Raw genomic sequence first — 104,853 nt, forward strand, 5'->3', positions numbered from 1 at the left:
GCCCTTAAGCACTTTGTGTAATGAGAAAAGCGATATATACGTGCAAAGAATTATTATTATGTAGCGCCTTTCACATCTGTCTATCTAGGCAGAGTGGTGGCTCTGAGGCTAGAGATCTGCACTGGCAATCAGAGGGTTGCCAGTTCGAATCCAGTAAATGCCAAAAGGGGTTCTGCTCTGATGGGCCCTTAAATCACTTTGAGTAATGAGAAAAGCGATATGTACATGCAAAGAATTATTATTATTATTAATTATTTAAATTGTTGGCATATTCAGATATGCTGAAGCCCCATCCCGTCCCGAGCTACGCCACTGCTGAATGGCCTGTTCTCAAGGAGGAGCCCGGGTTGAGAAAGAAAGGCTGCTGTAAAGGAATAACACAAATCTGATAAAAACCCTTTTCTTCAAGTTTTGATTTGGAATACAATGTGCAGCGTTCCCAATGCATTTGCGTGTATCGAAATAAAAGCGATTATAAGAATCGTGAGCCTTCGTCACTTTTTTAAACACACTGCTGTTATTCTGAACATAAGTTTTCAAACAATACAAAATGAACACTATTAACAAGTATAGGGTGGTCCAGAAAATCACCTCTAAAAATTATTACAGGACCAAAAATCCCGGACCATCGAGAAGTGTGCGAACTGACGACATGAAGAATCGTCCCCACATAAATCAAAGTCACCCAGACGCTCTGGATCTGCATACTTAGACCTGGACCACCCTGTATATACACGAGTTAAGAAAGCAGACGTGCAATTTGAGATGCACTTAGTTGGAGTTCCGTCCTCGTGATGGCTGCTCGACAGGAAGTGCAGAACAAACACTGAAGTGAAGCTCATCGGCTACACGTACCACCGTGAAAGTGGCGCACTTACCCTCCCCTCGGCAGAGCTGCCTTCCATTTGCACACTCGGCCTTTTTCAAACGTGTCCTGTTCGTGTAGTAGTGCATAATGTTCAAGTCATCTTCCGCTTGTTCGATAACAGGCACTTGGCTCACAGAGCTGTGATTGGCGAATAAACCAAATTATTAAGGGAAATGTGGCCGAGCACACAGAGGATCTGTTGCCGACCCGCCATGACATTAATGTTTCTGCCCAACGAAACCCGCTGATGGGGCAGGACCCTTGAATAGGACACTATGATATGAAGTGATGAAAGCAGTGTGACATGCAACCAGACTAACTGGAAATTGATACAAAACAATGAATCGTCTGCGATTCAGAAAAAATAAAATAATCAAATGAACAGAGAGGGAAAACCTCATTACGAGCTCCTCACACGAGATACAAAACACAAAAAAAGGTGACAGCTGCTTTGAGGAAATTTCCACAGATGTTTTTTACTCCACCAGTGTGGTGTGGCCTGCCAACTGTCATCATCTCAGCTGTCCAAATAACACGGACTTTCATTTATACAACACTCGAGTCTAAATCAACTGACCTCCAAAAGTGTCAGGGTACTTGCTGCAGAACCAAAATCAAGGGCATGGAATTGGAGTAAGGGAAGCCATACCCCCCTTGTAGCGAGGCATGGAAAGAACTTCATCATATGGATTCTTGGTTTTGCAGTGAGGGGCACTTAACCAAAAGCCGACTCTGGCAAGTGGGTCTCACTGTAACTGAAACCGTGTGCGCGCGAAGATAACCGGAAGGGATTAGAAGGTAACAAAGTGGACTGGATGAATTAACGTAACGTTACCCCACTGCCAGCACATTATTTGGTCGTGTGGAGATCACTGGTACGAAGTTCGCACCCATGCAGTGGTTTTCTGGTTTAAGTGCCCAGTTTGTCCAAAGATAGCTTTGGAGTCGCACACAGGATGTCAAGACAGGGGGCCTGCTGCTTTAGTTTAGGGCTGCGATTGTTTGTGTGTGGCTGTTAGGGTCCAAAGGTGGATTTTCTTCACTCTCGGCTATCAGTCTGCCTTAGTGCCTAATATTTTGTTTTAGATCTGTTCCTTCATTAATACCCAAGTGTTTGTACGTGTTGTCTGGTCCAATTCTCGGATGACACGATTCTGATCAAGGCGGATGTTCATTTGCCGAGTTTAACTCGTTTGAGGCCTAAATGTCAGAACAGGTGCGATTCACAAACTCTTTCACCAAGCACAGCTCTTTTAGGTGCCAGTTGCTGGAGGATGTATAGCTTTAGGTCATCCGCAAAAAACACTTGAGGGTTCGGCTGATTTCAAGAGAGGACGTTAACCCACAGCCAAGGTCACTGCTTAGACGGTTTAATGTGATGCACAACCAGAGAGGAGATCACGCGTCTCCTCGATATGCCCTCGAGTTATTGCGATCCGTCCTTTGTCGCAATAAATCTGTTTGAAAATGAATAATGGTGCTGGTGAAATTGAGGAGAACGGGTGGACGTGACACAATTCCAAACATCTGATGATCCAGCCGGGTGGGATGGCACGATTATACAGTGCTGGCTCTTTTATAAACACAGAGGCTTTCGGCCTTTCTTGCAGCTACATGGATTTCTTCAGGCCCTTTGCCACATTATTTAAAGTTTCCAGAGATTTGCAGTTATGCAATCTCAGATGAGCCCGGGGCTGGTTGTGTGGTCACATGATGCGACTTGTCCAATGACTCCCACCGTTGAGTCCACAGCTCACCCCCCTGGAACAGTTTTGATTCTGTCTTTAGTCATAGAGGGGGCTCTCTGTGCTGACAACTAATTGAACGCTCATCCAGAAGTACAATACAAAGAATGAACCTCACAAAGAGAAGAGAAGCTCGCCTGTCTGATGCTGAGGATGGTTGTTGTGTGTACCACGATGGAATGGAAACAAAGAGAAGGTGGCTGAACTCGCCATACCTGCTAAGCCTTCAGACTGTGCCACTATTGACGGTCAGAAAAAGGAGCGAGTACGACTGATCCAGAAGGTCAGCACTTAAGTCAGAAAACGTGACACAGGCAGTGATGTTCAAACTGGCATGATCCAGTAATAAGATAAGCACTGGAGGTGGGCAAATCGGACATACCCCATCACTAGAAGTCATGCAATGAGGCACTGGCTTTAGTTAACTACTAGTAGTTGGTCTTCTGTGTCACTTCACCTCCATTTCTTTGTCATTCGGTTCTACTATTGTTGGTGTAGACGTCTGTAAATTCTTTATCTTTACACCCTGTCATAACCCAGTGTAGGGTGGTGAGGTGCCAGAGTCACAAGTTGGGTACAGCCTCTGCAATGGGCATCTTCTACTTAGCAGCAGTTCCGAGTTTGAGTTCAGATTCTTCAACCGTCACAAAATAAAATAAATAGAACTGCAGGGGGTCAGGTTTTCTGCTCCCGTTTGTACAGGATGGTCCAGATCTAATCATGCAACTCTTAATGCAATGCAGGAAAACAATAAAATTTTGGGTGATTGGAGCTACCAGTCCGGTCAAATGTTTCGTTGATTTGGGAGATCGTGTTCCTATGCACCGCAGGCGGTCCAAATTCCTCCAACATCCTGCGTTGCACATTGTTATAGAGTAATGAAAATTGCATAATTAGATCTGGACCACCCTATAGCTTGCTTATCCAGGCTGCTTCTTCATTACATTCTTGGTGATCTCCATATTTTCTTTTTTTCTTCTCCAAAATCCTAGTTTATTTTATGCCTGGTGGCCCCCATTTAATATTCTATAGGACTTAGGGGTCTGTGTTTTTCCATTTAGATCTTCTTAACTTTAAGGCTTCTAAATGCATTCAGAGTTTGCCATTGTGAAGCTGCAGTTGTTTTGTGTTTAGACACAACTCCAGATATTCAGGTGTTGGAATTCTGCAAGGACCCCATTCAATGACCCCAACTCCGTAGAGAATCTGTTTATTTCATTTAATCCAGCGTGGAGTGTCAACGTGTTGATCTTTTATTTTCAGCCATTTTGTCATTTTCTTTTCTCCCTCTACTAAATTTGGCGTTAATGTTGGTATAAATGCTGCTTCTTTACCGTATTCATTTATTTTTTTAACTCTAATTACTACTGACTTATTTACTTACTTCCTACAATTCCAATTAAAGCTCATAGGATTGATTCGGCTATTGTACTTCTTTTGCATGTAGGGATTATAGTTTTGGACTCCAGTGACTACGAGCCCTCCTGGCATATCCTCCATTTGGAAATTCACGATTTGTTGCATAAACTTAACAGCACACAAGCTCATCGTCATCTGACCGCTGGTCCAGTTCTCTCATTACCTCACTCACAGTACCCTTATGGTGTGTGGTCTTATCTGTTCAATGTTGTAGCGCCGCTGTGAATTTTTCTGTGGCTGTGCAGATTGCTCTTTTGTGAAAAGCGCTTCCCACATTCAGAACAGGAAAACGGCTTCTCTCCCGTGTGAATTCTTGAGTGCACGACGAGATCCTTCTTCACTGAAAATCGCTTGCCGCATTCAGAACAGCCAAATGGCTTCTCTCCGGTGTGAATGCTTTTGTGGGTCTGAAGGTTACACTTGTGTGAAAACTGTTTACCACATTCTGAACAGCAATATGGCTTCTCTCCTGTGTGAATTACTTGGTGTTTCTTAAGGCTGCTCCGTTCAGAAAACTGCTTGCCACAATCTGAACAGCAATATGGTTTCTCCCCAGTGTGAATTCTCATGTGAGTCCGAAGATTGGAGACTTGTCGGAATCGTTTGCCACATTCAGAGCAGCAATACAGCTTCTCTCCGCTGTGTATTCTTTTGTGAATCTGAAGACTTCTACTTAATGAAAACTGTTTGCCACATTCCGAACAAGAAAATGGCTTCTCTCCAGTGTGAATTGTTTTATGGTTCTGAAGTTCGCTGTTGGTACAGAATCGCCTGTCACATTCAGAGCACCAGTACGGCTTCACTCCCGTATGAGTTATTATGTGTCTCATTAGATTGCACTTGTGTGAAAACTGTTTGCCACATTCAGAACAGCAATACGGTTTCTCTCCGGTGTGAACTCTTGTGTGGTTGCGAAGATCGGCGAGTCTTGTGAATCGATGGCCACATTCAAAGCAGGAATATGGCTTCTCACCAGTGTGTATTTTCTTATGTCCGTAAAGACCACTCCTGCGACAGAATCGTTTGCCACATACGGAACAGCAGTATGGCTTCTCCCCAGTGTGAATTCTTACGTGAATCCGAAGCTTTCTCAAATGAGGAAATTGCTTGCCACATTCAGAACAAGAATAAGATTTGCCTCCTGTACAAAAGGTAAAAAAAAAAAAGGAAGAATGAATTATTTTCAGTCCATTTTCGTTACTGACATTAAGTTACAACATTAAATAAAAGCTGAAGTTATGAAGAAGTTTTTCAAAAGGATAAGCAATCTTAGAAATGCATGTGAAAAGACAACTTGATCACTTTGCCTTCTGTATTAAACACCACATGAGCACAATTACTGCAGACAAGTTTAACAGGAACACTAAATTGATCACATGTGATTGAGCCAACTGACAAGACTACGGGTCACGTTGATAGTAACATTACAGGTACCATCTCAGTCTGAAAATATTACATGTGGTGTTCATTTTATTTAGTTAAGGAGAAGAAAAAAAATGATATAATCTCCAGTTATCACAATACTGAACGGTATTTCATTTACAGAAAAAGCGTGCCATGCCAAGCATGTGAATTGCACTTTTAATAATCAGAATGCCGAGCGACATTTCTGTACAACTAAAGTGAAGCTACTGAAATCCAAAGGGTACACAGTCAGCAAAGAGAAACAAAGGAATGGATAAGGTGATACAGTAATGTACAGGCATAGAGGAGCTGCAGGGGTCTGGGAAAAAAGAAACAGAGGATGAGAAACACAGGACCACCACAGTCGAGCGAGTCTGCTCTGGAACTCTAAGCAGGACTGGCCTCCTCTGTGATACACCAGCACCGTATGTACATGTATTGTCATTTATCTAAGTTAATCAAATAGAAATGTATAGAAATGTGGTCTGTTTTAATTTGTGTGTAAATTATGTCTCATAATTATTGTCAAGTAGGACTGCACAATATTGAGCTGTATGAATTCTGTTAGAATATTGACTTGCAAGTTAATATCCGATACGTGTAAACGTGTTTTCAAAACGCCTTGACCGTTTGAAGATTAGGACCCGGCAGACACATATACACACATCTGTGCCAAACACCAAGTATGTTTTCTCACTGTATGAATTATGAAATATTAGGAGATCAGGTTTATTTTCCAACAATTTCATGAATAGCCGCGCCTCAAAGAAACATTTTAAAAACATCACAAGCCGCTCCAAACATTTTTGCTTTTCCATTGTATGGATCAAGTCCACCCCCTTGCCTGTTTAGTCTGTATCCGTGTCCGAGTGTCACTAACCCCTCAGTAAACACCACACTCTTGTTTGGACCATTTTTAAATAAGGAAAGAAAAGGATCTCGATGTATTGCCACCTGAATCACAAATCTTAATGCATATATTAGTAAATTAGATTTTTTTTTAAAACGAGAACAGGCCATTCAACCCAACAAATATAGCAATTCCATCCACTTAATTTCTCCAAAACATCATTAGATTTCTGTGGTGGGCTGGCGCTCTTCCCGGGGTTTGTTCCTGCCTTGCGCCCCGTGTTGGCTGGGATTGGCCCCAGCAGACCTACTGTGACCCTGTAGTTAGCATATAGCGGGTTGGATAATGGATGGATGATTAGATTTTGAATGTTCCTACAATCCTTCTGTCTACCACACTACTTGTTCATTTATTTAATGTCTCCATGGTTTTTGAATGAAGAAAAACTTCTTAATGTGTGTGAGTGTAGTATTAGGATGTTGTATCGTGTTAGCTATTATGGATTGTCACGCTTGGGTCACAGATTTGCACAGAGACACGGTTGGTTGTAGAAAACAGGAACTTTATTCAAACACTGCAAACAAACATTTTTCTTTTTCAAAAGCTTAAACGTACTCCATGACAAGTCAGAGATGACCGTTCCACTGGGAGCTGACAATGTCAGAGAGAGACAGAGAGAAAAGCAAAACAAATCAATTCCAAAACTGACAGGCACTGCACAAGGCTTTTAAGTAAGCGGAGTACCGCGGGAGGGTTTTATTACGCGTTATAACGCAAGTGAGAAGGGTAAGGAGCAATGTGAAGGTAGTCTGTGTTTCAGGGGTATTCCCAAGAGCGTCTGTGTCCTCTTGGGGTGCAATCAGCCCTCCAGCTCACACCCTCCCCCTCAGCTTTCTTCACATTCTTGTGAATCAAGTGACTCTCCGCCCCAGGTTCAAGTTCATGTAGTCATGATAATGCGTCTGCGTTGATGTGTTCAGAGCCTGGTCGTTGTTTTACTGTGAAATTGTAAGGTTGTAAGCCCAGAAACCATCTTATGAGGTGAGACTTTGTATCTTTCTGCCGGTATAACCATTGAAGTGGAGCATGATCAGTTACCAAAGTGAAGTTCCGTCCCCACATGTAATAGCGAAGCGCTTCCACAGCCCACCTAACTGCCAATCATTCTTTCTCAATTGTAGAATAATTATGTTCCCTATGAAGTTATTTCCTACTCAAATATGTGATTGGATGTTGTTCTCCATCAAAAATCTGCGACAGGACTGCGCCCACACCAAATGCACTTGCGTCTGTTTGTAAGATAAAATCCTTCGTGAAATCCGGGTTCCTTAGAACCGGATAAGACGACAAGGCATTTTTTAAAATTGCTGAAAGAACGTTCACAATTTTCTGTCCATCGTGTAAGAGGAGCAGCTCTATGTGCAAAATTTGGAACGAACCTTCTGTAATAACCAGCAAGCCCCAGAAAAGCGCGTACCTGTTTGTGTTTTTGGTCTCGGGTAAGCAAGCATTTCTTCTATTTTCCTTAATTGTGGCCTAAGTAAACCCTTGCCCATAGAATAACCCAAGTAATGAGTCTCGGACATGCCCAGTTTACATTTCTTAGGGTTAGCAGTAAGGCCAGCCAGTCTCAAGCTTTCAAGAACAGCTTGAAGCTGCTCTAAGTGTGTTTGCCAATCATTGCTAAAAACCACAACATCATTAAGGTATGCCCCGGAATATTCAGAATGAGGATGCAGGATCATACGCTGAAAAGTTAGAGATGCCCCGTGAAGACCAAACGGGAGTCTTGTAAATTCATAAAGTCCGTCAGGAGTCACGAATGCTGTTTTCTCACAACTGCTAGCCTCTAAAGGCACCTGCCAATAACCTTTTGTGAGATCTATTGTGGAGATATAGCTCGCCTGACACAGTTTTTCCAACAGTTCATCGACACGGGGCATCGGATAAGCATCGAATTTAGAGACCTTATTCAAGGGTCTGAAATCGATACAGAAGCGAACTGAACCGTCTTGCTTTGGGACCAACACGACCGGGCTGCACCAGTCACTTTTACTTTCACGAATTACACCTAATGTCAGCATCTTTTTTACCTCTTCTCACACAATATTTCGTCGTGCTTCCGGAAACCGGAACAGCAGCATCTGTACGCGAACATCAGGTTCAGCGGTGATTTTATGTTTTGTAATGTTAGTCTTGCCTGGTAAGTCTGAAAAGACATCAGTGTTCAGTTCTATCAAAGATAACAGTTCTGTCTTTTGCATGTCAGTAAGATCATTACCAATGGCAACATCGGTTTGAGAAACAGCAGCCAAGGAAGTGTTAACCTCTTGTTGGTCATGCCATTCCTTCAAGAGATTAATGTGTAAAATCTGGAATGGTTTGCGCCGGCCTGGTATTCTAATCTTGTAATTTACCGGACTCATACACTCCTCAATAATGGCGGGGCCCTGCCATTTAGGTAAGAATGTGTGTGTGTCGGACGGAACCAGTACCAAACACGATCACCTGGGGCCTCATGTATAGCGCCGTGCGTAGAACTCGCACTATAACATGGCGTAAGCACAAAAGCGAAATGTGCTTACGCACAGAAAAATCAGATGCAGGAATCTGTGCGTACTCCAACTTCCACGTTCTTCCGCTACATAAATCCCGATCAGCGTGAAAACTAGCGCGGCACGCGCATTATGTAACGCCCCAAATCCTCCCAGAATTACGCCTATTTGAATATGCAAATCAATATAAATCGCCCTTAAGAGCAGCCTTCTGTGAAAAGACAATGGGAAAAGCACGGGGAAACATAAAATTTCAGCGAATACCAAGTGGAGGCAAAGGAAAAACATACTATTTGTTCAAATAAGCCGTGGTATAATCAACAAAAGGAAGTTGATCGAGTGGCATAGCGTGTTGGAGAAACATGAAAGCTCACATCACAAAATCGCACAGTGCGGAAATAAAAAGAAGTCACATATCAAAGTCGCGTGGAAAGCGAGTTGTAAGCCCACTGTCTGAGTGTCATATGAAAGCTTATTAGGGTACAGAGAAAAAAGGCACACGGTGGGGAAAAAGCACAAATGTCAACTTCAATCTCGACATTTCCACTTTAATCACGTAGTTTATTTTGTCATTAAAGTAGAACATCATAAACTTCATCTTAAAATTGTTTAATTAACCAGTTTCTAAAATCACATCGTAATTAAAGTAGCACGTTAAATGCTTTGTTTTGTATTTGATCTTCTATGTATGTGCTCTATGTGTGTGAATCACTACTTGCTTCTTAAACCGGCTCTCTTCCTCCAACTGGACACAGAGTCCATTACATTTGTGATATTACAGCTCTCTGAATAACTAAAATACTGAGATGTATACGTGATGTCATTTTCATGATGATAGGAGTTAAAGCACGTTATTAAACATGTTTCACTTGATGAAATAATTTATTGCAGCAGTACTCAGGGCGGCTCTAAGCTTGTGGTGGCACTGGGCAGAGGAAGAATCGGTGGCTCCTTAGCCGCCAATGTCATGCACGGTGGATGGCCACGTCCGTTGCAGACACTGCATAGCCCTCGTGCTCATGACACAAGCATTTAACTTTTGCCGAAATTTGTCGCTGCGTTTTTAGCTGTGTTGTTATTTTCTCTTTCTGTTTTATATTCAATATATATTGGCGTGGCCGTCCTGCAGTCAGTGCTTTTCTTTCCCCAAGTAACCGATCGCCATACAATCAGCTCTGTAATAGGCGTTAAGCCATCTGTAAGCTTAGCGCCGATTCTTCAAAACGCGTTTAAAGAACATTGAAATATCTTCGTAGTACATGTTTAATTATTCTATCCTTAAAGCACTCCCAGTGAAGAATATAGATTATTTAAATGAAGTTAAAGTTTTATCTGTATAATTTAACAAACATATTTTGCTGCATTTCACCTTAAAATGATATAGTCATCATATGTAAATACGCTTTATAAAGTGGCTCAGGTTGTGCGATATTATAACTGTAGTGCAAGTTTACAGTGGGGTGATTGTACTTATAAGTACAAACAGTTCTACAAGGAGCACTTGATTGAGTGCATTTAAAGTTCTTGGGATTAAACTGTTTTGAACCGAGGTCCGTACAGGAAAGGCTTTGAAAGCGTTTTGCAGTGGCTGAGACAGCGTGTCCTTGAAGCTGTATACCGATAATTCTCTTTCCGATCAGCTGCTGCTGTGATTCACACTCAGATACAGTGATATAAATACTCCGAGTGGTGCAGTGAGAGAAATATGGAAAAAGATGATCCGCTGTGGCAACTCCTAGCGGGAGGAGCTGAAAGAAGAAGAAGAAGAAAAGAAGTGAGAGTAACAACGCTAAAGCAGTTATGGTATTTGGAATACTATGGCTGTTCCCATTATATTGTTAATTACAATCAGATGCATTACACTAATAAACAATATGCGGTTAGTTTCTGTGTATTTATAAAGCGCGTCATGAAAATAATGAGTAATCACACAAGAACAGTAGCACTGCTTTGGCGCTGGGTGCCGCCAGTTTGCAAAACCGGCGGAGAACTTGTGTACGACAAGGCATGAGGTACCGTGGAAAAGTGCGTGGCTTTACGCCAAGTGTAGGTTTTATACATCGCGATTTGAGCGTGGAAAAGTTCTTACGCAACATTTCTGTGCGCACGCACCGTTTATACATGATCACCAGGTTTGAATTCACGGAGCTTACTACGCCTATCGTAAAGACGCTTCCGAGTTTCCTGTTCTCGTTGTTGATGCTCCACAGCAATAGAGGAAAGCATAGAAATTCTGTCCTGCAACGAAATTACACAATTTGAAAATCTTGGTCCTTGAGCTGTCGTTTTGTTTCCTATCCATTCCTCTCGTACAACATCCAGGATGCCTATGCGGCCGCCTGCCGAATAACAACTCAAACGATTCTCGCACCACATACAAAACAAAAGGTAGGACAGAGTCGTAGGTTGTGGGATCATTATGAGCGACTCGCCTGATCTTCTGTTTCAAAGTTTTGTTAAATCGCGCAGTCAAACCATTCGTTTGTGGATGGTAAAGAGTGGTACTCAATTTCTTAATAGAAAAGCTGTCACACAATTGTTTCATCACGCGAGAAGTAAAAGGTGTGCCTTGATCAGTTAAGATTTCTCTAGGGATGCCGACACGAGTAAAAATATCACACAGAGCTTTGGCTACAGCTGAGGAGTTGGCCTTTTTCAGGGCAATCACCTCTGGATATCGTGTTGCATAGTCAACCAACACCAGCAAATACTGGTACCCATTCTTAGTCTTAGGTAAAGGGCCAACAGTATTTAATCCCACCCGCTGAAAGGGAACTTCTAAAATGGGCATAAGACAAAGGGGAGCCCGAGAAGGTTTATAAGCGGAGACGATCTGGCAGTCTGGACATTAAGTACAAAACCGTTCAACATCTTTTCCCATATTCAGCCAATAAAATCGTTTTGATAACCGTTCTCTGGTCTTATCAGCACCCATGTGTCCCCCCAAGATGTGAGAGTGTGCCAGATGCAAGAGAGTTTCCCTATGTACTTCAGGAACAACTAGCTGTTCAATAAATTCCCCCTTTAAATGATCTGAGATCACTCAGAAAAGGCAACCGTCCCTTTCTATAAAGTGCGGGGTTTTCACGCCACCGGAATCATGCTCTTGGTAATAAGAGTCATTGGCATATTAAATGCATATTCTAATGAGCTATCATTATGCTGCAAATGCACAACATCTGATTGTTCGTTAATGCTCGGTTTGTGTTCAGAGGCGTTTGCAATCTGAGAAGATGTAGAAGGACCAGCCTACCATTCTGGAAAATTGTCGGGGGTGACCTCCATCTCACTGGAGAGATCGGGTTCAATATCTAAATTGGGCTCTAGATTTTCCCCAGCCGCTACCAGTTCTTCGTCTTGGTTTTCTCCTTCTCCCCCCCTCCACTAAGTTCAATAGTGGACTGGACTACTGGTCCCTGACATTTATTAATCAGTTTAGGAAAAAGGGCATTTCTCCGTCCTATGAGTAATGGCCATGGGCATGAGTCTGAAACGGCAGACCAAACTCCAGATGAGACCTCACCAGTGTGTTATAAAGCTTGAGCAGAACTTCCTGTGACTTGTACTCCACACGTCAAGGCGCTATATAACCTTACATTCTGTTAGCCTTCTTAATGGCTTCTGAACACTGTCTGGAAGTTGATAGTAGAGAGTCCACTACGACTCCTAAATCCTTCTCATAAGGTGGACTTTTGATTTTCCGACCGCCAATTGTGTATTTAAACCTCACATTTTTACTTCCTACATGTTAATATGTTACATTTATTGAAATTAAATTTTATCCCCTGTAGTCCTCTAATCAGCCTAGTCGCTCTCCTCTGGACCTTTTCTTGTGCTGTGGTGTCTTTATGGAGACCAAAACTGCACCCAGTACTCCAGATGAGGCCTCACCAGTGTGTTATACAGCTTGAGCAGAACCTCCTGGGACTTGTATTTCACACATCAAGGCGCTATATAACCTGACATTCTGTTAGCCTTCTTAATGGCTTCTAAACACTGCCTGGATGTGCATAGTGATGAATTCATTCGGAATCCTAAACCTTTCTCAAAAAGTGGACTTTTCATTTTCAGACATCTCACTGTTTATTTATATCTTTCATTTTTACTTCCTACATTTAACATTTACATATGTTGAATTTAGTTGTTCACAAATTTGCTCAAGCCAGTATACTGCCCGTGTCTCTCTGACCCTCTGGCAACTCCAAAGTGAGGAATGTTAAAATTCCAAACTACGTTTATCCCTAAGTTTAAGTTTAATGCATCTCAGGGGTGAATGCATCTGACACAGAGGCTAAACTGGACTTTCTGGCAGACAAAGAAGTGTCTACTTTATTGCTGCATGCCAACACTAATGATGTAACTTTGCATTAATCCGAGATATTAAAGAGAAACTTCATATATTTAAGCACTATGGTTGAAAGATGATATTGAATTCAAATTTTGTCTGGCACCTTACCGAGAATATACAGAAGGGATGCGATTTATAACAGATTGTATTCCCTTCATTGCTGGTTAGAAAGCAGGTGTACAAAAAAATCGCATTGCCTTTGTGAGCAATTGGGACGATTTTTGGATTTTTCAAGAGAGATGCTGTTCATCCTAACTGGTGGGGATCTTTTCTTTATCGCAATACTAGCTGTACCCCATGGCTTTGTCCACATAGTAATGAAACAGGACAAACTTTAAAAATCAATAGAAATTGGCACTGTATCTAATCGTGTTCACCTCTGACGGGAGAGCGTCCCCTGCGTGGAGACAAAAGTACATGGCCGTGATATCTCTGGCAATCGGCAGCTACCCTCTAAAACACATGGAGCTCTGATCTCTCTCTCTCTCAAAAACGTCAAACATTACTCCTTAACAATCTGTAGATGATAATGTCTGTTGAACAAACAGGTATCACTAGCCAAGCGGAGGCAAGGTGCACTCCAACACGTGGCGAGAGGTAGACAGACTCGAACAGAGACTGGCGAGTGAATGAGGAAGGTCTTAGATTTGCATAAATACATCGGTACCACAAGGCGAAAACCTGGAACTTAACGCAATGAGAGAAATCACAAAATCAACTGGAAAGTTCAAGCAAATTCTAGAAAACAACCAGATCTAAATCCGTTAAGTAATTCTAACGTGAAATGTGGACAGACGTCAAGTGGACCGACATACAAGCAAAACGCGCTAGGACGACAAAATTTTTAAAAACATTCCTCAGCGAGCACCTAAGAACCAAGGGCACATTTCAAACTTCAAGTTCCAAGTCCTCATGGTTCGGGAGATTTTGTGATGAATGAGTCAGTGGTATTTGGCTGCCTGATCAGAGCACCATCCAGATGTTTAATTCTTAAATCACAGGCTGTGTATCCATGATGTGGGGCATCTCATACATTTAGTCTTAAAGGAAAATTCAAAGGGGTGGCACTGTGGCTAGATTAAGGAGACCCAGGTTCGCTTCCCGGGTCCTCCCTGCGTGGAGTCTGCATGTTCTCCTCATGTCTGCGTGGGTTTCCTCCCACAGTCCAAAGACATGCAGGTTAGGTGCACTGGTGATCCTAAATTGTCCCGTGGGCTGGCTCCCTGCCCAGGGGTTGTTTCCTACTTTGCGCCCTGTGTTGGCTGGGATTGGCCCGCCCTGTGTTGGCTGGGATTGGCCCGCCCTGTGTTGGCTGGGATTGGCCCGCCCTGTGTTGGCTGGGATTGGCCCGCCCTGTGTTGGCTGGGATTGGCCCGCCCTGTGTTGGCTGGGATTGGCCCGCCCTGTGTTGGCTGGGATTGGCTCCAGCAGAAACCCAGTGACCCTGTAGTTAGGATATAGCGGGATGGATAATGGATGGAAAATTCAAAGCGCTTGATAACCAAAAGCATAATTTGACCAATAGTAAAAATCAGGTCCTCGACCGGGTGGTCTCTGTATTAGTAATCTATTTCAAATTAAAACAAGAAGTACACCACCAATAAAGAAATAACCCTGCAGTTTAAAATACCGCTTATTAAATATTCACTCACTTGAAAACTGTAGGATTATTACCAAAGCAGCTTGTGCCTTGTCACTGAACCCTAGCTTAATAAATCGGACGCGGTCCCCTTAGCCAAGGCAGCACCAAACGGTTACACATTCCTTCATAAATCAGGAGATACTGAGAGGCTGAGGAGGTGGCCTTGGAATAAATCTGTGTGACAAACTGCAAATAAACATGTAGCCAAATTTCCATCCTTTGAGGCACTCGCATTGGATCTTAAAACAGATTCAACAGAAGCAGTTCAAAGTCCACTGGACGTTTTCACAGCACACATTCAACAGTTCATTACTGAATTATCACAGCTCCTTCTGAAGTGCCAGTTAGCAAACCATTACTTAAAAGGCCTGAGCTACACTCGCATACACATAATAACTATAGACACATTTCAAATCTACTCTCACTCATAAAAACTTGAAATAAGCAGCAGCCAGGAAGCCCCAGTCTCACCTTACGCATCACAATTCCAGCCCGACTTCCACAACGGTCATAGTACGGAAACGGCACGAATACGGGGCGTAAATGACATTCTGATATCAAATGATGAACAACATTCCCCAGTAATTATGTTGTTACCATTTAATGACAGCACTGGCCATGCTCTTTTACTACAAGGGCTGGAAAAAGACAGGAGGCTCACACGTACTCTGCCTGCTTTAGTTCCTACTTATCAAATCTTTACCAGTATGTACAGAAATGTGCCGACGGTACTAAATTCTACTCAGAACTTAAATATGGTGCTTCACGGTGCTCAGTACTTGGACCTTAACAGTTTCCATTGAGAATACTCATTAGACACCAGAATGTTAATTTTCACACGTATGCAAAAGACACTCAGTATACGCCTTTCTTTTAGGCCAAATTCATTTTTCCAGAGTTGTCCTTAATTACCGTATATACTCGTGTTTAAGTTCTCCCGCGTTTAAGTCGGGTCTCAATTTTACCGTACAATTTCTGGTATTTTTATAATGTCAGTCATATAACTCAAATGTGGAAAACTCACGCTATTGATCCAAGAGATTACGATATGCCAACGCACACCTCAGAACGTAACCATGGAGCACACGGCCTTCTTTTTTTTTTCCTATGTATTGTGCTTGTGTGACCACACAGTACTACCCGAACTATTCCGAAGCGACGTTTGCATCGATTTGTGTATCTCACACCCTCATACACCTTTATCGCAAGAGCATCGCTTATCTACGATGGAGCGTTTGATTAGAAGAAAATATGAAGCCTGTTTAAAATTAAAAGTCATTGAAGTGCCAAAAGAAATTGGTAACTGTGCTGCTGCAACAAAATTCAATGCGTCTGAGAAACTGATGATGCAAGATTGGAGGAGGCAAGAAGATGTAAAAAAAAAAATTTGTGTCGCATTTTTGAACAGGCGTATATGTTGGGGTCTGATTTTATGATCGATTTTTCGGGTTTCAAGACCCCAACTTATACACGAGCACATACGGTAGGTGTGTTACTGAGTTAAAGGTGCAGTGCAGTGGATGAGAGCGACTTCCCTCTGAATAAATAAAAACAGAAAAGCTCATTATTGAAGAGAATGATGCTGATTCACTTTTTAAACGCATTAGTTTGACTGAATCGGCCTGAAATGTTGTGGTTATCTTTGATGCAAGCATGTAATTAAAAACACACATTATTAAACCATCCAAAATCTGTGTTACCCATCTACCAAATATTGGAAGATTAATAAGTGTTTTATAAATATACAGGGTGCTGAGAAATTAATTCCTGCATTTACTTCTAGTAGGACTGGGACTGACTGCTGCCCTGTGGTGTTCACTGACTGATCTAATCATTCTTCATGCAGCTTTCAGTTCATTCAAAATGCTGCAGCAAGAATATAAGAAACACAAAGTACGAACACATACCTCCAGTCCTCAACGGCTTACCACTGGCTCCTAAGTAAGTTTAACTCTCCTTTTAACATATAAAGCCTTAAATGGCCAAGGCCCTGCTTACTTAACTTATCATTACTTACAAATGAGATGGCGCAGATGAGGTCTATTAAGTAAATTACAAACGAGACACTCCATCTGCATCTTCAAACTCACGTCCTTATTTTATACAATTCCAGGTCTTCTCTTGATCCCCAGTGACATCACTCATCTCCCCCTTTTCTCATATCAGGTAGCTCTTTAAACTTTCTTGAGCGTCCCTGTCTGGTCTTGTGCAGTCCAACATGTCCTCAGGACTGAGTTGTACAACTTAAGTATTACCTGTTGATTTGTACACCACACATGGCCGACTCTATACACCGCAACGTCCTATTAAAAACCTTTAATTGCTTCTGCTCATGGTTTTCTTCTCGTCAGCATTAAGACTCATAGAATACTCATATCATGCCTTACATGAAGAATTCCAAACTCCATTCTTCTATATTGTGCAATTTTTCTCTAACATTTGTTCAAATTTTACTTTTATTGTCATTTTGGAGTTCAGAAAAAACAAATCTGACACCATTCAATTATTCCTGCACCGATTTTGATCTCCGCCTCAGTTCCACAGACTGAAGGCCAAACGGCCCGTTGCTTTACATGTCGAGTGGGCCTTTTACTACGTTGAGGGAAAATGAGCTCTGCTGTTCACTTCACACCGCAGCACAGCTTGCGTTACAAAATGGCACAAAACTGCAGTTTGCACTACACTGTTTGTGGGGTGCTACACTTGTGTTTTTTAAACCGTTTTTTAGTTTCTCCCCTCATATCTAACAGTCATTAAACACCGTAATAAATGAAACTGTAACGACACAAACTGTCAGGAGCCCTATCTCCTGCGTGTGGGGTCTTGGATTCTTTGTGAAGTCTGCATGTTCTCCCTGTAGGTTTAACTCTGGACACGCAGATTCCCATCCATGCTCCAAAACGGCTCTGGCGAGAGAGGATGACTTTACATAAAGAGGAGGGCACAGAGATAACTGAATACTCCATGTTTAAAAAAAAAAAGGACAAGAATGAAAGCAGATGAAGAAACAAAACTAGATAGAGATAGAGATAGAGAATCCCAAAGGGAAATTCACATAATCCGGCAGCAGTATACCGATACAACAAACAATATTAAATTAATGAGTAATAAAAATGCATGTAAAAGCAGACAATAACTTTGAGTAATGTTAGCATTTACTCCCCCGGGTGGAATTGAAGAGTCGCATAGTGTGGGGTCTCCTCAGTCTGTCAGTGGAGCAGGACGGTGACAAAAGTCTGTCACTGAAGCTACTCCTCTGCCTGGAGATGACACTGTTAAGTGGATGCAGTGGATGACCTCCTACTTACTCTTTTCTCAATATATATATATATATATATATATATGATATTTTTAGAAAGTCGGCCCACAAACATCTCAGCCACATTGACATTCACCTGAAAAGCCAAAACACTAAAATGGCACCCCGATCCTGTCTGTCTGCAGCTGGGTCCTTCTAATCACACTGGACTGTATTAGTTATCTAGGAGGATCACTTAGTATTGTTGGGACAAGAACCATATTTATGGGGTTAGTCTAGAGAGGAATAAACTGTGGTTAATCTGACAAGCCTGTGTGCCAGGGACTGAGCACCGTTTTTACAACATTGCCAACAAGCTCACTTTTTCATCCTTACTTCATTCTAACTTTAGTCCATCTTCTCTCTTCTGACCCTCCACACCTAACCTTACACTCCTATCTTAAAATAATCTGCGATTAGGTATGAATGTGAAAGGAGCAGGTGTCTATTGACTACGTGTGGGATGAGAGGGTTGGATGTGGCCTTCACAAAAGGAACTAAGGCCTTTACACAAAGGTAGGGTCTCGTCCTAAATTGCACTCCCATACTCACCAGAATCAATCCCATTGAATGCAACAGCACTTGAAAATGAGGCCTTAGAGAAGTTGGTCAACATATCTGCAAAAACTAATAAGACAACACTACCAGCTGTTAAGCCTGAACCTCCACAAATCAAAGAATTCAAATCTAGATAATCTAGAGAATGCTTTTCATGGAGTGCAGGCTCAAAACACTTACACACATTTACAACTACTGTACAATCCATTACAATTACTTTAAAAAAACATAAAACATTTACATACAACCCAGCACCGGGGGATGCACGAACCAATGTGTTTCTTCATGCAGATTCCAAGTGCTTATAAATGGGAAGGGTCACATCACAAAGCAGATCAGCTGAGGCCTGGATTAACAACGAACACCACCAGTACTGTAAGCCAACAGGGTGCTGGGGGAAATGGGGCTACTGTTGGCTGAAGGAGAAGAAGAGGGGGGAGACATGTCCAGAGGCAGGAAGAGAGGAGGAAGTTAGAGAGAGTGGAACTGAGGGTAGGAACTTTTGAATGTTGGCAGTTTGACTGGTAAGGGGAGAGAGTTAGCAGATATGATGGAGAGAAGGAAGGTTGATATATTGGGCATGATGAGACTAAATGGAAGGGGAGCAAGGCCAGGTGGATCGGAGGTGGATTCAAATTGTTCTATCATGGTGTGGATGGGAGGAAAACTGGGGTAGAGGTTATTCTGAAGGAACAGCATGTCAAGAGTGTTTAGGAGGTGAAAAGAGTGTCAGACAGAGTGATGATTATGAAGCTGGAAATTGGAGGTATGATGATGATTGTTGTTAGTGCATATGCACCGCAAGTTGGGTGTGCGATGGATGAGAAAGAAGATCTCTGGAGTGAGTTTGATAAAGTGATGTTTGCTCTGAGGATGTTGATGGAGAAGTTTAGAGAAGGCCAGAAGGAGTTGTATGCTTTCTCCACGTCCACAGAGACGCAATGCGACAGGGTGACTGAGAGGAGCCGTGGTATTGTATGAGGAAGTCAGGAGTGGCAGAGAAGTATGTAAGAGTTGTACAGGATATGTACGAGGGAAGTGTGACTGTGGTGAGGTCTGCGGTAGGAGTGACGGAGGGGGTGGGGTTACATCAGGGATCGGCTCTGTGCCCTTAGTGGACGAGTTTAAATACTTGGGATCGACAGTACAGAGTAACGGGGATTGTGGAAAAGAAGTGAAAAAGAGTGCAGGCAGGGTGGAATGGGTGGAGACACATCACCAAGAGTGACAGCAAAGGTCTACAGGACGGTAGTGAGACCAGCTATGTTTTATGGGTTTGGAGACAGAGCTGGAGGTGACAGAGTTAAAGATGCTAAGATTTGCACCGGGTGTGATGAGGATGGACAAGATTAGAAATGAGAACGTTAGAGGGTCAGCTCACGTTGGATGGTTGGGAGACAAAGCCAGAGAGGCGAGATTGCATTGGTTTGGACCTGTGCAGAGGAGAGATGCTGGGTATATTGGGAGAAGGATGTTAAGGACAGAACTGCCAGGAAAGAGGAAGGCCTAAGAGAAGATTCATGGATATGGTAAGAGAGGACAGGCAGGTGATGGGTGTGACAGAGCAAGGGGACAAGGACAGGAAGATATGGAAAAAGACGATGCACTGTGGCGACCTTTAATGGGAGCAACCAAAAGAAGGAGAAAACGAAGGAAACATTTAAATACAAATGCACAATGACTGATAAAACCCTCACTGTATGTTTAAGTTTATGTCAAAACTACGATTTACACGATGCGGAAAATATGGATGTAATCACAGAATTAAAGCTTAAAAACAGAAATGTGCGTTATTTACAGACTGAAGGTGTGACTGTTACAAAACATCCCAATACATTAAACGAGTGAATAATCTGTAGTTCTCTCATTCACATACTATTTTCCAGTTTGTTGTTTTTGAAGCAAACAACCCAGCCACAGGGGATGCACAAACCAGTGTGCTTCTTCATGCTGGTCCCAAGACCGGATAAATGGGGAGGGTCATCAGGAAGGGCATCCGGTGTAAAATTTTGCCAAGTCAATATGCGGACAACGTAGATAATCCGCTGTGGCAACCCCTAACGGGAGCGGCTGAAAGATGAAGAAAAAGTTGTTTATGAAGCAAACAATTCTTTGTAGAAATCCAGTCGTGCATCTATCTGTGCGCGTGTGTCATGTTATGCTTTCTCGTTAAAGGCACGCGAATTAGCTTACTGCGCGGGACAAAACTGTCGAAGCTAGCAGTATCAGATACGTCGAATAAACTAAGAAACATGAGCTTAACTGCAAAATTGAGGGCACAACAATATCCCAGCGACTTCTACGAATCTGGATAACAACTTTTCTGCGAGTTTAGCCAGCACACCATATACTAGACATGAAAAGAAACTTGCATTGACACACGTGAAATCTAAAACCCATCTCAAGAACAAAGAGAAATGAAGATCAAAAAGTATTCCCCTTCAGGCAACAACAGAGGAAAAAATAAAATCATCAGATGCAAGATGCCAGTTTGTGTCCATGCGAGTCAGACATAACGCACCAAAAAATGACGAAGATCATATATTAAGCATTGTAGACAGGGAGGCGCGCTGCCAGAAAACGACAACAGTCTTCGTCAAACTCATTGTGTTTGAACAACATATGGACGCCGTTCTTTGAAAGATTTGTGGCAAGAAAATGAATGTTGTAGTTGATGAAACCACCGATAGCCGAGAGCACATAGTGATAGGCGAGTAAACATCTGGCTGTATGGTAATTCTTTTACGTAGGCAATTTTAATTGTATGTGAACAGGTATTTAACTGGTATTAACAGTCCTTCCCGTAGAAAAATGTTATTAGTGAACGGCAATAGTTGTTAACGGGCTCCCTTTAAAAATTAACGACAATGTTTCTGATTTGATAAATGTTTGGCCTGGCGCTGACGAGGCACACAACTCCACATCAGACTCTTCCGTTATAAACTCGGTCCCTACAAACCTTGGCAGAAGAGCAGGGGTCGATGGAACGAGTTCTTAAAAATCGGGTCACTGTTGCCTTTTTCTAAAAGTGTAGTTCACCTTCATCTCAGAAGGATGAATCAAACTAGTAACAGCTCTTATAATTCTGGAGGGCGCTCGCTGTCCTACTGCAGTCTCAGCACAGAGCGTCATGGAGGATCTGGGCTCCTACCTGATGGATGGAACTGCAAAATAAGGTTCAGCTGTGCTAAATGTGCCATTTCATTAAAAGGAATGTAAAGTGCCATTTCGTTATTGTTTGTTTAGTTGTAACCGTTACTACTTACAGGGAAAAAAAAAAAAAATCCAAATCAAGTAAAACTGAAATTTAAAAAAAATAATAATAAAATAAAAAGGAAATTGTGAAAAAATAAAATGGATTCCATAGGGCCCTAAATATGGAAAAAAACCAAAATCAACCTCAACAGATCGTGGTAATGTCCTTAATACTGGTAATATGTTCCAGGGAAATGGGAGGAAAACAAAAGAAAACTCCAGCTGAATTGGGAAAATAAAACTCTGGGGTTTATGGTCAGGGTGGCACAGTGCAGTTTAAAGACTTGGGTTCGCTCCCCGTGTCTGCGTGGATTTCCTCCCACAGTCCAAAGACATGCAGGTTAGGTGCATTGGCGATTCTAAATTGTCCCTAGTGTGTGTGCCCTGCGGTGGGCTGGCACCCTGCCCAGGGTTTGTTTCCTGCCTTGCACCTTGGGTTAGCTGGGATTGGCTCCATCCGACCCCCGTGACCCTATAGTTAGGATATAGAGGGTTGGATAATGGATGGAGGGTCTATGGTCAGGATTAAGAGACCAAGCTGCAGTTCTGACAATCCCTTAGCCTGGACAGTCGATAAGCAGCAGCTTGAATCCTGAAAATGCTAAATCACAGAACTGCTCATAAACATAAATGCGCGGTCACACTGCTCAAAACGTGTTTACATGACATTAGTCAAGTCGGTTATTTACAAAAAAAACTCCTTTCCCCACTTTTCACCATAAAAAACATAATCTTTCTACATTTTCAATTCTCACATAAAAAGCACAAGACTGCCTTTTCAGGCCCACACAGCCTACCCTAAAACTGAAGTGTATTTTTTTTTTTTTTTATCTTGCACTTACGCTTTCCAGAACAACTTGACGATGACGGTTGATCTTGCACAGTTCCAAGAGTTGATACGTCCTCCGTCCTCTCTGTGTCAGACTGTAATGAATCGGGCCGAACATTGACACGCTCAGAACCAGCACGCGTCTCGATGCTCACCAACGTCTCCTCAGTCTCTTCTTTAATGCCCACAGTTACCAGTTCATAATCTTCATCCTTAATCCCGAGACTCTCCTGGTCAGGGTAGGAAGAGTCCCATTCACAGTCCTCCTCCTTAATGCACACAGTCCTGATCTCCATGGCGTTTATGTCAGCCCCATCCGTTTCCTCTCTCCCATCCATCTTGGTGTTCTAGTAAATCACAGCTGCTTCTTCCTTGCTGTTGAAAGAACAGAATTTAATTCCATTAAAAACTGCACCTTTCAGCTCTACAAATGCTTCAGTTTCTTTTCAGTGTCCAATCAGCTAAGGTTTCGCTCAAGTCAGACAGTTTGGAGTTGAGAAATTAAACCTATAGTAGATGGAGAGCAACTTGGTACTCTACATATCACATTATTAAGTGTAGAAAAAGCTAAGAAGTGTGGAGTGAAGGTGCCTCAGGCATGAGGAAGACCACCTCACAAAACTGCAGCCCACCAGTATTTATGGTTAATCTACGTAAAAGTTACCGTAGATCCCGGAATTCAGGCCGACCCGGTATATTAGCCGAACCCCTTCTCTACCTACTAAATTACATGTATTTGCCGATGACCGGTATTTAAGCCGACCCCCTTCTCCAAGCAAAATTTTCTAAATTTCCTTAAAAGTGTCTCTTTGGTTATATTTATAATGTTTATCGGCGAGAATTTGAGACTGCCGGCATTTTTGATATATAATATAATGTGCATAATTTACCAAAACACCAATCATTTTTCTAATGTACTAACCAAAAAGTTATAAAAAGTGCCTAGCCTACTTCGATTAAGCTAGGAGCATGGCAGCACGCATGGTCGCAGCGGCTCAGGGCTCTCCTTTTTCAGTGCACTTTTTTGTTGTTTTTGTACTTTTTTTTTGTCCTTGTTTGTGCACGATCGGTTTGGCGAACATCCGCTACACCATTCAGAACCTTATAGACATCGGTGTCCAGAGCCAGACATCTGTTTCAAGTGTTTTTCATCACACGCACAACATCCCAGACAACATAGCGAGACCAGCAGGCCCTCCGTGGATTGTTGTCGGGTCTAGGAGACAACACAGACGGAGGTGGGAAAGAAAGCAGAAGCGGGGCCGCAGATCCGGCGTTATGCTAAAGCTAAAAAACAACCATACAAGCCCTATACAGAACTTTTTTCTGCACTGAAGGAGCTGCTTTTAATCTCATTGTAGATGTGTATAGAGACAATAAAAGGCATTCTATTTTAGAAACAATTTCATACTGTACTCACCATTTAATTTGACATCTTTGGGCTGCAGTAAGGGAGGAGATATTTCCACACAATGTCCATCTTCGTTTCGATTGCGATCGCTTACTTTTACCTTCTCTTCCTTCCTTAGCAATTATGTGCCTTGCTTGCATGGTCTTAATGAATTATATATATATAGGTAAATCACTGCAATGACGGAAATTACATCCACAAACACATGTATCTGGGCTCCGACTGACGCTACTAACGCTCTCGGTTGTTTGTTTACAATCGCGCAAGCGGATACACGTGACCGCATCCGTTTCATAACGCAAGATGTTGATCGTAAATCAAAACAAAAAATTTCATTTTAAACTTCCCGATAATTTATTATAAATTTTATTAATAAAATTAATAACTAAAACACTTTGTTGAATAAATTCTTTATTTAATTTAAAGTACCGGCATGCAAAGTTACTTCTTCATCTGAAAGATGGCTCTGTGGTTTCGTCATTATTTACATCCGTATTCATCGGCAAAACTAGCATTGCGCTGGAAATCTTGAATCTGAAACGATACTCGTTGTATAAACCGACCCCCAAACTCCAAGCCAAAAATTTAGGACGAAATTCTCGGCTTATATAACGGGATCTACGGTAACCAGTGGCCGAACATCATGTATTAGTTTAAGATGTTGTCGGAGATGGCTGGGGGGGGCGACCTGGCCGAGAATATTAAAGCAGGAAAAAAAAAACGACTGTCAAAAAAAGAAAGTAAAGATCGCATTAGCAGAAAGAAAGAGAAATTATTACTCGGAGAAATAACCTAAAGGTGAATAGAGATCGAATATAAGGACACAGGTGATATGTCAGAAGTATGGAAATATAGTAAGGCTCTGAAGTTTAAGTCAGAGAATTTCCAAAACGTGGTTTACCTCACATGCGTTTATTGGTTACTTTGCAAAAAAAATGACTAACTGCTGATGATGCCGATCGTTTTGTCTGTGCTGAAATTCCAAACAGAGAAACAGACCCTGAATTACGGTACAAAGTCATTAAACACACGTCTGACGGAGCTCATGAAAAACATTCAGCACTTTGGGACACGCAAGATTCCAAATATTGTTTTTACAGAAGTTCTGAAATAAAAGTGAAACGAATGAAATAGCAACAATTCAAAGAAAAGAAAAAAAACCTTAAAAGTGTGTATCCGGAAAACCAAACACGGGGGTTGGCGAGTGAAGCGAGCAGAAGGCAAAGCCCCCTATTATATGTACATATAAATAAAAGAAAAATATTAAGAAATCCTGAGACAAGACTTTTTCCAAGACCCGCGAGACGAGACTTTTCCCATGAGATCTTTTTCAAGTTCCGCCCTCCTCTGAACCATTTCTGGTTCACGGCCCACGCCCACGGTCCTGTCGCCTCTCATTGGTGTGAATGCTTTTGTCAGACTCAGTTCCTCTTATACATTTTCCTCACTTTAAGTTCCCAATTAGAGAAGGCGTATTATGCACACATCTTATTGTAAATTTCATCACGAAGGGTTATCAGTAGAAAAAAAAATGATTACACGGGCAATCCTAACACCGAGAAACGATGAAGACAAATCTGTTACCAGAAAAATCGTCGATCGGTTACACGGCAAATTGTTTAAATGCGTATTTAATAGACTCTGCTGAAACAGTTGGTGGTGATGGGGTGGAAGATGAAAACATCAACTTACAATATCACAAAGAATATCTACGTCCGGTCTTCCACTGCATGAATTACCGAATTAGGAACTGAATGGACGTATACAAGAAAGGTAATGTGGGACATCTTCAGGGGATAACATTAGATACCAAATGAGATCCTGATTTGCCATTCATATTAAAACGTTTACAGTTTCCCATTAGATTAGCTTTTGCTATGACAATTAACAAATCTCAGAGACAAACATTTGAAAAAGTTGCATAATTTATTAGACAGAATGAAACAAAATTCACTCACGGGCAGTTATAAGCTGCCTTGTCACGATGAAAAGTCCAAACACAGAATCAAAATTCAATGCGATATTGACGAAAAGTTAATTCAAAAAATTGTTTTTAATGGAGTTTTACAGTAAAAGTGTAAGCGTGTTAATTTCAAAGCCAAACAAAATGAAAACATAACGCGCCAAATACCTCTAACACAACATGAAACAATTTTCTTTCAATTGATTACGTTTTACTATGATTAATTACTTGCAGTAATGTAAAATAGTTCTATAATGCATATGTAACAGTTCCCATGAATCTGTTTAAATTTTACATCCATACACGAGCGGCAGAACTGCAAAGAGGCTAGTGTGTAGCGCCCGTCTGGGGGTTGGCGAGTGAAGCGAGCAGAGGGTAAAGCCCTTTTTAGTATATATAAAAAATCCGACATCTGTTCGCTTTTCACGAGAGAACTACTTAACAGCTTTAGATCGAGTCTCTTATCTTTAATTTGCTCGAACATTGCGGTTGATTCTGCGACTTCTCTCATCGCACTAAGTATCACAGTAGGCGTGCAGGAGCGATATATTCACCCTAATCCTAGACAGAGGCCGAGGGATGGGGGATTAAGCGTGACAGAGCCCTCCTCTCTCACACGGCAGCCTCCGTTCCAGTCAGTCTAACCTCTGCATTTTGTGTTCCTTGCCTCCGTTTAGCTAGCGATATGCGTTTTGTTTACTCATTTTTAAACTTTGTCCTGTTTCACTGCTACGCGAGCAGAGCCACGGGGGACAGCTACTTTTATTATAAAAGAGTCGATCACAAAACATGAAAAATCTGGGAATGCAAAAGGAAACCAGACATGTCACCCGACACAAAGGCACATCTCCTGAGCGTGGGCTTGCATGTGAATTGTGTGTCATAAGCGAGTCTACCCTTTAAAGAATATTACCCAGAGATCTGTGTGGCTCAGCCTAAATGGGGAGCCCATTGGACTAAGTGGTTTTAAGTGTGTGTGTGCATATATATATATATATATATATATATATATATATATATATATATATATATATATATATATATATATATATATATGCGATTTGAAAAAGGGAGTAAGGACAGGAAGAGACGGTGTCTAGTCCCATAGCTGTGTGGCAGTAGGGCTGTTATTTTCTTTGTTGTAAAAGTTCTGATTGTATGGATTTTTTTTTCCCCTAAATCATGTTTATTACAAGGGGTGTGGCCAAGTGAGTAAGAAGCTGAACTTTCATTGGTTTAAGTTGGAGATGTGAATCCAATTTAATGGGAGCCTTAACGAGCCTATTCACAGATAAAGAGGGAGGCCTGTGTGCACAATTAAAGATTAGTTTGTTGACATAAATAGTTGTTTCAGTGCAATACAAGCACCGGAATCTACCGAAACTATCACAATTTTTCATATATTTGTGATTTGGATTTTTTGGCCCCGTCACTCATTTGTACTGCGACCTTGATGTGCTGGTGGCCGGGGGCTTCTATATTTCAGTTGCCTGCTCCTGATAGGACGGCTCACAGCAAAATGATCAAAGGGGAGGAGCCAAATAAAGAACAATCCATAAGTGACCCTCATGAATATTCTAATTAAATCAAAGAAAACCTCATCTGGAACAGACCGGCCTGGCATTGGGGTTTGCTAAGGAGACGGCCCGGTGGTCATGTGACACACACAGCTGTCAGACTGAGCTCAAAGAAAGCCGTGTGGACCTCCGACATGCACCGACTGACTTTCTTTTTTAATCCATCCATCCATTCATTATCCAACCCACTATATCCTAACTACAGGGTCAGCCCACACAGGGCGCAAGGCAGGAAACAAACCCCGGGCAGGGCTCCAGCCCACCGCAGGGCACACACACACTTGGGACAATTTAGGATCACCAATGCACACAACCTGCATGTCTTTGGACTGTGGGAAGAAAACCCACGCAGACACGGAGAGAACATGCAAACTCAATGCAGGGAGGACCTGGGAAGTGAACCCAGGTCTCCTTACTGTGAGGCAGCAGTGCTACCCACTGCGCCACCGTGCCGCCCTTCTTTTTCATTTTTCTTCCTATATCGTAATTTTGGGGGCTGGGTGGTCTCATGCCCTCGGAACCCCTGCAGATTTTGTTTTTTTTTCGGTTTGGCCATCGGCCCTTACGTTATTCTTTAATACTCTTATTTTTATATTTTTGCTTTTTGTAAGCTTTTCTTCATTTTGTAAAGCAAATTGAGATCCACCATTGAATGAAGAACGAGCTCTAGAAATAAAAGTTTTGTTTGTTGTCAGACTATAGTGGGTGTGTGTGTGTGCACACATTTATTTATTTATTGAGATTCTGTGAAAAAGAAAATTTCCCCTGGAAACAAGTAAAGCTCCATCTACAGTGGTGTGAAAAACTATTTGCCCCCTTCCTGACTTCTTATTCTTTTGCATGTTTGTCACACAAAATGTTTCTGATCATCAAACACTTTTAACCATTAGTCAAATATAACACAAGTAAACACAAAATGCAGTTTTAAACGATGGTTTTATTATTTAGGGAGAAAAAATCCAAACCTACATGGCCCTGTGTGAAAAAGTAATTGCCCCCTTGTTAAAAAATCACCTAACTGTGGTGTATCACACCTGAGTTCAATTTCCTGATTACTGCCACACCTGTTTCAATCAAGAAATCACTTAAATAGGAGCTGCCTGACACAGAGAAGTAGACCAAAAGCACCTCAAAAGCTAGACATCATGCCAAGATCCAAAGAAATTCAGGAACAAATGAGAACAGAAGTAATTGAGATCTATCAGTCTGGTAAAGGTTATAAAGCCGTTTCTAAAGCTTTGGGACTCCAGCGAACCACAGTGAGAGCCATTATCCACAAATGGCCAAAACATGGAACAGTGGTGAACCTTCCCAGGAGTGACCGGCCGACCAAAATTACCCCAAGAGCGCAGAGACGACTCATCTGAGAGGTCACAAAACACCCCAGGACAACGTCTAAAGAACTGCAGGCCTCACTTGCCTCAATTAAGGTCAGTGTTCACGACTCCACCATAAGAAAGAGACTGGGCAAAAACGGCCTGCATGGCAGATTTCCAAGACGCAAACCACTGTTAAGCAAAAAGAACATTAGGGCTCGTCTCAATTTTGCTAAGAAACATCTCAATGATTGCCAAGACTTTTGGGAAAATACCTTGTGGACTGATGAGACAAAAGTTGAACTTTTTGGAAGGCAAATGTCCCGTTACATCTGGCGTAAAAGGAACACAGCATTTCATAAAAAGAACATCATACCAACAGTAAAATATGGTGGTGGTAGTGTGATGGTCTGGGGTTGTTTTGCTGCTTCAGGACCTGGAAGGCTTGCTGTGATAGATGGAACCATGAATTCTACTGTCTACCAAAAAATCCTGAAGGAGAATGTCCGGCCATCTGTTCGTCAACTCAAGCTGAAGCGATCTTGGGTGCTGCAACAGGACAATGACCCAAAACACACCAGCAAATCCACCTCTGAATGGCTGAAGAAAATCAAAATGAAGACTTTGGAGTGGCCTAGTCAAAGTCCTGACCTGAATCCAATTGAGATGCTATGGCATGACCTTAAAAAGGCGCTTCATGCTAGAAAACCCTCAAATAAAGCTGAATTACAACAATTCTGCAAAGATGAGTGGGCCAAAATTCCTCCAGAGCTGTAAAAGACTCATTGCAAGTTATCGCAAACGCTTGATTGCAGTTATTGCTGCTAAGGGTGGCCCAACCAGTTATTAGGTTCAGGGGGCAATTACTTTTTCACACAGGGCCATGTAGGTTTGGATTTTTTCTCCCTAAATAATAAAAACCATCATTTAAAAACTGCATTTTGTGTTTACTTGTGTTATATTTGACTAATGGTTAAATGTGTTTGATGATCAGAAACATTTTGTGTGACAAACATGCAAAAGAATAAGAAATCAGGAAGGGGGCAAACAGTTTTTCACACCACTGTATCTTGCAGTCCAATGGTGATGGGTGACAGACAGGGTCAGGTTAAATGCCAGCTGATTAGGCGTATTACACCTTGGCAAAGCAAACTGGCACCTGAGACATAACACACTTCTCTAGCAGGCGATGGCACCATAATATTTGAACACAGCAATGGCGGCTCTATTAAAGCAGTCATATTTAATACTTTGTCGCATATTCCTTGCATGAAATGACTGCTTGAAGAATTGCAGGCCTCACCACCGGGTGCCGAGTATCTTCCCTGCCAAGCCTCTAATGCAGCCATCTTCACTTTGTCCCTTTAAATTTTCTCTTCAGCAAATGGAAGGCCTGCTCAATTGGATTTAAACCTGGTGACTGAATCGGCCATTCAAGAACTTTCCATTATTCCGTCACTTTGTACTTGGTTAATACCTACACTTCTTCTAGATAATTCTTATCTTTGTTGGCACATTATTAGCATACTGATGATTGATTTTTTTTTTTTATTTATATAATATTTGTATTTTTCTGTTGTTAAATACAGCAGTTCTAGAATATCCCAGACAGAAGTCTTTAGGTTTGTTTAGGGGGCTGTCATTATTTATATATTTCTCTTTCTTTCTCTGGAGCTTCTGAGTAATTCTAATTTCTATATTTTGTCTTCTCTCCTGCTTCAATAATTTCCTTTGGGATCAATACATTTCTACCTACCTACAAGTCTCGTAGCTCAACATGAGGTCTTATCTTGAATTGGAAAGAATGAAATTGTCTCTTCAAATGGCCCTTCGTGACTTTTATAGAATCAGGTACGAACTCATATCGCCATTCGCTCGAGTTTTGATGCTTCCGAGGAAACACAACGAGGCTGACGTTGGCCAGCTGTTCACATTTTCCTTAAATCGAGCAGACACATTTGATCCGATGTGGGGAGCCGAAGGACGCGGTGTCCCCGTTTCGCTTTTTATTTGAAACACGATGGTTCACGGGTGCTTCTTTAACTGAACTGTGTATTACCATTCTAAGTAAAGTAAAAAGGAAAATCAGCAATCAAAGCGCAGTTTCCTCCTCGAGCTCAAAGACTCCGATTGAGCGAATTACACGGCAAAGAATGGCGGAGTGTTAGGCGTTTTAAATTCGACATCCTTACCTTTGGTGCAGTTGCTCTTGCTGCACATTAAAATAATAACGATACCAATAAAACCAAAAGAGTAACTGTGGTGGGCCGCAGTCAGAGTACAAAGAATGGCGAGTGTCCGGCACATTCAATAGAACAGACTCCTTAGCACTCCGCTTGCCGGTGATTTAAATCTCGTGCTTTAACTTTAACTGACGCGAAAAAAAAACAAACTTCCACACTCGGATCACTTACCTTCTGCCTCGGGGTGTTGGGACCTTTTAAAAAGCCGCCTCACTCAACAGCGAGAGTCTGCAGTCGCGAACACAGCGGCCTCCAGATCCGCTCATAAAGCGAGAGACGCGGAGAGAGACGCGAGGCGCGCGCCGGCTTCATTTTCGTCGCTCTTGATGACGTCACGCGGCGCGTGAAGTTTTTAACGGACATGCGCGGTTTGCTGGCTGCGCTGCCTGCCTGCTGGCTGACCGGTTTACTGTATTCGGAGTTGTGCTTGTTACCGATTTATTATGTCGCGGAGAAACCGCACGGAGTGACGATAGAATTGAACGCTTAATGAAAATCTGCCGTAAGTTGAATAAAAAAAGTAAGTTTTCAGTTATGTGGGCTTATTAGAATGTTAGAAAATTGTGACGAAAACGAGCCATTGGGTCCATCAAGCTCGTCCATCCTATTCACTGGGATCTGAAGGTCCCCAAAGGTCTAACTCTCCACTACAATACTGGGTCATTTTTTCCATGCATTTGAAAAAGAAAACTGTGCAAAATCCGAGATATTCCAGCTCTGCCCCCTGGTGCTCTTGGTGCAGAATGTAGTTCATGCGACGGTCTTTTATCCACTGCATTAAAGCAATTTATAATTTAAAAGACTTCGATCAGCTCTCCTCTTAATAACCGTTTGCTGTAACTGAAAAGCTTCTCCTCATAGCTCAGACCTTTCAGTCCCGAATCAGCCTGATTGCTCTTCCCTGCACTTTTTCCAGCGCTGCTATGTGTTTATTGTAATATGGCGACTAGAACTGAACACTGCACTCCTGGTGAGACCTTATTAGGGCCTTGTATAGCTTAACCGTCACCTTCTTTGACTTGTACTCCATACATACAGTATAAACTGTTGTTAGACCTCGATAAACGACAGAGCCGTGTGTGTATATGGAGCAGTCCGCTCGGCTCACGCTCCACCGCAGCCACTAGATGGCGCATGCATACACCATACAAGAGTAACACTGCTAGGGATTCTTTTCTGTCCACACGCCGCTAGCTTCATGCTCAACTTTTCACGTGGCACCTTATTAAATGCTTTCTGAAAATTCAACATAAATCATATTACACACATAAAAGTCCAATGTATCTCTCTATTATAAAAAAAAATCCTGGAAAGGAAAAGCAGGGCGACAAGACGTGATCTTCTCGGAGGACACTTAAAAGACCTCGAGACCTCCTTACACAAGCCAATGCTCGTATTTAGATCCAAATTTTTCGCTCATACTTTCCTCTTATCTTGAATTTCTCGTATACAGAGGTGATCGTATCTCGAGGTTCCACTGTACTATGTGACGTCTATAATCTGCTTTTGGGGCGATGATTTTTGATTACTCTTTTTATTTTATTTTATCATAGAATCAACTCTCGTGCGGCGCATGCGTATGGGCGCCGTTCTCATTCCCCACCACCTTCGCTAATCATTCTTGAGGCAGTTTGAAGACTTAAGTGCCAGCTTAAGTGAAAAATTAAAGAAAACGTACTAAGTAATTGCAACACAAAAACTAACTTAATCAGTTTTAACATGAAAAGATATGGATGAATGAAGAGAAGCAGTGGGCCGCTAGGGTGGAGAAAAGAAGAGCTGCTTAGGAAGCAGCAAGCGCATCAACCTCTGAGCAAATTAATGGTAAACGTGCAGAGAAAGAAAGAGGATGAAAACTAGGAATGCACAAGTCAAGTGTATTCGCTGCACGTTATCGTGCAGTGCGCCGTTACTGGTTTTATAATGAACTCTTTAATACGACAAAGGGAGTCTTTTTGTGATTAAGGGCCAGAGGTTTCACAGTGTCCCTCTCCCTTTTTCTCTTGATTTTTGTAAGCTTGCCTTTTTAATGTCAATTTCCTCTTCCTCGTGTTTTTCATTATCTAGCTATCTATTGTGCAGGCCACAACTCTGTTTAAGATTTGCAAGGCAACACTGGCTGTTTGTCTTTAGCCCTCTCAGTTGGTCTAATTTTTTTTTTTGGGGGGGTGATGCCTTTTCTGAGTTCTGTCAGCCTGGTGGATCGTAACACTTTAGAGTTCATCCACAGTCTTGGTTATAAATTGCAACTTCCAGGACCACTTCCCCCAAGCCATAAGTTACTATCTGGTAGAAAAGGTGCCACAAAATGGCGGTGCTCACTCTAAACAAAACAGAGGTGTGGAAAATAAAGATCATTAAAATTAATAATAAGGAAAAAAAGATACAAAGAAAACAATAATATAATTGAGACCTACATACAATTATTTGAATTCCAAGAAAAAAAATCAAAGTTTAACAAATGGAAACATTTAGAAAAATAGTTTACCGTTAAAATAGTGGTAAAACCGTGTATTTGAATTTCCCGGTATTACTTTTTGCCTCTGCACTGATTTCTCAAATAGGAGTCGAGCGTCTCTTATCTGCGTTTATTTAACAGTTCATATTTCTGTTCGTTAGGACTGCGGTGTCTGAGCTGACCAGTATCTCCTCGTTTATCCACAACTCTTTCTGAGGTCTGGTCGCTGGGTCTCTCTGCTCCTGGTATGCTGCACGTCTTGCAGATTTTCCAGCATCTTTTTGGAGTACAAACTTTCAGTTGTTCCCACCTCGCAGGCAGAGGAGTTCCTGGATCCACTCCAGTCTGGCAGAATCGACATTCTGTAAGTTTTACCATTTCTGTCTCTTGGATTTGACTTCTTTAGTCAGACCAGGAGAGACCCTCACTCGCAATCTCGATGTTCAGCTCTAACTTTTATTCCCATATATTTGTGGCCAGGTCTTAGTTTGTTCCTAATAATCTCTCCTTTTGCCATTCATATAATGAAATATTAATCGGTAGAGCATCTAATGACCCAGGCACCTTTGCTCCACGTCAGGCCTATCTCTGACTGTACCCTTTTTTTGCTTCACCAAGTACTCACTTGAGAGTGCAATCTTTTGTCGGATGTTTTCTTCTTCCTTTCTAGGTCTTTGCTCTAGCGTGAGTTCCCATGTGCTGGTTAAGGTTGCTCCTGACAGTGAATCTTTTGTCACATTCAGAACAGCTATATGGCTTCTCTCCCGTATGAATTCTCCTGTGAGTCTCAAGATGGTTCCTTTTTGAGAATCGTTTCCCACACTCAGTACAGAAATGGGGCTTTTCTCCATTGTGAGTCCTCAGGTGGGTGTTAAGACCACTCTTTGAACAGAATCCTTTGCCACACTCGGAACAACAATATGGCTTTTCGCCCGTGTGAATTCCTTTGTGCTTCTCAAGGTGGTTTTTTCTAGAAAATCCTTTGCCACATTCAGAACAGCGGTACGGCTTCTCACCAGTGTGAGTTCTCATGTGGGTAGCAAGATTGCTGCTGCTGGAGAATCTTTGGTCACATTCAGAACAGAAATACGGTTTCTCTCCAGTATGAATTCTTTTGTGGTTCTTGAGATGGCTGCTTTTTAAAAAGCGTTTTCCACATTCAGAGCAGCAGTATGGCTTCTGTCTTGTATGATTCCACTGACTGTCTTTGTACTGAGACTGGCATTTAGAAGATTTTGTTGGTTCCTTCATATTTTCATCATGCAAGGTTTGTTGTGGTCTGTCCTGAACTGAAGTCTGAACAGACAAAGTTGGCGACAAGCTGGGACCCTCCTGTATATCTGCAAAAAGACATGAAAATCAATAGTGTAAGGAACTGTGTGATACTGACAAAGGCCCATTTTGTGCAGATCAGCTTATTCCTGTTCATATTAACCCAACAAGAAAACTTCAACTCTTTTAATTTTTATGGTTGGCAGGTTTACCATTTCAAGTGTGAACGATAAAGAGACCTTGGAAAACACAGATGAGACACAGAAAGAGCACCAAAGAAAATCATTAACATTTAACTTGTCATGTTCGTCCAGAGGTTCTACCCTGGCTCCTCTGTTTTTTGAGTTCCCCTAATTTTTCCTTTATTTGTTAATTATTTTCACCCTCTACCTTCAGAATACAGTGGAATCTCGCTTCACAACCGTAATTCGTTCCAAAACTCTGGTCGCAACCCGATTTGGTCAAGTAATTTCCCCCATAGGATTGTACGTAAATACAATTAATCTGTTCGAGACCGTACGAGCTGTATATAAATATATATTTTTAAAGATTTTTAAGCACAAAAATAGTTAATTATACCATAGATTGCACAGTGTAATAGTAAACTAAATGTAAAAACATTGAATAACACTGAAAAAACCTTGAACAGAGAAAACTAACATTACAATATTTAACGGTACAGCTTTACGAATCGCTCACTGTAAACACTTTTTTTAAATGAGTTTTAAGCACAGGGGAAAAAAATTAACATTTGAAAAATCCATAATTTACACAAAAACTAACCATAAACAACCAAGAAAACTAACCTTGCATGAGTCGAGTTCTGGCGTGAAGGAAGTGAGGAGGAACTGGGTGGAGAGGAGATTACAGTTTTGAGGTAAAGTCTGTGACGATGCGGGTTCGCTACATGCTCCCATCTCGCTTCTGGGAGCCCCTAAACCTGTCACTGTCGGTAATGTTACCGATGAGCACGGCAGTGAGGCACTACTGTACAATGGTGCAAAAGTGCCAAATGCTTTTATTAAAATCAACAAAACAACAACCAAAAACAAAGTCCAAATTAAATAAAGTGCAGCGCTTTCAGAATCCTACAATAAATAAATGATCCCATAAAAACAGAAGTGAAGTTGAGGTTAAAATCCAATAGAAAAAAGTCTTCATTAAATACGACGAGGTTCAAACAATGCAACAACATCCAATTTTTTTTTTTTTTGTGAGGTAAATATTTTATGAATATTTCTAGTCATTAGCAAAAGTGGGACAGATTATTAACGTTAATGTTAGACACATCTGCTAACACAAAGGAAAATTCTTCTATGGCCCTACCAGAATTTTCATACCAAAAACACCACACTAGATAGCGATGCCCGCCGTAGCATACGGCGGTGTAAGAATAGGAACAGAAAATGGCGAGAAAAGAATTCAGAAATACTTCTTGAAAGTCGCACTTTTGAATAGGCGTTTTGCTGGAAATGACAGATAATGAGTCGAAAGATCGAATCTCGGAAAGATCTTGAATTTCAGCTTCACCACCATAAACTCCAGATGTTGCCATGTACTGACAGTACTCCTGGCTTGTTGTGATAACTCGACTTGTGTTGGAAAGAACAACAGGAAGAACGTCTCCAAATCTGTCCCAATGTGATGCAACGAAATCTACTGCCCTATGTCGTAGTGAGAGCGAACTGCTTTCCTCAACCATTTGTGTCAAAAAATAACCCACTGATAGGAACAGGCAGTTGCCGGATCACAGAATAGAGATGACGTTGTACAAAAACCCGTCGACAGAGAAGATACTGTTGTTCATTTTATAATAAAGGCTTGGGAAACAATCGTTGCAGTATAACGAAAATAGCAAGGAGCGAAACCAGTGGCAATAGTCAAGAGAGTACCTTCCAGTAGCAGGCTACGGAAAAGTCTCCCAGGCGCAGACATGGCCGAAGTGAAATGTCACACAGCCAGGCTAGATATCGGGCGGTGACGTGACACCAATAGGGTCAAGAGAGAGGAGTTGGGAACGCGGTAGTCCGAAGGAGGAATAGGACTCGAGAAAAGCGGCGTGGGGGTGTATGGGTGCCTGCAGGCAGCATCGGGAAGGGTTTGGAAGAGGACAAATATAAAATCGAGAAATTTTGTGTGGGCGGAACCGGGTTTGAAGAGCAAGCAGGACAAACCAGAAGAGAAATTATATAAGAGATAAATCACTGCACTGACCAAAATTACATGCACAAACACACGTATCTGGGCTCCGACTGACACTAACGAATACTCTCGGCTGTTTGTTTACAGTCGCACAAAAGGATACACGTGACCGCATTCGGGTCGTAACGCAAGACGTTGGTCGTAATTCAAAACCAAAAGTTTGGTCGTAAACCAAGTTGTTCGCATATCGAGGGTCGACTGTACATTAATAATCCTCGGTGTTTACTGGACAGTGTAGGTTTTACCATTTTGTAATGAACATGTTAGGACAATTTCAAATGACACTGTAAGTAAAAAGCAATGGTCAGTATTGACCCTACAAGATCATGTTTCCCATCAAGCTGAAATCTCATGAACTCTCAAGCCCTAACATGACGTTAAGTTTTATCTTGGTGTGACTAAGAGATGTCTCGGTTATGAGTGTTGCTCGCCCTAATCCTCTTTACGCTGCGTTTATACTTCACGTGATGCGACGCCTGCTCCAGCGAACACTACTGCTACGCAAGCGGTGTACGGTTTGCATAAATCTGGAAGATTCCACCAGGTGGCAGTGCGAGATATCATCACGGTGTGAAAACGTTTGGCTTCACTGTGTTGTGTTTTACCTGAAACATCCACTAAATTCCCAGGACACCTTGCCACGATATCTCTGAAAAGGATGTTTAATGATTACAGCCATCAATCCAGGGATGCGCCCATTCCAGTAAGCATCGGGCACGAGACAGAACTGAGACGGGGCATCAGCTCATCGCAAGGTGAACACAAGCATGCACACACACACACACACACTGACATCATTTTAGCGTCGCCAAATCCCTACACCTTCATGTCTTTGGAAGGAAACCGGAGCCCACTGTGGAAACCCAGCAGGAAAACAAGCAAACTCCAGACGTGACTTCCTACTGCGAGGCAGACCGTGCTGCCAACACATTATCAGTATTCATTATTTAAATGAAGTTAATGACTTACCTGTTAAATGTTACATACATACTTTAATGCACTTCATCATGAAAATAATATCAAGTATAAATCTAAGGATTCTAAACATGCAGAGAGCTGGAATATCATAAATGTCATGTGTTCTGTGTGGCGATTGCTGCTGTCAGGTCAGGAGGAAGCCCCAGCAGTACATGGCGATTAACAACTGGGTCAGTTTTAAGATGATGTTTAAGACAGTCTCCTTTAATCAATCAATCCATCCATCCATCCATCGTCCACCGCTTATCCGAGGTCAGGTCGCGGGGGCAGCAGCCTAAGCAAGGAAGCCCAGACCTACCACTCCCCAGCCACCTCCTCCTGCTCCTCCAGGAGGACCCCGAGGCGTTCCCTGGCCAGCCGGTAGATATAATCCCTCCAGCATGTCCTGTCTTCTCCCAGTGGAACATGCCCAGAACACATCCCCAGGGAGGCGTCTGGGGGGCATCTCGAACTACCTCAACTGACTCCTCTCAATGTGGAGGAGCAGCGACTCTACTCCGAGTCTCTCCCGGAAAACTGAACGCCTCACCCTATCTCTAAGCCACCCTGTGGAGAAAACTCATTTCGACCGCTTGTATCCGCAATCTTGCTCTTTCGGTCACTACCTAAAGCTTGTGGCCACAGGTGAGGGTAGGAACGCAGATCGACTGGTAAATTGACAGCCTCGCCTTTTGGCTCAGCTCTCTCTTCACCATGACGGACCGTTGCAGAGCCTCCATTACTGCAGATGCCGCACCGATCCGTCTATCAGCCTCCCACTCCATTCTTCCCTCACTCGTGAACAAGACCCTGAGATACCTGAACTCCTCCACTTGAGGCAGTAATGTGTTCCCAGCCCGGAGAGAGCATTCCACCCTTTTAATGATAAAGTAAACTTCGAGATTAAAGCAGACATTTCCACTTTAATCACAACATACACCTTTTCACCGTATCCTTAATTTTTGTCCCTGTGGCTCAAATACACCCCTGTACATTCTGACCCTATTGTGAAGGTGCAAAAAAACCAAATAAAAAAGACGGCACAGAAGATGGTATGTGAGATTTTTCAAACGTATCGTGCCATTACGATCGGGAATATGCGACGCTTGAATATAAAAGCACCACGAATACATCTGTATGTTGGCATTTTGCTTCACCACATCGAACATCACGGCGCGCACATCGATCCCGCGGCTTTCTGTCACATGTTGATAGTAAACAGAGACTCTGACGTCACTTTCCGACTTTTATCACACCGCGTCCAAACGACTCATTAATTTTGGAGGACCTGCTCAGAAGACGCGTCAAATGAATGCTGGGAACGCGCGATGAGTGCACGTCCATGTTCTGAGTGTGACGAAACGTATGTATGAAACGAGCCCAGCCTGCTGGATTTTGTGAGGCCTACTCGGTAAACTCAGTTAGTAGGAATACCTGCTGGCCTGCTTAGCTTCTCGTATTTTTCTTTTCTACTGCGGTGTGCAGCACACAACACGAATGGCTGCATTATCCTCGTAACTGCAAAAGAGGGTACAAAATGAAACCCCCTCGCGAATATAAAAGCCACCACCGCAAACCCTTGCAGCTTGTGGGATTACCTGCATTTGTGCATTTGTCATCCATCAGGGTGGCATTATGATATCACAAGATCGTATCTTTGAAATGATAACACCAGGCTGTTGCTCACCTCAACATCAGCAAAAGCTGAAACTCCACAAAGTGTGCACCGACATTGTGGTATCCCCACTACGTTCTCTTTTAAAATTTGCACTTACCATCTCCAACCTGATTTGGCGACGGTGGACGACTCTGAGGTGAGACAAATCCGCTGACGCCTCCATCTTGACCCCCCGACTGACAGACGGACCCCACCTGAAGGTCTTCTTCCTTGACCTGGACTATAATGTTATACTCGTCCATGTGGAGGACCAGCGGCTTCTCCTCCGTCTCTTCCTTGATGCCCACCGTCCCCTGTTCACAGTCCTCCTCCTTAACATGCAGACTCGCCTGTTCAGGCTGAACTTGTTCCCATTCACACTCCTCCTCCTCCTTAATAGTTACAGTCCTGATCTCCATGTCATTCAAGCCTACGTGACACGTCCTCCCGCTCAGCTCCATGTGAGTTACAGGAAATGGCAGATCCTTCATCTCTCTGTGAAAAGACAAAAAAAAAAACCAAACAAACGGTTGAGTTCAACGAAGATCAAACAAAACGAAATACCATCATCAGATTAAAGTCTGGACAGTTTAAAGAAGGACAAACTCAGATCCTTGGGGGCCACAGGGGTTTGTCCCAGCTACCGTTAGTGACTTCTGCAAATTTAACACAATTCTCTGGCCCCCCACAACCCAATAACTAGCAGCCAAACAATAGTGAGATGGAAAGCAAAGACACAGATGGCCACCTAACTCAGGGGTCTCAAACAGGGGGGGGGGTCACCATTTTCTCCCTAACCAAACTCCTATTTAGATGTTCATGATGCTTGTTATCTCATCCTCTCGCTTGATCGCGCTCTCATTCTTACAAAACTCATTTTATTTCTTTTTCGGAGATCACAATCCCCATCTGGGTTTGTTTCTGCCTTACACCCTATGCTATGCTAGGATGGGCTCGGAAACCCCTCTGGGACCCTTTTTGGGACTGAGCGGGTTCGACAATCCACCTGCTTTGTGGACCACCGCAGATCAGCATTTCTCACACCTTTACCTTTTTTCATTGTATTTTTTTTCCCAAAAATTCTATTCCAACCAATCATTATTGTGACGGGTGGCTGCAGACATTACCCGGCTGGATGGAAGGACCCCCTAGTATCCACAGGGCAATACCGTCCCTAGGACGCTCCTGGGTGGCTATGGCACCACAGACTGCCGCAGCTCACGCTGGTAGTTGGAGTTTGGCACAGCCCTGTTGGGTTCCATGGGGGCCGCAGAGCCCTACAGTGGGCTAACGCTGATGAACCACCTGGAGCACACGCAGGAGCCACCAGAGTTTGGAGGAAGCGGGATGAAGCTTGCTGTGGAGGCGGAGAGGAACTGGTTTCCACATTATAGAATACCAGTAATGGTGCACCACACGATAACGTGAAGAGAATACCCTTGACTTATAGATTTCCTCCTCTTTCTCTGTATGTTCAGCATTCGGTAGCTCAGAGGTTGATGCGCTTGATGCTTCCTGAGCAGCTCTTCTTCTCTCCACCCTAGCGGCCTGCTTCTTCTCTTCTTTCATCGGCATCTTTACGCATTTAAACAGATTAAGTCTGTGTTTGTGCTGCTATCACTTAGTACGTTTTCTTTAATTTTCAACTTAATCCTGCACTTAAGAGTTCAATCTGCGTCAAGAATGATTTATGATATGAAGAGGTAGAGGAAATGATGGCGAAGGAGGTAGGAATGAGAACGGCGCCCGTATGCATGCGCCACCCTTCTGGCCGCTGCTGAGAGTTGACTCTACAATAAAATAAAATAAAAATACAAAGAGGAATAACCTTGGAGGTCAATCATCACCCTGAAAGCGGACAGTAGACGTCACGTAGTATATGAGTACCAAATTTCAGGTCAATAAGTCAAACGGTTTGTGAGCTACAGGTGATTTAAAATCCTGGACAGACAAACGGACAGCAACGCTATGCCCATGTACATAATACATTAAACTTTACAACCAATACCCCCCCACCCCCTGAACACACTGACTTAGGCCCCCTCCACGTAATTTGTTCTATATATTGCCTTTGATTCTTGTAAGTCTAATCATTATCCTCAGATGAAGACCCCTGGCAGAGGCTGAAAGCTCAGGAATAAAAACTACTTTATGATACGCGATTCATCTTCTCCCTGTGTGGATCTACATCTGGAAAAAAAAAAAAAAAAATTATATATATAGATAGATATTGTCGCAGATGGCTGTTGACCCAGCCAGGACGACTCAGAGGACCGGAGGAGGAGGGCTTGTGCCTCCCTCAGACCACTATGGGGACCAGGGGGCGCCCCAGTGCCTTGGAGACCTTGGACCTCAGCACTTCCACAACCGGAAATTCTGGGGTGGAAGAAGAGCAGGGACACCAGAAGTGCTTCCGGGGATGCAGCTGGCACTTCTGATTACCGGGAAACACCTGGAGCACATCCGGGTGATTATAAAAGGGGCCGCCTCCCTTCAGACACGGGTTGGAGTTGGGAGTGAGGAAGACAAGGTCTGGGAGGAGAGGGATGGAGGCATTTGAGTTGGCCTGGACTTTAGGGGTTTGTGCTGCACTTGTGAATGTAAATAATGTATAATAAATGTGTGTTGGGTGACGTCAACGTGTCCGCCTGACTGTGTCCGGGCCGGCTTCCACTATATATATATATATATATATATATACACATACATACATACATACATACATACATACATACATACATACATACATACATACACACACATATACATAGTGCATCCGGAAAGTATTCACAGCGCATCACTTTTCCCACATTTTGTTATGTCACAGCCTTATTCCAAAATGGATTCAATTCATTTTTTTCCTCAGAATTCTACACACAACATCCCATAAAGACAACATGAAATAAGTTTACTTGAGGTTTTTGCAAATTTATTAAAAATAAAAAACTGATAAAGCACATGTCCAGAAGTATTCACAGCCTTTGCCATGAAGCTCCAAATTGAGTTCAGGTGCATCCTGTGTTCCTTGATCATCCTTGAGTTTCATTGGAGTCCACCTGTGGTAAATTCAGTTGACTGGACATGACTTGAAAGGCACACACCTGTCTATAGAAGGTCCCTCAGCTGACAGTTCATGTCAGAGCACAAACCAAGCATGAAGTCAAAGGAATTGTCTGTAGACTTTCGAGACAGGATTGTCTCGAGGCACAAATCTGGGGAAGGTTACAGAAAAAATTCTGCTGCTTTGAAGGTCCCAATGAGCACAGTGGCCTTCATCATCCAAAAGGGGAAGAAGTTCAAAGCCACCAGTACTCTTCCTAGAGCTGGCCGGCCATCTAAACTGAGCGATTGGGGGAGAAGGACCTTAGTCAGGGAGGTGACCAAGAACCAGATGGTCACTCTGTCAGAGCTCCAGAGGTCCTCTGTAGAGAGAGGAGAACCTTCCAGAAGGACAACCATCTCTGCAGCAATCCACCAATCAGGCCTGTATGGTAGGGTGGCCAGACGGAAGCCACTCCTTAGTAAAAGGCACATGGCAGCAAACCTTAAGTTTGAGAAACAAAATTCTCTGGTCTGATGAGACAAAGATTGAACTCTTTGGTGTGAATGCCAGGCGTCACGTTTGGAGGAAACCAGGCACCACTCATCACCAGGCCAATACCATCCCTACAGTGAAGCATGGTGGTGGCAGCATCATGCTGTGGGGATGGAACTGGGAGACTAGTCAGGATAAAGGGAAAGATGACTGCAGCAAAGTACAGAGACATCCTGGATGAAAACCTGCTCCAGAGCGCTCTTGACCTCAGACTGGGGCGACGGTTCATCTTTCAGCAGGACAACGACCCTAAGCACACAGCCAAGATATCAAAGGAGTGGCTTCAGGACAACTCTGTGAATGTCCTTGAGTGGCCCAGCCAGAGCCCTGACTTGAATCTGATTGAACATCTCTGGAGAGATCTTAAAATGGCTGTGAACCGACGCTTCCCATCCAACCTGATGGAGCTTGAGAGGTGCTGCAAAGAGGAATGGGTGAAACTGGCCAAGGATAGGTGTGCCAAGCTTGTGGCATCATCTTCAAAAAGACTTGAGGCTGTAATTGCTGCCAAAGGGGCATCGACAAAGTATTGAGCAAAGGCTGTGAATACTTATGGACATGGGATTTCTCATTTTTTTTATTTTTAATAAATTTACAAAAACCTCAAGTAAACTTTTTTCACGTTGTCATTATGGGGTGTTGTGTGTAGAATTCTGAGGAAAAAAAATAAATTTAATCCATTTTGGAATAAGGCCGTAACATAAGAAAATGTGGAAACAGTGATGCACTGTATACATATACACACACATATCCGCTCAAATAGGACACGCTGACCTCAAGAGTGTGTGTGTTGAGCCTTAGGTGTAGTCACCCCACTTGCCAGCCCCTCCCCCCAAACAAAAAAAAAGCAAACTTCATTTCTCCACCAAAGAAGGTGCCGTCAGTTCTTTAAACTTTGAAATCTTTTCGATATATAAAATCAAATCAAACAGGTTTGTTGTTGGTTGTTGTCACTTTACTGCTGTCTGATCCTGACCATATTTTCTAACGGTTTGTTGATTGGTGTATTTATTACAGTGTGTAGATAGATAGATAGATAGATAGATAGATAGATAGATGTGAAAGGCACTATATAACAGATAGATAAGACAGATAGATACTTTATTAATCTCAAGGGGAAATGCAACAGCAGAAATAAAGTTTGAGATAAAAGACGAGGTCTGAAGGCCTTTCCCCGTCGTCACAACATCGTGACATTGGCTTGTTTTAAATATTTGTAATTGTCTTCGGTGCTGTCCGTCCTCCGTCCCCTGACGGTCACCTCGCCGCGGCTCGCTCGATCCTCTAACGGTGAAGCAGCTTTTGGATGGCAGACACCGGAAAGCTACCGTCAGACAGACGGCACTGCCGAACGCAACGTTAACACGGGCTTTTGAAAAATGTGGCCTCACAATAAAGTATCTCGCCTCGGCTGTCGGAATCAGAGGGACTTCAGGGGGCAGCGCCGGTGGGCGCAGTCAAGACGAGCGGTCGCGTCGGTTGGAGTGCACTGCAGATCCTCGTTCCTCGCTAAATTTAAACGTCCATTGGTCCGACGTCTAGAGGCCACTAGCAGTGCCAAGCCGGGTCAAATCCAATCATATTCAAGACTAATACAAAGTAAAACGAGTTCAGAAACAAAGCCAGAGAAAACACGGAGCTTCCGTAAAAAGCGGCTGCTTAATATCCAAAAACTCCAACGTCCGTCCCATTTCTAAACCCGCTTTACCATGAGCAGGGAAGCCGGAGCCCATCACGACAAGCACTGGGCACAAGCAGGAATGATCCGTCCTGTCATTTACTATTCGGTCAGGGCCGTCCGACAATCGAGTCTCCTGAATTAAAACAATCGTTTCCACACATAGATTTTTCCTTATAATTTACTTAATCACAAATATAAATAAACTGCGTCCAGGATGCTGCGATCCCAGTCTAGAATGCCGCATGTGGAGGAAGCGAAGAGCCCAACTTACCTCTCGATGACGAGTCCCGTTAAAGCGACAGGACACGCAAACTGAGCAGTCAGAGGTGGTGCCCCGCTCGACCCCAACAGCCCCCAGTCAACCACCGTTATGTGTCATCACTTCAGAAACCCCTTGACGTGACTCTCCTGATGACACCCAGTTGATTTCTCTAGCGAGTCCCGAAACGAACAGACAAGGAGGAACACAAAGCTCGATGCGCTTCCGCCTTTTGATTTGGCGCATGCTCAGTGCGTAAAGACGAGTTGTCGCTGGCTGACATGCACGCGCATTCGAGTGCACCCGCTCACCAAAGCACCAGACGGGCGCCGCCTCCGCCTCCTCTGGTAACACCGCAGCGCCCTCCGTCGTGCTTAATTTATATCTCATGATGGTATAAATATTGAGAAAAAAATGGCACACATTCGGGTTAAATATTATTAAAAAAAAAAAACTAAAAAAAAAAACTGTTTGCACCTCTATTGTCTCTCAGGTTTTTTGATTCTGGAATCTCTGGAGCTCTAAGTAGGCGGAGTTAACGGAGACGGACGGCGCTCTGCAGGTCTGCGGCTGGTCGTGCCGAGAAGAGAGAAAAGCAGGAATTCGTTATTGAAAATCATCTGTAGAAAGAAAAGTCCCGATTTTAGAAACGGACTTCAACAATGGGGTGTCGAATCTGAGGGTATTATTACAAATATCCCCAAGCTTGTTTGCAAAAAGGGTGTTAGAGCGGAGATGACTTGCAGGAGCACAAGTAAGATCAGAAGGTCCAAAACAATCTTTCTTTCTTTCTTCCAGTATTTTTAAACATTTAAACTAAGACAATTCAGCGGCATCCGCATTTCAGACCTTCCAATAAAGGGTTTAAGATAATCTGCTCTACTTTGTTTCACTATAAAGTCAGTCAGTCATTATCCAACCCGCTATATCCTAACTACAGGGTCACGTGGTCTGCTGGAGCCAATCCCAGTCAGCACAGGGTGCAAGGCAGGAACAAACCCGGTCAGGGCACCAGCCCACTGCAGGGCACACACACACGAGGGACAATTTAGGACCGCCAATGTGCCTAACCTGCCTGTTTTTGGAGTGTGGAAGGAAACCCACGCAGACACGGGAAGAACATGCAAACTCCACACAGGGAGGACCCGGGAAGTGAACCCAGGTCTCCTAACTGTGAGGCAGCAGTGCTACCCACTGTGCCACCCTCACTATAAAGTATAACTGTGTATTATCTGTGTAGGAGCGAAAAGAAATGTTTTTTTTTTTTTTAAAATGAATCCAAAGGGCAATACATACGGTGAAAAGGCCCAAAGGATAAAGGACACTACAGGTGAGAGGAGTCAAGGAAGAGGAGGCTTCTACCTGTTAGGTGTGACCTGAACCCTGCCAGAGAAGCCCCCCTGGGTGTCCACAAACTACTCGAGACGAGCGATGCCATGACTAAGTGTGTCAGATGCTGCAGTTGGATCTAAAAGTAACAAGACAGCAGGACCCCCAGAGTCATTACAGTGCCCTCCATAATGGTTGAGACACATTCCTCTTTGATTTCCTCCACAGTTCCGTTCAGACTTCTGATTAAAGCGCACGCTGCAGACTTTCATTTAAGGAGATTTGCAGACATTTTGGTCGCACTACACTTTTTCTACACAGTCCCCCCACTTCAGGGCACCGTAATGTTTGGGTGTTTGTGATTCCTCGGGTGGTTTTCATCTCTTCCTAAGATACCTCGGCCTGCTTCTACCCTTTTTTTTGTTCAATTTCTTGTATTAGGAATTTGTTAGTTTTCGCATACCCCTTGGGGTCAGAGCGCTGGCAGGGCCCCTGGAGCAATTGAAGGTTAAGGCCTTGCTAAAGGGCCCAGATCCTTAAGCCACCAATCCATCTATAAAAATAAAAATAAAACAACTTTTAACTTTTAATCCTTTAAATCTCCGCATACAATTTGTTGCAATAAGAACGTACTCTCCAGAGAGTTTTAGGGGCAGCACGTATTTGCACAGCAAGCAATTACACCTTAAGGGTCTCGCTCAAGGTCCCCGACTGCTTGTGAGTTGTCCCTAAAGAGGACTATTGGCTGTTTCAGCCATGCCACTCAGGTCATCAGTGGTGGCACATACTCCCAGCTGCTTTGTCCCTTTGTATGCCAATGCATGCTGCCCGGCTCAGCCTCATTAGCCGGGGTCAGAGGTAACCTGTATGCCACCCTATCTCCCCGGCTCCAAGGCCAGGGTCTAGATCTGAGGTTTGAAGGCAGTGCCATACCCGGATGGAGGTGGTACCCAGCTGGGACGCCCGAGAAGACAGGAGGAGGGCTGGTGTCTCCTCCAGACCTCGAGGGGGCGACCGCGGGTAAAGAGCTGGGAACCTCGACCCTGTAGGGACCCCAATACCAGGAAGACCCTGGACCTCAGCACTTCCGCCACACCAGGAAGTGTTGTGGGGAAGAGAAACAGGGACACCCGGAGTGCTTCCGGGGAGACAACCGGCACTTCCACCACACTGGGGCGTGTCTCTGGGAGATTGCCGGAAACGCGCCTGGAGCACATCCGGGTTTTTATTTAAAGGGGCCGCCTCCCTTTAGAGGACCCATGAGTCGGGTGGAAGAGTGACAAGGTCTTTGGAGGAGGCAAGAGGTGGCCTGAAGAAGAGAAGAGAGAAAAGGCATTGGATTGGCCTGGACTGAGGGGTATTGGGGATTGGCGAGCACGGAACTGTGAAAATAAAGGAAAATAAACGTGTGCTTGGTGACATGAGCGTGTCTGCCTGTCTGTGTCCGGGGCAATGTTCACAGCAGCTACGCATCTGGCCAGAGGGGCTTCAGCAGCCCCTGCGTTTGTGGCCAGCTCCCTTACCTGCTGCTCCCAGACTGCTTTATAGCCAGCTTCTCCAGGTCTTCCTGCTGTCTCGGCCAGCCAGCGGCATGTTCCCTCACAGGTCCGGACACTGCGCTTGTTACACTATAAAACAGAAAACTGCTTGGGATAACAATAATAATAAGTCTCAGGTGACCGATAAAGTTAGAAAACTCTCAAGTACGACGATCCATTTGCTTCGTCCAACTTGGAACACGTCAAGTAGCGACCATCTGAAAAGCAGAGGCAGCCAAGAGTTAGATGTGATGTTCGTCCAGATTGTGCGTTTAGTCCACTTCTCACATTTTTTTTATTTATTGTGTAAATATCCAAATTGTGTTCACTGGATGTTAAAGAGTGTTCAGATTTTCTTTCATCCTTGGAAAAGGGACATCCCTTTTGACGAAGGGTGACATCAATCTGTCTGTCTAGCTATATAATGAAACACTAATGTCCATGTGTTCAGTCCTTGGAGCAATCAGATTGGTCAGTTTAGCTCCTGGTGAAGCAAAGAAAGAGGAAGTGCAGGTGGGAGAGGCAAGAGGAGGAGTAACGGCGCACGCTGAGGGAGTCGCCTTCAAAGACAGAAAGTACAAAATCGGAGAAAGGCACCACGAAAATAGTGACAGAGTCCGAGATGGAACGCGCTTGAGAGATGGAGTGCCGGTGAAGAGGCGTTCACACACGCACACGTGATTATTAGGGAAGTTAACTGATACGAAAGTTGCAGCATTTCACATTTGTTTTAACTTACTTTATCCTAGAGTCACTTGTTAAATTTTAGTTTTGCAATAATGTGTCATAATAAAGAGTTATATTGGCGAAGTGGTGGCTCCGAGGCTAGGGATCTGCACTGGCAATCGGAAGGTTGCCAGTTCGAATCCCATAAATGCCAATAGGGACTCTGCTCTGTTGGGCCCTTGAGCAAGGCCCTGAACCTGCAACTGCGGAGCGCTTTGAGTAGTGAGAAAAGCGCTATATAAATGCAAATTATTATAATACAATGCAATTCCACGTGTTCGAAGACTCCATTAATTAGGTGCGTTGGAGAACAAAAAGAGACCTGCGATGGCCCAATGGCTTTCATACACGGGAGAAAACAATTCAAGTGATGCGACAATGACATTGAGTGATGTGTGTTAGTGCCTGGGGGTCTGTGACTAATTGGTGCTCAATTCTCCCAGAAATGAAAGCATACTGTCACGCTTGGGTCACACAGTTGCACAGATTCATTTAGGGTTTTCAAGAAATTTAAACTTTATTCGTAAACAGCATAATAAAGAATAAAGCAGAGGATGGGAAAGAAGAGAGACAAAGCAATAAGACAAAAGGACAGCTGCTGTACAGGCTTTTAAATGTTCAACGCACCATGCAAGATGAAGATCACATGACACAGCAGCTAATCGAGAAAAGAGGAGGTAAAAACTGTATTTGTTTCCCATTGTATTGCTGTTTAAGAGGGGTTTCGTCTTCTAGGGGTGCATTCAGCCCCCCTCTTCACACTCCCTCCCTCAGCTTTATTCACATCTTTGTGAATTAAGCGACTTTTCAAACCAGGTTCAGACAGACGTGACAGGACATCCACATTAATGTGTGCAGAGCCGGGTCGATGATGGACAGTAAAACTGTACAGTTGCAAGCTCAAGAACCATCTCTTGAGACGGGAGTTTGTATCTTTCTGACAGTAGGACCATTGAAGAGGAGCGTGATCAGTCACCAATGTAAAATTACGACTCCATAAATAATAACGGCGCGCATCCACAGCCCATTTAATCGCCAAATATTTTTTTTCAATAGTCGAATAATTGCGTTCCCGAGGAAGCAATTTTCTACTTAAAATTGTCATAGGGTGCTCTTTCCCATCAAGAACCTGAGACAGGATGGAGCCTAAACCAAACGCACTATCGTCCGTCTGTAGAACAAAAACCTTAGAGACTTTGGGATTCTGCAAAACCAGGTAAGAAGACAAAGGCAGTTTTCAAATCACAAAAGGAACATTCACAATCTTCTGTCCATAAAACAGGGCGGTTCTTTCTGCATCTTGTAAGACCAGAAAGATGAGCAGCCCTATTTGCAAAATCAGAGATGAATCTTCTGGAATAACCGGCAAGCTCCAGAAATGCACGTACCTGTTTCTGCATCTCCGGTCGTGGGTTAAGCTATCACCTCATCCACTTTTCTAAGTTGGAGGTGGATTAAACTCCTGCCCATTGAAGAACCCAAATAATGAGTCTTAGACATACCCAACCTACACTTCTTAAGGTTAGCAGTCAAACCAGCCTGTCTGAAGCTATCAAGAACAGCCTGAAGTCATACCAATTGCGTATGCCAATCATTACTGAAAATTACTTCATCGAGGTACGCCCCGGAGTATGCAGAATGAGGACGCAAGATCTGATCCATCATTTGCTGGAAAGTCAGAGGGGCTCTACGAAGACTAAAGGGAAGTCTAGTAAATTCGTAAGGACCGTCAGGAGTTGCAAGTGCTGTTTTTTCACAACGGTCAGCCTCAAGAGGCACCTGCCAGTAACCCTTCGTGAGATCCAACGTGGGGATATAGGAGGACTGACCCATCTTTTCCAACAATTCATCAACATGGGGCACTGGGTAAGCATCAAATTTGGAGACCTTATTCCAGCATCTGAAATCGATACAGAACCGATCCTTCCAGTTTTGGGACTAATACAACGGGACTGTACCAATCACTCTTACTTTCACACTTAACACCCAATGCCAGCGTCTGTTTGACTTGTTCGCGCACAATTCTGCCCATTTCTGGTACCACTTGTCACGCTTGGGTCACACAGTTGAACAGATTCATTCAGGGTTTTTAAGAAACGTAAACTTTATTCGTAAACAGCATAATACAGCAGAGGATGTCTGGGGGAGAAGAGAGACAAGGCAATGAGACAAAAGGACAGCTGCTGTACAGGCTTTTAAATGTTCAAAATGCAGCGTGAGATGCAGATCACATGGCACAGCAGGTGATCAAGCAAAGAAGAGGTAAGAAAACTGCATTTGTTCCCCATTGGGGTTTTGGAGGAGCGACTGCATCTTCTAGGGGTGAGTTCAGCCCCCCTCTTCACAATACCCAATAATTAGCAACTGAAAACCAGAGTCCCCTCCAAAAGTATTGGAACAGCAAGGCCAATGAATTTTGTTTTTGCTGTGCACTACAGACACATGTATGTGAGAGATCAAAAGATGAATACGAGAAGAGAGAGATCAGAGTTTCAGTTTTTATTACCTGGTATTTACATCTCGATATGTTATGCAATACAGAGCAGAGCACCCTAACCCTAACCTTGTTCAATTCAGGGTGGACTGTCATTGTGGTGAGAGTTTCTTTTGTATTGTCACTTTAGAGGTCTACTGCCCAATCCTGGGTCCTCTTCACTGTCGGCTATGTTGCTGGTTTTGCTTTCTCTTAGTGATGGCCTTATTCACCTCACACACAGTCCCAAGTCTGGTTTTGTTTAATGTCTCTTCCGCAGACTCGACAGTTAAGCCCACAAGCTCTCCTTTCATTTCCTCGATTCTTTTGTCCCTGAATAAGTTTCATTTCTGCTCTTGCTGGTTTGCTCTCTGTTGGGTCCATATGACCTTTTGCCGATTTTCTTATTAAGGTTTCTACTTTGTTCATCTTCATAGACTTTTTGGGCGATTTCCCTTAATGGATCTTACCGATTTCTGCTGCACTTAAACTTTCATTGTCAGTTTCAATCTGCAGTACCTTCTGTCCCTCCTTTGAATCCTCCAGGACTTCTCTATTATTTTGTACTCCACTATTGGAGAACTGGTAGCTTTTGAGGACATTCCACTTCTAGGGGATACTTTTCTGGTTGTGCCAGTTTGTACTTCAGCCTTTTATTTCTGAATTTCTTTTCAAATATGTCAATGTCCTCTTGTATTTTTTTCTTTACCCAATTTAGCTGTCATGGCATTAATGGTGGTATAAATGCTGTTGTTATCCCTGCATTATTTCTTCTTTTACTGCTCTTTGTAGATACTCTAATCACTCTCCACTTATTCTTAGTTCATTCTACTGTGATTTATTTAAAGCTCATAGGTCTGATTTGGTTATCTTGCGTAATCTGGATGCAAGAATTACTTTTTTGACTTCCCATTTTATTTGGAAAGTCGGGATTTGTTGCAGCACATGAGCTCCTCTTTATCTTCAACTGACCGCTGGTGTGTCGTCCAGTCCTCTCATTTTCTGGCTTGCGTGGTCTTGTCTGTTCATTGTGGTGGGACCACTGTGAATTCTTTGGTGGCTCTGAAGAGTGCTCTTTTGTGAAAACTGCTTGCCACACTCGGAACAGCAAAACGGCTTCTCTCCAGTATGAATCCTTGTGTGTACCAGGAGAGCCTTCTTTAACGAAAACTGTTTGCCGCACTCAGGACAGCAGTACGGCTTCTCTCTAGTGTGAGTGCTTTGGTGGCTCCGAAGATTGCACTTGTGGGAAAACTGCTTGCCGCATTCAGAACAGCAGTATGGCTTCTCTCCCGTATGAATGACTTTGTGCTTCTGAAGGCTGCTCTTCTCAGAAAAACGCTTGCCACATTCAGAACAGCAAAATGGCTTCTCGCCAGTGTGAATTCTTGTGTGAGTCCGAAGGCTGGTGATCTGTCCAAATCGTTTGCCACATTCCGAACAGCTATACAGCTTCTCTCCAGTGTGTATTCTCTTGTGCATCTGAAGAGTCCTGCTTATTGAAAACTGTTTGCCACATTCTGAACAAGAATACGGCTTCTCTCCAGTGTGAAACGTTTTGTGGTTCTGAAGGTCACTTTTGCTAAAGAATCGTTTATCACATTCTGAACAGCAATATGGTTTCTCTCCAGTATGGATGGTTTGGTGCCTCCGAAGATTGGTCATTCGCGAAAACTGTTTGCCACATTCAGAGCAAGAATATGGCTTCACTCCAGTGTGGACCGTTTTATGGTTCTGAAGATCACTGCTGGTACGGAATTGTCTGTCACATTCAGAGCAGCTGTATGGCTTCTCTCCAGTGTGAGTTCTTTTGTGTTTCTTAAGTGTGCTCTTCACAGAGAAGTGTTTACCACATTCGGAACAGCAGTATGGCTTCTCTCCAGTGTGAACTCTGGAGTGGGTGCGAAGATCGGCAAGTCTTGAGAATCGATGGCCACAGTCAGAACAGCCAAACGGCTTCTCGCCGGTGTGCATTTTATTGTGTCCGTAAAGATCACTCTTGCGACAGAAGCGTTTCCCACATTCAGAACAGCTGTATGGCTTCTCCCCGGTGTGAATTCTGGTGTGAATCCGAAGCTTTCTTAAATGTGGAAATTGTTTGCCACATTCAGAACAGCAATGAAGTCTGCCTCCTATATAAATGTGAAAAGGAAAAATAAAAGCTTATTTTCATTCCACTGTCGCGTTATTGGCATTAAAGTCACAAGATTAAATAAATGCTGACTGAAGTAACGTGCAGGCTTTTCAAAGTGTAAGCAATCAGTACACCAAATAGATCACGTGATTGACCCAACTGACAAGGAAACTGGTCTGTTTTGATACAGAACTGCATCATCACTTGACTTCCATAGTCTTACAATATTATTCACATATGTTGATCATTTTATTTAATTAAGGAGGAAAAACGTTACCATGATACTGAAGAGCATTTACTTCATAAAAACTACATAAGCACGATCTCTGCAGAAAAGAAGTCGAAACAGCAAATGAAATGGATCACACGTGATTGACCCGACTGACAAGACTGTTGGTCACATTGATAATGAGAATATAGAAGCTTTCTCAAATGAGGGAAGTGTTTGCCACATTCAGAACAGCAGAAAGGATTTACCTCCTGTATAAAGTTAAAAAGGACCCATTAATTAAGTTCAGTCCACTTTCGCTATTGACATTAAGTCACAAAATTAAATAAATGCTGACTGATGTTATGTGCAGGCTTTTCAAAGGAGAAGCAATCAGTACACAAAATAGATCACGTGATTGACCCAGTTGACAAGATAATTGGTCACATTTTGATACAGAACTGCATCATCATTTGCCTTCCACGATCTTACAATATTATTCATATTTGTTGCTCATTTTATTTAATTAAAGAGGGAAAAATGTTACCAAATCCAGTTACCGTGATAACGAAGAGCGTTTTTTTCCTAAAAAAAAAAATACATGAGCACAGTCTCTGCAGAAAAGAAGTCGAAACAACAAATGAAATGGATTATGCGTGATTGACCCGACTGACAAGACTGTTGGTCGCAAAGATAATGAGATTATAGAAAGTTTCTCAAATGAGGGAAGTGCTTGTCACATTCAGACACAGCAGGAAGGATTTACCTCCTGTTTCAAGTTAAAAAGGACCCATTAATTATTTTCAGTCCACTTTCACTATTGCCATTACGCTACAACATTAAGTAAATGCTGGTTGAAGTTACAGTAGGAACAAGTTTTCTCGAAGCACAAGCAATCTTAGAGATGCACGTGAAAAAGACAACTTGATCACTTCACCTTCTGTATTACGAATACAAGGAGTAGAATCACTGCAGACACGTTTAAACGGTACAGCAAACAGATCACATGTGACTGAGCCAACTGACAAGCCTACGGGTCGCATTGATACTTTCATTACAGAACTGCACCGTCGTAAGTCTGGAAAAATGATTTTTACATTCTATTCATTTTATTCAATTAAAGGAGAAAAAGGCTATAATCTCCATTTATCATGACACTGAAGACTATTTCATTTGTAAAACCAAACGTCACCCACATGCACCTTTAATGATTAGAATGCCCCCACAACTTTGCCCTACATTTAGACGGAAGCCACCAGAATCCAAACGGTACATCAAAATGGCTCATTTAATCACCAGAGCGGTACAAAGGAATGGATAAAGTGACACGGTAACGTACAGGAGCTGCAGGGTCCTGGAAAAAGGTTTAACAGAGGACGAGAACACGCAGGACCACCACAGTTGAGTGTGTCTGCACTCCGAGTGCCAGGTGTAAGCAGGACAGGCCACCTCTGTTTGATACACCAGTACATCATATCATTATAGCAGCCAACACCATGTATTGTCATTTATTTAGTCAATCAAATTGAAATATGCTCTGGGGTCCTTCTGAGAACCCTGAATACAATGAGGGCTGAGGCTGGGTGGTCTCGTGGCCTTAGTACCCTTGCAGATGGCTGTCTGGAGTTTTTTTGTTTTTTTTTCTGTCCTCCCTGGCCATCGGACTTTACTCTTATTCTATGTTAATTAGTGTTCTCTGATTTTAATTCTTACTTTGTCTTTTTTTTCCTCTTTCTTCATCATGTAAAGCACTTTGAGCTCCATTATTTGTATGAAAATGTGCTCTAGAAATAAATGTTGTTGTTGTTGTGCTCATGGATCTAAAATGATGCATCTTTTAACCCTTTTGGCCCCGACATCGCATTACTAGTACGAATATGCAGCCATTTTTGTAAAGCACGGGTGTGTTTGCAGCCGTTGGAACCGAGCGTGCCACTTTTAGAGAGAGGTGCCACTGGCTTTGGGTGCCACCTGGTGGCATACAGTCTACGAAACACAGAAATGAAAACGGGCGCTTCTGTGCACCACGTAGTAAGTAGCTCCATTTTCAATTTTATTTCCTCAAGAAGATGGAAGTATTTGGAAGTTAGTGTATTGTCCCCCCCTCCCATTTTTGAGCATCCTAGACACCCCAAAGGAAGAAGAAGAATAATCCATCCATCCATCCATTATCCAACCTGCTATATCCAAACTACAGGGTCACGGGGGTCTGCTGGAGCCAATCCCAGCCAACAGAGGGTGCAAGGCAGGAAACAAACCCCACCGCAGGGCAAGGAAGAATAATATCTCACAAAATAATTTTTCCCATAAAAACAGAAAATCCAGGACTAAAAGGGTTCATTAGAGCTGGAAACTTTATGCACGCCGAGTCATTTATGATCATTTTGATGAGCATAACGATATTATTATTAGAATTACTACATCTATAGACGCTTTGAAAACCCACACACATCGCTCTAGAAATGCCTTTCTTCCTCGTGCCATACGACTTTTTAAAAAGGAATGTCAGAGATAATGATTAAGGTTTGATACGAGTGTATCCTGTAACAATGTTTGTGTAAATATGCATTGTCAAAGTGTCGTACCTTAACCTGTCGTCTCGATTTGTTTTGTTTCATTTCTTTTTCTCGTTATTAGAGGCATGTTTTCCTGTGTACACCTGACTAAATAAAGACACCTTGAACCTTGAAATATGATCTCCGAATCGCCTAAACTACAGATCAGCACCCTATAGACACACGTGTACACACATCTGCTCCGTGCAGAGTCCAAAATGGGCACATTTTCTCAACACATTTATTATTATGAAATATTAGAGGAGGGAACAGGTTTATTTTTTTTCCAAAATCCAACAATTTCATGAATAGCTTTGCCTCAAAGAAACGCTTCATAAAACATCATTTTCCTGAGTGGGCGGCACAGTGGCGCAGTGGGTAGCGCTGCTGCCTTGCAGTATGGAGACCTGCGTGTGAAGTCTGCATGTCCTCCCCGTGTCTGCGTGGGTTTCCTCCCACAATCCAAAGACATGCAGGTTAGGTGCATTGGCGATCCTAACTTGTCCCTAGCGTGCGTGTATGCGCCCTGCCCGGGGTTTATTTCCTGCCTTGTGCCCTGTGTTGGCTGGGATTGGCTCCTGCAGACCCCTGTGACCCTGTACTTAGGATATAGTGGCTTGGATAGTGGATGGACTTTCCTGAATTCGCATTGTGTGGATTGTACTCGCCACCTTGCCTGCTTTGTCCCGTTATCTGTGTCTGACAGTCACTCTTACTTTTGTAAAAACTGCTCTGTCGTTATGATGTTCAATCCATTTACTCAAATCTAACACTGTAGGAAGACGGGACCCGTCACAGCAGTGTCGGCACAAGGCAGGAACCAAGTTTAAACTGTGTGCCAGTCCATAGCAAGGCAACACACACCGACACTTAATGATATCGGGAGCAAGTGTGCAGACATAACACAAATAAAAATAAATAAACTACGCCCAGTCTGCAGAGGTTTATGGGCCGAATCTAAAAGAATTTAGCAGTCATAAAGAGAAGACGTTTAGTTGTTTCTGTGCGACTTTATTCCTGGCACAAACACTACTTATAGACACAAAACAATAAAAAATGACAATCACGTTCTGCGTTCATATTCTGGACGGGCTCTCCACTCTTGGTTGCTTCTTTGTTTGTTACAGAGACGGGCACCACCTGCGCCCCTTAAAAGGTGTCTTATGTTTCAATTCTTCATTCGTCTTGCTTGCCCATTTCCATCATAATGCCACTCTGTGAGGTGGAGTCTTGCTTGGCAGCATGTGGTGGGCCACAGGTTCACTCATTGGGTGCAACACCGTGTGGCGGACGGCCTGGACACCCCTTTGACACTGGGACCGGGGAAGCAGCCATGGGACGCACAATACGTCCCCCGGGAACATGTGGTGGCAGCCCTCACGGGTTACATCGGGGCCACAGGCGTGGGACTTCAGGGCTCAGACCCGCTGAGCTTCGGCTTGAGCTGCACGGCTAAACAAGCCCACCTGGGCTGGAGTGCAGCCTGAATTAGGTTGATGATCACCTGAAGAACTTCTGGGTGGGCTATGAAAGGAGCCTGCAGCCACTACTCGAGGCGCCAGAGTCGGGACGACTGCCGATTTGTTGTTGTGTGGTGCTTTGTGGGACTGTGCTGTAGCTTAGGGACACGAGGAAAGACATGACATGCCAGCAGAAGGAAATAAATCTTTCTGTTGTTATTGTTAGCTGTGCCGCCATTGTCAGTGTGTGTCAGGTTGGGCACCTATATAGCGCCTTCACTTTTATGAAGTTGCCGGTTTGGAGATTGGGAAGGAGGCATGCCTTGCGATTGGCTGGTTAGCAAGGTGTACTCCCATTGGCTATAAGAATGAAGTCCCCGCCCTTGCTTCACTGTGTCCACGCTCCATTTGGCACCATTTCCAAAAGTCATGTGACCAGGAAACACTGCAAAATGAATGGCATGCTTGCGAGAGGCGCCTTAAATAAACCACTCTGTGCTGTCGAACCTTGAAAGCGGAGTTTTTATCTTGAAATGCATTTTTCGAAAGCGCAAGAAAAGCTTCCAGCACGCCTTGCAAGCACGTGATGCATTTTGCAAAATGTGCTCCAAACAAACCTCCGCTTTCAAGGCGCATGGAGCCGTTGGCAGAAATGCATTCAGAAAGAGGCAGAAGGCAGGGATCACCCCAGAAGGGCAGCGTGAAGGACTCTGCACCTCTTCATCTTCAGTTGTAATAACCGATATGACCAACCGCTTCACGCCGTTACTTCAGGGTGATGTCGATGGAGGTCTCTACTGCGCGGTGTATTACTGGCCTCACGTTGCGTTTAAAGTGGAAATAATCACAGAGGATCATGGCTGTGTTTGTATGCTCAAGCCATACTATGGAGTCAGCAGTGAAGGGAAAAGGAATGGGTGTTGATAACCACTAGTAAACACCAAAGTGACCGAGTTCATTTTAATGGAGTTTAGAGGTACTGTAAAGAAACAGGGGTGTCGATAATGGGACCCGGGGACGCGTACTTCTTTCCCTTTAAAGCGAATAAGGATTGTGGCTTTGAATTGTGAAAGACTTTTTCAGGACTGCATGATGTTTGTAACAAGTAGGATGACTACATGATGCAACAACGGTAACAAATTACAAGGAATGAAAGTCTACTGTACACCAGGGATCTCCAACTCCACTACTGGAGGGCCGCATTGGCTGCAGGTTTTCATTCGAACCATTTTTTTTAATGAGTGACCTGTTTTCGCTGCTAATTAAACTTCTTTGGAATTCATTTGAATTAACTTCCTCTTGAAGATTCAGACCCCTTAACTGTTTCTTCTTCTTTTGGCTTCTCCCGTTAGGGGTTGCCACAGCGGATCATCTTCTTCCATATCTTTCTGTTCTCGTCATCTTGTTCTGTCACCCCCATTACCTGCATGTCCTCTCTCAACACATCCATAAACCTCCTCTTAGGCCTTCCTCTTTTCCTCTTCCCTGGCAGCTTTGTCCTTAGCATCCTTCACCCAGTATACTCAGCCTCTCTCCTCTGCACAAGTCCAAACCAACACAATCTTGCCTCCCAAACTGTCCATCTTGAGCAGACCCTCTAATGTCCTCATTTCTAATCCTGTCCATCCTCGTCACTCCCAATGCAAATCTTAGCATCTTTCACTCCGCCACCTCCAGCTGTGTCTCCTGTGCCACCATCTCCAGCCCATATGACATAGCTGGTCTCACTAACGTCCTGTAGACCTTCCCTTTCACTCTTGCTGATGCCCATCTGTCACAAATCACTCCTGACACTCTTCTCCTTCCACCCACTCCACCCTGCCTGCACTCTTTTTCACTTCTCTTCCACACTCTCCGTTACTCTGTACTGCTGATCCCAAGTATTTAAACTCATCCAACTTAGCCAACTCTACTCCCCTCATCCTCACCATTCCACTGACCTCCCTCTCATTTACACACACATGTATTCTGTCTTGGTGGTCCTACTGACCTTCATTCCTCTACTCTCCCCTCATATCTCCACCACTCCAGGGTCTCCTCTACCTGCTCCCTACTATTGCTACAGATCGCAATGTCATCTGCAGACATCACAGTCCATGGCGACTCCTGTCTAATCTCGTCTGTCAGCCTGTCCATCACCATTGCAAATAAGAAAGGGCTCAGAGCCGATCCCTGATGTAATCCCACCTCCGTCACTCCAATCACAGACCTCACCACGGTCACACTCCCATCGTACATATCCTGTACCACTCTTACGTACTTCTCTGCCCCTCCCGACTTCCTCACACAATACCACAGCTCCTCTCAGTCACCCTGTCATTTGCTTTCTCCAGGTCCACAAAGACCCAATGCAGCTCCTTCTGGCCTTCTCTAAACTTCTCCATCAATAAATTAGAATATCATTGAAAAGTTCATTTATTTCAATAAATCAATTCAAAAAGTGAAACTCCTATATTATATAGATTTATTACACAGAGTGATATATTTCGAGTGTTTATTTCTTTTCATTTTGCTGATTATGGCCTACAGATAATAAACTCAAAATTCAGTATCTCAGAAAATAATTAGAATATTACATAAGACCAATAATAAAAAAAAAAAGATTAATACAGAAATGTTGGCCTACTGAAGAGGCTGTCTATGTAGGCCATCAATACTCGGATGGGGCTCCTTTTGCATGAATGACTGCATCAGTGCGGTGTGGCGTGGATTTGATCAATCAACCTGTGGTACTGCCGAGATGTTATGGAGGCCCAGGATGCTTTGATCACAGCCTTCAGCTCATTTCCATTGCTGGCTCTGCTGTCTCTCATCTTCCTCTTCCTCACAGATTCTCTATGGGGTTTAGCTCAGGTGAGTTTGCTTGCCAATCAAGCCCAGTGATACACACCATGGTCATTAAACCAGGTGTTGGTACTTTTGGCAGTGTGGGCAGGTGCCAAGTCCTGCTAGAAAATGAAATCTCCATAAAGCTGGTCAGCAGAGGGAGGCATGAAGTGCTGTAAAATGTCCCGGTAGACGTCTGGCTGTGCCGACTTTGGACTTGATAAACAGCAGTGGACCAACACCAGCAGATGACATGGCTCCCCAAATCATCACTGACCGTGGAAACTTCCAGCTCCTCGGATTCTGTGCCTCCCCGCTCTAGAACCTTGGATACCAAATGAAATGCAAAATTGACTTTTATCTGAAAAAGAGGACTTTTCCACTCCACTTTCCATCGATATGCTTGGATACAGCACTCTACTCAGCAGGTGGCTTCCCCTCCTTGTGGAGTGGGGGTCTCAATGACGGCCTTCAGCACAACGGTCGAGTCAGCAGTCTGATTGTGTGGCCTACTGAACCAGACGGAGAGACCATTTCAAGGCTCAGGACCCCTTTTGCAGGCGAGTGGAGTGGGACACCAGGGGCCTCATGTATAAACGGTGCGTACGCACAGAAATGTTACGTAAGAACGTTTCCACGTTCAAATCACGATGTATAAAACCAACACTTGCCGTAAAGCCACGGACTTTTCCACGGTACCTCATACTAGTGGTGTGCGATACTATAAGATTTGGTATCGATCCGATACCAAGTAAATACAGGATAAGTATCTCCGATACCGATAGATACTTTTTAATAATTAAGGTGGACGCATCATCAAATTGCTAAAGCTGAATTAATTTTCACTAACTAAGTGTTTTGTGATTTTTTTATTAATTAGTTAAAACCCAGGACAGAATTTAGGCAAAGTAAATAAGCACTTTATTATAAAACACAAGTAACACAAAATGTATTTTCTTAAATAAAGTGCACAAAATTAGAGAACCGCCTTTGAAAAAAATGAATTAGTGGGAATACGATAAATAAAGTACAAAAAGTGTAAACACGCTCAAAGAAATATCCCCCCACCCCCCAGTGCAGAACAGATTAAAGGTTTTTGTTCAGGAACAGAATCGTATTCACATTTTTCGATTTTATTGCACTTTGCCTGGTACTTATCAACTGTCCCGCCTTTGAAAAAATCCTCTCAGCTGGCACTGAGGTTGCAACCACTCCCAGGTGCTTCTTGGCAAGTTTGCTCAAAGAGGGGAATGTTGATGAATTTTTTTTCCCCCCCACCAACATAGTGGATCCTGATCCTGAGGAACTGGCCTCTCTTCGGAGTAGCTGCGCATTTCAATTAGGACTCCAGTGCCAGTTGTCCGATGCTGCCGAGATGCAAGGAGTTCAGCGTCAAATTCTGTCCATAGCCCACCTTTTGCTGCAGGTGTAGATGCAGCAGCCCCTGCAGATGAGCTTGAAGTAGTTGCAGGGGCTGGGGCAGAGCTGGCGGCAAAGCTTGAGCCTGGTGCAGATGATGAAGGTGCTGAGGTCCGACTCACTGACTGCACTTCGGTGACAAGTCGAGCTTTTACAGGTGCAACATTTAAAGAGTCACGGAACCCCAGGTTTTTAAATCGAATGTCCAGGTAGGTGCTGACAATGTTTCAATAGCCTTGAAGCGACGGTGACACTGCACTGACAGCTCAGCAGATAGCTTGCTACCTCTGCGCTCAGAAGTTGCAGTGCTTATCCAGTGGAGTCACCTTTGAAAGTGAAACATGTTTTTCAGTTGACATCTCCCTGGTTGCTTCCTCAAATGGTCTCAGTGCATTGATGGAGAGACTGATGACAGACCATTCTTGCTCCCTTAAGCAAAGTGAGCTCTTTCCAAGGAGACAGAGGACTGTGGTAACTGCCTCCTTTTGCTCAGACATGTAGAATACAGAGTCCCACCTTGTCCCAACTGCTTGAATTAGTTTGTGTTCAGGGAACTTTTGCTGCTTCTGAAGTTCTTTGAGCTTGTCTGCAGCTTTAGTGCTGTGGTGAAAGACAGCAACAATAGCACTGTTTTTTTTTTTGCTGAATCTCAAACAAGCCAGGGTGAGCCTTGAGAGTCTTTCACCACCAAATTCAAAGTGTGTGCAAAACATGGGTAGTGTGCCCAACCTGCTCTGCGCACAGCAGCAACCATGTTGGCGCAATTATCGATTACAACAGCCGGAATCTTGTCTGTTATGCCCCATTCTTCCAAGAGTCTGGTTAACTGTGAACAAATAAATATTGTCTGCAGTGCGTTGTCCAGGAACACAACACGTTTCTAGCACATATGCCAGCGTTTGTCAGTTTGTATCTATGATGTGGCGTGAGACTGTTAAATAGGACTCTGTGGCTCTTGATGTCCACATGTCAGTTGTAAGCACAACGTTGTCCACACAACTCAATTTCTTTCTGACCTTAGAGCAGCATTCTTCATAAAGAGCTTTTAGTTTCCCCTCCATTAAAGATTTTCTACTTGGAATTTTGTACTGCGGGTCAAGTGTCCTCACAAAATTTCTGAAGCCATCATCTTCCACCATGGAAAGAGGTTGCAGGTCCTTCACTATCGTTTCTGCAAGGCCCCTCGTAATATCCATTGCTCTTGGGGAATCGGCTCAGTGAAATAATAAAATAATTAAATGTTTAGCACATCTTGTACTCATCACAAAATGGTAAATATATGCAATCAAATCTGAGCTCTATTATATTCAGTGTATTTGTTTCAATTCCAGTAAATGTATTCACTTTTATAACATGTGGCAATTGACATATGACTCGGGCGCCAACGTGACTGGCAGCCTTTCCAGCAGCTCCGTGTATGGCTTTATCTTTCTACCTTTTTTTTCTCTATTTTTCTCTATTTCACGGTTAACTCCTACCACTTTCTTTTATGTGGAATCATTCTCTAGACACTTTTTACTACTTTTGTGAATTTCTTGGGATTATTAAAGTATCTGTCAGGCAACCGGTGCGCCGTGGAATTTTCTAGGGGCGCCGTGAAAACTTTTGTAAAATATTTAAAATTGCTAGTGTTTTTGAACTTTTGGTTGATTAAAAAGAATGTTTTTATGTTGAAAAAACAGATAACGGTTAATCAGATTGTTGAATAAACGAATGTATTTATTTTGAATGTAAGTTAAAATTTTCGCTGTTTACCATCCATCATAATATCAACACCAGCGGTGTCGAAAACACATCTCGTTAGACTTAAAAAGTCTCGTCGTTAGAAGATCTCGCTCACTGTATGGATAGAAGAAGGCGGAGCAAATATAGAACGAGAAAATACGAACGCTACATTTCGGCTCTTGCCGACGAGAGAGTATCACTGTAGCTGCAGCTCTCGCCACTTAATCGTCTGAGTATTACTATGGAAAACTTTACCTTATTTTCACTCTGACACCGCAGATCAACACAGTAAACTTTGTAAACTCAGTGACCTTTTCCAGTTCTTTGTGGTGAAAAACATTTTGTTGTGACACAAGCATTTGATACTTCCTTGTAATTTAATTCTCAATGATTATCACTCGCTTTTTATTTACGGTAATTTTAATTAAACTTTATCTAGAAAAATTCATACATAGTTAATTCTCGTCACAACTTTATTTATGGGCAGACCCTCTGGTGCACCGCAAAAGAAAATTTTTGGACTTGGTGCGCCGCATTTTGAAAAAGGTTGCCTTTCACTGATCTATGGGATAATATTGTATCAAATAACACATTCATTTTGATTCATTAATCACAGAAAAAAGAATGAATTAAAACCGTGGTTCTGTTCACGGTGACTGGTCATTTAAACCCAAACTATTTATCTATTTGACCCTGGATATTCTCTGCCAATGTCCGCTGCCTCAGGGTTGGGGGTCTGCTTCTGTCGGGGCCAGGTTGTCTTGGACTTATCACCTCCTCTCTCCGTTGCTGTAGCTCTGCATATTCTTTTGAAAGATTTCTCATATGCTTGCATAAATTAGTTGAAAATAAAACCACACACCACTTCTTTCTCTCTGCCATAATTTCTCACGCTCCATATTGTGTATGTGCGCGTGCACGTGAGCCTGTTTGCTTGCCTGGCGCCGCCGAGTCACGTGACGGTACATCATCAAAACACAAGACAGAGGAGGAGCAAAGCCTGCTCCACGCTGTGACAGACGTGAGAGCAGTAATGATTACCCAGACAGCCGCACTGCAATCAGGAGAGAAACTGAAACTAACCTATCGATGCCATTCAATGGTATTGATCAATACCGACATTATTATCGATATTATCGATACTTGGATCGATCCGCCCACCACTACCTCATACCCTGTCGTACGCAAGTTCTCTGCTCGGTTTTGCAGACTGGCAGCACCCAGCATCAAAGCAGTGCTACTGTTCCTGTGTGGTTAACCTTTTCTTAGATCCACATCCACAATGGCGGCTTTATCAAATACACTGAAATTAACTTCATATCGTTCATAAACGTAAGGCAGCGGATTGTAATCAACCTGTAACAATATAATGGTGCACAGAATGACCAAACTATTCCACTGGCATGGCTGCTTTAGCGTTGCTAGAGGACCTCGTAAATGGAAGGATTAGAAGAGAACGCGTATTCCAAGATCAAACCGATTTCTTGGCACATGATGATGACTGGCTTCTAAGTCGGTTTAGATTTCCAAGAGCGATCTTCTTGGTGCTGTGTGCTGAACCGGTGCCGGCTTTACAAAGGAAGACTTTGAGGAATTGTGCTCTACCTGCTCCTTCGCAAGTTTTGTCCACTCTCGGGTTTTTAGCCACAGGAGCTTTTCAGCGTGAACTGGCTGACCGATCCGGTATTTCTCAGTCATCACTGAGTCGTGCCATGCCAGCTGTATGGGACGGTATTATCCACTTGTCAAGCAGATATACAAGATATCCGTACACTACGGTTGAACAGGCAAACATCAAAGCGCAATTTGCAGCAATGTCCGGTTTTCCCAATGTAATCGGAGCGGTCGACTGCACACACATTGCTATAAAGGCAGCGTCACAGAATGAATTTGTTTATGTGAATAGAAAGCATTTTCACTCTATTAATGTGCAAGTCATCAGTGATGCCAAAATGTGCCTCACTAATGTTGTTGCGAGATGGCCTGGCTCAACTCATGATTCATTCATCCTGAGAAAAAGTAGTGTGGGGAACAAACTTGAAAATGGTGCTGTGCGTGATGGCTGGCTTCTCTTTTAGATAAGACGCTTATTACCTTTTGGTTACAGTTGTACATTATCTGTACGATGTAACCATATAACACGATTAAGACTGGTGGAGTGCTGCACTATAGTCCACAGAAAGTGTGCCGCATCATGCAAGCATGTAGCATTCTACAGAATACTAGCCACCACGCCCCGCATAATTATTTATTGATGGGTGGACACTTCCTGAAAGACACAGTTGTCCAAATAGGGTGGGTTTGAGGATATGACTGTAAGTGAATGAAAAGATGGAACTCTGGAGAGAGCAACATACTGTACAAATTGTCCGTGACTGATAACTGGTTTTGGCAGATACAGGCATATATTTTTGAAAGTTTGTCACTGTGCCTTATTAATTGTCACTGCAAAGGCTAATCTAACATGAAATTGTCTGCGTGTAAAAGTAAAACGCAAATTTGAATCTGATGGGGTCAGGGAAATCCGGGGAATAAGGACCGTTTGTGAGGTAGCAGCTGCGATAATTTTACACAATGCTGGGAACAGTCAGTCTAGTGCCATTACAGAGACTTCTTGTTGGCATGAGGTTTCTGAGAAGCATGACGACTGAACCAATTTTAATTTTGAGTTTATGTGGAGGCATGCCAGTGGGAGTAAGCCTATTAAGAAATTCTTTGGGGAATGAAAGTTGATCTGCGGGATCGTCTGGTGAAAGTTACTTCGTCGGTAGGGATAAGTTTCAGTACTTGTCCATTAAGGTGTAGCGAGTCTTCGTTGGTGACACTTAATACAGCTCGCATACCGAGTTGTTCCAGAGTGACAGTTGAGAAGTCGATGCCTCGAGAGCGAGAGTGGATGCGGGAGGAGGGTTAGAGTTGGTGGGCAGGGCTCTGTCGTGCGTTCCCCATGGTCGGGCGACTTGGTCGATTATATATATATATATATATATATATATATATATATATATATATATAGAAAAGCAGCTGGAACCAAAAAGAACAATGAAAAGTCAACGTGGCTCAGAGGTGCATGAGGACTATAGCACAGACGAAAGCGACTGAGGCTGTGTTTGGTGAGGTGTTGCGTGCGGGCACATAAGCAGGCAGTGCGCATGCCTCGAGAGCGAGAGTGGACGTGGGAGGAGAGTTAGAGTTGGCAGTTGGGGTTCTGTCACGCGTATCCCATGGTCGGGCGACTTATATATAACTCATTCGTAACTTGCACGTACCTGAAGAGATGCAGTATGATGAACCTCACCCTGGACCACCAAATGATCAGCCACACCGGACAGCATTACAATGTCGAATGAATGTAATTAACAGAATGTAAAAACAGGTAAGCAGATGCATCGTTTATTTTTTCACCAAATCAGTTAATTTTTCTCTGATGTCACACAATACGGCTTTGATACTTCTTAGTTCATTGGGCACATCTCTCACCGCATCCACTAATGAATTTTGTGATTCTAAGACTGCATCAGTGAGCACACGGCCAGATGATTGCCCACCAGTTTCCGAGGCAGGGGTGTGTGAGCAGCCAGCACCCGAAGATGTGGTCGGCACAGAAGCAGCACCATCATCGCCCAGAACCATGTCCTCCTCATTTCGGTCAGCTTTTGTACTATTGTCTAGAAGTAAACAAACATTAATTAATACCTGATTGTTTGTCTTATTACTCATGCAAATTATTTACACGAGTATGGATCATGGTAATCAAAAAAAGAAACAAAAACTCACCGGCACCTGCGGTGATTGGTCAGAATCTCCCTCACTTGCTGGTAAAATGCCGACAATGAATGTGTCGCCAAGAACTGCTGCAACTTGCTGCTCAAATGGCGTGAGCTCCGGGAGTTCAGTACCTCCTCCAGTGGAGCCAACATGAAGACGATGAGCTGCCACTCTCCTTTTCACGGCAACTTTGATGTCTGACCACTTCTTTTTTAATTCGCTCACAGTACAATCTTCTGCTCCGGCACTCTTGACTGCATCCGCCACTCCATCAATTTCCTTTAGTTGCCAATGCCACTTCCTAAGTTGACAAATGAAACATTTTTCCTGGCCTCTATTTCAGCTAGCAGGACCTACATTTCTCATTCGCTGAAGGTCCCCCGCCCACCGTACTTCCACCATTGTCTTTCTAAAGCGCTGAAGGTAAGGGGATGTTTATATTGATTTGCATATTCAAAGAAGCGTAATTCTGGGAGGAGTTGGGGTGGGGCAGCAGGCGCGTGCACGTGCGTTCATTTCCACGCTGACCGGGATTTATGTAGCGGGAGAACGTGGAAGTTGGCGAATGCATCTGGATGTTTCTGTGCGTAAGCACATTTCGGCTTTTGTGCTTGCGTCATTTTATAGTGCGAATTCTACGCACAGTGTTATGCATGACGCCCCAGGAGTCTATAATATGGACCTTTGTCACAATATTCTAATTTTCTTTGCCATAATCAGCAAAATGAAAAGAAATAAACGCTTGACATGGATCACTCGGCGTGTAACGAATCTATACAACAAATCACATTACTGAAATAGAATATCATCGAAAAGTTCATTTAATTTATTGAGATGCACCTGTATAGTTTCTAATACTAATTCAATGCATAGCCAGCACATATAAAAAGATACAGATTTGTGAAGGTACACAGAAAACAAGACAGATAACGATAAACAGAAACAGAAAGCAACGACAGCTGAACTACTGCCAGTTCACAACGGAGGAGACAAAGGCAGAGTCCTGGGGACCTCACTCAACTGGCCACCTACCCCCTCCAGGCCATTTTTATTGTAGAGTCTGTGCTGGTCCAGCCAATCAGGCGACAGTAAAACAGCAGCTCATACCGCCCTGCTAGCTGTGGGGCGCTATATAAAAAGAGAAAAAACCAAATGTATTTAACATTAATGTCTTAAAACTTTGTAATGAATCTGATTGCATAGATACACCCCCGTCAATGTCCAGATAGTCAGTGGTGGTCTCTCACATGTCTGTGGTCTTAGCGTGGATAATCTGAGTGTAGTCTGCATGTTCTCCCTGCAACTTCTCGGGCCCACAGATTCCGTTCCATGCTCAAAGACTCTAAAAATGGCCCTGCATTATTTGAGTGAGGAAGAGTGTACATAAAGAAAAGGGCAAGCGGGTAACTGAATACCCCGTCTTTTCTTAAAAAAACAGAATCATCAAAGCCGACGAGGAATCAAAAGAGAGGCAGTAGGCAGAAGGTCAAAAATGACCTCTTATTTGTATAAAAGACACCCCCAATGCCCATGCAGTCAGCGGTGGTCTCTCACAAGTCGATGGTCTTTGAATGGATTCAGCGTGAACTCTGCACGTTGTCCTTGTGGGTCTTCTCAGGCCCACAGGATTTCCTGTGGAATCAAAAATGTCCCAGCATTAGCGAAGGACGACGAGTGTGTATATAAACAGGAGGGAGCTCAGGTAAATGAATACATCGTTAAAAAAAAGAGAAGCCCAAGAAAGAAAGCAAGTATGCTATGAAAGAAAAGCCCACTTAATAACGAGAAGTGGAAAGCACAATGCCCTCTTAAACGTTCTCTTAACCGAATGTAGCAGATATGATTCAAGTGTTAGCCCTCAAACTTTCCAGCCACCTCTGTCTGTCTGTCTGTCTGCAGCTGGATCATTCCAATCACATCTGGAGTCGTTAGTTAGGACTGTTGGGGTGGGAAATGACAATTAATCGAGATACGCCCTGTGCTTGATCTGACAAGGTGGTGGGCCGAGACTGAGCACTACGCTTCTCAGCGCGAACATCCGGCTCCATCTTTCATCCCTACTTTAGCAGTCCATCAACTCTCTTATGATCCGCAATAACTCTCTTTACATGCCCATCTAAGAGTGGTCTGAGTTTGGCCTCGAATGTGCCAAGGGTTCACAAGAGGGTGGACATGGTCTATGCACAATGGCAGGGCTTAGGGTCTCCTCTTAAAGTTCTATTGTCACAGAATGCACTGCCATTCTCCTCTGCACCACACTACCCTCGAACACAACAGCACTAAACAAGGAAGCATTAGAGGAGACGGTCAACAAAACTGAGCAAACTACAACACCACAACCCAACCCAGGCCTGAACTCACACGCAGATCGATAAAGTCGGTTCATTTTAAGGTCAAGCTTTTCTTGGAGAACAGGCTGTCAGGACTTACACACATTTACAACTACTGTGTAATGCAGGGGTTGGCAACCTGTGGCACACGCAACGATTTTCGAATGAGTTGAAATATAGTAAAAATAAATAAATAAATATATATAAAAATCTTGTTCTCTTTTCGGCTGCTCCAATTAGTGGTCACCACGGCGGATCCTCTTCTTCTACCTCATCCTGTACTCGTCATCTTGTTCTGTCACCCCCATCACCTGCATGTCCTCTCACACCACATCCACAAACTTTCTCTTAGGCCTTCCTCTTTTCCTCTTCCCTGGCAGCTCTATCTTTAGTATCCTTCTCCCAATATACCCCTCATCTCTCCTCTGCACATGTCCACACCAACGCAATCTCGCCTCTCTGACTTTGTCTCCCAACCGTCCAACTTGAGCTGACCCTCTAATGTCCTCATTTCTAATCCTGTCCATCCTCGTCACACCCAATGCAAATCTTAATGTCTTAAGAACTCTGCTACCTTCAGCTCGATAGATAGATAGATAGATAGATAGATAGATAGATAGATAGATAGATAGATAGATAGAGTTGTGTTTGAAAGTTTGTGAACCCTTCAGAATTCTCTATATTTCTGCATAAATGTGACCTAAAACATCATCAGATTTTCACTCAAGTCCTAAAAGTAGATAAAGAGAAACCAGTTAAACAAATGAGACACAAATATTATACTTGGTCATTTATTTATTGAGGAAAATGATCAAAAATTACATATTTGTGAGTGGCAGACGTATGTGAACCTCACTGATGATCAGTTAGTTTGAAGGTGAAATTCGAGTCAATGGGATGCCAATCAGGTGTGAGTGGGCACCCTGTGTTATTTAAAGAACAGGATCTATCAAAGTCTGCTCTTCACCACACAGGTCTGTGGAAGTGTATCATGGCACCAATAAAGGAGATTTCTGAGTACCTCACAAAAAGAGTTGTTGATGCTCATCAGGCTGGAAAAGGTTACAAAACCATCTCTAAAGAGTTTGGACTCCACCAATCCACAGTCAGAAGGAAATTCAAGACTATTGTTACCCTCCCCAAGAGTGGTCGACCAAAAAAAGATCACTCCAAGAGCAAGGCACACATGTAATAGTCGGCGAGGTCACAAAGGACCCCAAGGTAACTTCTAAGTAACTGAAGGCCTCTCTCACATTGGTTGATATTGATGTTCATGAGTCCACCATCAGGAGAACACTAAACAACAATGGTGTGCATGGCAGGGTTGTGAGGAGAAAGCCACTGCTCTCCAAAAAAAACATCGCTGCTCATCTGCAGTTTGCTAAAGATCACATGGACAAACCAGAAGGCTATTGGAAGAATGTTTTGTGGACGGATGAGACCAAAATAGAACATTCTGGTTTAAATGAAAAGTGTTATGTTTGGAGAAAGGAAAACACTGCATTTCAGCATAAGAACCTTATCCCATCTGTGAAAAATGGTGGTGGGAGTATCATGGTTTGGGCCTGTTCTGCTGCATCTGGGCCAGGACGGCTTGCCTTCATTGATGGAACAATGAATTCTGAATTATATCAGAGAATTCTAAAGGAGAATGTCAGGACATCTGACCATGAACTGAATCACTCAAGAGAAGGTGGGTCATGCAGCAAGACAACGACCTTAAGCACACAAGTCATTCTACCAAAGAATGGTTAAAGAAGAATAAAGTGAATGTTCTGGAATGGCCAAGTCAAAGTCCTGACCTTAATCCAATCGAAATGTTGTGGAAGGACCTGAAGCGAGCAGTTCATGTGAGGAAACCCACCAACATCCCAGAGTTGAAGCTGTTCTGGACGGAGGAATGGGAGAAAATTCCTCAAAGCCGGTGTGCAGGAATGAGCAAAAGTTACCGGAAACGTTTAGTAAGGGGGGTCACAGCAGATACTGAAAGCAAAGGGTCACATACTTTAGACACTCACAGATATGTAATATTCGATCATTTTCCTTAATAAATAAATGACCAAGTCTAATATTTGTGTCTCATTTGTTTAAATGGTTTCTCTTTATCTACTTTTAGAACTTGAGTGAAAATCTGATGATGTTTTAGGTCATATTTATGCAGAAATATCGAAAATTCTAAAGGGTTCACAAACTTTCAAGCACAACTGTAGATAGGAAAGGCGCTATATGATATGTAGATAAATAGATAAGAAAGGCATTATATAATAGACAGACAGACAGAATGAAGCACATGTAAATGGAAACCATGTGTTCAGTGCAAGCCGTCTTCGTTATTATTGAGTAATATGCTGCCCTAAAATGCCTCACAGAAGACAAACACATGAAGTTTGCTCTTTTCAAGACTTTTTGCAAATGAATATGGACTTGTACAACAACAAAAGGATCGTGCTGCGTGTGCGTTATGCTGCGAGAGTGTCGTCCATCAAGTGTACAAAGAGGACATCATCAAACAAACATCAGTCCACACTTAAACACTCTGATGAGAAGAGTGAAGCTCTAAAAAGGGCCGTTTCAGGCTTTAAGAAACAAACTACTTCTGTTAGTCAAATAATTGGAACCAAAAATAAAGCTGCCAAATGTACTTATACAAAATAAATTGACAAAAAACCATTATCTTCATATATGATCCTATATATTTTAAAATGTTGAATGAGTAATAATATAAGATCTGGTTATAATGGGCTTCAAAAGTACATCTCTCTGTATAAAAGCCAAAAACAGCTGACTCACTCATCATGAGATCTCCTGAACCACGAGGACTTGAAATTTGGAATGGAGGTTACCCTCGGCCCATAGGTGCTCGCTAAGAAATGGTTGTAAATATTCTGTCTGTATGTCTGTCCGCGTTTCACGAGAGAATTACTTAACTATTTCAGATCTGGTTGTTTTCTATAAATTTGCTTGAACTTTCCGGTCGATTGTGCGACTTCTCATCGTGCGAAGTACCAGACTTAGTTTGTGGTATTGATGCATTTACACAAATTCAACAGAGTGTCTATGGGCCGACAGCAGGGTGGGGTGTGGGGGGTCATTCACTCACCAGTCTCTGTTGGAGTTGGTCTACCTCACGCCACGTGTTGGAGGTTAGCTAGCGATACCAGTTTGTTCAGCAGACATTATCATCTACAGATTGTTAAGGAGTAACGTTTGACGTTTTTGAGAGAGAGAGAGAGATCAGAGCTCCGTGTGTTTTAGAGGGTAGCTGCCGATTGTCAGATTTCCCCTCAGAGCTGAACACGATCAGATACAGTGCCAACGTCTATTGATCTTTAAAGTTTGTCCCGTTTCGTTACTATGTGGGCGCAGCCATGGGGTACAGCTAGTACATATATATATATACTAGCAAAATACCCGCGCTTTGCAGCGGAGAAGTAGTGTGTTAAAGAAGCAATGAAAAAGAAAAGGAAACATTTTGAAAATAACGTAACCTGATTGTCAATGTAATTGTTTTGTCACTGTTGTGAGTGATGAGTGTTGCTGTCATATATATATATATATATATATATATATATATATAAAAAATATAAATATATATATATATTTACACACACACACAAACATATATATATATACATATCTATACATATACACACAAATACATATATATATACATATATACACACACACATATATAAACATATATACATATACATACATATCTACATATATACACACACAGCTATTTCAGTATCAGTGCAATACGCTGCTTGTTAAAACGGATAACTCCCGCTCTTACGCAAGTCTGCGTGGATATTATGAACTATCGTATTTGTTCAAGTTCTATTTAAATTTTAAATAGAAGGAATTTTTATTTAGTCGACAGAAATATCTTTGGTAGGAATGGTAAAAACAGACAGGAATATTATTCGTGAATAAATCAACTCAAACCTTAAACAACTTATAATATTTTGCTCTCCATAAAAATATATCCTGTCAAAATTATACAAATTCAAATATGAACATGCTGCATAACAAAACCTGGAAATATAAATAAAATGTGTTCCTTTCAGCAATAACAAATCAAATCATTCAGTTGTCTTTGCTCATATGGCATTTTAGAGCTGGACGCCTGGCATCTTTTTGGCAACAGTTCGTTTCTGTTTGGTGTGAGGTTCTGTGTTGTGGAGATTCTCAGGATGGATTGCAGGTGCTCATCAGTGAGGCGACTCCTGTGTGCTGTTTTGTTAGTCTTTATCACTGAGAAGAGCTTCTCACACAGATATGTGCTACCAACCATGCACAAGGTTCGAGCCGCATGTAGACGGACTTTTTTTGTTCTTCAAAGTCACCAAAGCGCGTGCAAACTCAGTGCGCCAGTTTATCAGCAAAGTGCGATTTGGGAACACCGTAGTGACGACTTGGTTTAACATTACTTGGCAACAGGGAAAGTGGGGCAAGGTGCACTGGTGCATTTGTGTCTCCCATAAAAGCAGCTTCACTTGAAATCACTTTGTGATTGTGCACGGGTAAAACGTCCGCTGAAGTGTCAGATTCTTATTTAATTATTCTGCTTTCTGTATCTTCTGCATTGCATTCAGGTCTTCAGGTTACCCTGATGTTTTGTCTCATAGTGCCGCCTTAGATTAAATTCTGTAATTACAGCCACATTAGCTCCACAAATGAGACACACGGGTTCAGTAAACATATACTCAGCCTCCCATCGGTTTTAAAGGCTCTATTTTCAGAATCAACTTTTCTCTCAGCATCGTGAGCTAGCTTCGCAATAACTTGCAGCATCATAAGCTAGACTTGATTAACGCGTAAGTGTTGGCAAGGCAGCTGAAGCGCTGCATTATGGGATCTGTAGTTTATTGTGTTACCAGCGCTTCATATACCCGGCTTTAATAACAATAATACAGTATATAAAATGATCTCGGGCCGGATATAATTACACGCTGGGCGGATGTGGCCCGCGCCCTTGAGTTTGACACATATGGACTAAATAGAACTTGAAAAGATATATTTTTTCAAATGTGATCGCAATTCAGATAGAGTTGACGCAAGACTACAGCCTGCATGCCTCAATAAGTCATCCTCCCTCGCTCTTACTTTTTACCGCTCATCTAATGAATACACTGAGTATGGCTTTACCAAAACAATCATTGATGGAATAAAGTATCCATTATTCGAGTATGTAGATCGGATATATATATACATATATATATACCCGCGATCGCAGCGAGAAGTAGTGTGTTAAAAAGCTAGAAAAGAAAAGGGAACATTTTAAAAATAACGTAACATGACTGTCAATATACAGTATTTGTTTTGTGAGTGTTACTGAGTGTTGCTGTCATCAAGGATTTGATTATCATTATTTCTTTCAATCAGGTTCGATTTGTAGGATGTGTTGTGTTCAAGTTACATTCCGTGTTTGTCAATCGCTGTAAAGATGACAGGTTTCATTCATCGATTCGCTTCTTACTGCATCAATAAACAGCTCGCCTTCTTCTTTATCTGAGACCTGACACACTGCATGCACGGTTTTTTTACACTGTCTTCCTTTAGCGGACATTGACTTTTTCCAACGTGTGCTTTGTTTCCGCAGTAGCTGGATTTATGAATATGCTTTATGTATCAGACGCTTCATATTTTTGCTGCCTTTTCAATTGTGTAATTCGGTTTTGTTCAGCTCTTTGGAACTGTTGCTTTTATCTGTGCACTGCGCCAGTTCACGGAGCCGCCGTGTACATGCATCGAAGGTTCCCAGCTGTGCTGGTGCCATCTCGCTATGTCCATGGCTGTATTTAATGTTACCTTAGTCCTGGCACTTAAAACTTTCTCTCGCAGTTTCGCTGAGTTTGTGTCAAACACCACCCTGACCATCTCATGTTCCTCTCCATAAGCACAGTCCTTCACCCGTGAATATTTAGTGGCAGTTTGCTATTGGATTGCCGCTGACAGACGGCCTTATATGGGCAGGCACTAAATTACAAACGCCAGCGACAGCCTGTCTATGAACTTAATTTAAAGTGTAGGTTTACATCGTGCTTTGTTTCCGAAGTAGCAGAACTCATGAATATGGTTGTATATGTCACTCGCTCGCTTCTTATTGTTTCGCTGCCTTCTCAATTATATAATGCATGTTTTCTTCAGCGCTTTTTGAGGTCTTCCTGGTTTTCTATGTGCTGCGTGATTACGGGGAGGCGTGATGATGTCACACTAAACTCCGCCCCACGGCGTTGAAGCTCATCTCCATTACAGTAAATGGAGAAAAACTGCTTCCAGTTATGACCCTTACGCGTAGAATTTCGATATAAAACCTGCCCAACTTTTGTAAGGAAGCTGTAAGGAATCAACCTGCCAAATTTCAGCCTTCTACCTACACGGGAAGTTGGAGAATTAGTGATGAGTGAGTGAGTGAGTGAGTGAGTGAGGGCTTTGCCTTTTATTAGTATAGATAACAAAACTGGTAGAATTATGTTGGCCTGCAGAATAACATGGTAACACAGGGTTGGCACGACATCGCTGAAAGGTTGCTGATCCTTGCAATAACGCATTGCCATGACTTCATAAACCACAGAACATTTTAACACAAATGTACAAACATTCAAAAACTCTTTAGGTTTAACATAACAAAAGTTTAAAAAATGAACCTCAAAGGCTAGCATAAGCATAACATGGCACTGCCCTTTATGCTGGTAAAAGAAACATGGGCAGCTGTCAATGGAATAGACGGGGGAAAAAAAATAAATCCTCCAGACAAACAAATGGCTCTAGAGAAGGTTTATGGTCAAGATTAAGAGAGCAAAACGCAGTTCTGATGATCCCCTAACTGAGCCCCAAAACCACCCAAACTCCTCCTCACCCCCAAAACGAGACATTCATGGAGGTCATAAATGATTAGTGGGCAGCAAGTAGAGGAATGTCAATACGCTACTGGATCCCAGAATCTCTGGTGTTATTTTAAAGGATAAGATCAGTATTTTACGTCAAAGTGGTGACTGCTTCACAAACATGGCATACATGCCACGTGACACTGTGCCCTAAATTTAAGTGCTTTCGATACATTTAATAAAAAAATATATATATAAAAAAAAAAACGTATCTTGCCCACTTTAGCAGTTTACAGTGGAGGGTGGGTATGGGGGCCTACCAAATACATCCATTTTCAAGTACTGATCCACACCTTCTGCGTTTCCAATGCATGTTTATGACAACACAAGTGATCTGAAAATAATCATTTCATCGCATATTCTTCTTACTATTTTTTGGTGGTAAGTAGTACAAGGGTGTTGTACTGTGTTAGCCATTATGGATGCAACTAGCAGTGTAAGCCCGTGCTGCTCCTAGAAACCATGGATTCTGACACTTCAATCAATCACATCGGTTGTGTATTAGCGTGTAAGCAAGTTTCTCTCTCCTCTGTGGTTTCGTTTTGCCGATGTGCTCGTCTCGCGTGTGTATTACCGGCTAAGCGAGTTTCACTTTGGTGACAGAGTCGCTTCCTTTAAGCTTCATGGTGTAGCCTTGCACTTCTGGCCCAGACAGACAGACACTTCACCGCGTAGACGTTTACGTACAAGACAAGCTGTGTAAGCCCGTGGGTCCTAGAAACTATTAAAATCGTCAGAAAAAAGAAAACTGAAACGCAGAGATGTCAGGTAACTGAAAGGAACTCCTCAGGGCATCTGTCTCCTAGGAGGATTCGTTTTGCCGATGTACTCAACTCGCTTGTACATTAGCAGCAGGCGGTAAAGTAAAAGGGATAACGTTTTGCCAATGTTAGCGGCTAAGCGACTTTGTCTTTCTTGTGAGGTTTCGTTTTGCTGACGTGCTCAACTCGCTAGCGTTATTAGCGGCTAAGCGAGCTTTCTGTCTCCTCGTAGACATTTAAACAGAAGATGAGAAGTCAAGCAAAATTACCCCTTTTATCGAGTAACTAAAAAAGATTACAATATGCAAGCTTTCGAGGCAACTCAGGCCCCTTCGTCAGGCAGGATGTGCCAGAGTTGAAAATTGTAATCTTTTTAGTTACTCGATAAAATGGGTCACTTCTCGTGGTAAGGATATGTTTTCTCTTCACTTGTGACTTCTCATGTAAATACAGAAGTAAATCAAAAAAACTATCCACGTGGCATGAAGAGTTTAATACGAGGTGTTGTGTTGGGAGGAAAGCAGCGCCGCTCCAACCCAGGAGGGTGAAAGGCTGTTGTGCAGGGAGACTAAGTGCTGAGCGGTCACACGTCTCTTAAAATGCCTCAATCTCATAATATTGGTATTCTTTTATTAAAATAATTGAAACGTATAAACTAGTTTAGAACTTGTGTGGGTAATCACAAGACAGAGATCAATATTTGACCATCTTGGAATGAAAAATGGATACATTTACTAGGCTTTGCTCTGTGCCACATAGACTGCAAAGTAAAACACCAGTGTGGGCAAATATAGAACTATATCTCTGTACATCTCTCTCTCTATCTATCTATCTATATATCTGTCAATATATCTACAGGGTGGGCCATAAGTTTCTATAAATGTGGATTTTAACATTTTTTATATTTCAGATACCCTAAAAATTGCGTTTCAATAAAGAGCAACTAATTGAAATCATATGGATGGCCCACTTGATCTTTATCTTTGGTGGCATTTGAAGGCCATGGTGTATCAGGAAAAGATCCTGCTATATCCTAACTACAGGGTCACGGGGGGTCTGCTGGAGCCAATCCCAGCTCACACAGGGTGCAAGGCAGGAAACAAACCCCGGACAGGGCGCCAGCCCACCGCAGCCAGGGAAAGATAGGAAACATAAATCATCTTAGGGAACGTATCACCAACGCCATTACCAGCATAACTCCGGCTGTGCTAGTACGTGTTCATCAGCAGTGGCGGACACAATGGCAGTTATGTGGAGCATATTATATAAATAAAAATGGTTTTTACATTTCCAATGTATGTAAAGTTATGGCCCACCCTGTATGTATGTCTCTCTAATTATATATATATATATATATAATTGTTCAAATACTTCTGTGCAGCAGTGCAATACAAATAAATTCTGTTCATAATCATACAATGTGATCTCCTGAATTTTTTTTTTTTACATTCTGTCTCTCACAGTGGGATTGCACCTACAATGTGAATTTCAGACCCCTCCATGACAAATGTTCAAATACTTATGCTCCTCACTGTATCTCTATCTACACACACACAGACACTAGAGGGCGCTGCCCCTGCTCTCTTCACTTCACTTTCATTCGTTTTTAATTTCTTGATATTTGCCACTAATAAAGCCGTAGTGAATGAGTTATCTCCCATCCCATCATTTAAAAGCCTGTACAGCAGCTGTCCTTTTGTCTCAGGGGACGTTAATGTGTCTGAGAAAATCATGTTTCAACCCAAGATTTTATTTTTATTATAATAGAGATATATAATCTCTCTCTACATACAGAAAGAGATTAGTTATGGAACACAAATGGATATAAAGCAGGTTTCTGAATTGAAAAATACCAAGCTTATCCTTTAATAGACATCTTAACTGCCCAGAAACAGTCCATATTACAATTTCCAAGTCCATTATTTACTTACAAAAACCTTTCCCCAGTTTTCACAATAAAATATAAAACCTAACAACATGTTCAAGTTTCTTATAAAAAGTACAGGTTTGCCTCTTCAGTCCAATACCACTCACTATAAAATGTAAATGTTATGTAATTTTTTATTTTACACTTACTTTTTCCAGACCAACTTGATGATGACGGTTGTTCTTGCGCAGTTCCAACAGATGGCGTGTCCTCAGTCCTCTCGGTGTCAGACCGTAATGACTCAGACATCACCTTGAAGTCAACACGATCAGAACTTGCGTGTGTCTCGATGCTGACCGATGTCTCCTCAGCCTCTTCTTTAAGGCCCACGGTTACCAGTTCATAATCTTCATCCTTAATGCACAGACTCTCCTGTTCACGACGAACAGACTCTTCATCACAGTCCTCCTCCTTAATACTCACACTCCTTAACTCCATTGTATTTATGTCGGCCTCACAGGACTCCTCTTTCACCTCCATGTCGGTGTTAACATTAAATGGCAGCCGCTTCTTTCCAACTGTTGAAAGAACAGAATTTAATTCCATCAAGAAGGCACCATTCAGATCTTAAAACGCTTCCGTTTCTTTCAGTGCCCCTTCAAGAGGCTGGCATTATGTTTGTATAAGCTGGCTCATGTACATTCATGATTCTGTATTCTGTATGTATCTATAGGTCTCCATCAAGTCACCCTACAGTACACGGACAGTAACTCCTCACTCTCCAGATCACACTATCAGTCAGGTGTGGAGTGAAGGTCCAGCAGGCTTTGGGTGGTCCACCTGTTTTTTTTTTTGTTCTTTACTTCACCTTATACAATTTCTCAGATTAGCAATTTGTTAGTTTTCGCATACCCCTTGGGTCAGCCATTGTAGGGCAATTGAAAGTTAAAGGGCCTTACACAGTTCAGGACCACCAGGATTCACTATTTGGCTTCCATGTTGTGTGTTTGACAGTAAAGACTGATTTATACTTCTGTGTCACACCTGCGCTGTTAAAAGCAGTTTATATTGTGTGGGCACATGCGTATCAGGAAATTATTTTTTTTTTATTGATTTTATTAAAATCAAATAATATGCCATACACAACTCATGTTTTACAAAAAAAACTAAATACATAAAATATTAAAAAAAAAAAAGGTTTTAAACAATTCAACCCGACTCCTGAGAAAGAGAGCTTGGCCAGCAGAGTAAAACTTTACGCCAGTGAAGCCAAGTGAATAGATAAATTAATAAATGGATAATGATAAGTGGAGTAAAAGAAGGGAGAGAATCTGCTTCCTCAGTTTAAATGCTTAATCTAAAACGTTATTGAGTCGCACTCCAGGAAATTCAGTTTCCGAACTTGTCACTTCAGAGTGCTGATGCCACACACAGTCACACTCATGGAGGTGCTGCACGTCAGACTATGCAGGTCACGGTGGAGGCTAAAATGGCAGGCTACCGGATTAGTTTAGGACACGTCACGTCAGACAATGGTTTTTCTTGGCAAATTCCTTGACAAGACTTCTTACGTTTACTTTTTGGCTCTTTCTTCTTTCAATATATAGAATCGGTCACATGGTTCCAAATGGCTGCTGCTCTTAGACTTTGTAACAGAAGCTGTAATTGGTCTAAGAATTAGAACCCATATGCTTGCAAATCGCCGACCACAATCCTGATTACACATTCTTGATGTGTGGATTGATAAATGTGAAACAGGGCTTAGGGAGCACCCCAGGTGGGACTGCTCACTCGCTACACACGGTAGCCATGCAACTGGTCGTCTGTACATTTAGAAAATGAGACAGGATGCTCAATTAAGTCCTGGCATTAAAAGAAAAAAAGAGTTTAAAAAAAGTGTGTTATTAAATTGAAATACCAGATGGAGGACTTCATGGCCTGGACTTTTCCACACCAAACAAACTATTAGGGAGGTCGAGCTTTTAGATACAGGACCCCTAAACTGTGGAGTGGTCTGCCTGCTACTATAAGAGATGCCCCTTCAGTCTCAGCTTTCAAATCCCAGCTGAAGACTCACGACTTCAGTTTAGCCCACCCTGACTAGAGCTGCTGATTAACTGTACAGACTGCATCTCTGTTGTTGGTCATTAGCACTAAAACATTATAATTTGTTACAAACCCTCACCTATTCTTGGGATTAATAAAGTATCTATCTATTCTGTTTCTCTTCTTGATACTCAGATGTGGCACTTGGTGCCCACCTGCCAAGTTGTTTTGCCTGCCAAAGGTAAAGTCATCCCTGATGGAGGATCGCAGGAATCATGGGAAAGAGGGGTCTTTTAATCGGATTGGCTGGCCCAGCACTGTCTCAGCTGTGTAATGGCCAATAGGGGGAGGCAGCTTGATGAATGAGGTCTCCAGGACTCCAAATCGTATCATGTGGTATCACCTACTGTTCAATTCTGCTCCATACTTGTAATATTACTATTGGACTATCGTACTAACGATTATTTATGTTCTGTGTATTGGACTAATCCCATCTTTGACACCCACTGCACACCTGGAAAGGGGTCTCTCCTTGAACTGCCTTTCCCAAGGTTTTGTAGAAGGGAAAATTTTTATATTAGCATAAAAATATCAAATTAACATAAAGAGCCATAAAAAATAATTAAAAGCTTCCAAAACAATAGATTAAGCCTAAAATAGAATGTTAAGCAAATAAGACAGGTCAAGTAAATAGTTAACCAAAAACCAGTCATTTTGCATTATTTTTTAAGCTTACAGCAGAATTGCGAGTGAGGGAAAGAACAGAAAAAGAACAAAATGAACGTGTAGAAACCATCGTAGAACAAGATAAGGAGATTGAGAACACCTGTGTCCAAGGCTGGGAAGGTACAGGAACGATACCACAGAGAGAAGATGGCTCTGGTAGGCACTTAAGAGACCAGCTGGACCGGTGAATCAGCAGAAAGGCAAGGTCACTCTGATGTAATGCATGAAAGAAACACTAGTATATTCAGGCATTAGCAATAAATAGAGAAGAATAAATTAGAAATTAGCTTTAGCATAGAAATTAAGGCAAATCAAGCATGCCAAGCAAATGATTTAATAAAAGCCTATACCATATTTCTTTTTAATTAAAGCTTAGCTTTAGGCCGCCATTATAACATAGCTTGAAAGGCTTAGAGAAGGAAGTGACACCATGAAAGACCAAATATGGAAGAAGGAACATCTGCCCAGTCGAAGAACCAATCAAAAATAAGCAAAACAGAAACTAGAAATGAACAATAGACAGTATTAGTATAGTATAGACAGGTGCAGAATGAGCTAATTGAACAAGGCCAAAGTGATAAGAAATTGTTAGATAAGCTTCAATCGCTGAACTGTTCGGGGCTCAGCTCAATTTGGCCGTATTGGCTCGAGTCCGTGTTGTTTTGCTGTTGTTTTATTGCAATAAAACTTCAAAACTCTGTCTGTCTATCTCGAGTCCTCATAGGCTTCATTTTCAGGTAAAAAGCCTTCGGGTGACGAATGTTTCGCCACGACAGTTTCTACCATTATTTTCCTTTTCTTCCTAGAGAGTCAGGGGGGCTGTCAAGAGGCACAGCCTGTTAAAGTCCATTGCAGGACTCCTTGTGTGATTTTGGGCTATACAAAAAATAATTGTATTTTATTAAAATTAGCTAAATTAAAAGGGCTTTTTAAAACTCCATCTAGTAAATCGAACTGTGTAGCCAATTTTAATTTAGCAGATACGGAGGGTTTACAGTTTCTGCGGATTCTCCTTCAAAATTAGTAAGCTGCCCAGAAAATGGCCTGCCCTTCAACAAACAAGTTTTGTTGACTTGGCTTTTACCACAAGGCTTCCCCCCTGGACAACAAATAGGTTACCCATGAGACAAGATCACAATTCTCCTATTAATAATTAAATAACAACATTTCATTGATTCACGAATCGATAAGAATAATCATATGGTGATTTTTGTTCAAAATGTTAAAATACCCGTTCAATAACAAGACAAGGACTTTCTCCCAGGTGTTCCCTTCTCTTTATACAAAAGGCAGTTATTTCATTAATTCATCTGTCGTCTGTAAATGGAGGTTTAATTTTAGGCAAATGTTGCGATATTTCATGGTGTGTGTATTGAAATTATAAAACTGATCCTTCTGTAACGCTTCAATGGGCAACTCAATGCAGGCCTTGGCAATAACAAAATGAGAGAACTGACGTTTAAAGCACTGACTGCACAAATACAAACTAATTAATAAAACACTTCGGAGGTCCCGTGAGGTGAGCGATGTCTGAGCGTTCAGTAAAGGGGCTGAAGAATCGAGTCGGTTTGTTGGAAACGCAATGGCTGTCCCGTGTATTGTCTTCACGAGTGTATATCTCACTCAGATCTGTGTAACGGAAGGTGCTTTACTGAAGAAAAGGAATGAAACTCAGAAATCAAAGCGCAGTTTCTACGTTAAACCACCGCCGCCGCCTCCTCCTCCTCCTCCTCGTGCTCAAAGAATTGGACGATTTCACTAAAACGCCGACAGAAGAAATCGACGGAAAGGAATAGCGGGGTATTCGGACGCAATCCGGTCGACAACAAGAAGTGAAGTGAGCCCAGAGGGGAATGGCGAGATGCGCGGAAACATTCAGTCGAGCCGCGTCCTTAACTTTCCGCCAGCCTGTAATTAAAATAGCGGGCTGTAACTTCGACTAACACAAGAAAAAAAAATCCCGCATCCGTAAAGTAATGGTCACTTACCTTTTGCAGGGTTGATGTGACACTTTTAAAAGCCTTTATCACTGCTCTGCAGCTACCGTCACAGCCTCCGGTTCCGCTCATAAACTCAGGGACGGAACGCGCACGTTGACTTTCGCATTCGTCGCCTATTGATGACGTGTGATGGGACGTCCTCGGAGGAGGTGGAAAAGGACAAGGCCGGCAGACCACACCCACTTCAGGTAATGCAGTACTTGGCATCGTTAGATGTGGGCGGATCTGAGCTGGAGGCGGGGTTCAGCCCAAGCCGCATCACGTGATATGACTTCTTTTTTTTCGCTTTCCGCCCCTCTGGCCCCGCCTCTCACAAACTTGCGAGCTGTCGCGCAGTGAGAGTCGGCGCTGTCATTACTTGCTCTCGCTTTATGAGCGGATGCTCGTGACTGTGGACTGTCGCTGTTAGGTTAGGTGAGTTTTAAAAAGGTGACATCACCACGAGGCAGAAGGTAAGTGACCCGAGTGTCGCATTTATTTTTCGCGTCAAAGTTAAAGCACGAAATTTGAGTCACTGGTGTTAAGGACTCCGCTCAACTGAATGTGCCGGAGACTCGCCATTCCTTGTCCTCAATCTGCGGCCCACCACACGATCTTTTTATGTATTATTATTTTAATATGTAGCAAGAGGAACTGCTCCAAACTTAACGTTGTCGTTATTGTTGTGTTTGTAGTTTAAAGCGCCTAACACGCCGCCATTCTTTGTCGTGCATTTCCTCTGTCGGAGTTCCCGTGGGCTCGCCTACTTCTTTGAGGCGATTTAACCGAACACAGCGCTTTGATGTCCTATTTATCCTTGTGTATTATTTGGAAGAGTAAACCGTAACACAGGGTTCAGTCAAAGATGCTCACGTGAAAGCAGCCATTGCGTTTCAAACAAAACCGTCAAATAAAAAGAAATAACGGGAACAAAATAAAAAGGGATAATGGGGCCACAACGTCATTCTGCTCCCGACACCTGAGAGCAACATAGCAAAAAAAGAGCCGATTGTGTCAGCACGATCTAAGGTGCAACGGAAAATATGAACAAGCAGGCAACGTCAGCCACGCTGTTTCCTCAGATACAACAACGTTATTTATAAAGCATATTTAAAGAAAAAACAGCCAACGCTTACCAAAGTGCTGTACAAGCAAAAATAAAATTAATCACGTACATATCGGTCACATAGAATTAAAAATAAAGGAAGAGATAATACATTAAAATAGCAGCAGCAAGATAAGAATAAGAGAAAAGTAAAGAAAAAAAGACTCACTTACACCATTGATTCAGAAGCCATCATGAAGTACGTCTTCAGTAATGACTTAAATGGGACTACAGAGGGGGCTCATTCTAATGTACTCTGGTAACTGTTCCACAGAGAGGGAGGAGCTACTGAAAAAGCCCTGTCCCCTCTCCGTTCATACCTTGATCGAGGGACCACTAGGAACAACTGGCTAAATGACCTGAGTGCTCTCTTTGGGGTGTAAGTTTTCAAAAGGTCTGAGAGGTCAGAAGACGCCAGTCCATTTAGGCATTTAAAAACCAGCAACCTCATGCATTAAATATACGTTAAAACGACATTAAAAGTCAAATGAATACCAATATTCATTCCTGCTAGATACTATAAAAATCACGAATGGCCATTTGAAGCGACAATTTCATGTTTTCCAATTTAAGATCAGACATTATGCTGAGCTGCGAGATTTGTAGGCAGTAGAAAACTTATTGATCCCTAAGGAAATTGCAGTGTTACGGTTGGAGACACAATAGATAGACAGATAGTAGTAATTAGAACTTTTCAGAAGTTTGAGAGAAAGAAAGAGAAATATATAAATAATAAAACAAACAACAACTCCCTATACAAGCAATTAACAAGGTGGCTCTAAGAGGTAGTAAGATGGTCAGACCTTTCCAGATGTTCACATTTGAATAAAGCAGGTCCAGCTTATGTCCAAAAAAGGATCATGCCTTTAGACGCTGGTTCAGAATTACTCCTCATTCTGTTGCAGAGTTTTTAAATAAACACTCACAGGATGCTGCAATTGTTCCTAAGCAGTTACATGGACCCATCTCAGAGCACCATAATGGTTTGGGACAATTGGCGTCACAGGTGGTTGTGAGTTTCATGGCTTCATAAAATAGCTTGGCTTGTTTTTACCCTTTGGAGTCTGCAGGTGCCATTGTTCATCACAAAGCCAAGAGCTGTGCCAATGGAAGTCAAAGCAGCCATTATGATGCTGAAACTGGACTGGCAGGCCAAGGAAGACCTCCACTGCAGTATTATGGTAAAGAAAAAGCCACAAATGCCAATGTGACAGAACAGAAACAGAGTCTTCAGAGGCGCATTTGTGGATGTGTTAGAGATGACTATCCACAGAACACTTGACGAACAGAAACACTGACAGACACATCAGACTCTGATCTGCGCAAGGTGTTTAAATGCCTGGACTGGGCATCACCCTACAAGAACGTAGGACATTCTTGAATGGCCAAGCCGGTCACCTGATTTCAATTTAATTGAGCAGGCCTTCTACATGCTGAAGAGAAATCTTAAGGGGACAAACCCCCACCTAAACAAGAAGAAGCTGAAGATGAGACTTGGCAGGGCATCAGCAGAGAAGATACACCTTGTGATGTCTATGAATCTCAAGCAGTCATTGCATTCAAGAAATATCCAACAATGTACTGAATAAGGTTGCTTTAATAGATCTGCCAAAGATTATGGTGCCATCGCCTGGCAGAGAAGTTGTGCCAGTTTGCATTGCTAAGGTGGTCCATACCTTTCAATCATCTACCATTGCACCTGACCCTGCCTGTCCACCTTTGCCTGTGAGTGTTAGATACATCTAATTTTATTTGTTCCTGGAGGAAATTTGGATTTCTAGAGAAGCTCGATACATATCTACAGTTAGGTCCATAAATATTTGGACAGAGACAACTTTTGTCTCATTTTGGTTCTGTACATCACCACAATGAATTTTAAACGAAACAACTCAGATGCAGTTGAAGTGCAGACTTTCAGCTTTAATTCAGTGGGTTGAACAAAACGATTGCATAAAAATGTGAGGCAACTAAAGTATTTTTTTAACACAATCCCTTCATTTCAGGGGCTCAAAAGTAATTGAAAAAATCAAATAACTGGAAATAAAATGTTCATTTCTAATACTTGGTTGAAAACCCTTTGCTGGCAATGCCAGCCTGAAGTCTTGAACTCCTGGACATCACCAGCTGCTGGGTTTCCTCCTTTTTAATGCTCTGCCAGGCCTTTACTTTCAGTTGCTGTTTGTTTGTGGGCCTTTCTGTCTGAAGTTTAGTCTTCAACAAGTGAAACGCCTGCTCAGTTGTGTTAAGATCAGGTGACTGACTTGGCCATTCAAGAATTTTTCACTTCTTTGCTTTAATAAACTCCTGGGTTGCTTTGGCTGTATGTTTTGGGTCATTGTCAATCTGTATCATGAAACGCCCGCCGCCCAATCAGTTTGACGTCATTTAGCTGGATTTGAGCAGACAGTATGTCTCTGAACACCTCAGAATTCATTCGGCTGCTTCTGTCCTGTGTCACCTCATCAATAAACACGAGTGTCCCATTGCCACTGGCAGCCATCACACTGCCTGACTCCACCGTGTTTTACAGATGATGTGCTATGCTTTGGATAATGAGCTGTTCCACGCCTTCTCCATCTTTTTTTCTTGCCTTTATCATTCTGGTAGAGGGTGATTTTGGTTTCATCTGTCCAAAGAATGTTTTTCCAGAACTGTGCTGGCTTTTTGAGATGTTCTTTAGCAAAGTCCAATCTAGCCTTTCTGTTCTTGAGGCTTATGAGTGGCTTGCACCTTGCAGTGCACCCTCTGGATTTACTTTCATGCAGTCTTCTCTTTATGGTAGACTTGGATATCGATACGCCTACCAAGACCTGGAGAGTGTTGTTCACTTGGTGGGCTGTTGTGAAGGGGTTTCTCTTCACCATGGAAATGATTCTGCGATCATCCACCACTGTTGTCTTCCGTGGACGTTCAGGGGCCTCATGCATAACGCCGTGTGTAGAACTCGCACTATAACATGGCGTAAGCACAAAAGCCGAAATGTGCTTACGCATAGAAAAATCCAGATGCAGGAATCTGTGCGAACTCCAACTTCCACGTTCTTCCGCTCCATAAATCCCGATCAGCGTGAAAAGTAACGCTCGTGCACGCTCTTCATGTAACGCCCCAACTCCTCCCAGAATTACACCTCTTTGAATATGCAAATGAATATAAATCGCCCTTAAGCTCAGCCTTCTGGGAAAAGTATGGGGAAAAATATAAGAATTTCAGCGAATACCAAATGGAGGCAAATGAAAAACATACTATTTGTTCAAATAAACCGTGGTATAATCAACAAAAGGAAGTTGATCGAGTGACATAGCGTGTTGGAGAAACTTGAAAGCTCACGTTCACAAAATCGCACAGTGCCGGAAATAAAAAAGAAGTCACATATCAAAGTTGCCATGAAAAGCCGAGTTGTAAGCCCACCGTCCGAGTGTCATATGAAAGCTTATTAGGGTACAGAGAAAAAAGGCACACTGTGGGGAAAAAGCACGAAATGTCCACTTCAATCTCGACATTTCCACTTTAATCACGTAGTTTATTTTGTCATTAAAGTAGAACATCATAAACTTTATCTTAAAATCGTTTAATCAACCAGTTTCTCAAATCAATTCATAATTAAAGTAGCACGTTAAATGCTTTGTTTTGTATTTGATCTTCTATGTGCTCTGTGTGTGAATCACTACTTGCTTCTTAAACTGGCTCTCTTCCTCCAACTGGACACAGAGTCCATTACATTTGTGATATTACAGCTCTCTGAATAACTAAAATACTGAGATGTATACGTGATGTCATTTTCATGATGATAGGAGTTAAAGCACGTTATTAAACATGTGTTTCACTTCGATGAAATAATTTATTGCAGCCGTACTCAGGGGCGGCTCTAGGCTTGTGGTGGCACTGGGCAGAGGAAGAATCGGTGCCTCCTTCGCCCGCCAATGTCAGTAAAGTAGCTTATCACGGTGGATGGCCACGTCCGTTGCAGACACTGCTTAGCCGCCTCGTGCTCATGACACAAGCATTTCACTTTTGCTGAAATTTGTCGCTGCGTTTTTAGCTGTGTTGTTATTTTCTCTTTCTGTTTTATATTCAATATATATTGGCGTAGCCGTCCTGCAGTCAGTGCTTTTCTTTCCCCAAGTAACCGATCGCCATACAATCAGCTCTGTAATAAACGTTAAGCCATCTGTAAGCTTAGCGCCAATTCTTCAAAACGTTTAAAGAACATTGAAATATCTTCGTAGTACATGTTTAATTATTCTATCCTAAAGGCACTCCCAGTGAAGAATATAGATTATTTAAATGAAGTTAAAGTTTTATCTGTATAATTTAACAAACATATTTTGCTGCATTTCACCTTAAAAATGATATCGTCATCATATGTAAATACGCTTTATAAAGTGGCTCAGGTTGTGTGATATTATAACTGTAGTGCAAGTTTACAGTGGGGTGATTGTACTTATAAGTACAAACAGTTCTACAAGGAGCAATTGATTGAGTGCATTTAAAGTTCTTTGGATTAAACTGTTTCTGAACAGCGAGGTCCGTACAGGAAAGGCTTTAAAACGTTTTGCCGTGGCTGAGGTAGCGTGTGCTTAATGCCGTATACCGATAATTCTCTTTCCGATCAGCTGCTGCTGTAATTCACACTCAGATACAGTGATATAAATACTCCGAGTGGTGCAGTGAGAGTAATATGGAAAAAGATGATCCGCTGTGGCAACTCCTAACGGGAGGAGCTGAAAGAAGAAGAAGTGCAGTGAGAGTAACAACGCTAAAGCAGTTATGGTATTTGGAATACTATGGCTGTTCCCTGGACCATTATATTGTTACAAGTTAATTACAATCAGATGCGTTACACTAATAAACAATATGCAGTTAGTTTCTGTGTATTTATAAAGCCGCGTCAAAAAAATAATGAGTAATCACACAAGAACAGTAGCATTGCTTTGACGCTGGGTGCTGCCAGTTTGCAAAACCGAGCGGAGAACTTGCGACAAGGCATGAGGTACCATGGAAAAGTGCGTGGCTTTACGCCAAGTGTAGGTTTTATACATCGCGATTTGAACGTGGAAAAGTTCTTACGCAACATTTCTGTGCGTACACACCGTTTATACATGAGGCCCCAGGTCTTTTTGCGTTGCTGAGTTCACCAGTGCTTGCTTTCTTTCTCAGGACGTACCAAACTGTAAATTTTGCCACTCGTAATATTGTAGCAATTTCTCGGATGGGTTTTTTTCTGTTTTCGCAGCTTAAATGATGGCTTCTTTCACCTGCATGGAGAGCTCCTTTGACCGCATGTTGTCTGTTCACAGCAAAATCTTCAACATGCAAACACCTCACCTCAAATCAACTCCAGGCCTTTTATCTGCTTAATTGATAAGACATAACGACGGACTTGAAGACACCTGCCCATGAAATAGCCTTTGAGTCGATTGTCCAATTACTTTTGAGCCCCTGAAATGAAGGGATTGTGTTAAACAAATGTTTCAGTTGCCTCACATTTTTATGTAATCGTTTTGTTCAACTCACTGAATTAAAGCTGAAAGTCTGCACTTCAACTGCATCGGAGTTGTTTCATTTAAAATTCATTGTGGTAATGTACAGAACTAAAATTAGAAAAAAATTGTCTCGATCCAAATATTTATGGACCTAACTGTATATATGTATATATATGCACACAATCAGACTATAGTCTGACAATAAACACCACAGTAATAATAGAGGAAGAACATTATAAAAAAAGTCCATCCATCTCACAGCCCCACACAGCTGTTTTTGGGCTCAATCTGACCAAGTTGTGTGTGTGTGTGTGTGTGTGCCACTTGACCGCTGGGCACTCTCCTTAGGCCTGGGATTGGTGTTTGCTGCCCATCTGGTTTTCTTTATTTTAATTAGAATAATCATGAGAGTCAGTTCTAGATTGTTCTTTAGTTGGCCCCTCCCCTTTGATCCTGTGAGCAGTCCTATCAGGAGCAGGTGTGCCTCCCCCCAAAAGAACAAACATTAAGGTCACAGTTAAAGTGAGTGGTTGGGCCAAAAATGCAAATGACAGTGCAAATGTGGTGGTTTTGGTAGATTCTGGTGCTTGTGTGCACTTTCTCAGAGTAAAAACGTGTTTCTATCAAACCGATGTTTAAGTGTGCACACAGACGTGCCTCGTATCTGTGAGGTGGCTCATCAAGGTTCCCATTTTTCAGCCTATTTCCCAGAGCAAAAGCTCTTGAGCGTGTTGTAGCTTCCAAACTCACCAATTACTTCTAATAATTTGATGGCACCCTTTCAGTCTGGTTTCAGGGCACAGCGCAGCTGTGAAGCTGCTCTGCTACGGGTAACCAATGATCTGCTTATGGCAGCAGACTCTGGACAAACCAGCATATTAATTCTGTTAGACCTCAGTGCAGCATTTGACACTCGAGTCAGACATTCTACTGTCCAGAATGGAGAACATGCTGGGTATCTCTGGCACTGCCCTCCCTCCAGTGGTTCAAGTCCTATCTGACTGATAGGCAACAGCAGGTCCAGCTCGGCACCAGTCACACAAGGAGCTCCACAGGGCTCTGTCCTCGGCCCTCTTCTCTATTTATATGCTTCCCCTTGGCCATATTATCAGTAGCTATGGACTGGGCTATCATTTTTATGCCGATGATACTCTACTCTACTTCAATGTTAAAAGTGGAACTTCATCAGAGCTTTCTCAGCTCACAACCTGCCTTAGTGAAATTAAAACCTGGATGGAGCTGAAATCTTTAAAATTAAATTGCAACAAAACTGAACTCCTGTAAATTGGGACTAAAATGCAACTTAATAAAATGAGCTCCTTCCCAGTCCATCTTGGTGGTGATCTCATCAGACCTGCTTCTACTGCAAAGAATCTTGGTGTCATTTTTGATTCCTCCCTCTCTTATTACGTCCACATAAATCACATTTAGAAACTTTCTTACTTTCACCTCCGTAACATATCTCATGTTCGCTCTTTCTTCTCCTTTTCTAATGCTGAGAAACTTGTCCATGCTTTTATCACATCCCGCATCGATTATTGTAACTCGCTGCTGGCAGGTGCGTCTTCTAATCTTATATCACCGCTTTAGCTTATTCAAAACTCGGCTGTAAGAGTCCTGACACGGACCAGCAGCAGTGAGCACATCACACCCATCCTGCTCTGTGTTCACTGGCTCCCTGTGTCTTACAGAATCGAATATAAAATTCTACTAATAACCTACAAAGCCTTAAATAACCTTGCGCCAAACTACATCAGTGACCTTCTCCATCACTATGTGCCTGCCCGCCCACTAAGGTCCTCTGATTCTGGTAATCTTGTTGTGCCCCCCACTAATCTACACTCCATGGGTGACAGCAGGGCCTTCAGCTGTATGGCGAGTGGCCAGACTCTGGAATGACCTACGAAATGAATCAGGTCAGCTGACTCCATGAATTCTTTTAAAACTCATCTGTTCAGGAAGGCTTTTAGCTCTACTTGACTTCATTACCTTCTCTCAGTTTACCTCCATGTCCAGGTGCTCAGGATAGCGTGTGTGTCTCTTATATCACAAATGACGTTTTTCTTTTAGTATTGAATTCAGTATTTTACTCTGGTTTATTGTCCTTTATTCTATTTAATGCTTTGTTACCTGTTCCATTGTTCTATTCAGGAAAACATTTGTATCCAATGTTACACATACCCTGCTGTGAAGCACCTCGAGCCTGGGAAAGGCGCTATATAAATAAAATGTGTTATTATTATTCAAATTGATTCAGGTGTTCAGATCATTCCTCCCCCACACTATGCGACTCTTCAATTCCACCCGGGGGAGTAAATGCTAACATTAATTTTATTTTAATTTTTTTCATTTTTATTACTATTTAATTTAATATTGTTTCTTTGTATCAGTATACTGCTGCTGGATTATGTGAATTTCCCCTTGGGATTAATAAAGTATCTATCTATCTATCTGTCTGTCTGTCTGTCTGTCCATCTCCCCAAATGGAACCAAAGAAAGTCAGATCACTACTAAGAAAACGAGGGCTTCCTGTTCTCCCACCCTCTTTCAGATCTCTGGCTTTACACACACACACACTCACACTCACACTGTCAAACCCACTCGCCATTTAGGTTGAACCACACAGCTCTTTAAAGGGCAGACCCCCTTAGGACACACAGTTCACATGCAGGCCCACGCGCTCTTTCTCGTTTTCCTTTTTGCGTTCGCAGGTTTTCATGTTTTGCGCTGGGATGTTTTATAATAAAAGGTGTTTGCAAATTGACCACTCATTTTCAGCATACGGTAAAACTTTATTTCTTCATGCTGCCAGAATTTCATCGGCTATACCAGATCTGCCAGTTGCGACACGTGAGTCCCTGTCTTGCGCCCCAAAACACGAGGCTGAGTCTCAACTTTAATCATCTTGAAACGTGAACGGCACGATTATCTAATGTAGCGTGATCTGCCACTCTCCTACACACAGACACCGCAGTCGAGGTTCTTTATTTGTCACATGCAGGACAACACGCAGTGAAATGCATCCTGATCCGCTTATCAAAAACTGTGCAAAGTTAGAAGAATATCAGCTTGATTATCAAAAAGGCCTAACAGCATAATAGGACATAAATAAATACAGTAAGTAAAATGAAGTGAAATAAAGTAGAATTAAGCGTTGAGGTGCAATAGTGCAGTGATTATTGTGCAAAACCAAAGTTAGACAGGAGCACAGTGTTAAAGGACAGACCAAATTCCAAAACAAGGTACGGGTAGACATCATGGTACCATTACAGTCCAGTCTAAGTATGTGGAGGGTCGTGGATGAGATGGCATCTTCTGATTTAACAGTCTTATGGCCTGAGGATAGAAACTCCTCCCGAGTCTCTCTGTCCTGGCCAGGACGCTGATTTTAACAGATGAAACCGGCTATTGCTGGGATGAGAGGAGTCTTTGATAATCCTGAGAGCTCTGGTCCTGCATCTTCTGCTGTAAATGTCCTGCAGAGATGGTAGAGCTGACCTGCAGCAGCGTTTCACTGCACAGATCAATCTCCGTAGGGCTTTACAGCCCCGAACACCACAGTTTCCAAACCAGGATGTGATGTCCTGTGTCAGGATACTTTCCACAGCGCCAGAGTAGAAAGTCTTTAGAATCCCTGAAGAGACCCCAGACTTCCTAAGCTGAATATAAAATGTTTTTTTTTTCACTTTTAAAAAGCAGCAGCCAGGCCGTTCAGTGATGTGCACACCTCCCCAAATATTTGTGTCGAAGTTCTCCATAAAAAGCAGTTGATAGTCCGTTTACTTAAACGCGTTTCCCTTCACTCGTATGTAATCATCTCCACACACCAGACGAGCAGCCCTGAAGGTAACCTGCAGCCTCAAAGGTGTACAAACCCTTCAGACATCCAAAATGTCCTCCCGTTGGTTGATGTTAAACTCATTTGTTTGCTCGCCCCTTAAATCTTTGAGGTTGCATTCCCACTCCTGTTCATGGCTGCCTTAACTTACATTTTTTTTTTTTGTACTCATCAGTTCCATCACACTTTGAATTGTAATCTTAATGCTGAACTGCGCCTTACGATGGCTCCTCCTGTCAGTGATGCCATCTGAAATAAGTTCTGCTTCACTGTCGCCTTGTGCATTTAGATAGAGAGAGAGAGATAGATATGAAAGGCACTATATAATAGATAGAAAGGCACTATATAATAGATAGATAGAAGTGAAAGGCGCTATATGATAGATATGAAAGGCACTATAAAATAATAATAGATTGAAAGGCACTATATAATAATGATAGATAGATGTGAAAGGCACTATATAATAGATAGATAGATGTGAAAGGCACTATATAATAGATAGATGGACAGATAGATATGAAAGGCACTATATAATTAATGCAGGTGCCGGTCATAAAATTAGAACATCATGACAACATTGATTTATTTCAGTAATTCCATTCAAAAAGTGAAACTTGTATATTAGATTCATTCATTACACCCAGACTGATGTGTTTCAAGTGTTTATTTCTTTTAATTTTGATGATTATAACTGACAACTAATTAAAGTCCCAAATTCAGTATCTCGGAAAATTAGAATATCAATTCAGACCAATGCAAAAAAAGGATTTTTAGAAATGTTGGCCAACTGAAAGGTATGAACATGAAAAGTACGAGTTTGTACAGCACTCAATATTTAGTTGGGGCTCCTCTGGCCTGGATTATTGCAGCAATGCGGCGTGGCATGGAGTCGCTCAGTCTGTGGCACTGCTCAGGTGTTATGAGAGCCCATGTTGCTCTGATCGTGGCCTTCAGCTCTTCTGAATTGTTGGCTCTGGCGTATTACATCTTCCTCTTCAGAATACCCCATAGATTTTCTATGGGGTTAAGGTCAGATGAGTTTGCTGGCCAATCAAGAACAGGGATACCATGGTCCTTAAACCAGGTACTGGTAACTTTGGCAATTTGTGCAGGTGCCAGGTTCTGTTGGAAAATGAAATCTGCATCTCCATAAAGTTCGTCAGCAGCAGGAAGCATGAAGTGCTCTAAAACTTCCTGGTAGACGGCTGTGTTGACCTTGGACCTCAGAAAACACAATGGACCAACACCAGCAGATGACATGGCACCCCAAACCATCACTGACTGTGGAAACTTTACACTGGACCTCAAGCAACGTGGATTCTGTGCCTCTCCTCTCTTCCTCCAGACGCTGGGACCTTGATTTCCAAAGGAAATGCAAAATTTACTTTCATCAGAGAACATAAGTTTGGACCACTCAGCTGCAGTCCACTCTTTGTGAATCTCCCCCACAGTTTTGTTTCACAATCCTCTCCAGGGTACAAGCGGTTATCCCTATTGCTTGTACACTTTTTTTCTACCACATCTTGTCCTTCCCTTCACCTCTCTATTAATGTGCTTGGACACAGAGCTCTGTGAACAGCCAGCCTCTTTAGCAATGACCTTTTGTGTCTTGCCCTCCTTGTGCCAGGTGTCAGTGGTCGTCTTTTGGACAACTGTCAAGTCAGCAGTCTTCTTCATGATTGTGTAGCCTACAGAACTCGACTGAGAGACCATTTAAAGGCTTTTGAGTTAATTAGCTGATTAGAGTGTGGCACCAGGTGTCTTCAATATTGAACCTTTTCACAATGTTCTAATTTTCCGAGATACTGAATTTGGGACTTTCATTAGTTGTCAGTTATAATTATCAAAATTAAAAGAAATAAACATTTGAAATACATCAGTCTGTGTGTAATGAATGAATCTAATGTACAAGTTTCTGAATGGAATTACTGAGATAAATCAACTTTGTCATGATATTCTAATTTTATGACCGGCACCTGTAGATAGATAGAAAGGCACTATATAATAGATAGATAGACAGATAGATGTGAAAGGCGCTATATGATAGATAAATAGATAGATATGAAAGGCACTATATAATAGATAGATAGATAGATATGAAAGGCACTATATAATTAATAGATAGAAAGGCACTGTGATAGATACAGTAGATATGAAAGGCACTATATGATTGGTAGATAGATAGACAGATAGATACTTTAATATTTAAGGGTAAATTCCCATACTCCAGCAGCAGCGTACTGATAAAGAACAATATTAAATTAAAGAGTGATAACAATGCAGGTATAACAGACAATAACTTTCTATAATGTTAACGTTAACCCCTGGGTGGAATTGAAGAGTCGCATAGTGTGGGGTCTCCTCAGCCTGTCAGTGGAGCAGGACGGTGACAGCAGTCTGTCTCTGAAGCTGCTCCTCTGTCTGGAGATGATCCTGTTCAGTGGATGCAGTGGATTCTCCATGATTGACAGGAGTCTGCTCAGTGCCCGTCGCTCTGCCACAGATGTCAAACTGCCCAGCTCCGTGCCTACAATAGAGCCTGCCTTCCTCACCAGTTTGTCCAGTCGTGAGGCGTCCCTCTTCTTTATGCTGCCTCCCCAGCACACCACCGTGTAGAAGAGGGCGCTCATCACAACCGTCTGATAGAACATCTGCAACATCTTATTGCAGATGTTGAAGGACGCCAGCCTTCTAATGAAGTATAGTCGGCTCTGTCCTCACTTGCACAGAGCATCAGTATGGCAGTCCAGTCCAGAGCTGCACTCCTAGTATTTATAGGTCTTCACCTTCTACACACAGTCACCTCTGATGATCACGGGGTCCATGAGGGGCCTAGTCCTCCTAAAATCCACCACCAGCTCCTTGGTTCTGCTGGTGTTCAGGTTTAGGTGGTTTGAGTCGCACCATCTAACAAAGTCCTTGATTAGGTTCCTACACTCCTCCTCCTGCCCACTCCTGATGCAGCCCACCATAGCAGTGTCGTCAGTGAATGTTTGCACATGGCAGGACTCCGAGTTGTATTATTATTATTATTATTATTATTGCTCTATTGTGTCCCATGCTGCTCCTTTGTTTCCACAAAGTTCTCACAGAAATTCAATAAGCACATTTTAAGTTAACTAGTATGTGGTGTCCGGCCATTTAGCACTTGAACTTTTACACATGAATATACTGGTGGGCCACAATTGTGTGAGGTGGTCCTTCACCAGCCTGCTGGATCTTCACTCCCCACTTCTACACTTGATAATGTGATATCTAGAGTGTTATCTACTATAGCGTGACTTCTCAAAACTGTTTGATTTGACGCAAACTTTAGCTGATGGGAGACTGAAAAGAAACCGAAGCATTTCAGAGCTAAATGGTGCAGTTCTGATGGAATTCAATCCTGTTCTTTCAGCAGCCAGTTACAGTTACTCCAAGATGGATGTGAAAGAGGAGACGTGTGTAGCTGACATAAATACAATGGAGATGAGCGCTGGGAGTATTAAAGAAGAGGACCATGGATGGGAGTCTGACCACCCTAAACAGGAGAGTCTGTGCATTAAGGATGAGGATTGTGAACCGGGGTCAGGGAGCATTAAAGAAGAGGCCGAGGAGACGTCGGTCAGCATTGAGACGCACACGAGTTCTGAGGTGACGTCTGAGCCATTACGGTGTGACACCGAGAGGACTGAGGACACATTAGCTGTTGGAACTGTGCAAGATCAACCATCATCCCCAAGTAGGTCTGGAAAGAGTAAGTGAATAAAATAATAAATGTGAGCGTTTGGCTCAGTGGTTTGGGCCCGGAAAGGCATTCTAACCTGAACATGTAGAGATGTTTAATATTGTATGGTGAAAAACGGGCAAAGGTGTTTTTATTTTGAAGTAAAATTACTAACTTAGTAAGGTGACGCAGTGGTAGCGCTGCTGCCTCACAGTTAGGAGACCTGGATTCACTTCCCGGGTTCTCCCCGTGTCTCTGTGTGGGTTTCCTCCCACAATCCAAAGACATGCAGGTTGGGTGCATTGGTGGTCCTAAATTGTCCATAGTGTGTGTGTGTGTGTGTGTGTGCCCTGCGGTGAACTGGCACCCTGCCCCGTGTTTTTTCCTGCCTTGCGCCCTGGGATTGGCTCCCGTGACCCTGTAGTTAGGATATAGCGGGTTGGACACTGACTGACAAACTTAGTAAGTGTAACCTAATCACTTTTTGGGCAGTTTAGGTGCGCATTTGTGTTTATTAAAGTCACACTAGAGATTCTGCACTAAAAGCCCAGCCACCCATGATGTGCAGTCTGCATAGTGGAGTCAGAAGAACGAAGTGAATGTGATGGAGTATGTGGACATATTAAAGAAGGTAGTAAGTTGCGGTAAGACCATGGAGAGGCTTAAACACTAAAAGCAGATGTTTTATATCGAATGCAGAAAGTATAAAAGGAGACCCTAAGCTCCACCATTGGCTTATGTGAAGGCCACGTCCACCATCTTGTGCCACAAGTAGTCAAGTGCACCTGCCCTTTACACATTCGCTCAAGCATGTAAGGTTAGGTATGGATGATCAGAAGAGAGAAGACGGACTAAAGTCAGGGTGGAATAAGGATAACAGAATGAGCCTGACTGTGGTACTGAGAAGAGAACGGCTCAATCTCCGGCACACGGATTTGTCGGGTCAAATCCAGGGCTAAGGCCACTCCATAAACGATTAAGTCCTGCCCCCAGCAATACTAATGACCCCCCCAGTTAACTAATACCGCCTGACAGGTCACCACCAGGATCCATCTGCAGACAGACACGTCAGTGTTTTGGCTTCTCAGATGAATGTCAGTGTGGCCGAGATGTTTGTGGACTGATTTTCTACAACTGTGATGGGCTGGCACCCTGCCTGGGGTTTGTTTCCTGCCTTGCACCCTGTGCTGGCTGGGATTGGCTCCAGCAGACCCCCCGTGACCCTGTAGTTAGGATATAGTGGGTTGGATAATGGATGGATTTTCTAAAAATCTCTGCAGTCAGAGAAAAGCAACTAAGAGGTCATTTTGACATTCTGCCTACCACCTCTCTTTATGTAGCAGTCTTTTGTTTCCTCATCTGCTTTGATTCTTCTACTTTTTTAAAAAAAGACGGGGTGTTCATTTAGCTGCGCGCCCTCCTGTTTGTGTACAGTCATCCTCACTCAGTAACGGAGGCATGCTGAAGTGCGTTCAGAAGGTGCGTTGCGTATCGATGATGGATTCGCTTACTTTGAAGAATGGTGCGCACCGGACCAAGGCCTGTGGCCGACTGAAGACTACAAGGGATGGCCTATCAAAGGATCCCCCCCCACCCACTCGGCTGCCTCTACCTCACGCAATGACTTTGAGAAATGGGGTACTTTGCTTTGGCTCACCCTGTATGTAGACAATGCAGCTAAGGTGGTACACACAATCATACACAATGGAAATTCAAAAATAATACAGTAAACTAAAGTGATTCTTTTGAAGTGTTCATGAAACTGTTAGTGTTGGAAAATAATAAACCTGCTGTGTAATATTTCATCATTTTATGTACAATCGGAAGACACACCTAACTGCCAAGCTTTACCTTAACATATGGTTTGGAAGGATGGCAGCTGTGAAGATGTTCTATTCCCCCATTGCCTGTTTGGAACTGGTTTGTATCAGAAGTCGTTAAGTACCACAATGTCCTATTGGCTGTAGGGGTTGGACAGAAAAATCTATAAATCTGCTTGCTTAACCTCACACTCTGTCTTACCAAACTGATGAACTGAAAAGGACAACACAATGAAGAACTCAGCTCGGCAGCCATATTGAGACGGGCATGCAGCCTGTGCTGAAGAAAGCTGATCACAAATGAGGCCTTAGATAGAGACACTTTAAATAACTAACAGGTCCGTGTGCCGCCTGAAACTACACATCACCATTTAATCAGGTTGTATGGTTGCTAATATTCACTTGTACTTTGCATATTGTTATTATTTATGGGTATTACCAATAATCCATTATTTAAATTGTAACTTAACTCCTGCTTGTCTTTTACTACACCTAGTTGCCTGAGATTATGGATGTAGAAGGGAAGGTGGGGAGAAGTTATATGGTACAATACCTGATAAACAGCGGTACGTCTGTGAGATTAGAGACATTCTGACAAAGGCTACACATTAATATAATACAAAAGGGGAAAGCAGAGCAATATATTACTGTACCAAGACAAAATAAGTCTTATTCTTTGAAAAGCTTGTTCGTATCTTCAACCAGCATTTATTTAATGTTGTAATATCGATATTGGGACAGTGCACTGAAAAGAAGTTTTAATTTTTCCTTTTTACCTTTGCACAGGAGACAAATCTTATTGCTGTTCTGTATGTGGCAAACGATTCCGTCAGAGGAGTAGTTTTTACGAACACAATAAAATCCATACTGGTAAGAAGCCATATTGCTGTTCAGAATGTGGTAAACAGTTTTCACACAAGTGTAACCTTCAGACCCACAAAAGTATTCACACCGGAGAAAAGCCATTTGGCTGTTCTGAATGCGGGAAGCGATTTTCCATGAAGAAGGATCTCGTCGTGCACTCGAGAATTCACACGGGAGAGAAGCCATTTTGCTGTTCAGAGTGTGGCAAACCGTTTTCACGCAAGTGTAACCTTCAGACCCACAGAAGCATTCACACCGGAGAGAAGCCACATTGCTGTTCAGAATGTGGCAAGCAGTTTTCCGTAAGAAGCAGCCTTAAGAAGCACCAAGTCATTCATACGGGAGAGAAGCCATACTGCTGTTCAGAATGTGGCAAACAGTTTTCTCAGAAGTGTAATCTTCAGACCCACAAAAGCGTTCATGCTAAAGAAAAGCCATTTTGCTGTTCTGAATGTGGCAAGCGATTTTCAGTGACGAAGGATCTCTTGTCGCACTCGAGAATTCACACTGGAGAGAAGCCATTTTGCTGTTCTGAATGTGGCAAACGATTTTCACACAAGTGTAATCTTCAGACCCACAAGAGCATTCACAGTGGAGAAAAGCCATACTGCTGTTCTGAATGTGGTAAGCAGTTTTCGAAAAAGAGCAATGTTAGGAGGCACAAAGCCGTAAGCTGTAAGGGTGTCCATTTTGGAGTCTTCTAGACATTCAGCGTACTTCTGCCTTGGGCATTTCCAACACGTCTTTGATTTTGCATGAGGATCTTCATTTCCATACAAAATGATGGCAGTGCAGGAACTCACCGAGAGCCGTAGAGAGTTGTGCGCCAACATTCTGAAAACAGTTCGAGAGTTACGAGATGCCATCGTCATGCGACATCAGCGACGAAGCACATTTCCATTTGAATGGTTGCATAAATAAGCACTAGTGGACTAGAACCAACACCAGTGAACTTCATCAGAGACTCCCGCACAGTGAGCACACGTGTTAGTTTGGTGCGCCATCACAGTCATTGTAGGCCCTTAGGGGGGAGCAACGGTCACCGTCACTTCAGAACGTTGCATTGAAATGCTGGAGAACTGGAAGAAATGGATGTGGTGGATGTCTGATGTCAACAGCTTGCACGGCGATCCATGCAAGTTTTGTGGGAGATGTTTCCGGGGAAGCTGATCTCCCTCCATGGCGATGTCAGGTGGCCTGATCTCGCTGCATGCGATTTCTTCTCAAGTCGAAGGTATACACACAAACCTTGAAGCCCTCAAGGACGGTTTTTACCACGAAATGGCCGAGCGAGTCATGAGAGTGTTCAGAAATCGTCACGAAGAGTGTATTGTGAATGATGGCCACCACCTTGAAGACATCATTTTTAAAACACAATGAAAAAAAATCTATTTGGCGTGCACTTTTCTTGTGTCGTGATGAAACTGATTTTTTATCTTGTAGCGTTTTTATAGAATAAACATTTGAAATGTAGTTCTTTTTGGCTCACCTTGTATCTTTCCTCCACTGAGAATTTCCTGACTCGTGGGATACTCAAGAAATAGCTTGGGCAGCTGACGAAAACACTCTTCAGAGAAAATCACCAAACACCCCTTTGCCTACCTTGGAAGTCATCTACACCCCTTGACGTTGGCGGAAGACATCCAGCGTCATGAAGGGCTTGTATCACTCCGCACACAAACAGAGATGAAGGTCCATTAGAGCGCGGACTACAAGACCGGTGAACACTTTCTACCCCAAAGCGATTACGATGCCACATTCTGTAAGAAAATCACACACCTCGTAGATCTAATTGTGAAATACTGTATTCATCTTTATTGATTTATTTTTCTTGTGTGATATTTTTAGATAGAGAGCTTTTTTTTTTTGCATATGCTGAAAATTGTGTAAAGTGTGAGCTGAATATGTGAGAATATTAGATATGGGATTTTTAAAAGTAAGAGTGTTTGAACATCGTTTCAAGTACAGGATTCTCATTGTAGGTCTTATGTGACGATACTTGTGGTCACTGAAAGCCGGCAACGACAGGAGATGGACACCAATGTAAAGTAAAAAGCAGTTTCTTTATTCTTGGTGAGCAGGAGGCCGCAGCAGCTGTCAGCTCAGTTTGCTACAGGCAGCCACCTGTCAGCAGGGAGTTTCCCTCTTTTTATACCCAACTTGATTGGCAGTTCATTTTGAGGTCACATAGAGTTTGCAAGTAGCTGAAGATGACACATTAGATCAGTACGGTAGTCTTTAAAAAAGAGGAATTGGCACCTCACCCTCCTTTGACTACGCAATTCAGCTATGGCTAGTTTTATAGAGACAGCACTTTGCAAAACACGTACTTCCCTATCCTGCACCATCAGGGTTACAACACTTCATCGGCTATGTGGCCGTTACAATTTAAGAATCTTATTTCAGGACCCCGTCTTCGACCATTCGATTTTACTGCACAGGCTAGAAAACGATGTTGGGCTTACAGGCCCTGTGCTCGCTTGGTTCAATTCTTATTTATCAAATCGATTCCAATATGTACAGAAATGTGCAGACAGTACTCCATCATTATACACAGAAGTTCAATATGGTGTCCCGCAGGGCTCAGTACTCAGGACCTTTACTGTTTTCACTTTACAGGCGTCCACTGGGATCTCTCATTAGGAAACATAATGTTAATTTTCACTCGTATGCAGATGACACCCAGTTATACCTTTCATTTAAATCAAATGAAGTTTCTCAGATGTTGTCTTTAATTAGTTGTGTTAGCGAATTAAAAGAGTGGATGAATGAGAACTACTTGTCTTTAAATAGATAAAACAGAGATGTTAATTGTTGGAGGGAATGACGCTGATCACAGCAATATTTTGTCGTCATTTAACTCAGTTGGAATCCCAATTAATTTTACTGAATCAGCCCGCAATCTAGGAGTTATCTTTGACTCTAGCATGTCATTTAAAGCACATATTACAAAGTTGTCCAAATCATGTTTCTTCCATCTTAAAAATGTTAGGAAATTAAAGTGCTTTCTAAATAAACAGGATTCTGAGAAATTAATTCCTGCATTTATCTCTAGTAGGATTGACTACTGCAATGCAGTGTTCACTGGCTGTTCAAACTGTTCTTTATTCAGCCTCCAGTTAATCCAAAATGCCGCTGCAAGTATTATTACAAGAACAAGAAAATATGAACACATAACTCCAGTTCTTAAATCCTTACACTGGCTCCCAGTTAAATTCAGGGCAGATTTCAAAATCCTCCTTTTAACATATAAAGCATTAAATGGCCGAGGTCCGGCTTACTTGTCTGAACTTATCATGACTTACAAACCTGAGCGCACATTAAGATCTCAAGATGCCGGTCTGCTTAGGATTCCAAGGATTAATAAAATAACAGTGGGAGGTCGAGCTTTTAGTTACAGGGCCCCTAAACTGTGGAGTGGTCTGCCTGCTACTATAAGAGATGCCCCTTCAGTCTCAGCCTTTAAAGACTCACGATCTGCTGTGGCAACCCCTAAAGGGAAGAGCTGAAAGAAGAAGAAGAAGTATAGTTATTGAGCATCAAGTGTTTTGGTTTGCTTTGCTTTGAACAAAAAAAAAAAAAAAAAGTGCTATAGTGTTTGTTTTAGAAATAGCATGGAGAGAGTGGGGCAGCACGGTGGCGCAGTGGGTAGCTCTGCTGCCTCGCAGTATGGGTTCACTTCCCGGGTCCTCCCTGCGTGGAGTTTGCATGTTCTCCCCGTGTCTGCGTGGGTTTCCTCCCACAGTCCAAAGACATGCATGTTCGGTGCACTGGGGGTCTTAAATTGTCAGTAGTGTGTGCCCTGCGGTGGGCTGGCGCCCTGCCCGGAGTTTGTTTCCTGCCTTGCGCCCTGTGTTGCCTGGGATTGGCTCCGGCAGACCCCCCACGACCCTGTAGTCAGGATATAGCGGG

General features: G+C 42.7%; 2 protein-coding genes across 6 annotated transcripts; one reads left to right on the forward strand and one right to left on the reverse strand.

Annotated features, from left to right (window-relative positions):
• Positions 1–619: 619 nt before the first annotated feature.
• On the reverse strand, positions 620–84,281 carry LOC120538561 (zinc finger protein 721-like). Its single transcript, XM_039767957.1, has 9 exons — positions 84,135–84,281; positions 79,584–79,952; positions 52,395–53,560; positions 48,215–48,319; positions 45,375–45,478; positions 39,946–40,322; positions 34,409–35,079; positions 22,785–23,118; positions 620–5,173 (listed from the first exon to the last, which is right to left on the reverse strand). Exons 2-9 carry the CDS (start codon positions 79,912–79,914, stop codon positions 4,227–4,229), a joined length of 4,035 nt encoding a protein of 1,344 aa, XP_039623891.1. The 5' UTR covers positions 79,915–79,952; positions 84,135–84,281; the 3' UTR covers positions 620–4,226.
• A 182-nt stretch (positions 84,282–84,463) lies between these two features.
• On the forward strand, positions 84,464–103,411 carry LOC120539102 (gastrula zinc finger protein XlCGF8.2DB-like). Of its 5 annotated transcripts, none has more exons than XM_039768859.1 (3): positions 84,464–84,598; positions 97,949–98,287; positions 100,864–103,411. In XM_039768859.1, exons 2-3 carry the CDS (start codon positions 97,972–97,974, stop codon positions 101,643–101,645), a joined length of 1,098 nt encoding a protein of 365 aa, XP_039624793.1. In that variant the 5' UTR covers positions 84,464–84,598; positions 97,949–97,971; the 3' UTR covers positions 101,646–103,411. The 5 variants fall into 5 exon arrangements, with proteins under 5 accessions (XP_039624793.1, XP_039624797.1, XP_039624795.1 ...); XM_039768863.1 differs by having other exon boundaries at positions 97,949–98,272; XM_039768861.1 differs by having other exon boundaries at positions 97,952–98,287.
• Positions 103,412–104,853: the final 1,442 nt, after the last annotated feature.

The sequence above is a fragment of the Polypterus senegalus genome, chromosome 11 (assembly GCF_016835505.1).
Source record: "Polypterus senegalus isolate Bchr_013 chromosome 11, ASM1683550v1, whole genome shotgun sequence".
Lineage (NCBI taxonomy): Eukaryota > Metazoa > Chordata > Cladistia > Polypteriformes > Polypteridae > Polypterus > Polypterus senegalus.

Coding starts and splice junctions, on each gene's coding strand:
- LOC120538561 (XM_039767957.1), bottom strand. CDS start 79,914: ATGGAGGTGAAAGAGGAGTCCTGTGAGGCCGACATAAATACAATGGAG. Junction 48,320..52,394: donor ACGACACACCAGCGGTCAGT/TGAAGATAAAGA, acceptor TCTGTTTTATAG/TGTAACAAGCGCAGTGTCCG. Junction 23,119..34,408: donor CTCACGCTAGAGCAAAGACC/TAGAAAGGAAGA, acceptor GTGATTTACTAG/AACACCAAGATGGATGGGAG.
- LOC120539102 (XM_039768859.1), top strand. CDS start 97,972: ATGGATGTGAAAGAGGAGACGTGTGTAGCTGACATAAATACAATGGAG. Junction 98,288..100,863: donor CCCAAGTAGGTCTGGAAAGA/GTAAGTGAATAA, acceptor ACCTTTGCACAG/GAGACAAATCTTATTGCTGT.